Genomic DNA, 144179 nt, shown 5'->3' with positions numbered 1-144179 from the left:
CAGACTTGACTCATTTAATCAACTGATCTTAGTCTTCAGAGAGTTGATTGGTCAAACTGTGTGCTCTTGGTTGGTTGGAACTAAAACCTGCAGCCCCTTGGTGGACCAGTTTGACACCCCTGTCTTAGACTACTTCACAGGTTCTCTTTGCATAGATAGCTATCTGAGTTGGGATAGCATGCCATTAAAAGTCAACCTGAGGGAAAACCACACTGAGCAATGTGCCTGTATTTACTGCTCTGAATGTAATGTGTTTAGCGGATGCACCTCCTCTCATTTTGCGAGCATATACTTTTATTCCGGAAAGGTGTACCAGCAAGCAGGTCCATATTTTCCCTTCTTTGCCTCTAGCCGGCACCCAGTCGTGCTCACAGACACATCATAATGTCAGTGAGTGGGCATGTTTTGACCCGATGCGGGTCAATCAATCCGACTCATAAAAGGTGTGCCAGCTAACATGGTGGGAGAGAAACTACATCCCCTTCCTCTTTCCAGCAAACACACCCACATCTCCACACATACATAGATTTATCTTAGTGCTTGGAACTTGTGTGCCTGAGGCAGCTGTGCTCTTGAGTTTGTCCTTTAAGAGAGCATTGAGATTTACAGGAGGAGTGAATCGTCCCGTTCAAATTGCAAATCAGTACATCATTTGTGTCTATTTAGAAAGCTCCTGCTTCTTTTATTCGCCACTAAAGCTGGTGGAGAGAACAAAACTGCCAGTCCTCCCACACAAACATCGTCCCAAAAAAAAAAAAAAGAGCACAGAATTATTTGAGATTTTATTTGAGCAATCTAACTTAATCAGTCTGTTGCAGGCAAAGATGCAACATGAAGGAAATTATGTTGAAATATTTCCTTTAAACCAGCAGTAACCGGCCTGAGTGGAGCAGGAATCAGGTGGAGGGATGGAGGGTATTGGATGGAGCATATCTCTTGATCATTTTACTGTGGTGACTCAGCTGTCCATGTATTAGTCACGGCTCTCAAAGCAGTAACCTCCAAACCCTCTTTGGTCAAGGCTTAGTAAACAACATCATAGAGAAACAAATCACACGTGAAGAGGCTGGTGCTTCTTGTCTTTTGTTGGTTTCTGAAGTGAACTATTTTGTTAGGAATTTTTGGCCTCTTGGAAAGAGTTTTTAAATCATTACTGCTGCACTTGTTTTGAAAAGCAAAAAGGTTAGACACGGTGTGTACCCGCTCCCAAGTGCAGTGTTCATTTAGCAAAGGAGTGCTAAAATCTGTCGAGCATTATTTGTGCATCCAAAGGAGAAAACAAAGGGAACAAACATCTCATATTTCAGAATTCTACTTTCTCCTTGAATGTCATTATATATTACACCACAAATAACTGTGTTATCATAAAGGACTGCCAGTGCCATCATAGTTAATGAGCTCTTTGGGGAAAAGCAAGCCTTAGAAATGAATAAATAATCAATAATTCATAAATAGAAAAGACAATACAGCAAGTGCACCTAATTAATTTATTTTATATGAATTAATGAAGTCGGAATGTTGCTTTTATTTGCTACTGTTTAATCCAACATGTGCCATGTTAAAGTGTTTTAACAGACTACCAGCTTCAGCTATCCTAGCCCTAGCCCCAACTGTAGGCATCCTAAAACTGGTAAAAACAAAATATCAATAACAAATATTTTATAACTGGATAAGTAGCAAAAAAAAAAACAACTCAAGAGCCAGTGGCTGAGGTTCACTGCTCTAGTTCAGCTTCAACCTTTTATCCAGGGGCAAAGTATTACATAATTCTTTCTCTATCCTCTTCCTCACGTTGGACAGGCCAGGGTCGCCCAGCTGTCTGTGCTGTCTGCATTTTGTGTTACGCTCATCTGCGTGCTGGCGTTCTTGTTGAGTGTGTGTGTGTGTGTGTGTGTGTGTGTGTGCATGTGCATGCTTGTGTGTCTACTGAGGCTGCATAAGGTTCTCTAAGATGGTGCCAGGAACACACAGCGAGAGAGGCGATGTCAGGGATTTCACAACATAATCCCTACAACCTCATCATAACAGCAGGAGAGATGTCTTTGGAGTCTAATTTAAAAACAACATAAAAACAAAGCCAAGCTAATTTTTTTTTTCTCTCCTCCCCCCACACACACTTTCTTCTATTAATTAATTTAGCCCTGCCGTTGTCGTGCCTTCATTTGTATGGAGTTGCCATCCCTGCCTGGAAGAAATATTTACAATGCAAAGAAATAATGGCTCTTACTTTGCTTTGTCTGGTTTGTTTGTAAGCACTTTTGCTCCAATCTATAAAAACATGACTTCGCACACAAGGCTTACAAAGAGTCCTGGCATTGATTGGAGATGCAATTTGCCAACCTCTGAAATCCTTCAGGCCAATTTCCATATACTTCTTGCTCGAATAACAAACAACGCAAACAGGAATGGAATATATTTTAACAATGCCGTGCAGGAAACAACAAGTTTTAGACAGAAATAGTCAACTGCATTAACATTCTCTTAAATTAAGGACCATAACAAAGCTGTTGTAGTATCTCTTACTCTTTAGTTTTACGGCTGCACAGCTGCGTTGACACAAATCACTTGTCTGCAATGACTTTTCAATCAAATAATCCAGAGCTACTCGTTGGGGTTTTAAAATTGGAATGCTGCGATTAAAACTGAAACTAAACCATATTAAATGTTGTTGAGCTCGGGGTGAATTATGCACACAAACACAGCCTTATCGCTGAAGTCATTATACAGCCTGAATGCCTGCAACCTTTTGATGGCAAGTGTTTGTGTTATGTAGAATCACAAAGCGGGCTTGCAACAGAGTGGCATTTTCCTTCCAAGAGCTATTCATTTTACACAGAACAATGACACTGTCACGAATTTTATTCTATTCACATGTCTGGGCCTCACTCGCATGCCAGGCGAAATGAACGCAAAGAACGTTCTTAGCCAACAGCTGTTGACCCTCCATCTGACCTGGGAGACTTGTGGGAACCTCTGGCACTTGGCCGAGTCAGCACACACACCAACACACATCCCTTGCTCCTTTTTTTTTTTCTATGTGGGGAGAGATATCAGCCTGACTGAACGTTATTGAGACCCAGAGGACTACATGCACACACATACACACACACGGAGGTAGCTAGCGGAGTAGGACGCAACCTTGAAAAAGCTCTGTTCCCCCGGGGAATTTCCCTGAATGGCCTGTTTGCAAGAGCAGAACAATTGCTCGTTCACTCCATCTTTTCATCCCTCCCTCCATCTTTCCATCTATCCAGGGAAAAGAAAGAGTGAAACCTTGATTCATGAGCCATGAGTTCAGTTGGACAGATGTTTTCCTGGGACACTTCACTGGAACACACTGAGATTAATATTCTATTAAAATGAATATTAACTATTTCATAACGCAATGCGGTTTTTCAACGTAAACTTGACGCACACACGGACATTCATGCACATTTTTCAGATTCCAGATCCTCAATATACAGATGTCCAGACCAACTACTACTGCAGTCATAAGGGTATGATCCCTCACCGGCTTCCCATTCATGAATACTGCCAATTGAAAGTTTGCTTAACCCCAGCCCTGAACAGTGATTGTCCAATTGTAACTTAGAGTAACTTAGCTTAACATAACTAGGCATAGCTGGCCTGTTAAATCTAATCTCTACATGCTGAGGTAGTGTGCTTGGAGCTCTAATTTCAGTTGTCTAAAGAGTTTGGATGATTGCATGCAGCTAATCAAGCATTCTACAGGACCAAACAGCCTAACATTTTTTTGTGCATATTTATGACTGTATGTCAAGGACCTCTTGTGATTGCAGCGATTCACTGAAAAACCTTGAAAAGCCTTTTTTTTATTGACTGCTTTGTTTTATACAGACTTCTGACTCCTCACTGCTCCCAATCAGCCACAAGTAATCAACAACTAGCCAGGCCTTTGTTGTAGCTCATGAAGACATCCAGACAAATGTTTGGTCCCATCTTGAACCAGAACATCTGTAGATTAATTATATGTTATGATCCACTAAAGTTAGACACGATAAGACATAAATAAATGCCTGTTTGTTATCTTAGCTGCCATCTTTACTGGGAGGAAGCCAGAGCAAAAGATCCCTCATTGGCCATTCATATGTTGCCGCTATGCGGTCAATGCAATAGTCAGGTGATGTGCAGAAATCTTTCCAGAAAGAAAGTCAGGTGACCCATGTTTGGGAATGAAGTTGAAGTTGATGATTGGGTTAAACAGGATTTTCACCAAGAATGCTTGGACTTGACTCCTCTGTGAGACAATTTTCAGACTTAGCTCACTTATTATTTTTCAGTTTTCAGTCGCAGACCACCAGTCTTCTTTGGTAAGATCACAGTCCGGGTTAAAATAGACCTTTTTTTTTTTTACAATGTTCACCACATGTTCAAAAGCCTTACAGGAAGAAAGACCCAGAGACTAACTTCTTCTTCTTCTTCTAACTTCTCACTCTACATCATCATATATGTCTTTCCCATGGAAGCAATGGGGTTCATAGTAATGCATCTTCATGGTTAGCTGATGTTACACACTGCTCACACTGTATGCAGGAGCATGCATAACCATTTTACATAGAAACCAGTCCACGGGCTGCTACCGGCACTCGAATGTAGAAAATGAATACTTAAAATGCTTCAGGATCTTACATTACATACTAATCAGAATTATTTCAGTGCACCAACTCATACTCAAGCACCTAAGCTTTCAGAATTATAAGATATGATGAAGGAGAAAAACCGATAGGAGGATTTATGACACCTCCAGTTGAGATGATGCTGACACCCACCGGCATCAATATCTTCACTCCATTCCAATTCCTCAGCTCCTTTTGTAAAAGGTTCATCTTAAAAAGTCACATAAGGTTATCTTCGCCAAGGTACAATCCCAGCCATAATGAGGCTCAAGAACTGAGCAGAATAATAAGGGGTGGAATGGTAAGCTGTGCCCTCAGTTGACAGCAAATCAGCTCTAACGCCTACATTTTTCTGTGTTAAGTGATGTCTTACTTAAAAAGCCCATTTGACAATCCTCACATCACACGGTAAAGACATGGGAGGGGAGATGATATAGCGGTTAAATCTTGGCCAGTCAAATGTTACTTTGATTCCATATCGCAGCATAATATCATATTTACTGTAAGCCTTTAAAAGCAATGAAGGGTTATTCTGGGTTTGCCTCTGCTTGGTTTTGTATTACCTGCATGACTTTTTTTTTGTTTTCTCCACTGTCATGTTGATTTAGAGCACATTCATGCTTCAGCTGTATTGCACCACAGCAGAAAGAATAGGCGCAAACATCCACTGTGATATTTTCTTCTCTCTCTCTCTTTCTGTTGCTGGCTAGGTTCTGTCCTTGGCTCAACCTGCCCCCAAAACGAGTATACATTTGCATGCATTAGGGCTCTCCCGTGGCTTGCCTTCTACCCGCTGTGCCGTCGAGTCTGATTAATGATCCGAGTGTGCCACTTCTCACAGCAGCAGAGCAGACCGCCTGCCTGCTTTCACATCAAACATCCAAATGCAGGCAAAAAAAAAATTTTTTTTTTAGAATTTCATTTGCAACAATGAAAACAAAAACATATGCTTGCCCACTTACATGCAAACAACAATACAATATCTCAAGGTATGCATGTACATTGTACACAAACAGTCCTCTGTGTCATGCAGACTCATGCTGTACATCTCACAGCATGCATATTTCATCCCTGTGCTTCCTCCAGTTGTAGAGACATTAATAACAATAGTAACACTTTCTGTATGAATGAACACACACTCAAGGTTAAAAGATCAGCTTTATTGTCATTACACACAACAGGATTGCATAATAAAAAAATAAATAAAATGCAGCAATGGGGACGCAGAAAACTTTACCTGTAAAACCTGGCATGGCAGAGGATGGAAAGTTTTCTGAATCAGGAGCAGAGACAGACGATTATACTGACTTTGCAAGGCAGCTGGGCTCCGATCACAAGTCCATCTGAGATTACAAAATCACGCAAAAATGCATCTTGTCAGGGCATCAAGCTATGTGTTTGTATTGTGGATAAAAGCATCCTATGGGGAATCACTGGAAGCTATGGCATGAGCTACAGGCGTGGTTTAATTCTAGGTTAATTCTAACAACATGACTGAGGCATGAGTGTTTGCTGCTAAACTGTTTAGCTGGCAGCTTCAGTTATATGAGAACTGGAGAGTGTCTTTCTTGAAAGAAGAGCAAAGAATGACACCGAAGGCTCTTCTGGTTCTTCGACTGGCTTCAATAAGAGTTTAACTCCATATGGTATGGTATAATTTGAAAGTATTTGCCCTTTTCCAAACAGTTCCCAATGAATAACTCCCAGATTCTGTGTAATAAACCATCATGTTAACTTCAGTTAAGTTAGTAGTATCATATGTTTATTATGTGGGGCAGGACAACTTCGAATGTGCTGCAGGAGAACAATACTGGACGTCTTGTACATTGGACTAAAGCCTTCAGCCTACGTGTCATTTTATATAAAGACATTGAGCATTAAATCTCTTTGATTCTGGATGTTTGGCTTAGAGAGCGGATGCAGCTGGAGAGTGTAGAGGTGGTGATTGTCCAACAGTGGATTGGACCAGTGTGCCATAATGCAGCGTAACCTTTAAACAACCTTTTTAGCCATATTTACTCAACTATGTACACTGACAGCCTACTGTAATAAATAATACACACTGCAGATCATTTTTTGAATGAATATTAATAATTCATAATTAATCTTTATAACAATATATAGAGTCTATTCTGTAATACATTCATTTGAACACCATGTTACGCAATATTACAAAACCAGTTTATGCAATCTTACATGTATATATGGTATATATAATATGGCTGTAGGATGTTGAGGGCACTATACTCCATTGTGAACAAAACAAATACAACAAAATGACACAGACACGACATCAATCATAAGTGTGTAATCCACTTGGCTGAGCATGTCCGTGTGTATTTGTGCATGCGTGTTTGCCTTACATCTGCAGCCGCGTGGGTGAATCCTGACAAATTGGCCCGACTACGGCGGTCATCTGGAACAGCCGTATGCGCTGCTGTGTTTATTAGCCATTTGACATTTATTCCAAAGCAGAGGAGAGGAGGATAGAAGACAAGAGAGAAAGAGAGAGAAAGAGAGAGAGAGAGAGAGAGAGGGAGGGAGGGGGGATAGGATGGACTGATGGTAGGGAAGGTTGGGGGTAGCCGTGGAAACCCTCCATGCGTCGACCCAGGCGTGAGATGCAATTGGCGCGAACGCTCGCCGCGATCCTGCTGAGGATTGCATCGTCTGGTGCTCGGAAGACACCTCTCACGTTCTCTCCCTTCCTTCTTTCTCTCTCTCTCTCTTTTTTTTTTTCTCTCTGAGTCAAGCTGTCTCCCACAAGCGATTGCAGAGGCTTGCTTGTTCAAATGGAATCCCCTCCCCCCCCTTCCTCCTCCTCCACCACCACCACCACCACCACCACCAAAATGAGGGCAGAGAGAACAAGAGAGGGCGGGAGGAAGACAGATCTGAGAACCGAAGTCATGTCGATACTTTTCTTTTTGACTCACAGTCTGCAGCTGTGTTTGTGGGCTTAGTCGTGGAGGTAAATGAGTGTTCTCTAAGTGTCACTACAACCACTGAGGTCACGTCATATTTCCCCCTGTGTTTACATACAGTACACTCAGCCTGCCAGGCTTGTGATCACTCTCACCCGTCTCTCTAGTGTCACAGATGGTGCCTGGTAAGCATGGACTGAATTGAACCCTTTTGTAATGGCGGTAAAATTGTTATGTACGTGCGTGACTGCGCATTGGGCTAGATATTTAGGTCAACAAATATGACAGTTCCTTCTGTGTGTGTGTGTGTAGAATAGAATAGAATAGATCTTTATTGTCATTGTCACAGGTACAACGAGACTGAAAGTGCTTCTAGTCAGTGCAATAAAATCCTAGCATTAAAGTGACTAGTGAGTGTTAAAATAACTAGAATAAATAAGAATAAAAATACCTGAGACATTAAAATGTACTAAAATAAATAAAATTAAACATATGCTAAAATCAAAATAAATACTAAATATGCTAAAGGGAGCATACACCCATAACGTAAAACATTAAAACATTGTGCACATCATGTGTGTAAATGTTAATGGGAATAAATGAGTTCATGTCATTTTTAACTGTTTCATTCTCACCTCCTTCATTTGCAGTGATGGAGAAAAAATGCTCCACTAGACTCAGAGTTCAGAAAAACTGATTTCAGTCGGCTAAAAAGGTCACTTAGCTGGCGCTCTTAAGGTGGCAACTGTAGAATGTTACACAACGTTGTCATGGAAATAGGCATAGGTACAGTGCATGAGACTCTGAAACTGATCTGTTACCATGGCGAAGGCTTCATTTAGCCGAACATTTCAGTCGTCGTCGTCGTCGTGTTAATCATGAAGTGTATGCCTCATAGCGCCGTTCGCACATAAAACACACTCATTCCCAGTGATCAAGCATCTGCTACAGAATAGTCATTATGATCCAGCGCCCGGGCTCCTTTCTGGCCATTCTAATTCTATGATACCAACCTGCTAATCTCTCACTGTCCGTCTTATTTTTGCATCAAAGACTTGTTTGATCAAAGGATAATTGGATTGACACATCATACAAGACCTTACACTTTTATCATTATCTACTCATCAGGAAAAGAACGTTTGTAGTGCGGCGAATGAAAGGGAACCTGGGGTCTTTTGTTGATTCTGATGCAAAGCTTTGAGACTCAACCTGCCAATCCTCAAAGGAGGCCTGATGAGAAGTCAAAAGTCATTGTCACCTTCACATTCCTTCATCACCCTGCTAGTTATGTTTGACATTTTAAGGGACGTGAAGCTGATTTATTTCTATTTATCTTTCCTTCCGTCTTACAGATGGAAAACCGGATGGTGACAGGGAAGTGAAAAGGACAAGACCCCTGTTAATTGCTCCCAAAATGTGTTCGTACACATGTGTCTGAGCTTGTGGGGTGTGCTGTTAAATATGCGTATTGTTCTGTGTGTGTGTGTGTGTGTGTGTGTGTGTGTGTGTGTGTGTGTGTGTGTGTGTGTGTTTGCACATCACAGACACCGAGACCGAAAGCGACAAAGCAGGAAGAAAGAGAAGCATGGGGGGGGTTGAGTGTGTTGAAATCCAAGCATCTTTTTTTCTATCGATTCAATGCAAAGACAGTCGCCATAGCAACACAGCAATCCCGCTGTAACCGGCTTTCACTCTCCGCCCCCCTCTCGCACTGCTCACCGGCAAGGTATACAGGCACCCGACACCGAGCGATTATGATATGTTTTTCTCAGATGGTGCGTCGACAGGGCGGTCTCTCATTCATTTCCCTCCAAGTTCGTCTGCATCCTCACGCAGGTTTTTAATAAACTGCTGCTCCGCTTCCAACTCAGAGAGGAGGGTGTCTGCCTTCTCCTTAAAGAGTCCTTTAACCCTAACCCCATGCCTGATGAGACGGGAGGAAGAGTTCACAAGAGGTTATGAGGAGCTAAAGTGTGTTTGGGGCTCAGTTGTGTGTTTGGATTATTTGTGTGCCGGTGAGGAAGATGGAGTGTGTGTGTGTGTTTGTGTGTATGGGCAGGAAAATAAAGGAAGGAATGTCAGAAAGAGAGAGAGAGAGAGAGCGGAGAGGCAGTTATTCACATAAGCTGACAGCAGCAGGCTGAGGTGCTGTTTCCTCTCGCCTGCCACTCAAACTAAAATCAATTGGTGTAAAAAGCAATGAGGGAAACTGGACTTAGGCAGCCTTTCTTACAAACACACACTCCGACACACACACACACACACACCATATTCATTCCAACTCTTCTTTCTCGTTTTCCTTTTTAACTGTACAGTCACCCACAAACCCCTGCTTACAGTACACCACACACACACACACACACACACACACACCCATCCGCTCACACTTCACGGGGCTTGTAGCTAGTGAACCATCGCAGGCCTGTCACCCCTTACTCTCTCCTTGTTCCTTGTTAGCAGAGAGAGAAGGAGGGAAGAAAAAAAAGAGAAAGAGAAAGAGAACTACTGTACATTTTTTGATAACAGAAGACACAAAAAGAGACGCTTGTGTGTGTGCGAATGAGTTCATGCACCTCAAGGAGAGGGATAATAACTGCTCCCATGAGATAGAATTTCAGCTCAGTGAAGAAAGTCTTTTAGGTGATATTCATGATAAGAAAAAAATGTTTTAAAAACTGTTAAAGAAATCAAAATGATCTCCTTTTTTAAGTGATGCATTCTAATCACCGTGCATTCTTCTCTTTCTATGTATTTCTGGATGACCCTGCTCACAACAAGGTTTGCACACAGATCAGACACTGCTCTTGGAACATGTGTTACTATGGTAACTATAGGGTTACTAGAGTAAAACTACTGTCAGCCTCCTCTAAACAGATAGCGCTGGAAACATTTCTGTTGCCCACCACAGTTGCCGGAAATGCCAGATCACGATTGTGAACTTGAATGTTTCATGAGTGACAACACAGATGAAGGAAATGTTATCAGGGTCAACCACACCGTGTAAAATCTCCAGTATTAATACAACAAGCAGTGAATGGCAACAGAGTGGTATTTACTCAATCATAACATGTGTCTGATGAATTGTGTGTATAGTTTGAGCAATTTCTCTATGATATTTCTCCTCATCTCATCTCAGTGGTGGCTAAAGAGGATGAAGTTAAGTCAGTTCCACCCAAGACTTTGGTCCAGATCAAGATATTGCAACACTGACAGGCCTTTAATTTGGGCTTAAATATTTGTATCCAGATAATAATTCCTGGTGAATTTGTATCTGAATGAGAGCCATGTTAGCAGCTTTCTAAGGCATGATAAAATACTCAGACAATGTTAACATGCTGATGTTTTGTTGAGGACCACCAACGTCAGTACAATGTATCCTCTGGGGACCATAAATGCATTTCATGGCAATCCATCCAATAGTTGTTGAGATATTTCAGTCTGGACTGAAGTGGCAGACCAACCAGCATTGCCACCCCTATAGAGTCCAGCTGTTGGCTAAAAAACTAAGAGATATCATGGTCCTCAGAGGATTGTTTTTTGGTTGATCCCTGACAAGGAAATTCGATCTACTTTAGTATTTATGTCTATTAATGTTAATTCTTAGTACAGGGAAATCATTAGTATGTGGCTTATTGTGTCCAATACTTCCATAGAGGGTGTAGTAAATATTTTGCCTTCCTGTCCCTACAATCTGCCCTAAAGCTGATATCATGATGATTTGACACATTTTAAAATGCCAGAGGAGTAAACAGTTGCTTTTGAGGAAATGGGTATGAAAACTTATTCCAAACATTCAACCAAACCAAAGTAAAAACTAGTGTTGGACGCCTTTCATTACCCAGACAAAAAGAGAATTTCATTTTTGACTGGTACTGTTCCTAGGTGAGATAATTATACATCGCTTTTGTGATTCTATTCTTAGATGAGTTTAAAAAATGAACACGATGATGAGGTTCCAAGAGTTAGGCTTCTTGTGGTGCATTGGAGCGTTTAAAAAAGAAAAGCATGGCTTGTGTCTCGAGTGCCTGTATGCAGTAGTACAAAAAATCATTTCCCCAAAACCGAGACACAGACTTCCACAACACTCAATGAACTGTGATGAACTCCAGTGAAAGTAACAGCAGAGAAATTGCTTTTCGAAGAATATAATTTAGGGAAACTTACCTATTGGTCTTTTATAGGACACCACATTATTTTTTATGTGTTTGAAAGTATGGTGCAATCTCTCTCACATACATACACACACTCACCGGTGAGGTAACATATTACGATATAGAAAATGCCCTTTCCTATTGCCTTGTTAGTTCCGGAGGCAAATACATTTTTAGCAGCTCTCATGCTGTACCCTCAGTATGTGGCAGCGTGTGTGTGTGCATAAACCAAAGCAGTGCAGAGCATGCATGAGTGTGTACTGTGTGAGTGATCTCCCACTGGGATACCTGTAGAGAGAGCATTAATCAGACCCAAGGGACCTGGGGCTCAGACAGGGCCTTCTACAAGGCGTGTGTGTGTGCCTGGGTGTGAGATTGTGTATTTGTGTGTGTGTGTGTGTGTGTGTGTCATGCAGGGTAGGGGTCAGTGTTAAATTGACTGCTTTTGACAGACATCCGATAAGAAAGTGAAAACACAGCAAGAAAAACTAGATCCGGATAGAAACGTGTCAAAGAAAAATGTTTGTGAAATAATGACTATAGGTGAAAAGTTCATTTAAAGGGCCAGTGTGTCGGATTTATAACTTGCACATGTAGTTTTCATTAGAGTATAATCAGTCAATCTGAAAATAAATCTACAGATGCTGCTGGTCATCTTCCATGGTGTCTGCCATCTTGCCATCATTATGTTTCCACAGTAGGCCAGAACAAACACTGGCTCTAGATCAGGTGTTTTCACCTTTTTATGAAAGTTTTGTAGCCACCGTAGTTTCTACAGAGAGTGTACAGCCACACTCAATGCAAAGATGCTCATATTGTTGAATGTTGAACATGTTCTAGAGCCAATTTAACGTCACTGTGGGGCTAGATGTAAAGTCAGAGGATCGCCAAAGTCGATATATGAGGACCATAAATGTACAAAATTTCTAAAATAAAAAATAAAAAGTTGAGGTATTTCCCTTTAAACACACGCTGAACAGTTCAGGGATAACACAAAGTTATTTGGATACATTGTCTGGGAACCGTAAGTGCCAGTTTCACAGGGATTCATCCAGAAATTTCAGTCTTCACCAACAACCATTGCTATCCATAGAGCCACACTACTAGCGGGTCTAAAAAGTGCCCATGGTCATTGAGGTCTGTGTATAAGAAGGGTTTCTTTCTGTGTTGTTAGCAGTACTTTTAAGCGATGTACACTATTTGTGTGTGGGTTGATAAAGAACATACAGGTAACATGGCAGGTCATTAGGTCATGAGAGAGCAACTTGACTTTAACATTGGTTAACATTGATCAGGTGATTTAAGTCGCCCACACACTCACATGCACCAAACATATTGCTGCAAAACACACACCCAGAGACACATAGTTGCGCTGATGATTTACGGTACCAGAGCTGTAAAAATCAATAGGTTTCAGGGTCACCTTATACAGTGTCAATGTACACATCTCATCCCTCTATCCATCTTATCCTCCTTTCTCCTTCCTTTAGAATCCCTCTTTCCTGCCATCCATCTGTTCAACACTCGACATCTCCCATATTTTTTTCACTTTCAATTTTGTCTTCCAGTCAGCTTTTTCATTCTTCTTTCTTCCCCTATTTCTCTCAATGCGCTGCCCATTCTTCAACACATGCTTTGCGGCTTCTCATAAATTGTGTCTTTCTTTGCATCCTTCTGTCAGAGCCCTCTATCTCCTGGCCCTCCTAATCCTTCTACTCAAACCTCTGGTAGTCCGCTCCATCTTAGTCTTATCAATTGTGTGTTGTTAACCTCACGTAGCGAGGTGCGTATATGTGTGTGTGTGTGTGTGTGTGCGGAGGGTGTTTACAGTATGGATAGTAGCCTTGTGTGACAAGTCGAGAGGATTACTGCTGGGCATATCAGTGGGAGAATAGGAAAGTTGGAGGGAGAAAAAGCTGAGGAGAGAGGGAGGCAAGGGGAGGTGAAATACCAACACAGACTGGAAAAAAAAATGAGAGGAAGCGACTAGAAGCAAGAGCATCAAAGACACGATTGGTGTTAAATGTAAGGAAATTGAATAGTTTTGGTAGTATTAATTGCACGCTAAGATTTAGGATTCTCCCTGAAACAGCTAAAAAGTCACTTGTTTATAAAATTAATAGCTAAATTCACAGTTTACGTAGAAATGCAAGGGTGAAATTGGGTAAAAGGAAAGGAGCACTTGCAACAGAAGAGGAAAAAAAAACACAAGTTGAAAGGAGGAAAAAAGACTGAAGCCGAATCAAAAGAGAGACAGATTTCGCTCAATGTATGACCTTTTCCTCAAAAAGAGAGACAGATAGAGCGAGAAAGAGGGAAAAGGCTCCGTGATGAAACCCATTCGTGAGTGCCTGGCTGCCAACAATATGTTAGTTCTCAATATGGTGCTCTCTTTGTGTAATCCTAACTACCCACACACACGGCCATACAATACAAAACACAAGCACAAACACACATACTCTACACATTCCGCAGCATTTCACACACCCGTACCTCCGACATACCCACACACGTGCAAAGGCATCGTTATGGGCACAGATGCACATGTGAAGCTGGGCTTCACACACGTACGTGCACGCACAGGGATGCACAGGGAACAAACATGCATACGGCACGCGGGCACTAAGCATGACACAGTTTACCTTGGCTCCAGACTCGCTGAATGAATCATCCAGAAATCTGTCCCTTCTGTCCAAAACTCTTAGCCTCAAAATCCTATTCTGCTGTAAAGAGCAGGCAACAAAATCACCGGATAATGTTGTTCCATGTGTGTGTGATGTGAAAAAAACATCAACAAATCTGTTGTGCCATTTCACTATCAGATTGTTGTTGTTTTTTACAATAAAATATGAATCAAACTGAAAGTTGTTAGTGGTGTTTTGATAGGCTCCACAACAAGAATGTGTATCTTTAGGCTTTTAAAATGTTAAGAGGTTCAGCAACATGCAAGAGAATGTCAATAGCTCTGCGGACCCTTCCCCGTTCAATTCCCATTTTACTAGACTTATCGGAGCCTGAGGGCCTTCGAAATGAACAGACACCGTGAGCTGTATCTGAGTGATTTAACCCTTTCTGTAAGACAGAGGGATTGAGAAAGGGAGAGAGAGAGGGAGAGTAAAACAGAGTTACGCAGTTCTGTCAAATGTTGCTCTGACATTTAGGTCAGGCCAACGCTCTAAATGGCATGCAGACAGATTTACTGAGGGCTTTCAGAGAGGCCGACTGCTTGTCTTCTGACTGTCGCACACTGGTCATTGTTAAAGCTTTTCTTAACCCTTTGCTACATTTGCCTACATGTCAATGTAATCCATAAACATGTCTTTTTGCCTTTGGTTTATATGCACAATTTCCCTGAATTCATATTTGTTTAAAGCTATACATTTTACAGCTTTTAACAAAGTGGTTTGTTGCTCAGATAATACAAGGTCACTTACATTGCTCCATTGTTTGGTCACAACAGCAAGAGCCTCTCTTGGGATGTGCTGGTTTTGCATTCAAGCTGCAGGCTTCTGGTAAGTTTCAGATTGTTCACTTACCAATTTGCAAAGTTGCTTTTAAAATTTCCTTTTGTATAAAGATCATGTCCTTAAATTTAGGTGCTGGCAAACGTGGCAAAAGTAAGGATGCCCCAGTAGCCCCATGTACTAAGGTTGAATCCCGACTGCATCGACCTAGGTTTGATTCCAACCCACAGTTCTTTGCTGCATGTGATTCCCTTTCTGTCTATCTTTGGCCATCACTCTCCAAATAAAGGTATCAAAGTCCAAAAGAAAAAAAAGCAATACGCCGTAGCCAAGCCAAATAGGCTAAGATAAAATAACTCTTATTATCTATGTAGCTGTTGCGACTTTATCTTAGAGGTTATTTTTCTAGTTCAGGGTCAGTTAAAAAGGGACATATGGACTTTAATGATTAATATTCTATAGAGTTATAACTGAGTGCAGTGAGAAATTTCAAAGTGAGATATGTGTCCTCGAGTTTTTGTTGTTTATTGGAGCAAGCTTCCACCCAAGTTGATCAGACGCTACATTAGCATTAAGTCATCAGTCAAGATGCTGGTGACAAAAGGCCTTTTTTATTGGAGATTCATCACTATGGAAACAAGCTTTGGTATCATTTACTTGCTGCCAGCTGAGAAACACTACAACTAGGAAACAAAGTTAATTTACAATATTTCAGTAAGAAACTGATCTGTGGACGTTGTGACTGGACTAACCAAGGAGCCTAAAGTAGATTAGAGAGTGCACAAGTTATTTGAACAATGTTGACATACAAATAATGATGTCCTCTACATAATAAGGTAATATATGTCTTGGGTAGATGTATTAAAAGATGGTTGAGGGATAGGTACAGACTGCCATTATAAAACAGTTGTCTGTATGACTGACAGGACACCTCAAACTGTGAACAAGTGCAATGGACATTTTGACATGTCATAGCAGGAAACTCACAGGTGTATTAATGATTGCTGCATACCACTTAGGGGAGATCCTGCTATTGTGCCTGGCCTGTCCATTGTCACTGCATTCAGACAGGAACAGGGAAACCATTAACCGGTGGTGGTGGAGTGCAGTGGTGGGGGGTGAGGGGAGCTGAGGTGGGTTGGCGTGGGCGTGTCTGTACCTGAAACAATCGGGAAATAACTTTTTATTTCTCCGATTAACAGCTTTATCGAGGCTGGTGCTTGCTCTCTGTTATTGTTACTCTATGTCTCTCTACCAAAGCCCTCTTTCTCTCCCTCTCCATCTCCCTCTCTCTCTAATCATCGGGCACAAATCAAATGAAACTTCTTCATGTTTCTGTTTCTATATTCAGATTTAGAAGCTGGTACATGAAATAAACAAAGTTAGAACACACACACAGGTAGATTAGTCCATGAATCCACCTGGATAGTCTCTGCTTTCAGGCTGTCTGTGGAGATTTGACCGATTTTAGTGTCTGATTGGCTTGTGGAGCGTGACATGGGGCTCCGGTTTCCCAAAAATTGAATCTGGCTCAACTTCTCTCCCGGACGCCGGCCATGTTTTTTGCAGCAACCCCTGCGTTGCAGGCTGCCGGTGTGGAAACATACGCCACCCACTGAAATGAACTGAAAAAACGTTGCTGGCGTCCGGTTTTCCTGTTCCTGTCTGAACGCGCGCTTACTGGGACAGTTAATGGAACTGAGCCATCATTACTGTTATTAAGTCCACCTGTGTTTTTCCTGCTGTGACAAGTTAAAATGTCTGCTGTGCAACCAGTCCAGGAAGTAAACCTTGAAGCAGGCATATGTGTCAAGTGAGAATTTCTTATATATCTTAACAAACATAGCTGTTTACAACATTTTACTGGTTCTTCTTTGCCAATTGCAACCAAGTGGTGCAGTATCATAACGTATGTACAACTTACATTTATATGTTAGGCATTGACAGCAACCACTTCAGCTCTAGCAGTTTCCTCAGTTGTCTTTTCACAATGCCAGTGTTCCCTCCCCTTCCACTACATAGTGAAAATGGCGACCATTGTGGGCAAAAAGAAGTTTTCCGAAGTTGATAAGTGCACCATCGAGGTACTCACAGTACACTGCATTTGTCATCACATTTGTCATCTGCTGTCTCAATCCTGCTCCACCAACAGTCTCAATAACTCTTTCGTCAGTGTGAAAACACTCAAAATAGCAAATGGAAGTATGGAAGTACGCAAATTGAGACACAGCATAAATGATTGGATCCAGTCAGAGCTAAACTAATAATGAGCTTCTAACACCTGAATCCATATATTGGTGTTTCACTGCTTACTGAAATATTCTTTTCTTTATTGACAAAACTAAAACTAGAGTTTTATGTCAAGAAAGATCTTCCTTTTGACCTCTGTGTCACCTCCAAAAACTCAAAAATATAAAATATCAGAAATATAAGAGTTAAATAAAGCAGGCAGCACTGTCTCTTCAGTAGTTTGTCTGAGGTAAATAGGCTTTTTTTTCCACAGAAGGCATTTTAACAGTGTTAACATTTTCACAGTGTGAAAAACACAGGTGTAAATAATGTGTAAAGAAATCATGAAATTGACTAATGAATCCATTTAGCTGCTTTGGTGTCATGGCCTGGTATTGTGCGTACAGACTCAATGTCACACTGTGGTGGTTTACTGGAATAGTAGGAAGCCATTGTTCATATTATGAGACACCTGTGCTTTTTTCTTGCAATAACAAGTCAAAATGTCTGCTGTGAGGCTTGGGATTGGTCAAATTAAAGGTATTCATCTATATTTTTATTATATTTTTCCATTAATTTCATATTTAGCCAAAATGGCAACATTAATACTTACACAAATGTTCTCTATTTGCCAGGCATTAATGCATTTCGGTGTTTAGAAACTGAAATTAAAAACTGTCAGTAGAGCTAAATAGAGCGAATCATGGTTTAAAACAAGGGTAGAACCATTAACTATAGTAAAATATCAGTAATACATTGATTCAGGGAAGATTAAAGAGGGAATCTAGAAGCTATGAGGGATCTATACCTGAATAAAAAGTGTAGGTTGCTGGCATAAAAAAAAAAATATCACCAAAACAATGGCTAGTGCATGGAATGCTTGCTTGCAGGGAAAAAAAGAATTGCCTGACCCTGTTGTTTTTTTTTCTAGGTTCAGAAAGGGCCGCCGAAGGGACATTTTCTCAAGAATGGCATGTCTACTTGTATTAGTTGGCCAAATTGCAGAACAGCACAGAAAAAAAAAACACAGCTCATCATGTTTGCTGCAATATATATATATATATATATACATACTTCACCTCAGACTTGTGCTATTTTTCAAGGAATTTTAGGTGAGATTATTAAAAACAACAAAAAAACAAAAAACGGTTTGTGCCATCCAAAAGCAGCCATCCAGAACTATGTGGAGGACATACAGAGCACTCACTCAACCCTTCATCACCCTTTTTCTCCTTTGTGTAATGCACTTTGTAACTTTTGTTACATAAATAGGATTGAACATTATATTATTCCCTTACTTCTTGTTTCATCTGGGGCTGGCTACCAAAAGGTTCTCACCTATGCCCTCTTCCCTTGTCACTCCCTATTTTGTGCAAAGCCGTGACTGTGTCTGACTAAAGCTCATGTTACAGTTACAGTTATTCAGAATTCCTTTTACGAGTGAAACATCGACCCCTCCTCCTCCTCCTCCTCCTGTGCTGCTCATCTTCCTCCTCTTTCTTTTCTCACACCTCCTCGTAGTGATGAAACAAACCCGGCCGACAGCACTAAAGATGACAAACAGCTCTGTCATCTCATGGTAATGCTGGAAATGAAAGTAAAGTAAATAGCAGCACTGTAATGAGGCCTATAAAAGCATAAGATATATTGTGGAAGTGTATGTGTTTAAAATTCAAAAAATTGCAGACTCAAAGCTATTTTGATAAAAGGGACAAATTGCTTTCATTTAAAGAGGTAACTTTCACAAATAAATACATGTATTATATTTTAAAATAAATAGTTAAGAAAACGAACTGAAACATGGATATATTCTTAGTCTGCTCATATTTTATGGAGAAAATGTTTTCTAGTTTTCTCTCCGATGTCATCCAGCTGATGGACAGATAACTGGTTTGTAGTCTCTAACCACCGCTAACTGTAGCTGCTGTTAGCTGGATAGTTCAGTTTGCCATATCCAGACTGGGAACTTGGAGAACTGGGAGAGTGTTGGTTGGTAGTGGTGCTGGAATGGGCACCAGAACTGGGGCTGGGCAAGTAGACAGAGGAAGTAGCCTTTACAGACAACATGGCAGAGGCGAAGAGGCGAAGAGGCGAAGAGGCTAAGGGCGTTGATGGAGGCAGCTGAGAAAAGAAACCAAGAGAGTGACCAGGCAGGAGGCTGGACAAGACTAAATCTGGAACTGGCTTTTGGTTGTTGGCAAGAGGTTTTGTTAAATAAAAGGCAGAGCTGAGCTTATATCTTGCGATATCTTGTTGCCACAAGTAATGTAATCATAACAAATGCACATGTACATAGTAAAAAACAAACTGGAACTGTACTGGTTTGCAAAGGATACCAATTCTTGCTCAATGTTGCTTTACACTAAAAACATAAAAATGTTATAAAAACAACCTTTAGCCGTATGATACAACTCCACTGCTTTACTCTCAGATGAATCCTCCAGCAGTCAGTATACTGCAATTAGTGTTGAATGGGAGGTGACGGTGTCCCACGCACGCACAGCTTTCAAATGCCAAGTGACAAGAGCAGAAAAGCCTGGCTGTCTCAGTGATGCAAGAGCCAGCAGACATTTGGGAATGTCGAGTTGCTAAGGGTAGTCAGAAGAGAAGGAGGAAAGAGAGAAGCCGAGATGGCAAAAAGGTCTTGGGGGCAGGGGTTTAGGGGAGATAAGGCTGGCAAGGCTGAAGGTTGAATGAGTGGAGCACAAGGCGTCGACAGGGAGGCTGCGAAGGCGGAATGGTGAGATGGGTGAATAAGAAGCGGTTCCCTAGATGGAAAGAGTGTGGACGATGCAGTATGTCAGGTCTGCAATCTGTCAGCAGAGTGCCTCTGTCCCCCTCAGGCCGCATAACGCGCCCCTGCCTCATTTTGCGTTCTCATCCACTCGCATACCATGTCCTCATGCACCCTCATGTCCCCGCCGGTATACACTTCACTGCACAGTGATTCTGCCACAGGGATAAAAAAAAAAAAAAAAAAATAGATTGTTACGTGTTTGTCGCTTTCATGCAAAATTGCATCTTAAGTTTAGGATTATGCAGATGGTGCCAAACGTTTGCCCGAGGTGATCGCACGATTTCTCAATTATTTTGGTATCAACCAAAAAAAATGTGGTTTTAGTTTGAGATTGACTGAACATGTGGTTGGTAGTGGCTTCTTTGAAAAGTGGAGCTGCATTGTCATCTGCTGGAAGAAATATAGAAGTGCAAGTGGAATTTTAGAAAAATCTGTATTTTTCTTTTTATGAACTGTTGGTGTAAACTTATATCTAGAGAGTGTAACATTACCATGAAGATGCTTAAAAAATTTTTTTCATCATAGGTAGCCTTAGTACTAGTGCTATTCTCTACATATGCAGCATTAACAAAAAGAGATATTAAGCTACCTTAAAGCCATTATGAACTGCTGCCTGATTTTCTTATCATTAAATTCCACAACAGTAGGAAGAAACGGTTAATGTTTTAATCTTTAAGCTCCGGTTACTTATAAACCATTGGAACTAATACAGGAATGCACCCCTGAGAATATCCTCACATGATGCTATCCTTATTATAGTTTGCCTCGCTGTCGCCACATACTCACGTACACAGAAACACATATCAACACACACTCCCGTATATACAGTGTAATGTGAGCGGGCGAATGAGGGGTGTACCAACGTACATTAGTTACGACTCGTATCACAAGGTTCTGGGTGTCACTTAACTTGTCTTCCTCTGCCATCCCAGTGACCCTCAGCAACCAAATATTTACCAGTGTGCACACAGGGTTATTTCTGCTAAAGGAATATTAATCTTTTTCAAATTTTGACTCAAACTTTCACTCATGCGCAGAGACATGCATATAATGAAGTAATTGTGACCCTTTTTTAAGACACTTTCAACACTGTTTCACATCATCTGTGAGGTAATTTTCTAGTTTCTAAATTCTAGTATGCCACATTTGGACTTTACACAGGTTCAAGCGTATGTCTTGAGGTTACTGTAGGGACAGTGTTAAATCTTAGATTGTTATGGGGACACTGACGTCTTTTCCATGAAATACAGAGCAGCTGTATGTTTGTGTTGAAAAACGCAGGCGCCATTCTGATCATTTATATGGTAACCAAGGTCAGAGGATAGGGCTCACTCCCTAGACACAACAACAATTACCGTATAAGCCTCTACAGGGTCAGATAACATTGTCGGACCACTGAGGGTAAATATATGTCTGTGTTTGTAGACTAATGGCCATTTAGGGAGACAATTCTGAGAGCAAATAGACAAGCCAGAGAGTACAGCTTCTTCAGAATTCATCATGTCATGACGAGTGTATTCATAAATCCTCCATTCTCCTTGATCAAGCTTCAATAAACCTTTCAGCATGAGGCATCTTGGATTCCTGTGCACTTTCTCTCCACTGACCATCGATGAAAAGAATCCTCCAGAACATAATATGTAGTTTTAGATTTTCTCATGTTAACGTTTATCATTGCCTAACAGCTAAAAAGACACACGATTAAATAGCTACTTATTGTGGTTACATGATACGTGGATAATAAAGTCACCGCCACTGTACCTCTCACCACCATCTGGATTTGTAATCGTGCAACCCTATGCCTCTACCTAGCACTGATTTATTATCCTTACATGTTGGCATGTGAGTTTCTCAATAATATAACAAGTAGCCTTGCACCTCAGGGTAACCACAGCTCATCAAGATTCTGTTCTTGTTTCTCACTTTCTTCCCGTCATTGCTACTTTTTGTCTGCACACACACACTACAGTAGCCGTGCCAGGTTTGCTACTGTGCCTCCTCAGAGCGGTGCCCTGTGAAGAGTAGCCTTCCGCTGTGCCAACACTGGCTTTTGGCCAGTTTGTTAAAGGTGCCAGCATGGGATTGTAGCCAGTTTACAAAAGGTCAACATACCCCAGACGGGATCAAGTGACTTCTATCTGGACTGCAGTGTCACTCAAACCGTCACTTTATTGCACACACTGTCACACAGTGAGACTACTCCGCTTGTGGTAGACTAGGAGATAATAGAGTGACCCAACAAATACAAAATAAATATAGTACCACAATGAATGTTTGTTGTCATTATTGGTTGTTAAGTGCATTAGCCTAAATTTCTCCAAACATATCTGAGTACATTTTTAATACAATATAATCATGCTTGCTGTGTTTTTATGCTTCTTTAGGGCTTTGTCAGGCTCGGATTGCCATCCGACTAATGCTTGGTGGACTGTTTTTCTCATCAGTAAATGGAGATGAGAAGCACAGGTACACACAACTGACAGACACATTATAAAAAACATCCAATGGACACTTAAGGATACATAGAGGACCATATCCACCCACTCTATGTTCTTGCAGCTGTATTAAAGCTTCTATTAAAAGATTTGTTTTGTTACTTATGAAACATTACCTGAAATAAATGATGTAATTCTTTTTTTTTCCCCATTACTCCTACTCAACAGTGAAATATAATTAACTTCAATTACCAGCACAACGAACAAGCATTATATATTACCACAGTGTGGGTGTATAGAATTAACAACAAATATGAATTATCATCACAGTTAACAAGCATTATTATAATATTATGAGAGTGTCACGATGGCAGTCGTGACTGTTGATTCCCTGTGCTCCCCCTTGTGTTTCTTGTGTTTACTTGTTAGTCTCTGTGTTTGTGTGTTGTGGGCGTGGCACATTTCCCTGGTCCCTCCTGGATAATCACGGATGAAGCACACCTGCCATTCTTTAGCTCACCTGTCTTCTATCAATTCATCACCTCAACTGCATATAAACCCTGGCCATCCTCCCACGCCTTGTCAGATTGTTTGTTTAGCCACTGTGGTCCACCGCCACCACCATCACCTCCTGCCATATACCTGCTTGTCTGCTCTCTGCCAACCATCTCCGGACAGCCCACATTCTGTTCCTCCACTGTCTATTCCACCCACTGCTTCACCTCAACCATTCCCTCCACTTCATCATCGGACCCACAAATAAATCCCCTTCTCTTGTCAACCTTTGTCTCAGCGTGCATTTTGGGTCAGTTCATGTGTTATCATGACACAGAGGCTTTGTATCACTTAAAATGTATTTTGAACATTCAAATAAATGCTAGGTTTCAATCAATGACTGTACAAGCATTTACCATTAAATCACATGTGTATCATGTGTGTGTATATAATGCACTTCTTGTGCACACTTGTTATCATCTGGTCAATTGTGTGTTACTGGGTACTTGTATATACTCAACACACTTACAGTAAATATAAAATGTTTCATCAATAGAGTGCATCTATTTAAGATTTTATTCTACTGTATTATTAACCTTGTAATATAGTAACTTTAGTAAGTCACATGAGCAACAAGGATGAAAAAGACTTTTGACTTAATTCCAGCTCCTGTCATCAGGCACTAAAATTGAAACGACAAACGACTCCTTAGAGAGAGAGAGAGAGAGAGAGAGGCAAAGATGGGAGTGTGGTTTTCACTTTAAAGACCCACTGCTAAGGCTCAAAGATTTGATTTATCTGACAATCAACATGTAATTCTGCTGAAACTTTCTGAGATTATATCCTTCAAACACCGTCATAAGTCTGACCTTTTTCTTAATGCTACAAGTTCCTCAAAATTACCTATGTAGCAATCTCCAAATCCAAGAACAAAGAACTGCTGACTGTTCCTCCAGTCTGTGAAGTGAGCATCAGTGAGTTATCTTATGACTAAAACTGAAAGAGTATGTGGCCGTTAATACACTGTCTGTGAACGATTGCTAACAAGGGTTATGACCTTTGCCTGATGAATACTGACCAGACCATTCATTTGAGGTATGAAGTCTTAAAACACCATTATATACATGTCTCCACTCCACCTTGTTGTGAAGCAATGAAGGATGAAACTTCACATTGTTATAAGTGACACTTTTATCTAGTACAATTCACAATGCCTAAACAGATAGTTCAGCGCATATTTTGCAGACAATGAGCATTATTGTAGTTAATGCAAAAGGTTAAATACAGGACAAGTTGTTTATAAAAAAGGTTAGTTATATACGGATAATCATTTTTGGTGTTTGTCAAAGGAACTACTGTACTTAGTGCTTTAAATTTTTAAATAAGCTATCAAACGCACAAACTAAGGAAGAAAATGTACTGTGATCTAGTATACTGTGTAAACACATGTCAAATACAAGTAACCATTAAAACAAATGGGATCGGATAATATCTAAAGTTAGACCATAAACAAACAGCAGAATCTTACAACTAAATACATATATGTGAATATAAAGTTGAATATAATGCTTAAACTGAAAAAATATTGTGTACAAGTAGGTCAAGAATACTTTTAAGCCTCTATCAATGATCATTTTGAAGTGATGTTGGTTATTTCCTTATATAAAGTATTTTTTTGTATGTAAGTGAGAAAGTGCCTGTGGTCATAATATGCAAATATTTTCCTGCTGCTGTCATTTCTTGTGAGTGGCAAGAAATGGCGAAATATTAAATGTTTTTAAAAAAAAAACACGTACAAAAAAGTTTAAAGTACTTTCTTTGGTTGTGAATATTTTTATTGAAGAAAAACAAGGAAAATGAGAAGTGTTTTAAATCTACAATGCCCAACTATTCACCCTTGAATACATTAATCAAACACATACTCACTTTGTTCCATTGGTGGAAAGTGATATTGGGCCCATAAAACACAGCAAATATTTGCACATCATACAATTGTTTACACTAAATCAGTGTTAACTTAGAAATTCAACAACAGGTGAACATTCGTTTAAATTTGAAAATAAAAAATTGAGTACTTTTATTTGATGATAATTTAGTGGTTCCCAATCTTGTGTTTGGGATCACAACAAGTTCACAATGATTTGTTCACATTGAAGGTTGACAAGCCAAAAAAGGTTGGGAATTACTGCAATAACTTTACTTAGAGTCAGAAAAGAAACCAAATATAAAAACACACACACACACACTCACTCACTCACACACACACACACACACACACACACACACACACGCGCGCGCACACACACACACACACACACACCACAAGTGCTGTGTGTAGCATTTTATTTTATTGCACCCGGTTTTGTAGCTGCCAATTATCTCCACAGTGGCCTCACCAGTCTGAATACACACTATGAAGATTTTGAAGACACTACGCTTAATCTGACTGTGATGTACTGAAGTTTTTAAAATGCTACACTCAGCAGTTCGTCACACTCGGGCTATCCCACCATCCCCTTGTTTGTCGTCACTCGATGCGTCTTCCACTTATAAAACCACCAGCATGATGAAGATATGTAGAGCGCAAAGAATGCTGGGAAATCACACAGGTAAACGATGACGAAGAATCCGGCAACTAAGAGCGCGCAGATTAGTAGTCTGGTGATGTGACTGAGGACGTATAACACACTCCACCATACGACACGATCTGACTCTTTTAATTTCTCAGAGGAGGGACTCGGATGTTTGTCAGATGGGTGATCTGATCGATTAAAACTCTCTTTGTGGACGACTACACAGTCTTCTATTTGTCTACCTGTCTGCTGATGGGTGACTGATCTTTCTTTTATTTGAGCGTAGTTGTCCTGATACTTTGCAGAGCTTTGGGCTGATTCAGTCAAGGACAAACTACTCTGAGGAGCTAAAATTGCTGTGAGATCTTGACTGAGATGAGCACTCGAATTCGAATCAGTCTGTGATTCCGACAGAAAGTGAGTTTGTTCTGCTGTGCTTAGTGGCTGATTTCTTTCTTTTGGGGAGTATTCATTGCTCGTAGTCGTTAAGCTTTGCTCTAGGCCTTGACAGAGACTTGAATTTGGATCTGATGGTAATTCTGTCAAGGAAAATACGCCTGAATCAAAAGCATCATCAAAGTCTTTCTCAAAAAGAAGATGGCAATCTTGTGTAATAACGGGTATATCTGCCAGCTCGTGCCCCATTCGATCAACAATATTTGTATCTGTATTAGGCGCCTGTTCTTTTAGATCGAACACCTCTTCCCAAATCCTCCTGACCAAATCTTCTCCAAATCTTTCTATGAACATCTCCTCCAATCCCGACTCTATCATTTCAAGTGCTACAGTATTTTCTGCCGTAACAGGGTCTTTTGTTCCCTCTGACAATTTTTTATATTCAACACGTGGAGAGCTCTCAACTACTGCTGACAACTCTTGTTCTTTCAATTGAGCCGGCGCATTCTTCCTCTCTCCCCGAGGGATCTCCACATTACCCATCAACTCCCCCAGTGCTTCTATTTTCAGCTTTCCAATACTCACCCTCTCATCTTTGTCTCTCTGACTCATATCCTCTTCTGTTCTCTCTAATGTCTCAGGTTGGTGTTGAAGTTCTATTAGAGTGTCTTTCTTTACAACGTTCTCCTTCGCCAAAACTTCCTCTGGGCTTATTTCATGGCTTACGTCCTCTTTCTGACCCTTCATATCGTCCCGTGAAAAAGTCCATCTCAGTTCCATTGAGTTGCTTGTATCCGTTGGAAGAGATCTGAAAGCATCACGGTCACTTTGGAAGACCTTTTTCAATGATTGCGCTGTGTGTCTCGTCTGTGCGGATTGGTTTAATTCCTGTTGTTCCTCAATTATTCCATCACAACTCAAGCTTTTTCTGTCGTCTGTCTGATTCGAGACTAATACATGTTCACTTCTTTCGGATTTCAGTGGAACATTTTCCTGTATTTCTGTTGGTTTTGCGTCTTTGACCTCTCTCTGAATACGCAGCTCTTCCCCTTGGATCAGCCATGACTGTTTATTATATGCTTCTGACATTACTGATGTGTTTCCCTTCTGCAGTGATGAATTTAGTTGCGAGGCATTGTCATTGTGTTTCCATGCTTCCTCATTTAACACCTGGATAGTTTCCGCTTCTGCACCTATTAGTTTCTTTGTTTCTTGGCTTGTTGCACAGTACGAAGGTTCCTCAACTGTCTCTTTGAATCCTTCCAAGTCTTCCTTTTTTGATGTAGCATTCTCTGATTCCTCCAATTTAAATTCTCTCGTTATTTGGCTTTGCTTGAAATTGTCCTCACACGTTTGGTTTGGATTGAATTCATCTGCATGTGAGCGTGCGGGTCTTATTTCATTTTCATCACTCTCATTCTCCTGTAATGGATTTTCACTGTCTCTGTTCAGCCTGAATTCCTCACAGTGCTTTTCATCTGCGTACCTCTGGGAGATTTCACACTCTTCTGTTTTCTGTGGCCTAAATATCTTCTCTTCTGTAGATACTTTATTTTCCGTACAGTTATTCATGGTCCCTTCCTCCACTTCTTGTCTGGATGTGGAAAAGACAAACCTCTCCCCATCCTTTGTCCCCTGTCTGATTGTCCCCCTAAATGCCAGCGTGTCATCTGTCGTATTGTGTGCGGTACGTGTAACCTGCCCTTCCCTGCTGGAAGAAAGACCCTCATCCAGCCTTGCTCCCTGTGAGATCCTATCAACAGCGCTGGCATTCTGAGACTCTGGCGTTGCTGTCATGTCTGTTGTCTCCGACTCCCCCGAGCTTGTTACCAAGTCAGCTGTGTGTGCTGTGAAGGGCTCATCTTCTCCTATTCCTTCTGCTCCTGCTATTATTCCTTCTTTTTCTCGCTCCCACATTGCACGCTTGTGACACTCAGTTGAACTGTCAACAGAGCCTCCGGACACAGGCGTTGCCCCCTCGAGGCTAAATTCCTGTAGAGTGTCTGTTACGGAGTTTGTCTGTGACCTTTGGGAGGCATCTTGTGTTGCTGCGTTGTCATCTCCTGGACGGCTGACACATGCCTCTGCTGGCTGGTGGTCTTCAGTGTTCAAGGCGACATTAGCCAACGATGTTTCACGAGTGTCTGACAGCAGCTGACATGCAGCTGAGGTGTACGTGTGTAAGGTGGTGGGTGTATCTGTGCCTACCTGAAATCCCTGCTCCTGACTGCTTGCTGCATATTGGGTTTTGGGCTCTTTATCATTTGAGGGAGACACCGATGCTGCTGTCTGCAGCCACTCTGACTCTGGAACGCCAGAATGGTCCGTACAGCTCGGCCCATTAAGAAATGCCTGCCATACATCGCACACCGAGGTTTCTTTATCGGTGGTATCACCTGGACCGTTCAGAAAGGTCTCCCACATATCATTAACAGAAAGTGTATCTTCTATATTTTCCACTGACGGTTTTGACAAGGTCATTTTAGTTCTCCCGGCCCAGATGTCATCCATGTGAGCAGCCCCCCACTGATGGGCTTTGTCATTGTTCCAGTCCAGTGTAAGCAGAGGAATCTGGTGATAGGTGAGCACCTGTGGACCTTCCTTGGATTGTTTCTTTTGACGTTTATGGAGGAAGCTGGTGGAGACGCTCCACGGCAAAGGCTGAGAAGCTTTCTGGCCATTGGTTAAGTCACATGAATAAGCCTTTGGCACTTGCTCCTTCCTCTGGGAGAGGCAGCCCTGCGTACGTGCCAAACGCGTTGCGCTGTCTCTGCTTTTTATGCTATCCACCTGTCAAAGAGGCCAAAGGTCAAAGGTCAAGAAAGTGTTAATGTTTGAACTATTTAAACTATCAGCACGTGCCACCAGCACATTGTTTAGTTAGTCTTTAAGGTCATAAGCTACTTTAAACCCTAATACTGGCTTCATGACAAAAAGAAATGAATGCAATGGCCCATTCATTCAATGTTCTTTGATATGTAACATTGCTGTTATGTTGCAATCTATTGCAACACTGCTGCAACTTCAGCACACGAGCTTATTTTTGTTCACGTCATCAACTTTACTGCATGTTTACAGGCAGGTTGCATTTATTATTAATAGTTATAGTACGTGAGTGATTTCTGGCATGCTCTCAGGTGTCATGTTAGCTGACTTTTCATATCCTCCTGGGACACACTGGGCACTGTGCAGTATGACACACATCTCTCTGGAAGAAAGAACACCTGTGCTTTTTTAATTTAATGTCTACACGTTCTATCTCGACACAGATGGAGACAAATAAACGCGCTTGTTTTGTCGCACGTGGCGTTTACTTGTTTATCGCCAGACTTTGAGAAGACAAAGAAATGAGCCTCACCAAAGGTTTGAGTTCTTTGTGGTGTAGTAATGATTGTATCTCTGTCTTTCTATCTGTGCCCTCTGCTTCTGCAACAAAAAAACAAACAAAAAGAACATGGTGGTCAAAGTTTGCTCGCGTGCATTTGAACAAACACGCATTCAAGTACATGCACGCACATATGAACATTGAGTATACACACCTACAACAGCTGCCGACGTGTTAATGGTCTCTCTGGTCTTTTCCTCTGCACTTCCCCTCCTGTGGTTCAAAAGAAACTAGGAATAACATTACATAAGCTCACAGATGTGTTTTTACAGCAGTTAAAACAGATTTAATCGAAAGACGCTGAATTTGTTTCGACAACTTTCTAATCTCTCATCTCATTTTATAGTGTTTCGTTGTTAGGTGGATATCAAGTAGAGTGGTGACGTGTGGGGTGATCAGACCTGTTCCGTCACATCCACCCTCAATGTGGTTCCTAAAGATTTTTTTACTTATAGATCTCCAATTTCTATGACAACAAAATGGTACCCTTGACACTTTTTATGCTGTTGTTTTTCTTCATCACAACTGCACCAGTACTGTCAAGTTCAAGTCAATTGTACAATCATAGTGAAACATAAGATCCTACAACTCGTTCAATAAAAAGTCCAAAATAGGAAACATCATGCAGATCATGCACAAATACACAATGAGGACGTATTGTTCCAAAAGCAGAAAAAAAAGGCAACTTAATTGTCAAAGAGGATAAATTAAAGATATCTGGCTTCCCTTGCCATGATGAGACGCCAATGGAAACCTGGACAGACAGCTGACCTTAAATGGGCAATATGTGCTCTACAGTCCAAATATCCAAGAGTTACATAACAGCTTACTGTAAACACACAAAGTGCCCAGACCAGCAGGCAATGTTAACTTGTCTTTCCACCTAATGAGAAGAGCAGAACAATTTAAATAGACACTAAAATTGTGTCAAATTAAAATTTCTTGTTTCTGCCAGGCCCAAAACTTAAAATTCTGTGAAACATCTGCACTCAGAGCTCCACATAACCTTTATTTTATTTAAATATCAATGTATTGACATCTATTGTTGACATACAAGGGTGACGTAACTTCCTTTAGCTGAGGTATGTGTTAAAAAAAGATTTAGCATCAGGTTCTCTAACCTGTTTTGAGCTTTGAGACAGCTCCTCTTACTCTTGTAGCTGGCACTCTCCTCTTGCACTTGAAGCCCATGCTCATTTAGATGTCCTTTTTGATGGCAGAACAGCACATAGTTCATTCCTTTGTTATTGGACCAAAAAGTGCCCACTGAAGAGTCATAACGCAGACAGATCTCCACTCTGGTTCCCTCTCTCTCAAAAGGAGGAACCATGGTATACTTAAAGGTAAACCTGTCTGTTTTCCGATCACTGGATCCGGGCACGTAGTCTGCCTGCAGGTCAAAGTAGCTTGTCCAACGGTCAAGGCTTATCCGGGCATAAACAGACTTACTGTAGCTGAGGTTGACCACCCTGATGATGCCACGGAGTGTGGTGGTTCCCGGGAGGAGCTCGATGCTTTCCAGCTCAACCATCTGTGCCTCTAGCCTCTGGTCCAACTCCTCTGGGGACGAGGGGACTGTAAACAGAGAGGACATGTAGAACTCTTCTGAGGGACGTGTTGCCTCCCTCTCAGGGGCCTGGCTAACTTCTGGTTCTGTCAATTCAGCATTGTCAAACTCCTTTACTGACACCAGATTGAGTCCAAAAGCATCCGCAAATGACACCTTCCTCCGAATGACCGACGGGGGCTCTGGTTCAGAGTCCTCATCTGTTTCCTCGTCTGTGGTGGAACCCACGGGAGTCGAGGCCTCCATTCTTCCCTCTTCATGCTCTTCACTTTTTTCCCATTCCTCCTCCATCATCATCACCCCGTCCTCTTCTAAAGGTTGGATGTACAGAGCCTCCATAATGTGCGGTGGTCTGAAAGGCAGCTGCCTTCCCGTCCTGCCGTCTGTCTGGTTTGGAGGGTGGCACAGACCAGAGTGCCCCTAGCCTGGTTACAGTGATACTGTAGAAGGGAGAGCAGGGAGAGGACGTGACTTGACAGATGGAGTTCGGTTACAGTTCACTGAGAGTCTGAGCTAGGCCTATTAATAGGACATATATAACTAGACCAGGGCAGGCCAATTCTCCTCTCAGTTATCCTTGCACAATATGTTTGGAAGTTACAAATGAAATTAATGAAATTATAGCTTTTATAAAGCATGTGAAGGTAAAACTAGCATGAAAACAAGTCTATATTTGAAATCTATTGATTGGGTATCTATATTTTTCTCCATCAAATGTGAAAATATTCCCAAATCCAAGTTAACAATCTGCATTTTAACTTTACTATGAGATGACGTGATGTAATGTAAATTTAGATTCGAGGATAATGGTGTGATACAGCGTCTTCTGGTCTGCATGGCGACCAGGAATAACAGAGACTGTCATGTAACCAGAAAGTTGCATGTTCTAAAGCAGAAACTTTACCAAATATTTGATAATTTCTCTTTTACAATGTAAATGTGTTTTCTTTGCTGATTGCATCTAACATACACATATAAATATACAGCTTTAAGCTAGGTTAGGATTCGCATGAATGGAAACTGAATACCGCTTGCTTGCAATACTCATTATTAGCTTGGACAATATTTGATTTGCTTTGATTTGCTTGAACTGGATATTAAATAAAAAAGGCAAAAGTCAATATTACCTGATATATGCATGCAGGCTATGTCTGTGCATTGCATGTCTACGTTTCACAGAGACTATTACTTGTTTCAAATCAAACTGCCCATTTTAAGAGTTTGGAAAAGGTGGATGAAAAATATTTCAGAAATATAAAGTACATAAAGATGTGTTCTGCCAACTCATCTTGGTGTACACATAGCAATGTCAATCTATTGAACGGTCGGTCAGCGGATCCTCCATTGTCGTCCAGACTGAAATATAGTTTTCTACAGACCTTGATGTCCACATCTGAATTACTTGTAAGAACTTTGGTAATCCCCTGACTTTTCATCTAGCGCCTCTATCAGGAAAAAAAGTTTAAATTGTTAAATATATTATACAGTGAAGAATGGTAGAATTTGTTACAGTGGAGGATCAGTTACACACATGAGAATAGGATATGTTTTCAAAGGAACTCTTCAATCATTGATTTTACAATGTTAACTATTAGTAACACTGTCTGTTTTGGAGAAGTTACGTAATGTTGTAGGATACTGCAGATGACCTGAAGTACTGAAGTGTCTCCAAAGACAATGCTACTCTACCTGCAGCAGGTGAATTCTGACCTCTGACCTCCATGTGCAGACTGTCAAAAAAAAGCGATAATTAGATCATTTCCAAATGATTATTAGTTCTATTACTGTGCCTCCGTGTTAAGCGAATACTGGCATCTGGATTGAGTACCTACAGTTCCTCTCTCGTATCACTGCCATTGGAGGCCGTCTTCATTTTTTAGGTTCACTGCATCTCGGAACAGAAGATTGAAGATTATTCTGTTCTTTGTAGCAGATTGAGTTTGTGTGAGTGTATGTGTGTGTGTGCCCCCGTCTCGGATAGGAAGCTCAACTAATTCTTGATATGCAGTGTAACTATACCCCAAAATCCAGTATATCTTGTAAATAGACTTTAGTGCCGGTTATACAATCCTTCACAGGTAGGTGAGTGGGTTTTTTTTGTCCTGAAAGGACCCTTTGTTCTACGTTCTGAAGCCAAAGAGGTTCTCTTTTTACTTTTAATTGCAGTTTTGGTCTTTAAATAGTATCAGAGATTCTCTTTTGTGGCTTTTATAAGGGCAGATATATTTGAACAAGTGTTAAAATGCTGTATATTAACAGTTAAATACAAGATAGCGGCAACCATTCGTGCAAAACCTGTTTTAGTTATTCTCTTTTTGATACGCACATTCAAAAAAGAAGTGGACAAAGTATCAGACACAGCAAACTGATGCGGATGGAAATCATCAAAGAGCTGAATCGGCGGGTCTTCTGCCGTGTGTTTGCTCCTGGAATTTGTCGACCCTTTGAATTCATCTACGGAGAACTTGTACGTCTAATGTATATCAGTAGATGGCACTATGAGATCAGGGTAAAACACAAGACACATTAGGCTCAGCCAACTGAATTTGTATTTTGCACTTCTTTTGTGATAATGAGCTCCACGTGCATAGATAGTGTTAAAGGGAAACCATTTAATATAGAGGGAAATGGGACATAAGAAGAGTTTCCAAATGATCTTTTGAACCTATTGTCTTGTGTTCCCTTGGACAGACTGTTACTACAGTTGACCAGTAGGTGGCAGCACACCACCACAATTCCCTGCTACTTGTTTTCCCTTCCCATCCTCATCACCTCTCAGATCCTGCTTCTCTTTGCATATTTGTTGGATATTTTAATAGCAAGCAAAATCTCAAGCACAAACACAAAAAACACAGGAATCTAATAGACTAATATCTCTGCATACATAGCATCTAATAGAATATACCTGTGTCATATTTTCAGCTGGAACAACACTTTGTGTTTCATCACATCAAATAAAAATTTGACTAACATTTTTTTTTTATTATTCCCCCTTCCAGAGCTAGGCCAATTTCAGGACATTTTGGTTACCGGTGCAAGATATTTCATGCTACCAATTGTGGGGAAACAAGCACTGAGTAAATTTTACTCTATAATATTATTATGAATAATAATAATAATAATTTAAAGAGGGTAAATAGGAGATGTCGATTGTTTTTGTGTTTCGCCAGTAAAAAAATATGAAGGCAATTTAAATTCACAGGCACATACGCAGTAATGACACACCGACTGCAAGCTGAGTTTCTGTCATTTCAAACAAAAACAAACATAACCTCTTACCCACGTACTAATCACATTTCTCACAACGATATAAATAACATTTTAAAATGTTGACAGCAGAGGGGGGGAAAAAAGGCGACAAGAGACACTTCTCGCTTTCCTTACATGTTTAAAAACTTGCCCCCCCTCACCACCATCTCCAACCTTTTTCTCTTTCTTCAGTTGATACTAATCTGGTCATTCATTTTCTTGACCGTGAACGTCTCAGCGGTTTGGAAGAAGAAGAAAAAGGAAAAAAAAGAAGAAAAGAAAGACTGAACAAATCAAAGCATTTTAATGGTTTACTGCTCATTGCACGGCTGGCTGCGGATCTGCTATTAAATGAACACATAGGCTAAATTACCTTGTGAAGGTATGGCAGAATGGGTAAGAAAAATTCCTCCAGTCAAACATCTTCTTATATCTTTTTTTTTCTTTGCAATAAAGTCTTTATTCAGCAGCGATTTTATTTGATGGAATTTAGAGCGTGTTGTATCAAAATTAAATACTTAATTGCGCATTTCTATATTTATGATAGAAAAATAAGAAGAATGTTAGATATTTACAGTTAGGTTCCCCCATCAGCACACACTTCCAGTCGACCATTATTAATAGGTGTATTTTTCCTTCTGCACGCCGATTCTTTAAAAAATAGAAGGAAAAAAAAAGTAAAATGTGTCAGAACAGATGCTGAACGCACAGTGCCGATGCTGTTTGTAATATTAACACAACCCCAATGAATGTTAACTTTCAATTTGCACCGATCGCAACAATAATTAGATATTTCCTACACGCGACGTACTTTAAATACACAAATATGACACATAACTTCTCATAAGAATATCTTTCTATGTCGGTCATCATGTGTGCTCGCAATGGAGTGGAGATACCACGAGGGGGGAAAAGTATCAGGAATATTACAGGAATATTACTTTGTGTTCTTATAGTACGGATGTGTTTGCATTAAAGCGACTTCTTGCTGAGCTTTTTTTCCAGAAAGAGAGCAACTTGCGCACTTATCTTTTTTTTTTTAGGGGGGTCGGAGGGACCAAGACCAAGACCAAGACCCGTTACTACTGGAAGTTTACCGGTTCAACCGCAACCTAACAACAGTGAGTGACTACCGTGAGGAGACAAGAACACGATACATGCCGCTGTTGTAGAAATTTGAAAAACTTTTTTTTTTTTAATACTTTTTTTTTGTTTAGAAAGCAGGTGGACCCTGACGTCACACGGGGTCGCAGTACGCCCAAAAATAACAACCTCCGCGCACAAGCAAGTGCCTCCCCCGGGGGTGTGTGTGTGTGTGTGTGTGTGAGAGGGGGGGGGGTTCTAGTCCCAAATATACTTGCTTGCTGGGATACAGCTTGATGTGTGTTTGAATCGTAACGAGGAAAGAAAAAAAAAAAAAAAAAAAAAAAACAAGCCGCGTCTTCCTCGCATTGCGCGTCATTCAAACAGGACTCAGTGTACTGCTTTTCCCTCTGTTGCATTAGTAATAACAGCGGCGTTGACGGGAGACAGCAGGAGAGAGAGAGAGGGAGAGAGAGAGAGAGAGAGAGAGAGTGTGTGTGTGTCTCCGACAGCGGTGCCCAGCGGAGGAATATTTTGAGCTTTTTATTTACTCTGCAGCTTGTTGTTCATTTTTCTCTGCGTTATGGTGAACTTGGACAGTCACGTGTGAACAATCCTGTGTGCAAGTACAGAGAGGACGACGACGACTTCTCACCTGGTGTGTTCCCTTTTTTTTTTGACTTTACCGTGAGGGGGGAAATATACCTGCGTTTTTTTTTTTACTCTCGGTAAGTTTTTCCTGCCCATGAGCTTATTTCTTCTGACTTTTTTTTTTTTTACTACTACACACTGCTCTGTCCACTGCTCTTGAATTAGGAAGTGGTGGTCCGGCCCGGCCACAAGTTAGTTACTCCTGTTTTATGTAGCGCCTCGTAACTTCACTTGTAACTGTGTTATTTCCACGTTTTATTTATTATTATTATTATTTATTAATTAGCGAGCAGCTGTGTACATATTTCACCTAACAGTAGTGTTCGGCTTTTTTTTTTCTTTCCACCCGAGGTCCTTCAGACAGCACTGCCCAGGTTTCGCCTGGTCTGAACGGTGACTGTTTGTTTTTTTTGTTTGTTTGTTTGTTTGTTTATTTTGAAAAAGCCGACTTATTGTTTCCTAACTGCACATTTAGATAATTAAAAAAAAAAAATCAGCTTGCAAATTGCTCATAAACAATGTTTTAATTTAGCGCCGAGTGATAAATCTAAAAAACTCACATTAAAGCAAATCCTGTTATAAATGTGCTTAATTGGGTAACGTTATTGATTTGTATGCTTTGTGTTTGGCGCCTTTAACAACACATTATATCCGCATATATGTGACTGAAAAGCTGTTTTACTATCTTTTTTATGTTTGCTGTAATTTGCTTTAATGCAAGAATTAAGAAAAACTAAAGTTAAAAAGTGAATTAATTGTTTGCAATATTGCATATGTAATCTATATGGCATCTCATTTGTCAAATAGGATTACTGCACTTCCACTTTTTGAAATTCCTTTAGTGTTGCAGGCATAGTGTAGTCACCTGTGACACGCAGAGGTTGTATATTTAAAAGCATTTTTTTCCATTAATGCCCATGTTTTTTAAAAAATACCATTGTCACAGTTGAGCTCATACACTGAAACAATAAAAGTAATTAGATTTAAAGCACAGGCTGTTGGTATGAATATCAATCTGCATGATCAATACCTGCATGATCAATATCGATTATCAGCAGTCAACACCTTACCGTGCTTGCTTGCTCCCATTTTTATATTCCATCTTTTTTTTTTTTTCCTTGTCCGGAAACAAACAGAGAAGCTGGTAGCATAATGATTAACCTCGAATTCTAACTACCAAACACTAAAAGCTCATAAAAGCTTCTGCTCAGTTCCTCTATTTCACTCTCTGTGTCTTGCCACCGTTCTCATGCAGTCACTGTAGCCCCCAAAATCAATAGATGTAACTTTTTTTTTTTTTTTTTGGTAAAGAGAAGGCTAACAAGGTAGTGGGGGAGCTTGCTGAACTCTTCGGGCCTGTCCTCTGATCAGCTTTCACCCCTGGATTAGCTGGATCGACCCTCCTTGTTCAAGCCGCAGGGTGCACAGGTGTTCCCTCCTCAGTTATGCAGGTGTGGGCCAGTTCCCCCCTCACTCAGCAGCTCTCACTCTTCAAAGGCCAGGCGGCAATAAATGCCCCTTGTGAAATATGTCAGCGACAGTGCACAATCAGCCTCTTTGTTGGAGTGCCCCTGTAATCATTTCTTAAAGCATGTTTAAAACAGTCCATGCTCTCTTGTTTACTTGTTGCCGGGGTGGTGTGTGTGTGTGTGCTTATAAGGTCACTTGATTTTGTTAAACAGGATGCTTTTTTTTTTTTTTTTTTCCCTTCAAGGCAAAGGGAGAGATGGAGAGAGATTTGCCATTAGTCTCCCTCCAACACTGACCGTTGTTGGGAGCAGTGCACTTATTACCCCGACTCTCCCCACTCTGCGTCCATTTTTTGATTGCTGCATTTATCATCGGGCGGTCCTGCTCTACATTATGGTAATAGGAAAATGAATGTCCTCCGCAGGATTAATGTGTATACCCTGTCATACGTTTCAATCATTTATCAAAATTAAGATTCAGCTTTCAGCTCAATGAACACCGGTTGATGCATGATTTTATCTTCAGATGTGGAAATTGTTGCTTCCAGCGGAGCTGAAGTAGAAAATGCTTTGCGATTTCTTTGTATTTCCGAGAGTCCTGTGCAAACTTTGTGTGCGTTTTACTGTGAACACAGAAGCTATTAAATTCAGAGTATGTCCAGAAAGTGGATTTTTTATGCACAGATCATGTCAATTCTGTTTTTAGGTCAGACTATTTCTTAAGCAATCAAACACTTTTGCACACTTTTGGACTAGCTTTTGAATTGCACCATCACCCATCCCCCAACACCTCTGTAATGAAACAGACTTGCTCGCTCAACCCTTGAGGTGTTGCTGCGTTTGGGGGAGAAATGGGTAAGAAAAAAAATCACGGGAGTGGTGCACCAGCTTCACTTTTCCAAACATTTTTGCACCGTGTAGGTTACGTGGATAAGCTCATTGTTTTCACATATAGCTAACTTGGCCCTGTTACTGAGCTTAGAGGCAATTAAATGGCAAATGTTCAGGTTTTATCCCGTTAAGTTCACAGAAATGTTTCCATGACAACCTCCATGCAAGTTAAAGCAACCAGAAGTGATCAAGTCCCTTTTTTTTTTCCCCCCCCCCCCCCCTGTAAGAGTGGAATTTGTGTTGACAGTTTTGGCCTTTAATGGCACTTTTGTGCCGCTCAAAAGTATTTGTTTACCAGGATCATATGCTGCAAGCTGTCAGACTCGGAGAGATTGACTTCTTAAGATAAAAGAGTGTATTACACGCTTAAGAGGCCACCTTTTTGGACCGTAATTATCCACATCGCAGTAATGATGTTTTATGTGCCACAGTTACTGAGAGTCTTGAGACAGCTCAGACTTTTTTAGTTACGCTCTGGGTCACTTCTTAAGCCCGACTCGACACTGTTGTGAGCAAGGAACGTTGTGACTCCTTGGCCAGAGAAAGCTGCACAGGGGTGGGGTCAGGGGGATAAGGATTAGAAAGGAGATTGCAGGCTGCCCAAAACAGCGGCGAGTAAAGAGCTATCTGAAGAAAGAGTCAGTCAGCCAGCGGCTTACTTTTTGTTTCACCTCAGTTCATAGCCCCACATAGAATTTGTTTATTTTTTATGGGTTTCATGTTTGCTTGGCCAAGTTTTAAAAAGACGACGTGGATATATATTTACTTACCAAAACAATCAAGTGTCAAATATATCTCGCAAAGACTGTTTTGCAAATATCACGTCTTACGTCATCATACCTCCCTCCAAGGATTGTAAAGCCGCAAACAAATGACCCAACTCTCACAAGCCAAGTAGCTTTTGGCCGATGCGTGTAACCTCACAGTGTGTCAGATTGTGAAATGGAAAGGGACGCGCATGCTAAGTTATAAAACAAACACCCGGTTTGTGTACACAGTGTTTCTTTAAAGCTGTGTAAAATAATTTATGCTTTTTCATAAGGTTTGGAGTTCACCTCCTGGCACCGTAGTCTTGACCTTGTAGTTAATAGTCTCCCGTCGAGCTGACACTCCAAGCTGCCGCAAGCTTGGCCCGTAACATTAGCTGACCTGTCAGTCTGTTTATCCAATAAACTATGCACTCATTTGAATCACAGTACACCGACAGCAACCACAGACCTTGCTCGTGTTTTTTTTTTTCCTCTCCCTGCCCTCCGTGTTTTTTTTCTCCCCTTCCTTGTTGAGTTAACAATTGCATGTTTACTTGCTGGTCAGTGTGGTGTGAAGGCACGACGGCTTTTATTCAAGTCACGGTCAGATGGACAGTGGTCCTGGTGTGAAAAAATGTGTTGGGTTTGGGGGGTCTTGCCCTGAATTAAAGATCGAGGGTCACTCATGGTAAAAGGCAAGGTCATCGTTGCTCAGACCCGCATTCAGCCATCAGCCTGTCACTCGGAGACAGTCAAACCTCATGTGAGACAGCACTGAGGCTAGTAGTGGTGGCTAAGCCACCCATTGTTTTTAAGGTCCACTTATGAAGAAATGTTTGGCATCTTTCAGTAAAGACCGCATCATTTGATTATTAGAGCTGTGATAGACATGCTGATAGTAAAGAAAAGGGAAAAAAAGTTGCACTTCCTTTTGTCATTTCCAACCCGATGACCTAATGATGTGGAAAAAAATGATTAGTTTTTAATTCAGCCATATGTATCCTGCTCAGAAACACAAACCAAACAGTCCCTGCGTCCACTCTGAATCACATCTCTAAGGACCTTTACCCAGAGAAGCACATAGAGAAAGATGGGGGACAAATGTTTATTTCAAACATGTTGTGAGAGGGGAAAAAAACATGGAGAGGAGGGGCAGTGACAGTAACAGTTTTTGACAGGCACATTAGGCTGCAGAAAGAGCATCCAGCTCGGGGCTGAGGGCATATGGTGCTGCCTTCTGCCGGTGTAGCTCTAGACCAAGTTACAACACTGGCGCAGGGTCACGACTGTCTCAGGTTTGTTCCTTCTGTCTCACTCGTCTAAATAAAAACAGGAGGAAAAAAATGAATGTGGGGGGTTGGGTGGTGGTGGTGGTGGTGGTGTTGAGTGGGTTTGGCGGGGGTGGCAGGGGTGTCGTACATTAGCTGTGTCTCTCAGTAAAGGACAAAAGGAATGTTTCCCGTCAAGCCCTTTGGGTCAGGACATAATTTGGTCAAAGTATGGAGGGGAGACGTCTGACATTTACAGAAACGCATCACTTTTTTGGGTTTGTTTCAAAGCAACACACACTCCAGTGCCACAATTTCTGGCACAGCGAATGCTCATTTGCACAAAGCATAATAGCAGTTATCTAGTTACAAGCAAGTATAGTGTAGTGATTTTTATCTCCTTTCACCATCTGAACACCCAGCTAGTGCTCTTGGATGGTAACCCATAATCCTACTCTAAACAATGGCCATGTTTTCACCACACTGGCTCTGTTAGGTTTTCTCCTCTGTAATGTGGAGAGGATGAACTTGGATAATGTGTAGGATGACGCAGGGCTCTGGTCTGAAGACAGCGGATCGGTGGGAGGGTAATTACAGGCTACCGTGCGGCTCTCTGGATTTTCCCTGGATCACAGCTCAGAGGCCTTTAAAGCTCAGCCTCCAATGCTGCTCTCTGAGAACGACATGAAATGGCCACGACATATGGAGGCAGCAAAACAATGGTTTATTTTTATGATATTTGATGAGTGGTTTTTAATTTAGATTGTCACTTCTGGCAAGCAGTGGGGCAGATGGTGCAAACTTGAGTGCCCATTAGAGCCTAAATACCTCCAGGCAGCTGTTGGTCATAAACTTTTCCTTTTTTTTTTTTTTTTCCTCCTGCATGTTTTTTCTCTCTCTGCGTTTTCTCTCTTTAACACGGCTTGGGTCAAGAGGAGTCAAACCTGTTACAACACCTGTTTCTGCATATGCAAATCTGTTGTTTTGTCATTTCATTAGGCAAGGCAAAAAGACGACGGTCCCTCGTGGTTGCAAATGCGACTGGCACCGGGCCCAGTTGGCATGCTGCACAGCAGAGAGAGAGCGACGCTTGAGGCGGGGTGAGGGGAGGGACGAGAAGTTGGGTTTCCGTAGCGAAGCGACTCATCCATCGGATGCCTTCACATTACAGCTCAATCAGGACGGGGCTCCTAAAATCTTGGAATGGAGGAGCGGGGTTAACCTCCCCCCCCTCCAATTATCTGTCTTTATCTTCTCTGTGAAGAGTAGCTGTAAGTGAATGAGGAAAGGACTTGCCCAGTAGCCAGAAACTGGCACACGCGTGTCTGGCACACGCAACACACCTCCTCCCCCCAAGCCTCAGCGTCCTCTTCTCTCCCTCCTCCCATCCTCGTCCCTTCATCATCTGGCGCTCTCCCGCAGCGCACGCCTCTTAACCACATGTGCCAGTGCCGGGCCTGGCTCTTGCTCCGGGGCTAATTGTTCACTGGTAAACTGCATGCTCGTTGGTGGGGGTCTTCCACCCCCCCCCCCCCTTCATCCAGACACACAGCTACAAAAGCAGGATGGTGGCGGCGATGATGGCAGTGGGTGGGGTGTGGTGGGGTGGGTAACAGATCATGATCTCTCCATGCAGTTTATTTTCCCCGTATAAGTCTGAAGATTGTCGGTTGTAATCCGGCCCGTGCGCTGAATGCAACAAATACACCATGAAATTAAAGGTTCTCGCAGGAGCGTAATGCAAAAGCTCTGTTCGAGATTACCAAAGCTGTTTGCAGACCTGGGGAGAATGAGAAGGAGGGAGGGCAGCAGTGGATTTTTTTTTTTTTCTCCTGTTTTTGACAGTCCAAGAATCTCCCTCTGAGAACTGGATTGGTTTGTCATTTTGTTTGACAGATGTATTAATACTCAGTTGTACTCAGCCTTAAGGATACTGCATTCAGAGTAACTTTAAAGGTGGTTGCTTAAATTGATTTTTTTTTCTAATTGTCCAGTTTGACTAACTTGTTCTAATCTAGTGCTATTGTCGTCTTTTCTTCCTCAGCCTAGACCTAAGAGTCAGATGGATGGAAAGACCTAGGACTAGTCCCTGTGCTGTGTTAATCTCATCTGATAACTGAGGCCTTCCTCCTCCTCCCTCTCCTCCCTCTCCTTTCTTTTCTCCCCCTCTCTGTCTTCCTCCTCCTCCTTTCTCTGCCATGGCTTGGTGGGTCTGATTTGTAGTTCTGCTCCTCTCTCTCTCTCTCCACACACAGACGGCATTAAAGCCAGGCCCCACAAGCCCCCTCTGATATGGGAGAGTTCATTAGAGATGTGCCTTTGATGGGCAGCCTTTTCATGTGACTACCGGTTTTTCAAATACCTTGATGTAGAAGCTTAAGAAGGCATTGTGCAGTAAGCCCTCCTTTTGATGCGACTTATTTAGATCTGCATAGTAAATCAGGGGGGAGTAAATAACCAGCCAACAGATGGAAGCAAGGAGATAAGGGCCCGGCGAACAATCGCATTTGTATTTTGTTATGATGTTGACAGCAGCTAAAATTCACTAATCTAGAGCCACTGATCTGCATTTCAAAGAAATCTCATTTAGCAGCGGGGAGGATAAAGTTCCCCTCATTGTGTCTATTTTATTGCATTCTTCGCTAATTTATCTGCCCACAGATTTAACGTGCAGGGCTTGGTAGTAGGAGCTGGCGTCCGTGCGTTGCATAGGGGGTCTTAAATACTGTGAAAGCGGTTACGTCTAGACTGTGAGCTGAGGGTAATTACACGTCTGACCATGAATAGAATGAGTTTGAAGACTCATCTTTCTTCGGGCGGGCCTGAATTGCTCGACTAACACTGATAAGGGGAGCATTTGGTCCCTACAGAAATATTGCCAGTGACTTTCCATACTGCCCCCCCCTCCCTCCCCCTTTGCTAACACCAAGGATGGTATTTACTTTTAAGATAAAGTTATTGTGTACAGTAATCTGACTTGTTAGCATAATGTCCTCTTTCATCGCAGGACCCTCCTTTTTCTGCAGTGTGGAGGTATTTGTGGTCCGGGTCTTAAATAGTTTATCTTGACTTAGTGCACGGGTGCTTTATGTAAATATCAGCCTATAGCATTATTAGGCCTTCATGAATACTTGAATGCATTTGCCATATTTATAAGTTGATAGAATTTACCAGTGGTTTTATATTTGGCATAAAGATATGTGTGGTATTTGTAAATCCCCACGAATTGGAGGTCATGCAGACTAATAGCATTCTTAATGCTTTTCCAGTGAATAAAATATGACATCTGCACAGCCCAGATGTGTACTCAGCAGCAAATCATTTGAGGTAAAGGGGTATTTACTTGAAATAATGTTTAATATCTGAATAATGTTTAAAACTGTCTTCTTTTTACTTTAAAGTTGAGCTGTTTCCAGCTGTGGTCACCTTTTTTACTTTATATACATAGAACAATGTTTTTCACATGTACGTACACAATTCGGTTTAATCGTATGATTTCACCGTCTGTTTTCCCAGCATTCTTTGGTGCCCACCCACCCCCACACCCCCCCCCTCAAACCCTCACAGCCCACTCCGAGCAAATGTTGCACTGCAATCTGTGCAAGATTTTCCACAAACTCAAAACAGTGAAAAATTATAGCAGTTGGCATGTTTTGTTTTCAGCTGTGCTCTTTGAGCTGAGGGCTTTTTGTACAGTTCAGAGAGCACATTCCTCAGGATTCAGCAGTCGTCGGTTGCCTGTAGGGGTCATTGGAATTCTGGGAGAATGAAAGGGAACGAGGAGAGGAGAAAAAAAAAAAAAAATCTCAGAGAGGAACATCCAGGCCATTTTGTGCCCCCCGTGCCCCTCACCAAAAAATTTGCCTCCACAATGCTCGTCAATGAGTCAGTTACATTTTTTTCCCCTTTTTTTTTGAATGCTCTGAATGTGATGTATGCGCAGTAAAAATGTCCAGAGCAATCTGTAGCTACAGTCGTTGTATTGTGCACCCTTGCTGCGTGTGATTAACACAAAAAATCATCAATACTAATGGTCTCTAAATTATAGAGTTGCCATAACATGTGTACTTAGATGCAGACAGCTGAATGGACCTGCATGAGAAATCAATCGTGTCAGGTTAACAGTGTGATTTACTTGGGCGTTGAGAGCTTGAGCCTTCCAGGCACTGCACCTTTTAACTTGAGAGAGAGAGAGTGAAGAGTGTGTGTGGTTGATGGGATGCAGGAGGGGAGGGTGTAGTGTACTGTACAGTACATTGCCTGTTTGTGCATGTACTCACACACACACATGTTCTCATGCTTCTAAGCAAAATCCAGGTGCACTTTGTTGTTCCAGAGTTTATTGCTTTCGCCTACAAGCCATAGAGACAATTGTTATGCAAGGTACAATCTAGTCCACACATGTCCACAGCAGCACTAAATGTGCCGGGGAAACATGGAAAAAAACAACAAAAAAAAAAACAAGATTTGCACTAATGGTATACTTTCTGTTTTGTCTCGCCTCAGATAGCTGACGCTGCTGGATTCCTCCCACTCCTGTGACGGACAACAGCAGCAAGTTTTCTCCCAAAGGGTGAGTATTTGAACATGGTCCCTTCATGTCCATCTGTCAAAGAATCCTTAACCTTGGGAAAGATTAGAGTCGCATTAAGGGTGTCTTTTCAAGGATCAGTGTTCAAATGAACAGTCACCTACGGTGTATTCTGAAAGTGAAAGCGAAGTGAAACTCTTTTTAAGGACTGTCTTCTTTTGTTTGAATAAAATATCAAATTTTTATATATTTTTTTTTGTCTTTCATTGCAGTGTTCACCCCACTGTGTTTGTGTGATTGTAGTGGCTAGTTGAGGTCAACGGGGCCCCCATTCCCTCGCTCAAATGTAACAAATCTTCATCTTGTCCACCTTGATAGAATTCCCCCTCCACTGGGCAACCTTTCAGTTGTGCCTGTTTGGTTTTCACACCCCAAGGATTTTCAATCTACTCTAACTTAGAAGTTATGATATGCATTATGGCGGACAAATGTGGGCAAGCTTGGATATCAGTTTTTTTTATTTTTTATTATTTTTTTATTTTTTGATGTCTTGATTGAGATTTGCAGCCGAACATAATGTAATAACATGAACAGGGTTATTTTAGCTGTAACCTGATGTTAGTGTACCTGGTATGTATTATTCTGTGCTTGCTACACAGACGCTAGAGAAGGTTGAAATGCAGCTTTATTCAATGTACTCATATTTTCAGTCCAAACATCTATATTCCCATTTTTTTCATTTTAGGATGAAATATGCGCACTCTGCGCCCGTAGAAAAAAGCAGACGACGCACACTGTAAAGTCCAAAGTGGTAAGTGAAAGCTGTTTTCATTGTCCTTGCATGCCTGGTGTTGTTGTATTTTTTATTTTTTTTCTAAGATTAATGTGTCCACTGTAATGAGCCACATCAGTCATAACTGCTGGTGGGGTTTGGTTTTAAAGTAACACAATCCTGGGTGCTGACATGACAAAACACCCATGTAGGGCTTTTTTTTTTTCTTTTTTTTTTTAAACACAGTTCCATATTTAAAGTGTTAAAACCTGTATTAAGGACACAACTTCAATAATTTAGAGCCATTAATGTTAAAATGCCATAATTTTAAAAGCTGTGGGATGTGGGAGATTCATGCATTTGTGCAGTACAAGAGTAACTGTCATCTGTTAATCAGTTCATATCCGATAAATTCAACTTTGAGTTTATTTGATTGAACCTTCATCTTTGCAAAACTTTGACATGTTCAAAGATAGCTCCTTTTTCCAAGCTAATGACACAGGATGGTGTTTGTCACCAGGTGAGTCCACAAATGAGTGTGAGGAATCTCAGGTCACATAATAGGAATCACCAATTATATCTCCAATGTGGCAACTCTATTGATTAGATCTCTTGCAAACACTTTTCAGGTAGTGATGGTGAGAAAAAAACACATTACAACTTTTAATGTTGTTGGCTTGAAAGTATATATTAAATATATAAAAGTAAACTTGGCAGTAAAGAATCAGGTTTTAATTCAATAGTGTGGTGTCTGTGTGTGTGTCAATGTTGAGATGGGATGATTTGCAGGTATGTTTAATGTGCTATGACTCAATCAATCATTACAATATGACTCATTCAAATAGTCAAAAGAGCAGCGTGATTTTTTTTTATGGGTATGGATTTTTGCTTTGGCCTGTTCATAAAGAGCAATATTCAACTTCATACAGTAGATTTATTTAGATATTTTGCCCCCACCTAAGTGACAAAATCTTTTTATCTTAGTATATGATTGTGAAGTAGCACCTTTTGAAGTGTAGATATGATTAAAGCATATGGGCAGGAGCAAAGATGCTAAGTGGGTTGGCTGCAGAACCAGGTCTACCTCCCCAAGAGTCCCATCTTTCTAGAGTGAAGGAGAGTCCAGATTTCCTTTCCCCCTAAAAGAGATTTAAATATTAGTTCTTAATTTGTCTAGTATTCAGTTAAATCTTCAAAGATTGAACTCTTACTGCATATCTGCTGGCCTAAAAAAAGTCCTTCTAATCATTGCAAAAAAAGTGTAATTACCCCCAACACTTCAAGCCGTACATCCGATGTGGACGTATATAAAAATCTACAGCAATTAAAGTATATCTTTGGCTGCTTTAAAGAAGCTGCAGTTCGGACTGAACAGCCCTCTGCTCCCATTTCCAGTTTGAAATTGATTTCTTGTCATAGATCAGAGACCTCTTGTCATTCCATTTCCAATCCTCAAATGGTTTCTCTGAGCCTGCTAACTGTCGCTCCTGTGAGTGGGCAAACAGGGGGAACCTCCACGGGTCTTTACCCTGGGCACTCAGAGCAGTCGAGGGGGTAGAAGCAGAAATCAAAGGGACTTGGATCATTCCCCATTGGCAGCTCCCATTGTCTAGCTGATTTGGGATTGGTGGAGAAGGTGAAAACTGCAGGGTGGAGTGTGGGGGTGGATGGAGATCAGGCAAAGCAACCCCCTTTTTTTCTAATCTTTATCCACCATTAACCCCAGTGGCCCAGTGTGTGGCTGAGATCAGGGCCATTGGTCAATCCCCCATTCACTGCCACCCAGAATATTTTAAAGTTAAGCCCCTTCGCTTAACAAAAAAAGTCTTACTCATCAAAGGTTTACTTTCCCTCTCTTCCTTCCCTTTTGCTCTCAGTCCCAAGGATCTGCTGCTGTTCTTCATGCACCCTTCTCTCTATGGTCCACTGTTTTGTCTTCACACTTAGGCACGGGGGAGGGAGAAAAGTTTGGAAGTTTTGGAAGTTCCCCAAGTTTCCATATTTTGATTTAATGAGGTTTGGTTTAGGGTCTGATAGCGTCATACTGGGAGCAAATTGGAGCAAAAGTGGATGGACCAATGACGTCCTGCCCTTTGCTGATCCCTCGGATTAGGAGCCACTCTGTTTTTTATATAGACTCCGGAATCGTACTTAGATTATATCCGCAGAGGAAATCTTTTTCACACCTGATATGTATATCCACAGCTTTATTCCTTTGGTCCTTTGCCCCATATGAAACCCATCACACATTGAAAAACATAACAGGGCTGAATTGAGTCCAGATCTCTCGGACTCCATCTGAACATTTCAGATGTCTTTCTTTAGCAAGTGTCATGTATTTATCTTTGCACAGGCCTTATGTGAAAGAGAAACGACTGAGGGACAGAATAGAAAAAACAAGAGAGATGTTGAGATGAAGCAGTGAGGAGGAGTGGAGAAAAGAGATTGCATGGAGAGTGTTTGTCCAGAGTGCACAGTTGCCATGAGAATGGAGTAAAAAGCAGGGAGGTGAGGAGGCTCAGAATGAGTATTGCCATCATTCCTTAAGGAGAAGATAAAGAGGCTCAATGAGGCTATTGATCCTCGTGGCTGCCTATGCTACCCCTCTCTTTTTCTCTCTCTTTTATCCAGCTGTTGTTTTAAAATGCCACGTCTTCATGCTATTTTGCAGAATAATATGTGATTTTTGGAAATTATTAGAGAGAAAGATTGAATTTCTCAGCAAAGGTGGCCTCCGCATATTGTGGGGCCCCTCCAATAGGTTTGTATATGTACACCTCATAGTAGAGGTGACTGATACTTTAGAAATGACTGATTGCAAATACTGCGTGCACCATCTTAATTTCTATAAACGAGCAGGGATCTAGTGTTTCACGTGTTATTTTTTCCCTGCAATTTAATTGGAGAAACCTTGGGTGCGGAAGCTGGACTCGATGGCATCCCTCCAAGAGCCTGAGATTATTGTGAAACTCAACCCGAGGCAGGCATGACATCAGAGCAGCCTGACACGAGTTTGAACTCCTTATTTCAGGTGGGAAGAATTATGAGTGGCTTCACTCGCAGGTGATCGTGTCCAATGAATCGGTTGCACACAGTCGCGCATTCTTCTCCCAAGGTCTAAATGCTGATTGTCTTGACAGATTGAACTCGTGTGTTATCACCAAACTGTCACGCGTGCTCATTTTTCAGCCTGCACACATAGCCCTCAGTTTATGTTAGCCCCCCTCACAGTCCAGTGTTTTATAGGGATATTGTCATTCTGACGTAAACCGAATCTGCACTATTTGAACCCACTGATGATCTCTATTTATATCCCTGTTACAGTATATAGAGCTGCAGGCAAATCACTGCTGCATTCGTACTATTTGAGCCGTTTCCAAAATTAAAAACATTAAACATTTAAAAAATTATGTTAATATTATCACACACTGTTTGTTTTTGGTTTTTAGGAAACACGTGTCTGCTTTTTGTACCTATATCAACCTCTTAAGAAATTGTGACAGAGCAGGGGTTTGGCTTCCTGTAGTGAAATGAGACTTACGTTGTTTGACTAAATCAGACACATATGTATAAATGTAATGAGATTGTTTGTTCTAAACTTTTTCATTAAATATTTTTATTGTGATATTGACACAAGTTTATTGTCTTTGGCGTAACATTCTTAAGATACCTACATGAGATGAGTGCGTTCCCCCCGCCGTAGCTTTTGTTCTTTCCTTCTCTCTCTCTCTCTCTTTTTTTTTTTTTCGTAAAAGTTTCAAATCAAACCACACGGTCACAGCCACTGAAAAAGCTTTTACTCCAGAGGCAACAAGCCAAGTCCTTTGTTCATAATGATCACTTGATCGCGGGTTGAAAAGGGATACAGACGGCAGTGAAATCCTACAAGAGCTTGGAATCTTGACTTCCCCACCACAAACCACAAGCCCAGACAGTGCAACCGTTACTACCTGGTTGGAGGCGAAATGGGCAGAAAGTATCTGTGTGTGTGTGTGTGTGTGTCTGTGTGTGTGTGTGTGGAAAAAACACACACACACTCGCTCACACACAGCATGCTCGATTTGGGTCATAGAGCTGACAGACAGTGGAATGTGAATGTGTGTATGTTGACAAACTCCACTGCACTCTGAATGGGGTTTGTGATTACACCTCATCATGCGTGCTGCATCGGTCTTGTCCCCGGCCCCCCAATCCTTCTCCCACTCCCTCTCTCTCTCTCTTGCCTTTCACTCCCTCCCTCTCTCTCTCTCCCCATTTCTCCCTCTCCCACCACAGTGCCTCTTGGGCAATCATGTGGTCACACTACCTGACTCCTTGCTGCTCAAGAGTGCAGTTGACAAAAACAGCCCGAGGCCCGTCATGTGGAAAAGATTCAGTCGGCACACAGCATACATTCTACCCCTCTACTGCCACCCCCAATCACCCACCCACCCACCTACCCTACAACTCCTCACTTTTCTCCCACTAAGTAACCGAAGCACCAGGGTGTTTCCTTCTTCTGCTCACCTGTGAAGGGAAATGGCATGGCTTTTCTCCTGTGTGCGCGCATGCAAGAGAGAGTGGATGTTTTTTTGCAACTTTGTGGCCACGGTGCACGGACGCCGCTTTAAACAGCCGCGTGTGCACGAGTGCGTAAGAGGTGTATGTGTGCGCCTATTGCCAAACTCCCCCATACTCCCCCTCTCCCTCCCGCGCTGATAGATGCAGGCAGTTTCTCATTGTCAGTTGAGTTGCACTCCTCATGTCATGTAACATAAAGCTGGTGGTCAGTGAGAGCTCTCAGCTGTCAGTCAGGTTGGTGGTCCTGGCCTGTCGAGCCGCTCACCTGTGTTTATTGGACAAGACCTGCTCCACACTACCCAGGGAAAACACCTCGTCTTCCTCCCTTTTTTCTTTTTCTCTCATTCTTTCTCTTTCACTTTGTTTTTGTCTTTCTGCCATTCCTTTTGTCCGTCTTTCTCGCACTTCCCTCGCACAATATCACTTTTTATTTGCTTCTGTCTTTTATTTTTGAAACCCACCGCTGCCTCTCCTCCCTGTTCTTCTCCCCGCTGTCCCGCACAGTTTATTTTCTCTGGCTTTTTTACCCTGCTCCTCTTTTTCTGCTATCCTTTTGTTTCCCCTCTCCCTCTTCTCCCGCTGTCCGTTTTTATTTTGTATTATTTTGGGACCTCTTTGTCAGTCCTTTCGGGTTTTAAAGCCGCGCCGTCTCTCTTTGGTGGCGGTGTTCATCTCTTCTCTGCACCTGGCTGAGCACACACGCGGGCATGCACGCACAGCCACCAGACGACTGATTGAAACTTGTGTCTCCAAGTTGCTAATGTTCACTGAAGCATTATATTGTAGATAAAGTAAATAAACTAGGTTACCATGGGAGAAATCTTTGGAATAGACTGCAGTGATCGGGCAGATGACACACACACACATGCTCAGGCTTTCTCTCTTTCACATAGACACATAAACAGACACACATACATCAAGTGAAGGGCTGCAAAGGTGTCAGCGATGTTGAGGTGTGAGCGGAGTGGGGAGATATTTTCTATGGCTCAGGAATTTCACAGGTTTAATGTTTTTTGAGGAGCTCTTCTGAAAGGACAGTTGGATTCAAGGGTCTGCAGTCAAGTGGCAGCTTATATTGTCGGTCCATAGTATACAGTCAGTATATTGTATAGTATAACTTTATAATGTGAAGGACACTTATTTTTTTTTTGCACTGGATGAATTCCCCCCGGAAGCCATACTTAACCAGATAGCTTTCACAGATGTTCAAAAAGTCTTTTAAGAAAAGTTATTAACTCACCCACGGCCAAAGGTAGTCTTGATCATTTCGACTTCTTCTATTCACGCTCTCTTTACTCTGAACTCTGTAATTCTACTTTTTCTTTTCAGAAGTTCTTTCAAGCCGTTGTCAGTCAGGCCAATTCAAATGATTTCTGTTGGAAAGACTTATTAGCCAGGCTACTTAGCATATTGGTTAAATGCAAGGGCTGACTCTTTGTGGCTACAGGTTTTTCAAACGGGCGTCCACTGAATGATCCCTCAGTTTAGAGGGCTAGCGAGGCAGTAAAGCCACATTCATATTTCCACCTGGCATTATATAAAAACTCTCTTGTATTCGCCCGTGGTTCCATTCTGTGCTGTAAAGTGGTATAGGTGACATGGTAATACATTTGCATTGTGCCCGGTGATAAATACCCTACCAGGTCTCACTCACTCTGCTGCTCCCGAATGTGTCCGGACAGCGCCCGTATTGTCAAAGGCACGGGGGTCATTCAAAAACGCAGTCACCCTCCCTTTCTGCCTTTTGTCGAATATTTCTGCGCGGGTGATAGTTTTCTCATTTATTTAGTGAATAGTCGGCAGGCGAAGAAGAAAGAGAGTTTTACATTATGGAAATGATGGAATGGGTTATAATCTCCCACATATTCATCACGCCAGACATTGGACCCTTGCGATACCGTCCTCCATTTGGCTATTGTTCTGGTTCGCTTTCCGCGCACTGTTCCTCTCAATGGGCGACGCAGGCTTTAATCCTGTCTCTCTTTGGAATGACAATGTTTACTAGCTATCATTCAATAAGGAGCCAGGAGCATGACACACATCCCTCTGACAGTAAATGCTGTATGAATGTGCCAGGAGCAGATACAGAAGAAAGGCATTGTTAGCCGATAGTCCGACAGAGCGATTGGACGTTTGTGTGTGTGTGTGTCTGTTTCATTACCCCCCGAAAACGTCTCGAAACTTTTTTCACCTGCCTTCCCCGTCTCGCCCTTACTCACTGTATACAGTACGTTACAGTTGAATAATAAGCCCTGAGCAGGCCTTTGGAGTTTGCCTGTCCGTACAGCAACACACTGACATGGCAATGTTGGGTAATTATTGCCTGTAAGTAGGGATTAGGGTTGTGGATGTTGACAGTAAATTGGCTCTCAGAGCGTGTGTTTAACACACCTTTGTGTGGATCAGACACATTCTTGCAAAGAGTGAAGGCGTCTGTACATAACCCCCCTTCTTCTCTCACATGTATTTACAGTTCACCAATAAATATGGGCTTATTTTTCTCACTCACTTATCTCTTATTGTGAAAGGACGCACAAGCGAGCTAATGAGATTTCTAAATATATATATATTTTTTAAAAACGCAAATCCCGTCAGGCTAAGATGTTTGTCTGGCTTTTTCCCGCTTTCCCTTCGCCTCTTCTAAATTGTTTTCCCCTTCAAAGTCTTGACAGCATTAGGGATTAGTGCCATAGCTGCTAACAATCATTAGTGTGTTTTCACCATTGTGTCTTGCACTGTTTTCCACCATCACCCCCACCCACCCCCAGTCTTACCTCCTGCGTGTGTCTCCCGCTTGCGTGCTGAGCGAAGAAATGAAAAACAATCGTTACGACCTCCAGCGACCCCTCCTGACGCACAGTCAGTTAAATGGTTTGTAAGACGTTTAATTACCAAATAGTATAATCGTTATTCATCTCATCATTAGATGTCTGATATTAAGTGAATTGCCTCCCCTGGGTCCCCGTGTTTCACAGATCAATAGATTTAGATGGAGCTTGAAAGGGGGGTTGGGGAAGGCTCGTGGGCAGTTAAAAACACTTCTGAGGACCTTGATGTGAACACATGCATTGTTTGTGTGATGCACAGTGGTGACATTCACTCATTTATTTATGCAATTAGCTTTTATATAGGTTTAATTATGCTAATTTCCATGTCTGAGCCCAGAAATGGCAGTATGTCACCTCTTTTAATGGATTTCCAGCTCCTGGGTTTATTTTGATGGTGAGAGGACGTGAAACAATGGACAAGGTTATGGCACCACAGACTTCCCATCGGCAGAGTGCTTGCGTTTGCACTTTGGGACACTTTGTTGGTATCTAGCATTGTTTGAAGGCATTGTGGAGATTGCTAATGCAGCGTGTACACCTCTGAGGCCCAGTAGCCTGCAGCTTGATATCGCCTGTATTCCCAATGTGAATATGGCTGAGTGGTGATCGGGGACTTGCTGCACCACAAGCTGCTATTCACTGCAGCCCGCACTACCAGCCCGAGTTAATTGTCCATTATCTACTATTATCTAAGCTCTACCCGTCCCTCTCTCTCTTTTATTCTCTCTCACTCGTGATTCTAGCCGTCACCACCAGTTTGACTCACTCAATATGCTGCACCCACTGCTTTTTTTTTTTTTTTCCTCCCTACCTACTCTAGCAACCTCATAGCGGTGTTGTAGCCAAGTCCTGGCAACTGAGTTCAAATAGTAATAATGATTCCCTTTGTTCCTGAGGTGCCTCAAACAGGATTCTGAACATGAAGTCAGCAAAGCATCATGTTCATTTCTTGTCTCATCATCTCACTACTTGAGTGGGAGGTGCTCTTGTGTCTAATATTCCCATCCAGATTGGAAGACTACTGAAAAAGATGCAGATGTACAGAATAATTTTAATTACACCTTCTTTTTTTTTCTTTAAAAAGAGGTTTTTATGAGGTATTTCTTTGACAAGAAAAAAAAACCCTCTTATTTTGTATCAATAAATACTGTTAATTTAAGTTTACCAAACCGGACTCTCTCCTTCTACTGCCTTTAGTTTGATAAGATGATAGATCTATCTGCTGAGGTGTTTGAGGAATCCTCAGAAATTTCACTTGATGGCACTGTTTTCCTTTTTGCTCCAGCTGAAGCAACAGGGCATGTTTTATGTATGCTGGGCACAATGTGAAAAGCCTCGCTGTGCCACAGATATGTGTGTGTCTTCCCTTCTCTTCCTGTCCCTGGGCACCGAGAAACACTGGCAGGAACACCGACAAACAATAAAATCATGCACTATATACCGTTTTTTAAAAAAATCATTACGCTTCAGATAAAACGGTTGAAAAGCAAGTACACACTGGCACAGTTACTGTTCTGTAGTTCATTAATTTTTTGTGTGTTTTTTGGAATATTTTTCAGTCTTTTGCTTCATGTTTCTTTTCCTTAAACAAAAAGTTGGCTGGGTTTCATTCTGTATCTTAAATCTTGCCTGCTTGAAAAATGTATGTTTTGAATGTAAATTTTAACAAAAAAAAAAAGAAAAAAAAGGTGTAATCCTGTTACTATTCAGCCGTTTAAATGAATTAAATTGCATTCCTCCTGTGCTGCCAGGCGTTACTTTAATAATTGCATCAACAAGATGATACATACTATAAGGCCTGGAGTGTTTCTGCAGTTCATTTCACTCCACACCTTCCTCTCATCCACCACTTGATGTAGTTGGAATATTCACCTGCAATTAGTCTCCAGATAATCAACTCCATGCACACACAAGACACACACACACATACAAAGTCATCCATGGTTTTTTTTTGTAGTGTTTATAGTTTTGAGTTTGGAAATCAATAAAATGTTAAAGCATATAATTCAGTTGAAAAGGACAAATGGTTGCCCTTTGTCCATTACTTTCCCTGCTGTCTAACGGGGTTGGGGGGGGGATTAAACTGAGTTTAAATAGGGGTAGGATGGATGGATTGGGTGTGTAGGGTGGTGGGGATCAAGATCATATTAAGTGCTCACAAAGCAAATGGTTCAGCATTAGGAAGCGTTGGTCTGGTGGCCCTGGCTCATGAGCACCCTGTAAAGACGCAATATATCACAGTGAAAAATAACCGCAGCTTGTATTTCAGCGTGGTGCGCATCATAAATAAAGGTGTGCCACGTATAATTGAGGCTCGTGCGCGGGGAACTCGGCTGGAGATGAGAAATGGAAATCTGTGTACTGGTAAATAGATAATCACACAAAAGTAATTGAGGTTTTCAAACCCCAATCTAGTCTGCCAGCGTGAGCTCGTTTGCATGTTAATCACGTCAGTGATTTCCCTTCATCACAGGGAAGTCCGTGCACACTTCCATAACCAGCTTTTAATTGCATTTAAAATGTCACAGAGGTGGAACACATGTAATTTAGCCAGAACTGTGTCCAAATTAATGGGTACTACTGAGACGCTCCATTGGACAGGGTTGGAAATGAGAGAGGCTGTCCATTGTTTGGGTCTTTATTAGAGATGCCTCAGTCTTCCAGTCTCTCCACGATAACATCTCTACAGCACCCTTTTTGAAGTGTATATCAAGACTTCAAGATGAAATCTGACAATCATTTTGTGAACGACTTAACACTGCAATAGATGCCAACTTCTTGCAAAATAAGCCAAATGGATGGACATTAAAAAAGGTGGGGATAAAAAAGAAACATCAAAGGGAGAGACCACAAAGCCAAAGTGTTGGGTTTTTTAAAATGGAGAAAGAATGGGAGGAATAGTTTATTTTCTTTCATCACCAGGTGTTCTTTGGCGTATAAATTACCAAGATGATGTTTCCATAACACAGTTTAGGGCACTCTAGAGAGGGGAAACCTGCAAAACAGACCTATTTAATTTTTCATAGAGGTGGACCATCAGGAGCAATAAGCCAATATTCCTCTTCCCCCTTTTCCAGATGCCTTCTACACCACTGTATCTTACCAAAACCGAAGCCCCTCTCTCTTTTTTTTTTTTTTTTTTTTTTCCAAAAAAGAAAAAGTTCTGCCGAGACCTACATGAAAGGAAGGAACTGTTGAAATGTTAATTTTACCATCTGCTGTCGAGGCCTGCTACTTTTTTTTTTTTTTTCTTGTGTGTTTGTGCGCGCACTTTCTTTTTTCCCTGCCTTCTTTAATTCCCAGTAGTTCTGTTCTGTTTCATGAATGTGCTGCTATTTTGGCTGTTTGAAGTCATGGGGTCTCTGTGAGCATGGCTTTGACTGGCTGGAAAATACAATGCCACATGGTGGATGGTGGAGACTGTCCATTAGTTTCCTGTTTTAAAGCCCGGTCCCTCCTGGTAACCCTGTTCTTATACCAGTCCCAAGGCTCCAGTTACGCTCTCATGCCCACCTCCAGTACACAGTCTGTCAGTCTCTCTTGCTGACTTGGGCTTGCCCTTGCTCGCTCTCCTTCCTGAGTGTGCACGTCTTTGGGGACCTATTTAGTCTGTTTATCTTAATGCTGAGGATTTTAATCACTCGTTTACAAGACCCCCAGCACCTTTATCTAATCAAAGTTTTTTTTTTTTCCTCCTCCTCCTCTCGGCACACATTATTGCTAGTTTTCCTGTAAGCTCAGTAAACCCCCAGCAAATCCAGAAGACAGAAATGAAATTCTTGACAACTATGTTTCTCCATCTTTCTTCTCTCTCTCATCCTGTCTTCTCATCACAAAAGTTGACGCTTTTAAAAAAGCAAAAGTATATTGCCAAGTTTGCTGTGAAGATTTTGCCAAATGGATAGATTCCATTGTGAGATTTGATAGTTGGCAATTAGGGTGAGACATCCTGTGTGCAGAGTTGCTTAGCATTTTCCTTGGCCGGGACCAGATTGTTTAGTCTGCTCTCATTGTGAGCTGTTTCTGAGCTGCAGTTGACGGTTGTTTGCAGAGCGCTGGGGGAAAATGTGAGAGGGGCCAGTGCCTTTCTCTATTTATTTATTTTCCCCGTCCTTGGAGCTGGAATCTGATTTGTGTTCATGTTTCTCTATTCTCTCTGAGCGGTTTTTAAGTGTGGCTGCTGAAATCTAGACTCTGTATGACCTCACTGCGCAGCCTGTGTTTCATTAATGACCAGCCCTGTGGTTTGGGAAGAGGAATATTTTTCATATGACACCGCCTTGCATTAGCGCGAAGCGGCAGCTGCACAACCACAAAACCATCCAATTTTGTGGCTTTGAAAGGTGTGAAAAGTTCAGCTCCCTATAGCAAGCATTGCATTTATAATTACAGTCGGTGTATGCAAGAGTGCGCGTATATGTGTCGAGGAGTGGAACTACTGAAGACTTGTAAAAGAAACAACAACAATAAAAAAAAAAAAGTCACCTGCTAATGAAACATTTGTCTTTCATTCTCCTTGGCAACTTGTTAAGTAAACAGTGGAGATATATTTCAGAGTGAGACGTTTACACACTTTAAGATTTGACATGCTTTGCTTTGGAGAAGCCACCTAAAATAACAAGCAGAAATTCAAAAGTGGAGTAGGTAGCATTTTGACAGCTTGATTCATTTGTAATAAATATTTCATTTCAACATGGTTTTATACTATTTGGACCCTCAGAGTCCCTAATACAAGAGGTCTTTTTAAGTCCTTTTTTTTTTTTTTTTTTTTTTTTTTTTTTTTTTTTTTTTTTTTTTTTTTTTTTTTTTTTTTTTTTGCCACATCTGGCATAAGAGGTATTTCTCCTCAGATTGATTGATTTCCCAGGCTTTGTTGGAAGCGACTCACGCAAAGCCGCACAGCAATTGACTAAGAAGCATGCAACAGTTCACAGACACACGTAGCAAGCCTATGAACCCCCCCCCCCAAAAAAAAAAAAAAAACCCAGACACTAGACTACTGTAACTCTGTTTTGTACCTTGCAGGATATTGAATATCCAAAAGGAAACTTCAGATTTGTCCCGTCCCAAAAACAAAGAGCCCTTGTGCTGTCGCCCTCCACTCCTCGCTCCCTCTCACTTTAAATCCATACTGGCACTGTCATCATAACACAACAAATACGACTTCTTTTGAATACACAAGATAGCATGTGTTTATTTCCAGATAGCCATTCATCACGGTGCACTCTTCTAGCCCGGCTGTATTAAGTGCCGTGTTGTCAGCTTTGAAGGCAGAAGGTGGAACAGGGAGAGATTGAGGTTAGTCACCAAGGCTCAGGGAGAGTGAACAAAGGAGAAGATTACCTAATAGTCCTGCTATGTATTTGAAGTGGAGCCTGCTGTTTGTTTGGGGAGGTTCGGGTCTGGATGTGCAGGGAGATGTCTCACAGGCAGTTGATGGGTACTTTTAAGCTGTCAGAAACATCCCCTTTGCCATTCATCTTCGTGAATAGACAGCAACAGGCTTCGACAGGGGCAAAAGGCAATACAGAGAGAAAGTTAATGATGTTTCCCAAGTTCGCAGTGTTGAAAACGTTGCCGCTAAGTATAATTGGGTGCCTTTTGCGTAAATTAAAAGTCACCAATGATGATGGCTTGACAAGCATTTTAAGCCACTGATGCACGCTCCACGCACTATTTTTGGGACCTAGCGTTATGAGATCTCTAATGAGTCTGCTCTCCACTTGTATGTGTTTGTAAACAGCAGGGCAGGTTGTCACTGAGAATACAAGTTCAGCATTACGCTCATGCCAGAAAATTAATTCATAGTCACAGCACAAACATCATCAACCTGTTGTTGTAAACCACTTAATTACATTCCAAGACTGTATCAAACAAACTAAAACGGTGATACTTGTAAGCATCCACAAGCCACTTATTTCATTTTTGTGTCATTTGATCAGATTAACCTCAATTAAAGCACAGTGACGGAAAAGTACACAGATTTCTGGATAAAATGTTGTGATCCGTGCAGCACGCTGTGAATATCTCGCAAAACGATTCCATTTTAGTGAACAATACACTTTTTTTCTTATTTAAATTTCCTCAAGTCGTTTTCGGTCAGTATAATCTGAAACCACTCTATTGGTAACTTTTAAAAAATTATGTGGTTGAATATCTTTTTTTTTTTTTTTTTCCTATAAATTGCAGTCTCCCTCTCCTGTGATTTCGAACAAACAGTTACAACTCATGATTCTCTGAAATCCCCGCCAGCCGTTTCTGTTTTGATAAATTGTACATCTAGTCCTATTTTCAAAGTCATCAGCGATTGCTTTTTTGCCACTCAGAGTACTGAACATGGACAGCTTTTAAAGGTAGTGAGTAGGTCTGATAAGTGGCTCAATCCTTGTACTAAAGCATTTTTACTGAAGGTTTAATAGCTACTGTATAATGAATTATAATGTATTCTCTCCAATTGCAAATGTCCTCTAATATAACCCTTCTGCCGTAGCAAAAAAGTCCCTCTGAATATTATTGTGACCAGCTTTTTAAGAATACAAATCAATTGCATGATTTTAAGTAGTTAGAGTCATACTTTTGTTGCAAATTTCCCCCCAATGCCAAATGGAACGGCGCTTGTATAACTGGAATAGCTAACCAATTTCAAGTAGTGACATCATGGTCAGTTCCAAGTCAACTGTATGTTTTTATTATAAAATACAACTGTTCATCCGAACATTTCAGCCTAGTATGAACTCAGTGAAAAGCAATAGGCTTATGAGTCATCTTGCTGTTCCAATTTAATGGAACATACCTTTCAATGACAGCGTCTACCAGCACATCATCAAAGTGAAACTTCCAAAGTTCCGCTTAACTTGTTGCTGAAATAGTTTCTCGTTTTCAAGAAAATTGCAGTGCGCCAAGTCTCAAGAAGTGTATCAGGGAATCTTCCCTGAAGGAAAAATTGCCACTTGCATACTTGTCTTTGACCAAAGTGAAGCCCTCACCCACTCCAGGGGAACATGTGCTGTTTAGGAAGATATAAAGGAGTAATTTTATTACTCGGTACATCTCCCCTCAGAAGCCATTTCATTTCTCCTTTCAGCCTCCACAGAAGCCTTTATTTGATCTCATATTCCAGAGTATGACTGCCTCAAACCGGTCGGACTCCGTTTATTTTCATTTGGAAAACACATTTAGTGTTGGAGGGGTGGCAGAGGATGGATGTGGAGAGCAAGGGGGTTCTGATGTAGAAAGGACTGAGGCGAGTTTCTCTATCACATGTTAATGTCCTCCTGCAGGGATTCTTCACTGTGCATGATTGTCGGGAGCCAAACTTTATATTTCATTCGCTCGGCTTGATCTTTCAGTGTAATCAAGAAAAATCTGTCCAATTTTTTAAAAAATATTTTTTTTTTTAGTCCTCTCCTCGTCACAAATACTTCCTTGCAAAATAAGTGTTAAGTTTGCATCCATACAGTGAAATCGATACAGCTGGATACCCTTTACTCAGTGCTTTGAAACTGCAGATCATTGAAAAAGTGTGCCATTTATTAGGCAGCCCACTTAGGCAGCCCAGATGTAGCTGGTCACTTGAGAGGGAGACGTCCTCATAAACTCCTTTTTAGAGCAGGCACAACACCCAACTGTAGAGTCAGAATTAACTCCCCCCCCCTCCATACACACACACACCCGTCCTTAAACTCCACATCTTTGGCTATTTACTAAATCCTGAACCTATGCAGCTGTCTGGGAGAGCCCGATCCACATAAGAAGTCCCACATTTCCTGAAAACCTTTTTCTCCCTCTCGCTCTTATTTATCAGCGTGTCTGTCTGTCTCTCTGTCTGTGCCTGCAGCACCAATATCCTCTCCAGCCCGTGTCTGGTGACAGCACAATGAAAACATTTTTGTGAAAAGTGTCGTTTCAGTGCTCCGGAAGTCCCACTCACCTAAATAGTTCCTTCTCTATGTCTTGCCTGTCTCTGTGTTTTCTTTTTTTTTTTTTTTTTTTTTTTTTTTTTTTCGGGTGGGGGTTGAGGAGGGGTGGTGGTGGTGGTGTGGGGGGGGTATCGTAGTCTCCACTGGGCTCAGTTCCACGCGATGAATTACCTCCAGATGTAATTCCTATCCCCCGCCCTTCGCCCTCAAATTAGTGGCTAGTAAAAATTAGGTTTGAATTAGCCGCGGTGTGGAGAATAGGAGAGTTTTGAATTTTCCATATAATGAGTTTATTATTCTTTGCCGGAATGCCGTTTTCCTGAATTAATTTGATCGGGGGGGTGTTTTAGGTGTTATTGGTGTCTAGTTGAATGGTGTTTTAGTCATGAATGGATAGCCACTGTGTCAGCAGTAAGTCAGAAGGCCGAAGGTAATGAGAGGACTCGGCACAAGAACAGAACGTCTCCGTGTCTCAATAGCTTCAGGAAACGATTCCCAAACTTTGCCCATTGTCGAATTCATGGTCACTTCCATGCGGGATGACGGACCGCATGGAAGTGATTTCCCTTGCTACTTGCAAACGCATCAACAGGATTCATTGGATGTGAGATAGCGGTTTGTTGCATAGCATATACAGGTGTTGTGCTCTTTTGACTGCCAGTGGAGCTTGTCTCGCTGCCATTCAACTGTGCAGCCATGGTTCTGGGAATGACAATCTCTTTGGCAGAGCTTGAGCTGTGGGATCTTTAGACACTGCAGATCACTGTCATAAATGGGTTTCAGATTCATCCCTAACAGGAAATCTGAATGCGTGAAACGACTGTTGTATCTCAATCCCCCTCCATCATCTTGATGATATGGTCGGGAACATTAAAAAAAAAAGACAACAACTCTGTAGCATGTACTTTTCACTGAGGAGGAATGTAATTTAAACTGCAACCTCCTTTACTGTATGATAATATCTACTGCTGTGAAAAAAGGGAAGTTGTCTGCCATGCTCTACCCTTTCATCTAATTCCAATCTACTGTATAACAGGTAAACTGCTGTGAGCCACACTTGCTTGTTTAAATTTACCCAGCTCAGCTGAGCCTTTGATTTCAGCATCTCGTTTAATTCAAATACGCTTTTGAAGAAAGGATTTTTTTTTTTTTTTTTAAGGAAGGGGTGGGGGTAGACCATCGGAGGCAGCTGTGGTGGTGGGAAAATAAGAGGAGGCGCAGGAGGGCCAATTTAACCTGGAGTGTCTGTCTCTAGTCTACCAGCTCCTTCGTTTCAAGAGGCCCGGTCAGCTTGAACTGTCTGACTTCTGTCATTTCGTTCTCTTTTTATTTTTCTGCTGTAATGTATACTTTAATTCCCGCCCGCCCGCTGTCTGTGTGTAGCAGCGGCGTCGGCAGAAGCAGCTGGAGGGGAGGTGCAGGTATCATTAAGCCTTGGAGAGGCACCAGCGGAACGCTGCTGAGTGCTATACGTGGCTCCTCACAGCGCATGTTGATATTTCTGCGCCCAGTGAATGTACAGCCTGGTTTATTTTCAATAGGAACCCGAGGCCCGGGCTTGGCCTGAGAGTCCCCCCCCCACACCACACGCCACCCCACCCTCCTCCGGGCTGCTTACTCGGGCTGTTGATATTGAGTCAAGCAAACACTCTCTCAGGGATGTCCTGTTGGGCACTCAGCCAAAGTCGCAAATGGAAGTCACATGTGGAGACTCCCAAAGGAAGGCAATGAGGCCTCAATTCACACCCACTGCCACTACTACTTTTTTTCCTTTCCCTTATATAAATTTGATCAAAAGCAACCCTTACAAACATCAGAGTTAGTTTGCAGCTCAAATGACCAAGCATTACATTTGTCGTATCCGCCGATTTTAGAAATTGTGTATTTCCAAAAATAACTACAATTTTTCAAACAACAAACAAATCAAAATCACCACATTTATTATTGTGATTGCAGTAATCAAGCCCCTCTCTACTTTCATTCACTGCTCTCATTTTTTTTTTTGCACTGAAATACATATGCAAATATATTTGGACACTGTCATTATCAGCCACTTAATAGGCGTTTCATTAGGGATTTTCTGAATGCACGGTGCAAGGCAAGTTGCCATGGATACCCCTGGTGCTTAAGTACAGTATATTAAAATGGTGCTGCCTTCCAACCACTTATATAATCACTGGTCCGTAATGGTCTCTGCTCTCTGGCCATAAGCAACGTATCGTGTGTTCAACATTGTCCAGGACAAAAAAAGAAAAAGAAAAAAAAAAGCCCTTTCCCCTCATTATGTCTTATTTGGCTTTTTTTTTTTTTTCCAAAATTATTATTATTTATTTGTAGGCAGGACTAAATGGCTCATTAATTGTGCTTGTGGAACATTTTGTGTGACAAATGAATGGTGCTGATGTGCGTAGGCTCTATTTCACATGTGTGGTGCTTTTCTTTGCTTTGAAACATCAGTTATCACTGTGTGGGAGTCGTTAGGGGCAGTTGAACATATTTCAGCAGATGGTAAAATCACTTCATTTTCTCTGACTGGCTCTTAAATGGTGAGAACGGACGGGGGGAGGAGGAGGAGGGACGTGAACATCACTGGCACTCTTGGCACACGGGCTTCAATAAACGCAACACTCGCAGTCTCCCCTGCACCGTCCTCTTTTGTCTTTTGTGCCCGCTTCACTTGTGTATATTCAAAAGGTCATGCATGCATTTAATAAAACATATACTGTCGTTTCCGTGATTAGTGTGCAAGTTTTGGGCAAATGGTTGTTGAAGGGTTAATAGAGTGATTCACATGACTGAGGGCTGGGCTGCTGCTGAATGACTGACGAGCCTTTATAGCAGTGCATGTACTTTAGGGTGGCTTGGTACTGAGGTGATGGTGGCACAAAGGACGAGGAAAAACGCTGTGATGAGCACTTGACTTTGTCTTATTTGGCTTTAATTGAAAATGAGTCATTAGTAGTGTGTGTGTGTGTGTCTGTGCGTGTGTGTAAACTGTGAAAACGATAGTGACGGGACGCACCATCCGTCGTCACAACGTTTCCCCGCACCCACAGCTTCCCCCCATCGCTGCCAGGGTTGGTAACCAGCTGCTGCCACCATCACCCCCTCCCCATCGTACCCACGACACATGTCTCTCCCCCCCACCTCCTCCTACTCCTTTTTCTCTCTCTCTTTCTCCTTTCACTGTTCTGCTGCCACCACCACATCAAGACGCTGGTGGGCCTGTTCGTCTCCGTTGACCTTGGCAGCAGGAAAGCACAGGAAGAAGAAACGCGGGGAATAAATACCTGAAGGGAGGGAGGCGCACGATTGTCACAGATGTGTAGAAATAGGCATAGCGTTCCCCCTAGTGAAGCAAATGTTTCTAAGGCCAGGGGCCTCTTGTTTGTCTTTTCCAGTGAGGCGCTCTGAGTAGTTTATTAAAGGGGCTGAAGGAGCTTTCTAGCCTGAAGCCCTCAGCGCTGAAAGAGAAATGGGAGAAATTACTGGCATAATGTGGATGCTTAGAGCAATTAACGGCAGTTGTTTAATGTTAGCCCCCTTTGCCTCTCTCTGTCGCTGTCTTTTTTCCTCTCTCTCGCTTGCTTTTGCACTCTTGTCATCCCCCCTTTCTCTCTCTCTCTGTCTGTCTTTCTCTCACCTGCTTCAGTTCCCACCGCCTCTCTCACTCTGCCACGATTGTTTAGTGTTTACCCTCCCTGCCTCAGAGCTCCGACAGTTGACACTAATGAAAATGCCGCATCTTTTGGTGCGTGTTGGTCTCTAAATAATGATATCATACAGCCTGAAATATGCTCCAGCGGAGCCTGGGAGATAATATTGCTATTCAGAGCCTGTTAAATCACGCCAGTTGCACCGCTCTGAGCTCGCAAGTTCAAGTGGTCTTTACCCCGCGTTAGGGGCTACGTCTTTTTCCTAAATAAATCTGTCATAGTTGCCCTGGGTGCCTCTCTTTAAAACATGAAAGTTCTTGCACTCTCTATAACCTCATGCTGTGGCTGCCTGTATGCCCACACGTTTGTGTGTGTGTGTGTGTGTGTTTGTAAGTGTATAACTACGAATTAAATTTTGGAGTTGCATCTGGCAGATTTAGATGTGTGTTTGTATTTGATTCTGTGTATATGGCACAAACTTAGGCAGATGTAAAAGAGGGGGGGGGAAAAGTCCCCTCTTGTATTAAATCTCTCAGGCCCATGTGGCAGAGCGAGCTGGTGGCAGATGGACTGGCTTTCTGCATCTGCTGCATGCAGACTGGGGGCTTTGTACTCCTCTCTCCTGGGGAAGACCGAGCCTTTCTTCTTGCCAGTAGATTCCTGTCTGTTGGAGCGACTAAGAAAAACATCTGTGGCATGCGAGGGAGAGAGACAGAGGAAAGGAGAGAGGGAGAGAGAGGAGGGAATGAAGGGGGGGAAAAAAATGACAAAAGGATTGGCAAACACCATTAGCCCTAAATGTTCCAGCTCATTGCCTGTTGTGCATTGTTTACAGTAGAAGGAAACATGTTGATACATCACATTCAGCACATCTGAGCCCCGGCTCGGCTTCTATCAGCTCACTTCGGCTTTCGCCCCGGCTTCTTGAGCAGGCATTTGGGGAGCGGGAGGGGGGTGGTTGGGGGACTGGCGGTTTTTGCGGTCCCAGTGTAGAGATACTGAACTAATTCATTAGGAGGGACTTGTTCAAATATCTGGAGCCTTGTGTAAGACATCTGTACAGACATGTTTCCCTTTTATCAAGTGGTAAACTGAGTTTTTTTTTTTTTTTTTTTTTTTGTGAAGAGAGAGTGAAATGTTTGTCAGCCTGTGTGTTTGACTTCTGTTCAAACCCTCACCATAGACTGCTCTGATTAGTTTTTTTAGTTTGGCCGTGTGTATTGTTTAGTGCTTTAAAAAAAAAAGATTATTTAGAGTATGGACAGAGGCGATAGCAAATTGGTGAAAGAGTCCTGAAAAGCATCATCTTTGTATTTTCTCTCTAAGAAAAAAGTGAGGGAGCATTCGGCATGTGGAGGTCTCCCCACTTCTGAACCTTTGTGGTGTCTCCCTCCCCTTTCAGATTCCTCTACAAAACGCCTCTTCTGAACCCCCCCCCCACCCCCTTATACACACACACACACACACACACACACACACACTCACTCACACATAGTTACACGCCCCCCCCCCCACCACCACCACCACCTCACTCCAACTATTCCTTTGCCAATTCTCGCCACCCTCCGCCCCCTCCTCTTCTCTCCTCTCCTCTCCTCTCCTCTCCTCTCCTCTCCCCACGACCAGCCCCCCTACCCCACCGATCAAGCCACTGGTTTTTGTGTACTATTGGTCCTCAGGCGTCAAAACAATCCAGCGGGGCTGCCTGACTTGTTTTAATTAGGCAGCACTGAAACGGCAACTGTCTCTCAGACGTGACCAGGCAGAGGTGCTCTTCCCTCGCACTACTGTAAATACCGCTGTAAATACTTCTCTGGTGATATCTTTCACAGTGAGCGTCAGCTAGTTTCTCTTTACTTTTTTTTTTGTCTTTCTTTCCCCTCTCTCTCTTTTTTTATTTTATTTTTTTTTTTTACTACTTTTGATGCTCTGTGGCGTTTTCCCCCCATCTCTTCATTTTTGATACACACTAATGCTTCCAGGCTTCTGAGAATACTTCTTCAAATGCTTCTTACCGAGGAGAGTGGATTTCTCACTCATTGTTTAAAAGGTAGGTCATTTTCTCTGTCGCTCTCTCCCTCTCTCTTTTGCAGTTATGGACTATTTATGACTTTGTTTTGGATGTGTACTTGTGGTATCGTAGTGTTTTGTGATAGCGTGTTACTGGGGGTAATGCATGGATGTGATACGGCTAATTGTTTTTAAGAGCCCTATACACTCTCTGCCAGAGCACGGTGTGGAGGCTACCGACTGCCGCTCAGCCCTTCACTAATCCCATTCAGACTCTTTACATCCACACATGCACACACACACACACACTTTGACATGCACACAATCAGAGCTGAAAAGAAAAGCAGTGAACTGCGCGAGAATAAAGCCCGGCACACATACCTCTGCGGAGAATGCACCTCTCGCAGCGGCGTCCTCCAAGCCCCGCTCCTGTCTCCGTTTCCCTCTCGTCTCAGCGATGCCGGGTACATAGAGCAAACTAGAGAGCCAGTCCAGCAGGTTGTGTGTAAGTGCGTGTGTGTGTGTGTGTGTGTGTGTGTGTGTATCTGTCTGTGTGCACTTGTACGAGAGAGAGAGAGAGAGAGAGTGAGAGAGGGGGAGAGAGAGAAACAGAGAGCGTTCAGAGAAGCAGATGTGCGATCAGAGCGAGAGCAGCGCGAGCTGCCTGGTATGCATGCAGCCGAGATGCGAGGGGAGAGCCGGCGAAGCATCCTGCGAGGAGTCACAGCACTCGCCGTGTGAAGATCCCTTCACACACACACACGCGCACACACTCTCTCATTCACACACAGGACCCACCCACACACCCACAGGCTACCTACACACACAGTCGCTCTCACACATTTCTACCAAATTGCACAAAAAAACAACTAATTTTTGCTTTTACTCACTTGCAAAAAGTAACTGATATAATAAATGTAATCAGATTTGAAGCCATTTTCTCGATTAAAGACAGCAAAATTGAGTTCCAACTAATAATTGCTGCGTCTCTCATTTCCAATAAAATAGGCAATGAAACGATAAGTAGTGTTTTCCAGTAATAGTGATATATTTCATCAGCGGCAGGCATAAGAAATGATGGTCTAATTATTTCCAGTGTGGAGAGAGAAAGAAGAAGCCACCGTGTCTCTGTCATAAATTTCCATTTTGTACACTACCCCCCCCCCCTTCCATTCACACACACATGCACTCACACACACACTCACACACACACACACACACTCCCTCCGCTGTCCCCTCTCCTACTCTTTTCCTTCTCTTCCCCCAACTCAAGCCTTTCCTATCGGGCCCGCATGTCCGACCCGCACAGGGGGCCCCGGCCGGTAATTGCCCCGGTGACAACTGGAAATGATAGAATAATTGTCAGGAGAGGCGTCTGGGCTTTCTTTTTTTTTAATGGGGCGAGGGTGATTTAAGTATGCATGAATGGCACAGCAGTGGTGGTGAGGTGGCGAGAGAGGAGAGGAGAGGAGAGGAGAGGGAGCTGGTGGGGGGGGGGGGGACCGGGGCGGGGGCGGGGTAGCGGCTGGCGGGGGGGGGGGGGGGCTGGCTTGTTTATGATGCCATCCCCCATAAACACGGCTGAAGTGATGACACAGATAGTGTTGCCTCTCCACGGGGTGACACCAGTCGACTTGCGGCCGTCGCTGCTAGACACCCTCGGCGGTGGTAGAGGCAAGCACTCTGTTCTCTGGTCAAGCTCTCTGGCACTCCTCACCTTCAGGTAAAAAAAAAGAAAAAAGTGTCAGGCAGACTCTCCATCCATCCATCCATCCATCCATCCATCTATCCATCCATCATCCAACCATCCACCCATCAATCCTGTGTCATCCGTAGTCGACTCCAGGCTCTTGGCTGTGTTTAATGGTTGTGTTTTATTGCCGGGCTGTGTCTCCTCGCCTTCCCCCGCTGGTTCGTCCCACTGTGTAACCATGCAGCCTTGGTCTGCGGGCTCTCTCTGTTAATCTGCTGCTTAATTAGTGCTGATGAATGGCTCAGTGTGTGTGCACGTATGCGTGTGTGCATGCGTACAAGTGAGCGGGAGCGCGCGCCCATATGCGTGTGTGTGTGTGTGTGTGCGTGTGTGTGTGCACCGATGTGGCTTTGTGTTAGTGTGCGCGCGTGAACTCACTGTGGTATTTTCTGCTCTTGCATTAGTTGGTCGGTGTGTTGTGGTGTTTTTCAGATGTTGCTGCTCGTTTGCTGAAGCTCATCATTGATCATTAAAATCAAGAGGACAGGGATTGTGCACTATGGTTAAACAGAATAAAAGGGCACAGCCACTGTATAACCTTTCATAGGCTAATAACAATCAAATATTAATCAGCTGCAGATGTGTGTTTTGAGAGGGCAAAGCTTTTAGTTGAAGTTTTGAATTATTAGTTTTTCTTCCATCTCTTGGTGTGTGTGAGGGGAAATAATCCCAAACTCTTTGGAGCAGATGTTCAGTTTGAAGTGGAGACAGGTCACGAGACTGATAATCGGTGAAGCACTAATTATCTTTATCAAAGGCGACTGGGATAATTTGTTTACTTAAATATTGATGAGGGCGAGCAAGGTGTGGTATTGGGCTATTGTGGGCATATTATTAACATTTCATAGGGCTTTGTGCAGGAATGCGAAAGGGACTCCTCTTCATAATTTAATACCCTAATGCATAATGAGCTATGTGATTAGTTCACATGGAGAATTGGCCAAACTCCATTTTGAAGGCAGATAATTTACATTGTTCTCCAGAGTCTGGCATATAATAGGTTCTTTAGCGCAATAAAATTAAATGCTACACATTTTATATTTCAGCTTACAAATCCCCCTGGCAATATCCAGTTTTGATTCTTCTTTTTCTGTTTTTTTTTCCTTCTTCTTTTTCCCCTTTTCACGTCTGTCTGATTTTTGTTCTAGAAAAAAAAGAGAGAGAGCGAGGGAGGGGAATGAATTTTAAAATAGTTAGGCTAAAACACATGTTTACCTACATGTTTTATTTAGAATGCACACTGGCCAATTAACACTGTTCATTAGCAGAGCCGCGTTATTTGTTTTGAAAGTTTAACCAATCACTTTGTTATGCTAATTGTGATGTAATTTAATTTGAGTTCCCGTAATGATGATGCCGCTATTATCCACATAAATGATGCAGTTAAGCAGCACGGCCTCATTTGCATGTGCTTGAAGGGGAGAGAGGCTGAAAGGAGCCGGCTCCCGTATCACTCTGCTTTAATTTTCCACCTCTGTTCACTCCCGCCCTATGGGTCTTCCTGGCCTGTCGCTGGCTATTGATGATCAGCACTTTTATCTGATTTTTTTCTTTCTTTTTTTTTTTTAATGACAAAGAGGCCTTTATTTGTCTGCTAACAGATTCCTAGAACCACAGAGTAGAGAAATTAAATCATGTAAATATGAGACTATTAAAAAATGCAAATGATTATTTCTTGGTTGATGTTTCAAACATTAAGTGAACAATTGATCTTTGTGTCCTCACACACACACATACACACACCTACACACAGATGCCCCTTACTTCTCATTTTAGGATGTGTGTGTGTGTGTGTGTGTATGTGTGTGTTGGGGGTGTGCTTCTTGAATTTAATATTTCCATATCAAAGTGGTGCTTTGTTTGCAAGGGCTTCATTTTTAATCTGTTGATTCCATCATCATCTTTTAGTTTGGACATAATTCAGATGTGGATTGAATAGTCAGACGTGTTTTTTTTTCAAAATGGAGAGGAGCAGTCAGCCAGTCACTGTATATTTTTGTAAAATCAATTTCTTAATCCTAAGAGGAGCAGGAGTGATCCTTTCTTCTGTGCAGTTTTAAAGTCCCCAACCGGGCATGAAGAAAGTGTGACTAAGCTGGTGTTAAAGACTGCCCATTATCTATTTTGTCGTGGGTTAGACTTTGGTCATTTTCCTGTGGAAAGATTATTTTTTTCCTCCTGACCAGCCCCCCCCCCCTCCTGTTATGCTCCTAATTGGTTACATAAATCTTGTCTGGTATGAATGAGAAATGTTGCGGTGTTGTCAACTGCAATCTTCACCCTTATTTACCAATTCATTAAGATCTATCGATGCAGGACTGCTGAGGGGGAATGACAACATAAATCAGAGCTGGAGACATAATGGCCCTAATCAACCAGAAATAACTGGAAACGTCACAATGAGCTATGTCTCTGTAGCTGTGTCGGCCGCGGCTGGCTCCCCCGCGCCTGTCCGCTGGATGTGCTGCGCTTAGGAGAGGACTGGAGAGTCAGGTCATCCAACTGTCGTTAGTTCCTCTGATATTTCTCCTCTCTTCTCAACAAGGCGACAGACCGGCGTAAAAGAACTTGTCCATTTTCTCCCTTTTTTTTTTGTTTTTTTTGTTTTTCCCAGCTTCGTGTCAAAGCAGCTCAGTCCTGACCGCTTTAGCTCAAGCAGAGAACAAAACATCTTTTCTGAGTGGAACACCTCCACGCATAAGGTCTTTAAATACAGTTAGGATCGGAAGTACCCTGCATTCACCAGCATGCACCTCCTCTACTCTTGGTAAAGATGATTGGACGAGACATTGCGGCCTCCCCTCTTTTATAGGTCAATTAGCCCTGATTAGGTGGGCCGAGTTAATTAATGCAATTGGCAAATATGCAAATGAGAGCCGACTGATCAGCTTTCGTCACTGTCTCGCTCGCCCACAGCGGCGAGGCTGTCTCCTGCTTCAGCAGAATGAGGCGCCTGATGGGTAACGTGTAAATGATATGGGACGAGCCTAAATGTAGGAGAAAACTAGTTTCTCTCCTCCTCTTTTTCGCTTTCTGTGAGGGGCGTGCTGCGCGACAGTAAGATATTTAACAAGTGTGCATTTATTGCTGTAGTGGAGGGTTTTTTTGTGGAGAAGAGGAAATTGGACAAACTGTAAATTAAATGTTATCTTTTTTAAATATTTTTTTTTGTTGATTTTAATTTAACATTGTGACGTTGGCCTACTATACCCTTTTTTTTTATTAGTAATTGGATAGTCCATGTACAATAACTGTTTTGCCATTGTCATATTTCAGAGCTGGTTGTATTCATATAAAATGAATTTGTATTAACATAGTATCATGCACACTATTCATGAGTGCTTCTTGCATTTGATTCTAAGGAGACATTGTGCAGACCGTACAATTGAACATGCACTTTACACTCTTTCCTCTGGCTTTCTTTGTCATTTTTTCCCCCCTTTCTATACTCCACAAACACTGACTCTGACACACACTCACACTCCATTTAGGGACACTTACACACTGTGGCAAATGTGTCTGTCTTTTATCTTATTCTGTCTCATCTCCTTATTGTAAATAGAAGAGAATTAAGTTCTGAACATTCTTGACTGAATGTCTCCTATCACAGAACTACGATTTATTGTCAGCTCAAATGAAGAATTGAAATATGACTGAGGTTTTCTCAATGTAGGGCTCATTGGACAGGAGATAACCACATTTGATTCTGTTGCTTTGAATAATGTTAATCCCAGGGGAAAAAAAAGCAAAGTCCATTATTCATATTCATCTCTTTTCATTTGGCCCCACTCCTGATTTTGTAAATATGATTTCTTCAGCCCCCTTCTTTTTTTTTCCAAAGCAATCTTTATTCACTGGTGAAACACTTTTGAAATTCCTCTATCTGAGAGCAGAAACCATTACCATACACAGGTTTATAAGAAGTAGTCATTAATGCTCTTTTATGGCGGCCCTTTAGTGCCAAAAAGGAAGCTTTTAATTCTAAGGCACGGCAGCCTGGCTTGCCTTCCTTAATCCGGGGGACTGGGTTTTGTCGAATGTAGCTTTCCAAGTGGTCGTTTTTCCATCTCCGACTCTAAACTCACTCGCTTGAAGCTGAAGGCTGTAATAAAGTGCCTGTGGTGTCCCTGCGCTGTGACAACTCTCAACCAGAAAAAAAATTACAGTACACACCCAAGTACAAACAAACATATGATCATAATCAAAGATTCTTTAAAGGCATACATTTATGGTATGACTTGAATAAACGTATGCAAGACATCAGATGAAGTCATTTTAAACTTTTTTTTTGCTCGCCTTTATTAGATTAAATTCATCATTTGGTTTTAAGCACTTTTTTTTTTTTTTTTAGTCAGCACATATGTGGCATTTTGATTTATTAAGCAATCTGAAGTATTGAATATGTGCGCCTTTGCTCACTTACTTCTTTATTTTGTATGCATAGTAACTTATGGCAATGATGAATTAATTTCACTCAAGCACAGAATCTGTGATTATTTTAAATGGTAACCATATCTCCACTTGATCACAGAGCTGTGAGGAGTCAGCAGACTGTGAAATGTAATTTCTATTATTTCTTTATATATATTTTGATCTCACAAACCAAAAGAATTCCAAGCAGCCACCTCAAATGTGAACTGATAATGAACGGACGTCTGGGATCACAGATTTACCGGTCACTTTTTTTTTTTTTTCTTCCATTCTTTCCTTTTCTATTTTGTCATCCTAATGAAAACATTTTTTTTGCAACTCATGCATATAGAATGAGGGAATGGATCAGTGTTCTAGATAGAGACACAGTGGAGAACATCCTCACACTGAAAATGGATAGCCCAGAGACGCTGAACGAAAACCAGTGTCAAGCCCGTTGTGTGTTAACAACGTAACATGTGTGTGTGAGTGTGTGTGTATGTGTGTTAAATTCCCCAGTGTTCCCCAGACAGTGTTGGAGCACAGCAGACAGCTGTGTATTCCCACTAGATGGATGGCCAGTGTCATAGTGTGTGTTTACTGCACATGATAGAGCGGGAGACAGGCCAGGTAATGAGGCTACATTAAGGGCTTTTAGAGCTCGCAAACAAAGATGGAGGGCTGCTTCTTTCCCCTTTAATGATAGGTGTGTGTGTGTGTGTGTTTGGTGTGTATGTGCTAGAGAGAGAGAGAGAGAGAGAGAGAGAGGGAGTGAGAGTGCATGTGTGTGTGTGCGAGGCAATGAAAGGCTCAATTCTCCTTACACCTTTGTTGTGTCACTTCTCGGAAGAAAGAGGAGAAATTCTCCCAATCTCTGGGCCAAATGCGTCGCCAGGACCCTTTCTCAGATTCCGCACCTGATGGAAGAGACAGATTTGCGTAGCGCAGGATTCGAGGGTAAATATTTGCACATGCTGAAGAGGAATAGCAAGCAAGGGTATGGTTGCACAAGGAATGAGACAAAAGCCGGAGTTGGTCTGCAGCTTTGCAAATAAAGTGTCTGTCTGTGTCTATCTTTGCTTAATCAGGAAATGCCTTTCCCTCCATCGAGCCTCCACCTTAATAGAAATGTTGGAGCCATCAGCGATCGTTGGCGACAGTAAATTTGGAGAGCGCAGAGTTATCTTCGCCTCCCACTATCTTTCCACAACCCCACAACCTAAACACTTAGTATCACTATCATCTTCCTTCCCAAAGCTATACATCTACAGAATTACCAGCATATTACCAGAGCAATAACAGCCTTCCTCTCCATTTCCGATCACGATAATAAGTGGTCTTGGTTCTCCCTCATTGGAAGATTATGGCTTGAGGAAATGGCATCAAATAGCGGGTGTGTTGAAAACGCAGGACACCGGCAATTTATGGGATGTCAAACACACGTGCGGGCCAGCCGGCAGCCCTCACTGACGCAGATCAGAGTGAGGGCTCCAGTCGATACTGTCGCTTGGGGTGGCGTGACTCCTTCCGACCCAGTTGGTTTAGGACAGGCTGAGCTAGGGTCAGGGCTGGTACCCCTCAGGGAGAGGGGTACAGGGCACAGTGGTCGACACACATACATTTATATATACACACACACACACACATACAAATGCAGATGCACACATGCATATTGTCACACCCTCAGGTGCCGAGTATTGTCACTATCTGTCTCTCTTGAGTATTGTGTGTGTGTGTGTGTGTGTGTGTGTGTGTGTGTCTCTATATGTGACAGTTCCATCACCCCCACAGTCAGATCCACAGCTCAGTAGCCCGCTCATCATCGCAGCCTGGCTGTTTCTAATTGACATTCTAATTGGCAGATTTGAATGCCGCCTTTAGATGGCTAATTAATTTATCTCACCGCTGTCATTAAGGTTAAAGCACCATCTGATCTCTGCGAATATACTTTGCATATATCTGCATTATCATTATGTTGCAGTTAGACATATTGCACGGATTTTATTTTGGAGGAGGGAGGTAACATTATGGCACTGAGATTAAGCTGGCTTTTATTGTTTGTGTATTAAATTCAAATTATGCTTCCTGATTACTTTTTTTTTTCTCAAGCTTTTTTTTTTTTGCCCTTTTTTATAATATTAATATTTTATACATTAGTAATCATATGTAAGCACATTAAAAGCAAATTTCATTGGTTTGTTAATATCAAAGTAGCAATTTTCCCTGGACTTCTGTAGCAGTTTGCATCGCATTCAGACGTTATTAAAAATCCTTATTTCCTTGTCTCATATATCTTCCAAGTTTTCTGAACATCCATCGCTGGCCCAAGAAAGAAAGAGAAAAAAAAGAAAGAGAGAGAGAGAGAGAGAGATCCAGGCTCCATTAGAATGTTCATAAAATTGTAGTAAGGCAATCAGACAGTCTTTCTCTGAATATTTTAAACATCGGGCATGTAAAATTTATGCCTAATTTGAATACTTATTAGCCGGCTGATCTCGGCTGCAGCCTTGAGTTTCTTATGCTGAGATTCATCACCGGATTGGATGTCACATTGTGCCAGTCTTCCCCCTCCACCGCCACCTCCACCACCTTCTTCCCTCCCACTCACTCACTCTCCTTTTCTCTCTCTTTCACTCTCATTCTTTTCATCTGTCTCTCTCCAACCCCCCCCCCTCTCAGCTTCTCTCTCTCTCTCTCCCTCTTTCTCTCTCCCTCTGTCTGTTTCCTGTGTGTGTCTCTCTCCATCAGTAGTGAGCGGTGCAGTGTTAAACAGGGGCCTGTTTGTTCACAAGCACGCCTTGTCCTGGCCTCTTCCCTATTTACTTGTGTCCCGGGCAGCTGTCGCCCTGCTCTGTGTAACAGCTCAGCCCTGTTTGTTCTCCCTGCCTGGATCCTGTTTATCCTGGCTGTGGACATCCTTTAAGGCCTGTCCTGTATCTGCCCCTCGTCAAACACACACACACACAAGCACGCACACACACACACAAACACATTGAAGGACGTGTACACACTTCTATTAAAACTGTATTTACTGGCCAAAGAATACACATGATACCCATGTGAGCTGTGCACAAATGCTTGCACACACACAATCCTAATCATATGTCCCTCTTTTGTTGCATGCATCTGGCATTAGGTTGATCTTGCCCTTTAAAAAAAAAAAAAGCTGTAAAAATGTGTGTTTTTTTAAATGTGCAAACTGTATAAACAGGAATTGAAATAATGGCGTGCCACCCAGCTTTTGAAAGCAAACTTCCTTCACAAGGCAGTGATAGTTTTTTATCCTTTTGAAATATTAATTGTCTCAAATGTTCTTCAAATTTCAATTTTAAATATTAAATCTGGAAAAATTATTCCCTTCCAAGCAGAGAGCACAATATCTATAAAAAATATTCTGGAGTGCATTTCGAGTCGCCTGTTTGTGTCTGTCTGAGTGTCTCTTTATTTATTGTGAGCATGTCGACTGATGTTGGCGGGGCTCCTCTCTGCCCCAGTGAAGGTACAGAGCATTAAACGCGGGGTGGAAATGATAAAACATTTATTACTGGAGAGAGAAGAGGTAATATGCATAATTTATGCTGTTTTTAGCACAATCATTAGTGATATTCGTGATAGATTTTTTTTTGCCTTCCTTTTCTTCCCTTCTCTTTTCTCTCTTTCACCAGTTTTCCATATCTGATAGATGCCAAGGAAATTAATTGAAAATCCTATATTTATTTACTCTTGTTACATTTTTTTTTTTGTTTTGCATAGTGGATCTCCCACCACAAAGTTTGATTGCAGCTTAACGTCGGTTTAATTGTGTCCCACTGAGAGAATCGATGATGTATCTTTTTTTTTTTTTTTTTAAATGTCACAAAATAAATTAGTATATAAGCTTTGATTAAAGAAGAGGGGGGGAGAAAGCCAGTGAATGACATATGAGCATCCTGCCACTATGGAAGCCTGTGAGGCAGATTTTATTTAGGCACAGCAAAGATGACAAACCCATTATAGTGTTCATCACCAGCTCTGCAACCATGTGATTTGGTGCCTCCTCCTCCTCCTCCTCCTCCTCCTCCTTCTCCTTCTTCTCCCCTCAACCAAATTTTAATTTTGCATGATTAGCTTTGCGTCATTAGGCAACTTCATTCAGATGCGACACACACTTAAAAAAAAAAAAAAATCTGACAGCTTCAAGACGGCAAATATTTTAGGAGTGTTTGCCTGTGCTTGTGTTTTTCTGTCTATGCAACCTGGCTGTCCTAAAGTGCGAGGGAGATAGTAAGAATTAGGAATATTCCTATTTGTGAATCATACATTTGTTCGAGCTTATTTTTGTCTTAATATACCACAAATGTATTTTGATTTTAAAAAATAGCATACATGTAATATGCAACTTTTTTTTCTTAAAGCCATATGCTTCGATTTATGCTCAAATTTGAGTGGATACAAAACATTTGCCACATTTAGGAACCCCTCCCATTTTAAATAGCACCAGGACGTGCATCTCTTTGTATTGCTTCATTTACACAATGAATGCATAATTGCTCCTCCTGCATCCCCCCCCCCTCCTTTCTCCTTTCACCCCCTCCCTCTTCTTTAAATGCTTTAATTTGCAGAGGGAGACTGAGGGCTTGATAATGGAAGCATAAAAAAAAAAAAAAAAAAAAAAAAAATAGGAGGGAAAAAGGGGGGAATTGTAACAAGAAGAGCCCTAACCGGTGCCTCTTAATCACTTCTAGGTTTTAAATCATGATGATGCAGGAGTCGGCCACAGAGACAATAAGCAACAGTTCAATGAGTCAAAATGGAATGAGCACCCTAAGCAGCAGCCAATTAGAGGCTGGCAGTAGAGATGGGAGATCAAGCGCTGGTGACACGAGCAGCGAAGTAAGCACAGTCGAGCTGCTGCATCTGCAACAACAGCAGGTAAGTTGTGTTTCTCCCCCGTCTCGTCTCTCTGCCGCTCTCACTCTCTCTCTCACTCTGTTTTCCCCTCGCTCTCCCACTCCGCTCTGCTCTCTTCTCAGGCAGCGCTGAGGTTTTCTACATAGGCAGTAGTGCTCAATGAAATATTATGGTTTTTTTTTTGTGTGTGTGTGTGTGCTTTTTAGCACATGGAAAGAAAACATTGTTTATATAATCGGCTGTTTGTGTTGTTGGTAAATTTTCCCGGTAGTTTGTTGTGCTGTCAGCGTGTTTCGCCTGAAGCTTTTTTGCCTGCAGAGTGATGCAAATGTTTTTGCACTAACTGTTATACTTTTATAGCTTTTGTTGTGTTTTTTTTTGCATTTGCATATCATTTTGTATTTATATAGAGCTCGTAGCAGCCATGTGAGGCCATGTGACAGATAGTGTGCAAGTGTGTGTGTGTGCTGGCAAGAGCGTGCGTGAGTGTGTGCAAGAGAGACAGACGGAGAAAGGGAAAGAATGTGTGTGTTGGAGCGTCGTACGGACCGGTTTGGGTAGTGTGTGCGTATGTCATGGCAGTGCTGTATCCACCAGAGGGCCTCCTAACTCGGCACTAGTTGGAGGCTCGCACACATGCAGACGCTCTAACCACAGACCCACCAGCGGCACAAAAACCTTTGACCAGCACTCATTTGCATGCATTTTCTCAGTCTCACTGTCCCTTAACTACAAAGTTATTTAGATCTTTTAAAACACACTTTGAGATTATTTTCTGACTCGACTAAATGATATAGATCCCTTCTGTTTTGTTATTTATTGTCTTGATTTTACTGAATCTTTCAGTTGGGAGGCAACAATAACTAATCCCAAACATCTTTTTTAAATTTTCATTCTTCATACCTGTGTTTTATCACACTGCTTCTATTCTTCTCAGTCAGAACAAGTCGTGGGGGTGAATTAACTGCTGTTGGGGTGGGGTGGGGGGGGTGCAGGAGTTGTGAAAGTCAGTTGCCAGCAGAGTGAAGGAGTCAAGTGTCTCTCGTGTCTTTTCACGGTGCATGATGGCTTTGACAATTCGCCAAAAGAGCAGTGGGAGACGAGGTCAGAGGGCCGTGCTTTGGGGTGGATGGGGGACGACGCCGCGGGTTTCGTAGCGATGCGCGCTGTCCTTTTTCGTTTGATGGGAGTTTTTTCATGCAAGTGTGTGTGTGTGTGTGTGTGTGTGTGTGTGTGTGTGTGTGTGCACTTTTTGGAAGCAGCTGAAAGCCTGTGGTCAGTTCGGTCGGGGCAGTACAATAGATGATGATGTGCTTCTGCGCGTCCGCAGAGGAGATGGAGGAGCGTTTGGTGTAGCAAAACGAAGCATGCCCCGCAGACCCACCCTACCCCCGACCCACCACCCACCACCTCTTCCATCCCCCCATCCCCTCATCCCATCTCAACACCCATCCTCCATCCATAGCACAACCCCAGTGGTCCTGCTGGTGGCTACAACGGCATCATAGCATTGTGTGGCCTTACCCTCCATCCATCACCACTCTGCCACTCTTCCTATACACACTCACACTCTCACACCTGATTGGGGTCAATTCACTCCCTCTCTTCGTCTCCCCGTCATCACTCTTTTACATTTGAAGGTATTGGGTAGAGGACTGTGTTGATACTCTCTGCAGATAGAGGGTAAAATAGAAAGAGATAGAGAGCAGGATAAGAAGACACTGTTTAGCTGTTGTAGCAGAAGGAATTTGTTCTGTAAAAAAAATCTTTTTCATTTTACTATACTCTTTATTGAAATTTATTTTAAATCATGTACAATCCACAAGTGTAAATTAGGAGTGTTTGTAACTAATGTTTTATGACTTTAATTTTATTGAAAATTGCCTACATTGAAAAAATTTAGAGATCAAATATCAGACATTACCAGGTGTGTGAATGTGTGCATGTAAATTGAATGTGTGCATGTAAATGTAATCTCATAAAATCATCTAAAAACAAAGAGGCGTTTTTAAAAAAAAAAATAGAAAGAAAGAAAGAAAAGAAAAAAAAGGCCACAGCACGAAGAGAGAGAGAAAAGCGACGTAAGCATAAAGTGTCTAGTTAAGTGTCTGAGATAGACGTACGGCTAAGAGCTCCATGGTGGTGGGTGGTGGGTGGGGTTGTGGGGGTGTTGTGGGGATTGGTGGGTGTATGACAGTATGTGCCTTGTAAAGAGGCCAGCCCAGGCCTTCTCCCAACCCAGAGACAGACACATTGAAATGAGCAGTCCAGCTAACAGGTCTCTGGAGGCTTTTTAAAAACTGGGGCCTTGTGCTGTTAACTTCACACACACTTCCTGTGGCACGCTCACACCGCATCTCTTTGGAGAGAGAGAAGACGATAAATGTAGAGTTTCTTTTATTATTATTATTTCTAAATGCTTTAGTAGCACAGAGCTGTGCTGCTAAAGGTGATGTTTGCAAATGACGAGTGTGCACGTGTGTGTGTGTGTGAAGCATGCATTCGTATAATCATATATTCATACGTCCATCCATGCTTGCACCTTTTTTTTTATTATCCTTTTTTATCTTTTTTGCACCTGCATGCAGCTGAAAAAAATTCCAATCCACGTCTGCTCTGAGTCCATTTTGAAGGAAGGCTGTTGGGTGTAATTTTCCACCCATATTTGGAATGACATTGAGTGGTCCGGTGGGTATAGAAGCTCCAGTCTCTCATCATGCTGCTGGGGGGATGATTAATAATAAGCACTGATGAATTCTCCACTGTCCCTGTGGGTTCTGCCATTACCTTACCAGCTCCAAAATACCACCTGCAGCTATAATTAGAAAAGCAGCATCTTAAGGTCTTGTCGCCTTAGTTTCGGCCAAAGGCTTATAGGACACAGATCAAGACCAAGTTCCACAGGAGCAATTTTTCCATATTCAAATATTGATAGTTTTTCCTTTTCCTCCCACAAATGTCCTTTTTTAATTTTATTTGATTGAATCCTGTATATAATCTATAATGTTGCTCATACAGGTCATTGTGTTCAACGTGAAAGCCACACACTCCGTTATCCGTGCATCTGAATAATAACTACTGCGTCACAATTGAATTTTCAACCCCTAATTTCTGTCAGGGTTTCATCACCCTCGTTCCCAAGGTTGTCTAAATAGACCTAATTTGATTTGAGATCACAGATTAGATACCCACTGTATCTGATTGCAATTTGCCAGCTGCAGATATGTATCAGAGCAAATGATGAATGTTGCACAGCCCTAATTACTATGCTAAAATGATCAGTATAAAAGCTCCCATGTTCAAAAAAAAAAAAAAAAAAAAGAATAGTGCTGAGCTCATATTACCAATCAATTTATCACTGGCTGTAGTCAGCCTTATGTTTTAATATTAGTTGCTTCTATGTATGTACATGGGAGCTATGCATTGATCTTTGGATCTATACCATAATGTCCCATAATGAGGCTGTTAGTTGATTACAGTGGTCTGTAGACTTATCAGTAGGATTGATGAGCCAATACTCAGGACCGGTGCCCCCTCTAAATGGACTCACTACTGTACTAGAGCGTATTGATATTCAGAGCAAGATGGAGGCTTATCTATAGTGGCCAGGTCAGCTGGTTTAACCAAAGACCCCCCGGGTAGATGTGGGGGACAACCTTCTGTCACTACAGCCCACTCCTCATCAGACTCATTTAACTCAAATATAATGGGGAAATATTTGCCCCTAAATCATACGTTTTATTCCATGAAAGGGAAATAAGAGAAGAAGGTGTTTACTACTTGTTTGTGAGGACAATAATTTATTTACTTTTGCACAAAATTGCAGTTTACAAGCGAGTGTTCCAGAGCTCTACATGTTGGTAAACTGGTTAGATATGCGTTTTGCAGTGTTTTCCTAAGGCACATGATGCAGCAAAAATGCAAACTATCCAACCCCATTTAAATGACTGCAGCATTTTGACATAAATTACAATAAGTGCGCCAAGGTGCCATCTTACTTCCAGGCTACCCCTGTCGCTACACGAGAGTTAGGCAGTGGTCCAACTTGAGAGTGACAGCAATTAACCTGCCTTCCTAGCTGTTTAGCTGGAGGAAATAGAAGGGATGAGAAGTCTGACAGCAAGTGATGGGTAATATTTAGGGTTTAGGGGCAAATGAAATTCTCCCCAAAATGAAAGTCATTAGGGAGAAAGTTACCCCACAGACAAAGGACAAAATGACAGTGTGTGTGTGTGTGTGTGTGTGTGTGTGTGTGTGTGCGCGCGCTTATTTGACAGACACATGAGTTCCCCTCCCTCTTATAACAAGTGAGGTTGTTGTTTAGTGCAGGTAAATACTTAAAAATACTGACACACAGTGTTCACCTACCATCACCTCTCACAAACAAGCCTCAAGCATCTTTCTCTCCCTGCCCTTCACCTGCCTCTCCGTTACCGCATTTGAGAAGAGAGACACGCACACACACACACACACACACACACACCTAAGATGCAAATCTGGGCTTTGCCCTTGAGCATAATTTAAAGGCCTAATCACCCAGACTGTCCCTTTGGATGGAAAAGGGAAAGGAGGGGAGGGAGGATGGTGTCTCTCATTTGCACCCTTACACAAAGAAGCTCATTAGGTTTATCTTTCAGGCCTGAGATTGCCCCACTCAACTGTGTAAATAAGACACTGGCCCTGGCCTGACGCATCAATCACCTCTCAGGACAGGAGACAGACCTCGGCTGAAATATGAACGATTTCATAAAGGAGCCTTTTGTTAACCATCGTCATCTGTGTGAAGATAAGGTCCTTCTGTAAAGGCTAGAGGAGCATTAGGGAAGCAGCGTGTACTGTATGTCTTTGTAAAATTATTTCCCCCCTTTCAGTGAAAAGACAGCTCTTCTCTGGCAATCCTTGTGTCTGACTTATTTACAATGAAAGCCATCCTTCTTTTTATTTCAAGCCTGGCTATCGGCAGATAGTCCCCACAGAATAGTACATACAGGCCTGTGACATATAGGCCTGTAGTTTCCCCCCTTTGCGATGACACAAAGATATAGGGTGTGAATGACAGCATAGCTACTGTTTGCTCACCCATCCCCAGACAAAACACAGTATTATTCTATTATCTACCTAGACACCACCTCTTCTCCCATTCTCTCCCGTTTCCCCCCCTCATTCTTCAGGTCCTTGAAACCTGGGCTGTCCATCTATGTTTAAGACACATTACATGTGGCCTCCTGGAATTTACAGTGGCGCTCTCCCAGTAACTCCATTTCGCACAGGAGTCCCCCGAGAGCGGCGGCGAAATGTCAAGCTACAAGGCTTGAAAGAGAGACGAGGAGAAAGGCACAGGGAAGAGCGAGCGATGCAGAGGACGAGGGAGATAGGCAGAGTGAAATCTGCTGGAAATAAACACTTACGGGGTATTTTATGCTCAAGCAACTGGGAGCCGTGGAGGAGGCGGCGTGATGTACAGGTCGAAGGGAAAAAGCACAGGTGGAAAATGAAGCGATCGAGCTACGTGTGTGTGCATGCCTTTGTGTGCAGACAGGACGTGAGATCAATGCCACAGAGGTCACTTGGTGTGAAAAGGTTTTTTTTTTTTCAAGAAATGAAATATAAAATAAAACACATGTACATGAACATTTCTATATATTTTAATGGTGAATGCATTGTTCTTTCTAGATAAGGCCTTTTGTATGACCTGACACATTTTTTTTCTCCTTTCCTTTTTTTCCTCGTGTAGCGCATTAGCTCAGTGATAAATGAACTGGGCCGGGGTTAACCACCTCAGTGTAAATAAGAGGCAGCCATTCAGTCGCACACACACACACACACACTGTGGCCAGTAGTCCTGCAGTCTCGAGCCAGCCTAGCACGGGCCAGGATCAATGGCCACTTCACAACTCATTTCCTTTTACGCCTCCCTAACTGCCCCACTCCAGCTCTGGGAAATAAATGGCACTGGATCTATAAGTCTACTCACACGGGTCCACAAACACATATACACAGGCATGCGTACACACAAACACACACACACACACACACACACTCGCCCATTCTCCGAGCAGAGTGACTGAGCAATTGCTTCAGCTCAATACCCAGCACAATAATTTATTTGCAAACCGCCTTGGTGCTCAATGGTGTATCATCTTTCGTGGCCTCACAATCGAAAACAGGCATTCTGTCATTGTTTGTTGCCACTCCCCTGTTGTCGGCTTAAACAGAGTACCAGTCGTTAATATGGCAGGGTGGAGTGCTCCTGTCACCCACAGCCTGGAAACATACATGTAAATGGCTCCGTTTGCCTCTAATGTAGAGTTAGCAGGAGGATGGAGAAAACTTAGGTGGGGGGGGGGGGGGGTTGCTTTCCAATGCATACAAGGTAATGCATTGCTGTCTGCTTTTCCTGTAAATGCTTCCCTACCACCCACCCCCCAAATAGGCAAGTGGCTTACAGTCATTTGATAGGCCATGACACCGCTATCCATTTAACAGAGCTTAAAAATCCTACATATGCATATGCCGGGGTGTCTTAAGCTGACAACCAAAAGACAGGATTTGCTAGAAGTCAGCTTTGGAGTGTTGTGAATTTAACAAGCATGTCTAGTATTACAGTTCCTCTCCGCTTTAGCCATGAATAGTAACAAATCAGACTCTGAAACGCATGCCTGATGGTTTGTTGTGTGTACACCCCCTCCCCCCCTCCCCTTCTGTAACTAATATTAAAATGACTTCCAATCTGGTTAAGAAGATGGCTGGTAAAACGTAGTAGCATCTTTGAGTGTCACCGGTGCTCTCTTTCTTTTAATGCACGCAGAATGTCGACTAACAGATTCCAGGTATCATCACGGTTCTTCTTCTTCTTCTTCTTCTTTTTGTGTTGCACTTGTTAACACTCCCCGCTGCTCCGATTACCTTCATCCCTGACCCATTTTTTGAACGTATAAATGGCTCTACCCTTCTCCCAAGTTGTTTGTAGTTGTAACGCTACCAGGCTGCAAGGGAAGGAGGAGGGAGGGAGGGAGGGGATGCTCTTTACGCATTGCCTCCAAACACTGTATACATATGTAAGAGAGCCAGCCAGGCTCTCCTCTTTCGCGGCTTTTCATACAAATGCAGTAAATAAGCTCAGGCCGTGGGGAATTGAGGGCTCCAAACAGACACACTGACTGACGTGTCACTTAGCGCTGGCTTTGGCTCTCTTCACTGCTGGCTTTAGAGCTGAAGCTGCTGGGTTTTAGAGTGTATCAGGCAAGGCCGGGTCCTCACTTTGGCTGTCAAGGTGGACTGACATCTGTATCATCTCCCAACTTTATAATACTGTCAGCGGCAAACAGTTTGGAAGACAAAAAAATCACGTCCTTCGGGAGGGTAAACTGAACATTTGTTTTGGGCAGATACAGAGAATAAGATGTACTCTCGCCTGAGGTTAATGATGGAAGTCACACCAGGAAGCCATCGCAGCCGAGATAGACAGGCCCGCCTCTCTCCAGCCTATGTTGCCACTCACACAGCCTGCCATTCCTCATCAAGACCTAACCGCTGCTTATTTACCCACACTGGGGGGACTTAACTCGCTCGAATTGATCAGTGATAGCACTGGAAAGCTGCTTGTTCCACCCTGATAAAAGCGACGCCCAATGAGCATATGCAGGACATGCTTTGTGGGCCGGGCGCAGCACTTCAAGCTCGACTAGACACTAAGCTGATATTGGTTTCACGCTTGAATCTGTGCCGCAAAAATCTTCCAATTGAAACCCGGCGATTTGATTGTTTCTGCATATGCATTTATCAGAAGTTTACATGATAAATATACATTAGCCCGGGCGGCTTGGCCATGCGTGGTATTGTTTGAGCGATACTATTCTTCATGCATTCCTTTTCACCTGTTTGGACTTCATCATCCAATTCAGTGTGAACCCCCGATAATCGTAATTTGCACAAAAACTTCAAATGGATTTGCAGGAGTTTTGTGCATGGTTGGTCTTTCTCCCAGAAATTTTTTGTCACAGGGAGGAAATACTTCTTTGTTGGCACAAGTTTCAAATGTGTGAGGAGAGAATCCCTCTCGTAATCACTCAAAGCTGTTTTTTTTTTTTTCATTCTTTCCATATTAGCGGTGTGCCAACCAGCGTGTGTGCACCATGACATAATTCTCAGACTCAGAAGTTGAGGTCCCTACAATATGTATCAAAACGACCCCCCCATCCCCCTCCTCTTGGCTTAGTCCTGACTTAATTTCGTAATGCGTTCACAGACCTAAATGATATGTCATTTATCTTTCATACAAATTTCAAGCCAGAGGTTTTATTTTTTTCGTAATAACTACTGTAATTGTTCTGTCCTTATACTGAGTGCTACGAAGGGAGTGATCATGCTTTTGGCACATTTATCAAAGCTCAAGAAAGAAAGGAAAAAAAAACACAGCAGAGAGGAGGCCCCTTTCTCACATAGCTGGACTAAGTGTGCGACAGAGTGATAAATTTTCTTGTTAGGAGAAATTACATCCACTAACTTGAGCTACTTCAGCATGAAATTGAAAAAGAAGCATTTCTTGTGAATTTCCATTCTTGATTCAATGGAAGATGTAGATTAGCCCTTTGGAAAAGGGCGGGGAGCAAGAATGAAACTAAAGAAGTATGACTCTGCTCACGCTTGCTTGTTCTCAGAAGCGTGATATAGGATGCTGTTGGGAGAAAAAAGGCTTTGTTTATGGAAGGAAGGCTCAGTCAGGCTGGTGGCAGATAAAAGAAAAAAAATGTTTAACATCTCTCTTTGTGTGTGTGTGTGTGTGTGTGTGTGTGTGTATTTGTGTGTATATACATTTATGTATTCACACGCAAACCTTATGCATTTTTACATTTTTATCACTGGGACTCTCCAAGCGTCTTTGCTTACCTTACCCTAGTCACAGTCTGTGCTCATGATAACTCCCCTCTCTCACATCTCTTTCTCACTTTTCACACGCACACACACGTGCACACACAACGCAACACACAAACACGTCCTACCAGCCCCAGCTCGGTCTTGCAGCCCGTTCCGGCGAGGGGTGGCGGAGGGTGTGCAACACTGATTGATAGACGCTGGGTGTCAGAGTGGAAGGCAGATAACTATATCTTCTACAGGACATTTAAAGGTCAAACACACATCGCTGTAATTGGAATATTCACAAGACAACTACCGAGGTACAATGCAAGGGTGGAGGGAAGAAAGAGTGGAGGAGGAGGAGCACGTAAAAGATAGATGTTACATAAGCGCAGAGATTGAGAGAGGAGAGGGGGTGTGGATGTGATCCATTGCCCTTCCACAGGCAGATGTAGTGGCTATTTATTGAGTTGATCTTTGGGGGGGGGACTGTGGCATTCATTGAAGGATACATCACCCTCAATGGAGAGCAATCCTGACCGAGGTGACTGGTGGGGTTAACAGTAAGACACACACATCTTAATTCATCAACAGTTGTGTCACAACGTGATAATCAGTATTTATAAGCTCCAAATAGTTTTGGAACACTGGAAAAAATTAGCTGCTTACAGCGTGTATTGATAAGTGTGTGTCACTACAGCCGCAGGACAGATTCAGGATCAGCCACACGGCGGGTAAGGTGAGGTCATTCCCAGCTAAGGTCACGATGCTCTCTCATCGACCCCAGAACAGGATAACACTTAGACTCAGCACTTAACCTGAGCTCTACAGGACGAGACAGACAGACACTCATACTATTGACTCGCCACAGCAGAGCCCCCAAGACGGGATCTGATTCACACATACACACACACGTGAACTCACATGGAGATACACATGCACTAAGCAGACGTACAGGCTGGATTTGGCTCGTGTCAGTGCACACGCACACACAAACAGTGTGGATTTGAAGCCCCTTTTAGACAGTTTTGGTTGGTGTAAAGATGGATGGGGGTTTCCTGTTTTCCCTAATCATTGTTTTGTGTTCCTGTGTAGGCTTTGAGTGTATATGCATTGTGTACACACTGTGTGCATATTCATCAGCAGTTTTAATGGAGGGTAAATGCACTTAAATGCAGTTTACCTCCCCAGAACGCGGCAGCCTTTTATTTACCACTATAGCCCCCGCTCTTTATGTTTGAGCGCACGTCCACACACATCCGCCTCAACACGTTCTCAGCAGCATCCATCGGTATTGGCATCGCGCACAAAACGAGCTCTCCCGCAGCCGCTTGCTTGTTCTCTGGTGCCACAGTCAGATCGCTAGTCGCCTCTGGCCATGTTTTCTGGAGTGGAAGCCTCTTAATAAGGGCTTGTCAACAAAGACAGACAGAAGCTCCTTGAAAAACAACTTCATCCTGCGTCTGAGCCTCTGACAAGAATGATGAGAAAAGCCCAGTTTGTGTTGAAATACAGCTGTGTTGCTCAGTGGAGAGCTGCAGTGGGCATATAGTCAGTCTGTGTTTTTTTTTTAATATGGTGTTATATAGACAGTGTGCCGCAATATGTTACTTTGTAGTACTCAATTTGCACATGTTCTGATAATCTACGTACTATTGAGCTCTTCTTCCCAGCGTTCCCGCTGGGCTCAGCCCCTTTTTCCAAATGAACTATGGCTGGCCTGAAAGCAACATTTCATATCAGGTATTCATCCAGCTGTGTGACCTCCACTCGCCTGGAACTGCGAAAAGGAAAGGGATCATAATCACCTGAAGAGGAAATCGAGCGCTTCAGGACAGAGAAAGAGTCTGTAATAGAGAGAGAATGTGTGCATTTGTGGGCTTTTTTTTGTGAGGCTGCCGGGTTTGGGCTGCACAGTCGAACACTCATACTTCGTGCCAGCTTTGCTTTTGCAAAGAGAACACTTGACCTCACACACACACACACACACACTGTCCACCTCAAACAAACACACGCTCCTCTCCCCTTTTTTCCACCCACACAAATACCTCTCCTCCCTGTCTCTCTGTTTTTCCTCCTCGCTATCCTCTTTGTGATAGTATATTGTGGTAGCTCTCAGTTGTCGGGACTCTAAAGGACTTCCCTAAGAGCAGCAATAGATAAAGAGCGCTGCTGAATGGGTCTGCTGTCACCTTATCTTAACGTGGCGGGTACAGCACAGGTCAAAGTGAAGGCTTTGCTCGAGCTCCAGCAGAGAGAGAGGGAGAAAAATAGGAGCGTTGTGAGCCAGGCAAATTGAATTTCATAAGAGATGGAGACAGAAGAACGGCTGACTAAGAGCTAATGAGTAAGTATTTAGCATTTACAGTGATGGCACATCTAAGATTAACTTTCAAGTTTCACCATGACAAAGCAATCCTTGTTTCAAATTTTTACCTCGGAGGGTTCATGACAAAGCAATCCTTGTTTCAAATTTTTACCTCGGAGGGTTCAGCTTGAAGTAAGCTGAAAACAATTATTCCCCCTTCGCTATAACAGATATATCATTATATTTGCACAGGACATTCATGGTGATAACAGCAGGAGATGGGATGTTAGTGAATGTTAGCAGCTGCGGTGAACAACGGCAGACCGCACTCTCTCTTTTTTTTTTTTTGTTATTGCTGGCGCAGGGCCTCCCAACACCTCAGCAGACACGTACTGTACATATCGGCACATATGCTCACAGATATAAACACACACACTTTATCTATGATAAAAACAGGCCCATGTTTTGTCTTCGTTAGTGGAAAAATAACTGCGAGGTTACACAATGGAGCCAGACTAACCCACACCCCCCGAGCCCCTCCACCGCCACCGCTGCCACCACTCCTCTCTCCTATACGAGCTTTCTTCCTGGGGAAGGAGCGAGCAAATTCATCTCGTCAATCCTCCCGGGAGGGTGTAGCTATGCAGCTCTGTTTACTGTGGCAGAAAGTTAATATAAATTTTCATCAGTGGGGGAAGTTTACACATATGATTCTATTTGTCCTTCATTATTAGCACCTGAGTCTGCGGCTGGGTAGGCATAATTGTCTACAGACACAGGCCAAATAGATGCAAGGGAAAGGCAAATAAGCACACCCCAAAATAATTTGATGCTTGTGTGTTACAATCCTCCGCCCTAGGAATTCTTAATCTAGAGAATCAATAAACAAGGGGTGAGAGACGTGGGAGAGAGAGAGGTAAAGAAAGACAGAAAGATTAGGGGAAGAAATGAATAATGTGATATGAGCAACAAGGAGGTGAGAGGGGGAGGGAGGGGAGAGAGACAGAGAGTGAGAGATGGAGAGAGAGAGAGAGGAAGAAGTGGAGTTGAATTCAAAGTGCGGTGAAGAGGTGGAGAGCGAGTGATCGATGTGGGTTTATTATCCACTTTAGGAAAAAAGAGACAACAAATAAGCACATGGCTTTTTTTGGATGGAGTCCTTTATGTGTACGGGCAGAGGAAGCTGAAGTAGCTGAAAATACTGAGCTAGAGATAGCAGAGTAGGACACAGAAGCCCATTGTTCTGCTGGATTGCTTTACCTCCGTCCTGAGGCCCGGGCAGATTCTCCATGGACCTCTCCCTCCTTCTCTCTCTCTCTCTCTCCCTTGTTCACTGCACACTGTTGATTTATTGAGTCATACATTAAAATACTCATTACTCCTACATACTTTCCAAATTCTCCTTTTTCTTTCCTCTCTTGTTTCTCAAGAAAGTCGCCATTTGAGAAATCACCTCGTAGGTTTCTGTTGGGAATTTCGGGGGCGACTGCATATTGGTAGCCCGCTTGCCACCGTCCCAGCAGTTATTGGAGCCAGATGATCCACATTTGAGCAACAGAGACGGAGGCTGGAGTTGGGTCGGAGAGTAATTTTGTTTGCACACTTGTCAGTCAAGTAAATATGCTCCATAATGTGTTTTTTCTTAAAAAGCCTAAATATGTAAGCAAAAGTTGCAAAAGCCTTTTTGACAAACGTTGCCTGTTTATTCGCATTCCCGCAACTCCTCCCGCTGCTACATGCGTTTGCAGCTGCACTCGAAAGAAGTCATTATTTCGTATTTCCTTTCCAAGTACTCAACCAAGCAGACGTGACTGAATCCAGGTGTGCATTGTGCTCGCTGTGGGCTTTGTGGAGGTGATAAGGGAACTGAATCTGGAGCCATTGTCGAGGCACCGGCACGTCATCACCAGTTCTGACCTTTTAGAAAAGGATAGGAGCCTTTTTACTCTCTACTGGCTGAGTTACTTAAGGTGAATGAGATCAATAGCAACCGCAGAAGCCCGCACACATCAAGCATTGACCCGGTTCTAAAAAAGAAAAAAACTGCAGCACCTGCATTCATTTACAAGTGAGCATCATCACAAAACGTTCTCATCCATGCTTAAATAATCAACCTTGGCCCTTGCTCCACCAGCTTCTCTGATGCAAAGATGTGGAGCAACACCAACCTCAGGTTTTAGCTCTGTTTCACCACCCAGCTGCATCCACTTTCCGATTCTCAACTGTTGCCGACAACACTCCCTGGTCACACTTTGCTTGTTTTCACAAACTCAGGCCCCACTTTTGTATTCAGACATTGTGTGGGACATCTTATCCTTCCACCCCCCCCCCCCCCCTCCCCTTCTCTTCTCATTTGTCTATCCTCTCCAGCCAGCCCCCTGCAAATTCGTATCCATTCATCCATCTGCCCTGAATCCACTTATATAAGAAGATAGGGTGTAAATATTTTGGTGTGGAGTGTCAGCGCGTATCTCCCACCGCCAGCGGGCCCGGCAGCCTCAGTCCAATCAGCCATGTTTGTTTGTTCAGCTTAAACTGTTTGTGCCTTGTTTATCGTGGCATGCGACTCTCTCCAGCTTGATAAAGTGTCACACTTTTTCTTTTTTGCCCCTTACCCACCCCCCACCCACCTCCTCCTTCTGTGTCTGTGTTTTGTGGAAGCGGAGATAGATAAGCCTGGTGGTGCAGTGCTTGTGTGTGTGTGTGTGTGTGTGTGTGTGTATGTGTGGGAGTTGTCAAAGCTGTCAGCATGACTGGAGTTGTTCTGGCCGACAGCCTAGTGTTGAACAGCAGCCCTTTACTCCCTACAACAAACACACACACATGCATACGCACAAAACATCTGCTGTGCACACCACCACAGCAAGACCGCGTTGTTCCTGACGCAAGAGCCATTTCTTATTGATCAACAATTGATACGCCATGTTTTCTGCTACCTTCCGGAACATCCTGTAGAGGCCACAGCGCGGCGAAGACGTACCTGTTGAGGGCAGCTTATTTCATACCCGTGTCATCATTCCAATATCTGTCATATCCCCTAATAACAACAACCCCCCAACGTGACCCAAGCCAGGAAGTGATCTGCACTGTCCAAACACAATGTCACAGCCCCTCAGATATATCCAATTCCAATGTCACGGCTGCATATTGTGCAGTCTCCAGGTGGATTTGAAAGAGTGACATTCTTGGCGGACGGCTTATTTCTTTCACGCAACTCACCTCACCCCCTCCCGCCAACCCTCTTCTTCCACCACACACAATAAGCAATCTGAAGATTTGCAATGGTTTGGGCCAGTATCGCAGGGCCTGCTAATGTATTTCATGCTTGTTTAAGATCTTTGCATGCTTCTTACAAAGGTGCATTGTGATAGGTGTTCCTTATTACCCTGTTCTGTATGGAGTCTAAACACTGGGGTTTTGGAGAGTGGTGGATGGTGGGAGGGGAGGGATGAATGGGTGGCTGATATGTTGTTGTTTTTTTTTTCATTTCCCCTCTCTCGTCCCCTCTCTGCTGTCAGTCTCTTCTCACTCTCCCCTTTTTTCTCCGTCTCCAGCGATCTCTGCATGCCTATTAATGTAGCAGAGGAATGCCTGTGTAAACATTCTTGTTTCTCAGTCCGTTTCGCATAATAGTTGCCTGTATCGCCTTTCTCCTGACCTCACTATCTGAAACCAATTACACCAGATCCATTTGGGCTGAATCTTATTTTCATAAGGATCCCCATGTCGCGGTCTTGGTCGCTCTGTGTGTTATTTTCCCTCCTCTTGTTTTTTTCCTCTTTTCCAGCCTCGGTGATGGATATCAACATCAAATATGCCTCTGAGTGCCTTGTTATTTATATAGCACGGTCTGGCTTTTTCTCTCTCTCTCTCCCCCTGTATGTGTCTGGCTCCCTCTCTCATTCTGAAGAATGTGTCACATTGTGCTGTTTATACAATGTGCGCATTAATAGACCGGGGGGGGATGTCATTTTTTCTTGCATAGCAACCCAGGTTAAATAGACGGAGTGCTTGCCACTCGTCTGTGTTTTTGTCCGCTCCGGCAGCTCTTCAGCAAACTTTTGATGACTTTCCTTGGCATTTTGTGCTTTTTTGTGCTTTGAGATGGGCTTCAGCTTGCCATCTCTGTGGAGTGGGAAGTGGGTGGCACAAATTGGTGCTTTTTACTGTAATGGCTATATACTCAGAGTCAGTGAAAAGCGAGGGGGACAGGACGTTTTTTTTTTTTATACCTTCCAAACACGCCGCCGTCACAGACTCTCAGAAAAATGGCTAACCCCACTTCCACGAGAGAGGTGACAGACAGTTTGAGGCACGACAAACCACTCTGGAAAAGTTTGGCCGGTGTTGATGGGGGTCTGTGTTATGTTTGGAGGAGCGCTCTTTATGCAGTCTGAGCAGACTTCTCTTCTAATAAGCCGGGTGTAGTTGATCCCTCTGCTTCACCCCTGCGTGTCACCTCTCATACCTGTACCTCCCTTCATATTTACCTGGCATGGATATTGGAAGTGCCATTAAAAACATCTCTTTCTTTGTACTCTTGACCGTGTGTAATATATCGAGTGGCTCTCTTGACTTTGGATATAACACAGCGAGTCATTATTGATTCACACATGGATAAACATTTCCTCCTGGCAGCTACGCTGGGTCGCACTCATCAAGCAGCCTTCCCTCTAACTACTGTGTGCAGGACTCAATAAACCTTATAATTACTTTGATTCACCAATCATGGCGAGATTAATTGGGCTCCGTGTTTTAATTAGCACAGTGATTGGCTGCATTCAAGGAATTTGTTTTGTCTTTTTTGCCTTCAGTAAAAGGAAGCCACGAGTCGTGCGGTGTTTGATTTTCCATCCATTTTTGAATGTCTGCGAGTCGCAGAGCTGCATGTGCAGGTGTTGATGTGTTCTTAAGTGTGTGCTACAGGCAACTTTTTTGTGTGTGTGTGTGTGTGTGTGCCCTGGAGAAAGGCTCAGCTTACAGATGTCACATTACACACACACACACACTCTCGCACACACATAAACCGGTGGCGACTAGGCTCCTCTTACCAAGGAGACGGATCAATGCAGTTAGGACTCAGTGCCAGTGTAATGTGTTTGTTTACTTTAGTTCAGAAAGCCTGGCTCCTCCTGAGCACCCAGACAGACAGACCCCCACCACCACCTCCACCCTTCACTCCCTCCCAACACCACCTCTTCAAGTACCCCCCTCAGCTCTGTCTTTTCATAATTGATCAGGGGGTGGCTGCGTTCCCTGAGGGGTTAAGACATGGCAACTTTTTTTTTTTTCTTTCCTCCTCCCTCTCTTTTATTTTACTGCCTCTCTCTCTCTCTCTCTCCCGTCTTCTCCTCTTGTTTGCTCAGGATCTCAATGTACTAGTTCAAACATTGTTCCCACCAGCTGGCAGAGCTGCGCCATATGCACGCCCTGTCAAGGCAGCTGTTGTCATGGATACTGGCAAGCACCAGAAAATAAAATGAGCACCCCTGATTCCTGAGGAAGTGTCACTCTCCATCTTTTTTATTTATTTATTTTTTTATTTTGGTATCATTTCTTGCTTCTCCTCCTACTCGTCCTCCTCTTTTTTCATCAAAAAAGAAACACCTGTGAAGTTGTTGTGTTGTGTTTGTGTGTGTGTGTCTGTGTGTGTGCACGCATAAATGTGTTTTTTTTTTCCCCCCTCCCTTCTCCCACTTGATGCTCATGGGCCTGAAGAATACAAGGCATACATGGCTGTGTGGAGCAGTAGCAGCAGTAGTAGCAGCTGTGCACAATGTTCTTTTCTGCCAGACTCTTTCATCCATCTGCTCTTGAAGAATTGGAGTGAAGCTGCTAGCCCAGCTGCCACCGTACCTGTGAAGCTGGAGCTCGCTCGTCACACACATTCGGCAACACACAGCAGCCAGGCAGGAGGGGGGGGGGGGATCTGTAATCCCATCAAACCCTAGAGAAATAAATTACGCCACATCCAAGCCTCTCTGATTCTTATCGTCTCCGTCTCCGGCATCATGTTTGATGACAAATTTTTTCACAACCTACAAACATTCAACATTTCCACGCGACGTGTAAACAGCTGTGAGCTAATTTCACCAGGCAGCCAAAGGGCTCTCTTTCTCTGTCTGTCCGCCTTTCCGTCTGTCTATCCATCACTCTTCCTAAACTCATAAGCAACCCATAATGCACAGTGGTAAAACCTGTGCTGCTAGTTAATTCACTATAAATGTAATCTGATGTTGATTTTGTCAACTTTAATTACAGCTCCCAGGGACACTTCACATGGTGCTGCCTCTACTTCAAATTGATATTATGAATATGCAAATGCGGCAGTAATTTGCTGAGAGAAGTGGGTATTTCAGTTGAGCACACACTAGACAGGTCAATTCTACTGACGCTCTGCCTTTTTCTTTTTTTCCAGCCACACCACCCCCTCCATCCTCTTCTTCAGGGGTGCTCTAGACAAACTGTATTTATCCTTGATCACAACTCTGTGAATTGTTACTAAAACATATTTCTAACGTAGTGTTAACCACGCCAGAATGTGTTGCGGGGAGAAGAAAAAAAACAGCTGATATTCGACCGGAGATGGCGATTTTGTCCCTGAAAATCTGAATTATATCCGCTATCAGCTGCAGGAAATCTAATAGTTTATTTTCACTGTCTCTTTTCCTCCCTCACCTCTTTCGTCCTCTCTTTCTTTTCTTTTTTTTTCTCACACCGCCTTTTGTCTTGTGCTTCTTTTCTTCACAGGCCCTACAAGCAGCGAGGCAATTACTCTTGCAGCAGCCAGGCAGTGGCCTGAAATCTCCAAAGAGCCAGGACAAGCAGCGTCCACTGCAGGTAAAGCAGCTCCCCGTCTAATCTCTTAAGTCCATCCATAATACATGCTCCTCCGAAAAGAAGATTTCCTCTGTTCCACAAGTGTGTTTGATTTGCCAACGCAATCCTCGGACCTGCCATTGGAATCCTAAAGCTGGACGAGCCGGTCCCCAGAAGGCTAAGTGTCACATGGACACAAGAAAAACACAACAGAGACAGATCTCAGAGAGCAGAGTTTCATCTGTAGGCCTTTCAAGTAGACATTTTATTCATCAGCAAGGCTTTTAAAACCATTTAATGCATCTTAATCATCAAACTCGACAAAAATGAAGTCTTATGGTAGGATTCTTTTGACCTGTACGCCTTGCTACACTACATCCATAGTGTTGTTGACACAGGAAGATCCAGAGGTTAGTTATTATTTGAAAGGCACGCCTGACTAGTGGGCTACGCAGACAGCTAATTTTAACTGCCTGTCATTTCCGCTCTTCAACGCTAATTTGCCTTATTGATTTGTGGAGCTGTCTATTTCTGTTGTCAGTGATTTGAAAAAGGTCACACACACACACGCACACACACGCAGGAACAGTTGCACAGCAACACCAAACTCGCACACACACGTTAACACATTGCCTGCAATCCTCTGTCTTCCCGGTGTTAAGATTTTTCTCACACTTTTTTTTTTTTCATTCTGCTCGTTTAAGTCAACAAGATGGTTAGTTAGTTTTTTTTTCCTGCGTCAAATTATGTAAGGCCCCTTGACATCTGCTCTATGTTTTTATTAGTTTTTTTTTTTTTATTGAATTTATTTTTAGCTGTTTTGAAAATGAAGTGTGGGAGTTTGTGCCCTCCACTTGGCTAATAAGTACTATCAAGGAGCAATGGTTTACCTCATTAGGGACTCTGTGCATTTCATTAATGTCAGGGAAATTGGCGTTAACCTCAACCGTTGATATTTTCACAGAGTCTAACAATGGCAACACCTTCAATTGGAGGCGCACCCCTGTGTACCTAATTACGTACTGGCGAAGAGATAAGGTTGGCAAAGACTCAGTCATGCCTTTGCATTTAAATAATTCAACTCGACCTCATCAAGAGTGGTAATATCAGTATATTCACACACAATGGCGTGAGAGTTATAAACATATTTTAAAGGGTGTTTTTATTTATTTAGCTGTGGGGGGGGGAAGAAAAACCAAAGCTGTCTGGAGCTTCTTGTTGGGGTCCATTGCACCTCTTCTATTTGGGGTTCTGTATGCCGAAGCGAATGGATTCAAACAAATGGGATCCTGATCTACAAATGCCTGCATAGTCACCAAGTACAATACATACACGGCAAGGAAGAACAATATTGAACGAGAGCAGTGTGGGTACATGATAACCGTCAGCACATGTCCAAGCCCCTGCCTCTAATAACACCAGCAGATGGTAAATATTGAATATTTACATTTGCTTACTCCATCCTTGCCTCGTGCTGGCGATATGAATCAATGTGAATCGGATGGCCCCCGCCAATCGGGCCTGTCCTCAGCTCCATACTAATCCATCTGTTGATCCAGCTTTTATTAACAGCCTCACCTCTCTGTTCCAAAAAAAAAGTCTCAACGCAGAGAGTCATGGCAGAGGCACCAACGACTTTCCAAGTGATACACACCAGCACAAACAGGGCCTCAAGTGCATTGAGGTTCAAGATCATTTCTTACAGCTTGGGAGATTGCTGCTGTGCGAATCCGCTTCATTTCAAATGACATTTTAGCTGTACTCCATTGTGCAAATATCAGTGAGAAGTCGAAACTCTTACTTGATTAAAAAACCTTGTTTTCCTATTCTCATTGTTCTATTTATTCCCTCTTATCAGCAGCAGATTTGTTTTATTTTTGTCTTGAGGGAGGGCATTATTTACTTGCATTATGAGGCCACAATGAGTGCCACAGTGCAGTATTTTGTTAGCTTCACAGCCTGATAAGAGTCAATGGCAATCAAGCAGCATATTTTCCACCGGAGGAATCATGCGGATTGATCCCCTTGTATGATTAGCGCAGTTGAAAGTGGGGAAAAGGATTAATATTACCATGACATCCTGCTTATAGTAGAGATACTGATAAATCCTCTGCCAGTCTTTTTTTTTTTTCCCCCTCTTGTTCTCCCATCTTTGGTATTTAAGAGCGGGAAATGATCCATAGATCATGGCATGTAAATTATTTAGTACACAAGCATCTAAGTGCCTCAGCTTGCAGTTTTAATTATACGTATTAGCAGCTAAAGGCTCTCGCCTGACTAATTCTATCCGCTCGCTCATCGCCGCTTCTCAGTAGTTGATGATGAGGAGGCAGGCAGCTCTGGCATTCGCATGCACACACACACACATATAGAAAAGAAAAGAAAAAAAAAACAGTCCCACAAACACACATACAAACACACACGCAAGCTGCTTCTCCACATTTGCGTAATGTGACAGGTCTATTATTACACAGTAAGCCCACGGGAGCACTCAATAAACACCTATTTCTCCCTGTAAATCCCCCCCCCTGCCTCCGCCATGCTGCTTACACGGCTCTCCCAAGGCACACAAACACCCTCTCTCGTCTCTTCTCCTCTTTCCCCACGCTCTCCTCTTCTCTGTGGCAATATCTCCCCCTCTGAAAGGCATTTATACACTGACATTTGGAATACAAATAAAGAAACGCGGACAAGGAGAGGCGGAGAGGATTACAGTGGCCTACGAATCTGACAGTTGTTTCGCTTCGCGCACGCACGTACATAATGCATCTTGTGTGCCCTCATACACAAACACCAGCGACAATGACAGTCGCTTAAAGTTGCTTTCGCATTGCCAGAAGTGACTTTGTGCTAGTTTGTTGGTGGCTATATTGATCATTATTGATTAAAAAAAACAAGGCACAGATGGGCTTAAAGCAGCTTAACGCATGGTTAGTGGGCAGGTTTTGTGCTTCCTGTTTCGAGAAGTGGCTCAAGATTCAACTGGCTCTGCTGAGGCATCTCCACATCAAGGAGGCACATATAAAACCTCCTAACTCTTACCCATGGCATGTGTTGCGACTGCCACTCTGCCCCTTTCACACTATCAAGCTGTGAATACCTTTTTTTTTTTTTTACAAGACTAATAACCTTAGTCCCATCTGTGCAATGCTCCGCTCCAAGTATGAATGAAAATATTTAAGGTTTTTACGGTTGGTTTATGGATCGGGCGAGATGTTGGTTTAGCTCCGTTTTCTGTAAACTCCACAGCTTCCTTCCCAGCCCAGTCAGATTGGTTTCGGGCACTGGGCCATCCTCGGAAGTGTCACACTTTTAAAGGTCAGGTCCACACTTTCACCACTGAGCCAATATCACCTCGATAGCAGCACTCATCTGCTTATTGGCTTTCATCCGGAACACACACACACACACAGGGATGCAGGGAAAAGGGCTGCAACGCTAGGCTTGAGTATAGGTTAGCTGACTCCAACGTGCGTGGCTAAAGGATGGTAGTTCACATTTACATTTATGAATATATCTTTCCACTGCATCCCCTCTGGTTGGATCTGAAAATAGAGAAAAATTATCACTACGAAGGGGAGAAAGAGAGGGGGGGGAGATATTATGTTATTCATGAGGAAAACTTCTGTTGACTCTGAGAGAAAGAAAGAGGAAGGCAAAAAAAACGTCAGCACATTTTAAGTCAAACACCCTTGGTTGCTGCTTTTGTAACCAGAAAACAAGATTTTTTTTTTTTTCCACTCCCCATCTCCCACCTCTCTCTTTTTTTTTTTTTCACCCCCTGCATTTACAACACCTACAGGACAAGATTGCTAAATTGCGAGGACAGAGCAGGTTCGTCATTGTGATGCAAAAGAAGTTGAAATGCAACCCCAAGGCGAGGTAGCTGAGTTTGGAGGGGCGGGGGTTGCGGTGGGGGGGGATCAAGAGAAAGTGAGAGGGAGGGAAGGAAAAAAAAAAAAAAAAAAAAAAAAAAGTAGCTCAGACCTTTGATGTAGCAGCAACAAATTTACCTTGTGACAGAAGATACATGGGTGCAATAAACGAGTTATACCAGCCCTTACACATGCAATCAGATGATTCTGGCCAGGGTGTTAATTGGATCCTAACCGGCAGATCTGATACGCCTGGGCCCCGGTGGTGAGGGGGAAAGCCTTTCCAAGTGATGAACTATAATTCACTGAGCTGCTTGAAGCACTTGTAATTTACTGTGTGTCACTGATGAAGAGGCTGATCCAGTGGAGGCCATATTACCTGCAACATCAGAGGGAAGTGTCTACACCCCCCCCCCTCATCTCGCTCTCACTTGTGCTCTCTCACTCACTTTCTTTCTATTTCAGCACTCTCCTCTCTCTCTCTGCACTTTCTTTTTTAATCCTCTCCCCCCTCTATCTGTCACTCCCATTTACTCTTGAAATCTGTGCGCACCTGCAGGGGAAGCATCAGTCGGGAGAGCGAATTGTGCCAGTTTAATGATAAAGGTGTGACAATTTGTGCTGATAATGACACAAACAATGTGCGCGAGCGACGTGACGCGGCTGCAGTGTGTGTGTACACTGCATCGGGGAGGCTTAATCAATGACTATCTGCATGTAGAGATAAATCAATATGGAAATTGCGCTAAGCCCATCTCAATCTCCTCAGGCTTTTTATTAGAGGCTTTTACATGATAGGTCTTTATGTTATGATAAATTGCACTTCCCATGCACTGCTGCCAAACTGCTATGGAAATTGATTTAGGAAAACATTCAGTAATCCACTTAGCTTCAGTCCTGACAATCTGGAGTATTGATCTCCCTAAGCTGAAAACACGACATGCATTTGACTGAGCGCGGGTCACGCGCGCAGGCGCGTGCGCCGACGTGATTTCACCTAGTAAACATACACATGTACTTCTCGCGGACCACACACTTCGAGGCACTCACTCAGGCCGCCCGCCCTGTGGCCTTCAGGAGGAGATTCCCAGCTATCGATAACTGCGTGGCTATATTTGGCAGTAATTGGCTAGTAAATGAGCAGTGTCAGCTGGAAGGGAGTTGAGAGGTCAGAAGTCCACAAGCTTTGAAGGGGTGGCGGGGGGTTTGAGTTTGGGCCCTGTACCCCCTGGGATGCTCAGGAGATTGAGATGAAATAGGCGACGGAGGTTTGCGGTGGAATTTCTTCCCTTCTTTTTTTTTTTTTCTCAATTTCTCTCTCTCTCTTTCTGTGTGTAAAATGAAGCTAGTGGCTTAATTAGTAGTGACTCTCCCTGCCAAGGATCCACAGTAATTACCGACTAGGACCCTTCCATTTATCTTAGCGGCGTCTGTTGCGCAGCCCAGTTCCCTGCCCAGTGCTACAGAAACAAACTCTGTCATTGATAATCAGCCTGTGTTCGTTGGCCCTGCAATGTTTATGGCCGTCATCTAATCACAGCCCCCCCCCCTCCTCCCACCCCGCTTATTACTGCTAAGTGAATTGTATGGAAGGAAATCGAATAAAAGGAATTCCTCTCTGCCCAACTTTAATTGTTTAAGTTAGATACAGCACTTATCTCCCGCTTTAGGTAATTTAAGTTCACTCATAAAAAAAAACAAAAAAAACTCTGTAAAGATAAAGCGCCACACACAGTGGAGTGGACGTAATTGTTGGAAGTGCATTTGTCCATCGCTCCAGATAGTTAGAGGCAGACAGCTGCGTTATCCAGCCAGTGGGCAGCACGCAGCAGAGATGCGAGCGTTCTGCATTTAATGCCAGAATGCCCAGTTAAATCAAACCTAACGAGAGACCCGGGTGCCAGCTTTGCCTGGAAGAGATACCTGAGCTCTCCATGGAAGAGCTTGACCTTTTGCAAGGCATTGGAGAGGCTGCTTACAGACTGCGGGTGTGACAAGTGTGGTGTAATGATCTGCTTGTTCTGGTGAGGGGGGCCCCACCAGTGTTTTCACATCAGGAGCCAATTTAAAGGTCCTTTGTTTTGCTCTCCAACTTTGAGGGCAAACCACATGGCTTCAAAGTTCATGTCAATGTAGCTCATCGTTCTCTTTTAGACAAGGGACATAAACAAATAGGGGTTCAAATGGTGAAGACCATTAAAAACAAGCATGTTTCTTACAAATGTCTGCAAAGCAGGGGCTACATTCAAATGACTTGTTCAAAAGTCATTTGTAAACTACTCTTTCCCATCTAAATTTACACTATTAAAAACAAGTGAGGAACCTTTTTTTGTTAGGGTCCCCAGTGGCCACATCAGCTGCAGCTAATTTCAAACGATTTATTAAATCCCATTAATATTTTTTTTTTATGCATGAGTGTTGGAAATATGTCCTTTTTGGATTACAGAGAAACAGAGGCACAGCCCAATTGTATATCATGGCTCCTCTCCTATGAAAGAGTGTCTATCCACGGTGTGTGTGGATGTTTACGCCACTGCCATCGTCGAGTAAATGCTCATTAATTTTATCCCTTCGTGGCAAAATCATTTCTAGGAGAGGCAATTCAGCCTCCTGTTCCTTTCAATTCACCACTCCCGTCAATCAAGCCCTCGTGCAGTATCCCGCAAAATGGAGGTGTTATATTCCTGCAATTATCATGTCATATACTCGAAAATGTAAATGAACGTGTGTGTAAAATTAAATTTATGGGTTGTCAGTGAAGAATAAGAACCAGGAGAGCAATTACTTATCTGCTTTCATCTTGGAGCCTCTGATACGTCAAGCAGAAAAGCATGCAGTTAAATGCTGGAATTAGCATTGTGCTGCACTTCACAATGGACGTGGGCCAGTGCCTTTTCTCCCCTTTCTTTCTTCCTCCTGCCTTTTCTCCCTTCTTCTTCCCCTCTTTTTGTTTGCAGCAGTGGTGAAATGAAGATGATTATCGCCCATTACGCCTCTATAAAAAAAAAAAAGCTAATGAAAGTGTAAAAGGAACTTCCCAATTTCATAACCTGGTTCCTCTGAAACCCTGTGTTATTCATTTACAGGTGTCTGACTATGAATGCTTATATTTCTCCACATACACAAGCATTCAAGGTGCAATGTGGCATTGCTGTTTAATTCCACGTTATATATGCATGCACATGCATTTATGTTAAAGCCCTACAAGCCTGCATCCCTTTTGTGAAACAAAACATCTTTTGAGCCGGCATCCAATTAATAGTCTTAATGAGTGCATCACTCATGTTGTTTCTCAGCTGCACTCGTCCCATTGTCATGGCATCCAACACAAAACCAGGAGTGACTGCGGGGGTAATTACTTACCTAGCAAATGTACCTTTAAGGGTTAATAACATTGAAGGTGTAAGCAGAGCATTTGCATAATTACACACGGACTGTTTAATTTGCAACTTTTGACGGCTTTTGTTCGGCACCTCGCTTTGTTGTGAACGCGTTTTCTTTTTGCACCCCCTTGCATCGAGGAGTCCAGAGAAGAAAAGAGATGTACCACAACATCCTCCTCCTCCTCCTCCACCTCTTCCACCTTAGATGGAGTCCCTTCTCTCTAAGACCCCTAATGAACAATGGAGGCAGGATTTGTTTGAATATGAATATGAATGTGCAGCGGGGCCGGCTGGAAGTTGACCTTCAGCTGTGATTTTCAGTTCATCAGGATTAGTCAAGGCGGGCGATCAGGAGCCACTAATGCATAATGACTTCTAAAATGAAAAATGTGTAGTGACCATGCAAATGTCTCGGCTAATCAAAGAGGGGGGAAAACCTGGGGTGGGGGGGTGGGCGTCGAGGAGAGGAGAGCTAAACAAGGACGTGTCAAGGCCTGACAGAGAGAGAGAGAAGGAGCGGAGGAGGAGAGACATGCATGGAAAGTAATCAAGGCGGCTTGATTAGCTGGCGATGAGGACAGGGATGTCTTATTGGCCCCTTGACACACCATATAGGCTAGCTACTGTCATGGCAGCTCCATGCCAGACACTGTCGCAATTAGCTTCCACGAAGGTGTTACTACATGTTGATATTTTAATTGTGTTACAGTAGCATAAAGCTTGTCTGTCAAGAATCTCTGTTGACAAGATGCAACATTTAAGCCTTAAAATATGTTCCATCAGTGTATCGTCATGCGAGAAACATCAAACTATTTTGTGTCCCAAGTTGATTACATTTTTAGAGGTCGTATAGTGAAGGAGGAGTCATTTTAATCAGTCTTTGTCAGTCCAAGTAAATCAACTGGTGATCCACGGTGTTTTCACAGTGTGTTTGATACAAAATAATTCACTTCATTTCCAGTAGAATCCTGAAAAGTAAACACATTTTTGCCTTTTAATTATCTTCTTGCTCCAAAAGTTGTTCCAATTTTTTAGCTGAAATTGCATAATGTGACTCTTAGCCCACTCTCCCCAGTTATAATGTGCACATGCAATCAAAGCGCAGAGAGAGGAACAGATCCTTTTCTCCACTGATCTGCTGCCGTCTTAGAAGAATTTGGCGGAAATGCAGGATGTGTGTCTTTGTTTTGTTTTGGCGAAGTTCTCCGCCTTCAGTTTGACAGCTCGTATTTTTAATAAGTATCACCTAACAATGACATACATTTTTCCAAATGGCACGACGGCGAGGAGCGGTTGTGCTTTTGGGAGAATGTAAAAATTGTTCTCTGCGGAAGGCGCCTCGTAAAAACGTGCCCTACTACATAAACAGAAATGTCTTTTGCTGCTATATTAACCTCCTTTTCAAGACAAAACTGAGTGAACCCCAACCATGACCTCCCATATCCTGCCGATGTGTCCACTTCATCCGTGTAGTTTTAATCAACTTTATAGAGTTGTGCATTTTCAGTGTTTTACAATAGCACCACTGATAGGCACACTGAAGTGGGGGAGTTCAAGGGTCCTGCTAATTAAGGTCTCCGTCTATTTAAATCTCTTACTTTTCCCAGCGGGGTGGAGGCAGAGCAAAATAAGATGAGCAACACAAAGGCACAGCACCCATCTGTCCTTCAGCATCTCCTCTAGGCTGCCAAGCATCGCGGCCATGGGAGGCCTGCTCTCCCTACCTCTCAGTCACCAATTACCACACTCCCAGTAGATCCATGCCAGCAGGCCTGACAAACGTCTCTAATGATCTATTTTTCCAACTTTCTCCTTTTTCACTCATCCCTCAATCCATTTCACTCCTATTCTTTTCAATTGTTTACCCTCCTCTCCTTCCCAAACGTCCCACCTCTTTCCGCCTCTCTCTTCTTTCCTTTCTTTCCTCCTTGTCCAGGTTCCAGTGTCAGTGGCCATGATGAGTCCCCAGGTGATCACGCCGCAACAGATGCAGCAGATCCTCCAGCAGCAGGTTCTCTCCCCCCAGCAGCTCCAGGCCCTGCTCCAGCAGCAGCAGGCTGTAATGCTGCAGCAGGTACAGACACATTGACACTTCAATGCGTACACCCTTAGACAAACATTTACATGTAGACACACGTACACATAACAGTGATCATCTGTTGCAGATGATCTGGACACATTTACCCTTATTTAGGATGACTTTTCTTGTTTGTGCTACACAAAAGCCTCAACACAACCCTGAGTCACTCCTGTGCACCGGTGTATCACAGCCACCAGCCACTCCATGCCAACTCACCGCGGCCCTGTGTCCTTGACACGCTTACCAAGAGGAATCTGAAATTGACGCACTTGTTCATGTCACCTCTAATTAACTGTCTCCGGTGTGTCGCTGGTTCAATTCCCTGACAAGCATCCATCAGGGACTGAGAGAGTAGGGCACAGTTTGGTTTGAGCGCCAGCAGCTGAATGATAGGTGATGGATGATGTAATGTTTGGCATCAGCTCGAGAAAAGCACACACGCTCAGCACAATGGCGTGTCAGAGTTGAGATGCATTCCTCAGTCATGGATTTGATTAAGGGAAAGAGAATTGTTTAATTAAGAACGTCAGTCATTCTGATTATTCTTCTTCATTAAGAGCGATCAGAGTCGAGGTTTGGTTTCAGCGCAGTGCCTTTTGGACTTCTTTTTTTTTTCACAGCAACTAAATGCATTTCTTAGTTTACAGCACTAAAAGGATTACATGGTCAGTCTTAACACAGTAAAGTTAATCATCTTGAATGGAATCTGTCACACGGAACATTAAGCATTCATAATCCTAAATCAACAGGAATCACAGGGTCAAAACCTGTCCTCAGTGAGCACAGAGTGAAGTTAGGGTGATTGATGTTGATGAAGTGACTACAGAAAGACTTCCAAAAGATTTTGCAATCGCTCCAAGAGCTCCCATTCATTTTTAATATTGGCGTCTGTGGATTTTTCTACGGCAGTTAGCAGAGAACTGGACCATGCATTCCACTGGCCTGCATCGTGCAGCCCTCTTCCAGACCAGGAAGCCGTCTTAAGATCTTATGAAATTAAAACGAAATTATCGTCTAAATAGCTGTCACAGTATGTGTGTTAAAGGAATCAGTTCAGTGTAGCGGACCTGTTCCTGAGAGGGTTGATTCTGTTTATTTCAACCACTCCAAAGGAAGCCAGTGCACTCTGGATGCCAAATGCGTAGTTAATATGATAAATTGTTGCCCCCTACAGAACTGTGGGACTATTAAAAGTCCATATGGAGAGGACTGTTAAAGACAGCTAGGATACAAATGCCAAAAGCAGTAGAGAATTTGATTTATAATGTGCAACAGTTGCTGCACAACCAACATGTGAAGTACAGCTGGAGCATGCAGGCAAGATTAAGAGGAAAAAGTGGAGTTAATTGTAAGGAATCTTCTTTTGTGGGTTTTTGCGAGTAAATGTATTAGAATGAGTTATTAATCCTCCAAATTACATAAAGTCAGGGTTGTATCATTTAGAACACTACAAATAAATCAAATAAATGACCCCTGCTTCATAGTCTATGCATACTACAACATTACATATGGTTATATATGAGGCTATGTCGAGATGTGTACTACTCAAACATGTATTAACTTATTTTTATACTCTTCCCGTGTGTGTGTGTGTGTGTGTGTGTGTGTGTGTGTGCAGCAACACCTGCAGGAGTTTTATAAGAAACAACAGGAACAGCTTCATCTGCAGCTTCTCCAGCAGCAACACCCCGGCAAGCAGGTTAAAGAGGTAAGAGCACCGAGTAGTAGAAACAAGACTTAGATTTGATAGTTAATACACGTGTCGAGTGAAGTATTGTAAATCCATTCTCTTCACTTAAGATCATACATTTCACTTCAGATTCAGATTAGACAAACTCCCAAACACACACACACACACATCTTCCTGCTAACTTCACGCAGCATGGAGGCCCAGGCAATTCTTCCAAGTGACGTTCATACACACTTCGCAACGCGCGACAACAACACTCGCTGATTTATTGAAAGGATGCCAGAGACAAAGGGTCCCGGGTCCAACTCATTAATGAACTGTTTCTGTGGGCGTACAAACACAGACAAACACACGCACGACGCCTAAAGTTACGGCACGCAGCGCTCATAAATCACGGTGACAGGGCAGCCGGTCGACAGACACGGCTCTGTCTCGTTCTGTCTCTCGCTATCGGAGAGGAGGAGGAGGAGGAGGAGACGAGCGCGACAGCCTCAGCCACATTCGCCGTAGCCCGCGTTTGAGTGTCGTGCGGCGCTGAACCCTGAGAGGCGGACCAGGGCCACATCCAGGCAGCGCCGTACGTGTGGAAGCAGTTAAATTGATCAGAAAAAAAATAAAATAGGTATCACATAAACACACACGCACTCGTCTTTCTTTTCTCTCTCTCTATCTGTGTTGCACCTCTCAGTGTCTCCTCAAGCAGCCCATTATGCTGCCCCTACAGGAAGCCGCCACTGACCTCCCGGCGGCTTTGTTTCTGTTTGGATTTGGAATAGAGTTTTTCAGGGGCCCCTGCCATCAAATATGGAATAGAAATTGCTCCCTTATTTCTCTTGAGGCAGGGTGGGAGGGAGGGTGGAGGGTGGAGGGTGGGGGGACAAACTACCTCCCTCCATCACTCCATTATGCAGCCTGTTTTCCAGTGAGCGCATCACAAGTTTTACCCCCCCCCCACCTCTCTCTCTCTTTCCTTGTCCCTCCATCTCCATGCTTCTCCAGGTCCACCATGACACAAACATACAGAAACACAATGAGCATGACATGCTGTATGCACATACACGTGTATATGGAGAGTAGAGAGGAGGGCAACAACTGGGACAAGTCGACATTACAGATGAGAATGGATTGAATTTATTCCAAATCTAAACACTTGGGAGTCGATTATTACCTGCGTTTTCTAGCGTTTCATAACGTAATATCGCCGTGTATGGCATTCCAGCGTTTTGCAGTTCAGATTCAAAGCTTTTCTCCCTAAAATCCAGTCCCCCTCTCCACTGACGGCGACCGAGTTTGATGTTTTTTTCATTTTGTTTGTTGTTGTTTTTGTTGTTGTTTTGCACAGAGCTTATGCAATCGCCCGTCTGGCCCAGCGATAAACAACTCAGCGAGGCAGCGAGCGGAGATGAGAGTTGGGTGGAAGCGAGGGGGGGGGGAAATGAAGCATTGTGCATGTGTGTGCATACATGTGTGTGTTTGCACTTGGTGTCTGTGCATTCACACGCACGTGGCGCTGTAAATCTCTCATTCTGCCAGCTCCCTCTGGCCACATAAGCTGTAACAGACCATCAGTGAAGGCGAGACAATTAACTATCACGGGCGGTGGAGGGGTTTGTGGGATAGGGGATTATACCAGCGGCTTAGTATCATACACAATCACAAGCCACATAACACTGACGGGGCTTGAGAGGCTGGTGTATCAGCGCAGCTTTTCGTGTCTTGTTTGTGTGCGCTCACGGACGTGAATGCACACAAAGAGAGGGGAAAGGCAACGGCACTGTGGTACAGCCCAAAAAAAAAAAAAAAAAAACAGGAGGGAAGACTAAGTGAGCACAGACAGAGAGGGAGAGCATGCAGAGAGACAGAAGAAGAGGCAGAGAGGTATAGCTAAGGTCACGGCAGAGGCGAGTGAGTGCAGACTCTCCACACACAGCACAAACAGCGCTTCTCTCTGCTCTCTCTCTCTCTCTCTCTCTCAGTTGTTAATTCGTCTGTAATTTTCCCTTCCCCTCCTCTCCTTCTCTCTCCGCTCCTCTCTTGCTCCTCTCTTCCTCCTCCTCCTCCTCCTCCTCGTCCTCGTCCTCCTCTCTCTATAGCAACAGCAACAGCAGCAGCAGCAGCAGCAGCTGGCCGCCCAGCAGCTCGTCTTCCAGCAGCAGCTCCTGCAGATGCAGCAGCTCCAGCAGCAGCAGCACCTGCTCAACATGCAGCGGCAGGGCCTTCTCACGCTGCCCGGGCCCGCACCCGGCCAAGCCGCCCTGCCCGGACAGACCCTGCCCCCACAAGGTAAGAGGAGGGAGGAGACGAAGAGTGGGAGGAAGCAGCAGAAGTGGGATGTTAATGTAGAGCATGTGACTCGCAACAGCGGTGGTCACGTGCTTCCTGTGTTTAGTCTGCAGGTGCGAGCGCTGCTGCTTTTGTCACTGTCATTGTCCCATCCTGCTGTCAGATCTCCAAGCCTGTCTGTCCTACTCCTCTTCTGTCTTTCTGTCCCGCCTGTATTTGTTTTTCTCATTGGTATGCACCTGTGTCCCCCCCTGCGTTATCTCTAAGTATGTCTGTCTGTTTGCCTGCCTCATTGGTATGCTCTTCTGCCATCCACTTTGTCCCTAACTCTCCACATGATCGTTTTGTTTAGTCTTCCATTCTTCCCTTTCTCTCTCTCTTCTTGTCTGATTGTGGCTTTCTTTTGTCTGCCTCTGTTCCTCTCCCAGCTCTCAGCTCTGCCTCTGTTTGTGTTTGTTGTTTTTCCATCTCTGTTTCTATTCCCCCCGCTCCCCAGCCTCCCCTCCTTGTTGTTGTTTTTGTTGTTGTTGTTTACCGGCTTCAGCGGGAGCCAGGGAGAGGAGGAAGAGAAGAGAAATAAAAGGACAGAAAGAAAGAAAGAGATAGCTCCATTTTCTTCTCCCGAGCCAAGTAAACACCTATGTTTGTTGTTTACCACCAAAATGGCGGAGACCGAAAACAACAGGCAGGGAGAAGTTAGAAGGAAATCAAACGAGTGAAGATATCGCCTAATTAGTTGCCGAGCTGAAAAACAAGCAGTGGACAAAGCTTGTTTATCTCCGATGGAACACGCACACATTGACTGCAATCAGTGTTTTATAGTTGGTCTTCATTGAACACACAAGTCTTTAAGACTCTGCGATCTGTTAACGGGTTAAAATCAGTATCTAACTGGGCAGAGAAGAAGAACAACACTTGTTTTTATTGATCAGTACAAGTTCAAACTCAGGTCTGCAGTGAAGCAGCACAGGCACTGAGGGGAAGGCCTTGAGTCATGCAGCTTTATACAACTTTTCTGACTGCTGAGTAAAGTTTGCAGAGTCGAAGCTTTTGTCGCACAACGGATAACAGTGTTTGCATTCAGTTGAGCAGGCGCATTGATACAATAGACTGTAGTTTAAGTGTTCCTTCTCTTTCTTTCTCTTCATCTTCTCCCTCCTCAATCTGCTCGTCCCCTCCTCTCTCCCTAAGCTGGCCTGAGCCCCGCAGAGCTCCAGCAGTTGTGGAAGGACGTGACCGGAGGTGGCGGTCACAGCATGGAAGACAACGGCATCAAACACAGCAGCAGCGGCACTGGCACCGGCGGAGGTGGTGGTGGTGGCGGCGGCGGCTTAGACCTCTCCACCAATAACTCTTCTTCAACTACCTCCTCCTCCAATCCCGCCAAAGCATCGCCGCCCATCTCTCACCATTCCATCGCCAACGGACAGTCCCCCGTCCTGAACCACAGAAGAGAGAGGGAAAGGGAACGGGAAAGGGAGCGAGAGAGGTAAAAAATAACACATGAGACATCATCCACATATGTTTTTTGAAAGAGAAGATGAAAAGTTTACAGCTGCGTGTTTGCTATCCCTCACGCGAGCTTGTTTTCTTTGTGCCATGATTCAGTGCAGGAGCACATCAGAACTCCCATCTGTTTGTCCCTGTTTAAAATAACAGCATTGTTACAACAGGGGAAACATGATGTTTTGTTTATTTGTTCAATAGTTTATTAGCGTCTTGGTAATATTCAAGAAAAAAAAATAAGAGCCTTGTTCTCCCGGGGGACCACATGTGCCATTGAACGCACTTAGCTTGCACACAGATATCAAAAGCAGGGAGAGGAAGCCATGCAGGCAGGCGCATTTACAACAAGCCTCTCTGGCAGACAAGACAAGGTAACCTCCTTGTACATTAAGTATTTAGTGCTTTCTCTCTCTCTCTCTTTTTTTTTCTCTCTTTTGAAAATTACTTTGGTTGCTTGCTTGTCATGTAAACAGAATACGTGATGCCTTGAGTGGCGTTTCCAGGATGTTTATCCTTGTGATGGCGTCTTTTTATAAATGCACCCAGCACCAAAACACTGACTGTTCACATATCTGCCTATCTGGCCTATGCATTATTCAAAGGCTTTTCTTGGGCGATATTATAATAAGGACTTAGGGTAGCTGTGTGTGTGTGTGTGTGTGTGTGTGTGTGTGTGTGTGTCTGTGTGGATGCTCGGTAGAGACTCACACTGGAGGTGGAAGTGCTGTGTAATTGGCTTAAAGTAGATGCTATCTCTCCAGTACCACTAAAAGGAGGCTTGAAAAAGATACCTTTAGAAGGGAAGACAGAGAGAAAGAGAGAGGTAGGGAGGGAATGAGAAGAGAAGGAAGAAAAGGGGGGGGGTGGGAAAGACTTTTTTTTTTTTTATCTGCCTGTGTCCCGAGGGGTGTGTGGTGTCTCATAATGATCGAACAAGGAGTATTGTCAGGAGCACTGCTTACTAACATGCCACGGATCGATGTGGGGAAAGCCCCCTCTGTAAAACACAGTGTGAGCTCCTCCAGCACACACACACACATATTCATGGGCCACACACACACACACAGGCACGCATGCACATCGCCGTCCGACCACACACGTACATGCACAGACATACTATAGGCAGACAAACACACACACACACACATACGAGTGCCAAGCCTAAAAGGTTAAACTGTCATCTTTAATAGGATGTGCTGTCTAGGCAGGGTCATAACTTATTTGGGTGCCATTTGAAAAACGCCAGAGCACCCCTGCTCCCCTTGTCCTCAAAGAACATAAGTTACACAGAGTATTAATCTCCTGATGAAAATTATATGGCTGTCTGGATTTTTAATGTTTACTTGAAAGCATCCACCACCGCCCCCCTCCCCCTGTAATAGCTTTACAAGATGTGGCGGTGGTTGTGGTGGAGACAAAGCTACAGCTCACTCTGGATTATTATAGGGGGATGTTAGGGATGCTGGAGTCGCGCATTAGTCCCTAAGTTTGGTATTGTGATTGATTGGAGATGAATAGTTGTATTTGGTCGCACACTGAATCGGTCTCTGCTGGTATGTTTGTGTTTTTCCCCTCTCTCCTCTCACTCCTCCTCCGGTTCAACTGAACTGACCTCTTTTGAACCCCTTTTCTTGCTAACCTGAAACCTCCTCGCCCTCTCCTCCTCCTCTTATCTCTTTCAGTTCACTACATGAAGAAAGTGGAGGGACTCACCCCCTGTACGGTCACGGAGTGTGCAAGTGGCCCGGCTGCGAGAACATCTGCGAGGACTTCGGACAGTTTTTGAAGTAAGAGCACGCCCCGCGACATAGACGTTACACCGGAGACGATGCCTCCTCTCACCTCTTCCTGTTAACACCATGTGGGATTTTGCATGTCTGTACAAGAAGCAAGTATCTATTTTATTGTGAAACAGACAAAAGTTACCCCTCTTACACTGCACCTCCTCCTCCTCCTTGCTGCGAGCACACAGGGGCCTAACAAAGAAAACATCACTGCCTTTCAAAGAGCACATTTTGACCCTCCAGACAGCCAGTTGACAGGGTTCAGCTCGAGCGGTGCAGGATTCAAACCAAAGTCTGATCCATAACAAATCTCCTTCCTGGCGTGGAAGGGCCTGATAGGTTTGTGAAAAAAGCGTCAAAAGCTAATGGCAACTCGCACGGCCGCACACTTACCTCCACAACAAAAGCCCCCATTCACTGTTGTCATGGTGCAGGCGCCAGAGCGAATGAACTCTTCATGCTCCATCAACAATTTAGTTAATTAGCTCATTTGTAATTGGCCGGCTTTGTTGCCAGGATGTTAGTGGGGGGACATCAAAGGAAGAAGGTGTTTGCAGCACTGCCGATTACAGGTTATCACATTGCCACTCACTGAGTCTCTCTCCCTCTCTCCCTCACTATCACTCTTTCCCTGGCTCCCTGCTCTCACACAGAGAAGAAAAGAAAGGGGGAAAGCTTTAATTTGAATATTCTAATTAGATTTGTAATTAACTGTGAAATAACGATCTGGCGAGTGTTTTTCACGGGCTGTAAAATGTCCATGTGAATTCGCATAAACTCTTGAAATCAGGACATTGTTTCGGCGTATTTTCCCAAATTATGCATTTCTCTACAGTAGTGACTATAATAAGTTGCAGAAAGCAAAAAAAAAAAAGAACTGATACAAGAAAGTAGTCCACCCATGGGGAGTTGCTGTAGGATTTAGGTCAGGCTTTTACTAATTCTACAGCAGCTTGTGCATTGTGAAAGCTAAAAGGTGTGTCCGTAGAATGAAATGACTCTAATGAACACAGAGTTTACCCGTCTTTGAAGGACACCACTAGATGTGACATTAAACCAGATTTTACACTCTATCAACACGCACAATACACTCAAAGAAAACCCTAATTGACAGCGATGGATTTAAATGAATCAGAGGTGAATATATGTGACAACCATAGCCTGACAAGTGTGTTTGCTTATCCCCTGCGGGAAATGGCGCCACATACGCGTCAATGTCAATATGTGTTATTCTGCAGAGGACATCCATAGGCATCACGTAGCATAATTTCCGAAGCCGCGCTTATGAAAAGCAAGTTTGCTGCGTGCGATGCAATGTCCAACTCGGACTACGCGTGCACTAGTCCAGGTAGAAGAGTTTGCCTTGCAGCTTGGGAAAACAAATGTGTGTGTGAGAAGGCAAGCCTGAATGGGATTAGCAGGTTTTCTGATATCTTGTCCTATCACCTCAGTACACTTACTTAAAGAAGACATCAGCCTTTCCTTCGGCACTGTACACTCCGCTCACGCGCAAACAAAACCCGAGTCTGTGTGCTCTAAGGATACTGTGTCTAGGTAGCTTAGCTGGTTATTTGGGTGAGGGGCAGAGATGCTCCGTATAAAGCGATGCGCCTGCGAATCCGGTAAGCTGGCAAGCCAATGCGAAAGGATGCGTTGCTGTAAAGACAAACTAAGAGAGGGAGGGCGACAGACAGAGAGAAAACAGGGTAGATTTCAAACTTGAAAGCGAGAACACAGGTTGGCAGATGGTTTTGTAAGAACACTTGCCAGAACATTGGCTGCTACAAAACAGAACAGTGTCTTGGTTCAGCTCCCTACACACACACACACACACACACACACACCCCTGCAAGTCAGAGGCTGGCTCTATACTGTAACCCAGCCAGCACATGAAAACAGGCACCAACAAAGAAGGCAGACTCGTCATCAGAACAAAGATGGCTGCTCGGTGGCGCGCCTTGGAGCAGTGATTGTCGGTGTCAGAGGGAGTCCTTTTATGTTTCTGGAGATGCCAGCCGGCTACACACACACACACACGGCGCTCGCATGCACACACACACAGGCACAGTTTAAACGGGGTTACATAAAGCGGGTGTCAGATTTAGATGACAGTTTGGATGTTAGGTAGTTGGGGGTGTGGGTTACGTGTGCGGGGAGGGGAGATGAGGGAGGGAGGGGAGGCAGGGGAGGGGAGGGGAGGGGGGGGGCCAAGTCAAGCTGGCGTCTCTCCGCTCACTGTAGGAGCTCAGCTCAGCGGCGGTGACACGTTTAGTCATCTATTGTTTTGTTGCATGAAGAAACTTGTCAAGATCAGCATTTAATAGCTCTTCAGCGTGCTTTTAAGTGTTCTCACCTGGAAAAGGTAGCCGCGAGGTGGCTGGCACCCTGAATTAGCTCTCTGAAGTTCAAAATGAAATAATATTGCTGGGAATGTTTCTTGAGTGGTGGGTGTTGGGGTTTGTGTGTGTGTGTGTGTGTGTGTGTGTGTGTGTGTGTGTGTGTGTGTGTGTGTGTGTGTGTATTTGTGTCAGTTGCATGAGAAACAGAGAGAGGGAAAGGAACATTAACGCTATTAGTGCATGTGCTGGAGCTATTTTTGTGTTATGCCTTTATGATAAACACAAAGGGTAGGAAATGCAATTAAATCTTGAACATTTAGCCACTTTATATGCATCATTTGCATATGCATATAGCTGCATAAAGCTACATTTGTCAGCACAAATAGTTTTTGCATAGACCACTACACTTTATTGATTTAAAATCACTCCTGATCTCACGTCTTAGCTTTTATCCCCCCCCCTATTTTGGCCTTTCACCTCGTATATCAACATCCTCCCACCCCAATAACACACAGTCTATCTACACAGAAACGCATACTTGCTCCCGCACACACACGCACACTTAACTCCTTCCACACTCTGTCACCACTCTGCTCTCCTTATTACTGGCAGGAAGGCAGGCTCCATGTTAAAATGGCAAGCGCAGCCGCTAACCTGAACGTTGGTGTCTGTAACCCGCTGCTAATTAAACCCACAAGACAGCAGCCAAGTGTCTTCGTCTCTATATAATGTGCGCACACACACACACACACACACACACACACAGAGCGGAGGCAGGCAGGCAGGCCCCTGGCCCCTGGATAGCTGAGCTCCCCACTACCCCTCCACATATCTGCTGCACTGTGACAAGACCTTTTAAAACGGAGGGCATTACTTATGCACCACCATGGGGAGTGTGTGTGTGTGTGTGTGTGTGTGTGTGTATATGTACAATTATATATGCATTCTTGTGTATATGTGCTTGTTTGTGCATGCTAGTAGGTGTACAGCACGTGTACACGGCTGTGTGTGTGTGTGTGTGTGCGCTTCGTCTTCTGTTTGTGTGTGTGCGCGCTTTAGTTTGACTGAACTCTGTGTTTGTGTGTCACGCGTAGACAGTTAGGGGGCCTAACTTGCTGTTCTCTGCTGGGCCTCTCTAGCCCCTGATAATACACACAGACAATTAACACAAGTGTATCATCCATATATGCTGGCTTGAGTAGATTTATTATTGGGCCCTTAGTGGACGTTGATGGCCTATACATATTCATATACACAGCTGTGGGGGAAAACCTTTGAGATGTTGTGTTCCCTTCTCTTTAAGAGAAACTGCAGCATCCAACAAAAAAAAAAAAAGTCTTTATCCGGGGGCTGAAAAACATCCGCTATGTCTCAGTTCTCCCTCCCCCTCCCTCTCTATTTATCAGTCTCTTTAGTTGCTGTTATTTGCTCTGATTTTCTCTCTTCCTTCGCTGCGTCTCTCAATCTCCATCTTTTCTTCTCGCGTTCTGACAAGGCCTTCATCACATGAGCAATTCCCTCTTCAAGGCAGAAATCAATGTTCTTCTTCTTCTAAAAAAAAAAAAAAGAGTCATAAAGAGTGAACATAAACAGTAGCCAGCCAGGCCCGACAGGAAGACACACATCCTCCACCTCAAGGTTTAAAGGATTACACCCAGAAGCTACATTTGTTTTTTCTGTTTATGTTTTCACCTATCAATTATTAGGATTTGTTTATGATTAGAAGCGACTAAAAGATCAAAGCTACAGTGTAATAAAAAAATTCTTCTGGGCATATGGGCTTGGAGGGGGATACAATAAGAAAGAGCAATGGTATTTTTATGTAATTAGAGAAGACAGTTTATAGCTCAGACAGGAGAGAAATACAAAGTTTTTTTTTTACCCACATCTCACTAAATAAGGTGTCCTTTCATTATTGTTTTCTGTCTGCTCGTCTCCTTTTTTTTTTGTCTTTGTGTGGCATTATTAATGCACAGTGGGACATGCTGCCATTTGAATATTTCATAAATGCATGTAGTAATCTGCCTGTAATCACCTTGCTAACTGGCCAGCGGTGGATGGTGTGTGTGTGTGTGTGTGTGTGTAGGGGGGGGTAACTGGCTGGAGGGCTGTCGAGAGGCCTTCACACAGTCACACAGAAAAACAAGACAAAATAAAAGAAAGACAAGCTGCTTGTCGATGAGAGGCAAACTTAATAAAGATCCCCCCTCTCCTCTTCTTCTTCTTCTTCTTCTTCTTCTTTTTTTTTTTGTAATGAGGTATCTTCAGGGACAGCGAGCAGGCCGCTCTGTGCTTTTGAAGCAGCTGTAATTCATGACACACGCCATACATCAAGTGCATAAGATAGCATTATGGGCAGTGAAATGAAAAGGGTATTTGCAACATTAGTTCTCTCATCCTGCGAGGGACGTGATTAAATGATTAATGTAATGCCCCCTTTTTGCATGCGCATTCTGAAACAGCAATTAGGCACAGGGCTGGAGGAACCCGCCAGTTTCGTCCCTCCCCTTGCCGCCGCTATCCCTCATCCAGCCCCCGCCCCACTCCGACCCCCCCCTTTTCTTAATGTTACCTCATTCTTGATTTATAATGAAAAATTTCTGAGCATTAGACCTGAAATGGTTACAAAAGTATAAGCAGGGATGAGATGGAACGGGGTTTTTTTTTTAAATGTGTGCAGTGTAATTGAAAGGTACAGAGCTATTGTGATTACAAATGTTCTATTCAGCCTTTGATTGGCAGGCCAAGAGACGGCGGCTCAATGAGTTCTTGTTTTGCACATTGCAGATAAACAAGAAATGAGGGGTATTTGGGAGAGAATAGAGGAATCTGTGTGTGTTTGTGTATCTGTGTGGAGCTTCTTGTGCGCCAATCAGTGTTTGTGCAAGTTCATGATAATGTAAGCGAGTGTGTGTGTGTGTGCGTTATTAGATAAAGTGAAAGCCAGCAAGAGAGAGAGAGAGAGATTTTGTACTCCCTCTAATGCACTGGAGGCAGTGCTGTAAATGATCATTGAAGGGTCTGCAAGCTAACCTATAATTACTGGAGATAAAGTGGCAGCTCTGGCATTTCATAAGCATGCCTCCTCAAAGCTTGCTTTGTGAGTTTGTCACCAATGATCATTTAGATAGAGGCTCATTACCCAGCATCACAACACTTTAGAAACCCCTCTTTCGCCCCATATTTGTGTGTGTGTGTGTGTGTGTGCGCGCGCCTCTGCATATGTGTGCTTTACCAGGAATAAAGGTCTATCTTAATGGTGAGGCTCTTTTGTGTCCTACAGACGAAATCCAATCAAGACAAAAACCCTCATTGACTGTTATGGCTGTCTGGCTGCCTTTTTCTTCTAATGAGGCGAACACACCAGATACATTTAATATGTCTGCCGCCGGATAATGCACCTTCAGTCGAAGAGCCGCTTTTGTGTGTCAAATGTTGCCGGTGTTAAATTGTGTGTATTGTTTTCGGTAAACGAAGGAGACAAAGCCGTTCTGCTGGGCTAGCATCTTTTATTCTCTATAGAAAGCAGCGGCAGCGCTCAGGGTGGCACTGAAGTTCGCCATCTAAACTGACGCGGGCCCATTGTCATGTTAAACATGGCACCACACACCGTCATGTTACTTCTAATTACCTCATTTCAGAGTGGAACAATGGTTCCTAACAGGATCCTATAGATAATTGTCCCAGTATAGAAATATTATCATTAAAACAAACAGTGGTGAAGTTGATACTGTAATTATCATCCTCCATAATTTTGATCATGGCGAAAATGAATGTAATTTGCCATTCTCCTGCCAGCTTTGACATGCGTGATAGATTTTAAAGTTGGCATGTAACATCTCTCTCTGTCTCTCTGTCTGTCTGCGTGTCCGTCCCTCCACCTCCAGGCACCTAAACAGTGAACATGCCCTCGACGACCGGAGCACAGCCCAGTGTAGAGTCCAAATGCAAGTCGTACAGCAGCTGGAAATCCAAGTAAGTTTTTCCTTTTCAGGTAATAAAGAGCAAAAAAAACACACCTCAGTGCAGAGTTGGAACAAAAGCTATATGTGCTGTTCCCTTTTTGCCATTGTCAGGTTTTACTATAGTGAAAGTCATTTTCTCATTTAAGCTTCTCATCATGCAGTCAAAACTTTATTTTTTAAAAGTTTTGTGAGCGAGAGAAAGGCCATACTGTGGTCTGCTTAATACTTCTAGACAAGCAGGTCCTGCTGAATTCAACAAAGCCACTAAACAAAGGAATCCTCAGGCCTTACAACGAAAGCCATTATGGCTGTTTTAATTGAATTAAGCGTGTGCTTTATTTTCTCTGCTTTCTTTTTTTTTCCTCTCTCTCTCTCTCTCTCTCTCTCTCTCTCTCTCTCTTTTTCTTTCCAATTAATAGCGAGCGCATCTCTCCCGGTCTGCTGTGTTAATTAACTGCACTTTGCACCTGAAGAAAGCTCAAAAGGAGGGAACTATTTTCAGTAGGTGGAGCGTGACCTTATTAAGAAGTCACGCTGGCTAGATAATGAGAGCGCTGATTGAGCGACATTATTACTCAGCACTGCCGACAACCTCTCCTCTTCCTTTAGAAACAAATAGATATGTATGTTTAAACAAGGTGCCAGCTGGAAATATTCAGTCTGCCAGTCAAAACCAGGCCTCCAGGATCTGAGTATTTGGGTCAGAGCTAACCAGTTTTCCTCAATATATGAAGTCATAATTATTTAAATGTCTCAATACTAATATATTAGGAGTATGATAAGTGTTAGGCGAGAGTCCTAAGGCCTGCTTGAAGCCAAGCATTTCCACATATTTATTTTCTGCTCTGATAAACAGTTTGTATTTAATTGTGAGGCATCTGGTGGGGTTTTAAAACCAGATAAAGTCTGTAGGCGTGAACGAAAAAAAAAAAAAAACAGAATAGAAAAAAGGATTTATATTATTTATTTCATTTTATTTCATTTCCTGTGTTTTGTTTTTCATTGAAACTCAAAGCTACTGAAGCCTGCGCTTTACAGTGTGACCAATTACAGTGGTGCACTTGTGTTGTCTGTCCTGTCTCTTCTCTTTCCTCCCTCTTTTCATTCCTTACTCCCACCATCCCTCTCTTCCTCTCTCTCTCTCTCTTTTTTTTTTTTTCCACGAGAGCCATCACTAGTAATGAGGCCCAGTTCTGTGTATGTGTGCACCTCTGTGTGTGTGTGTGTGTGTGTACGCCTACTTTCTTGTCTGTTTCTCTGTGTGTTTGGTCCTTGTGTGTGTATATTAAGGGTGTGGAATTGAGGGGGCGGAGGGGGGGTCGAGCTTTTCACATGGTCTAGTCCCTGTCACTCCCTGTGAATTAGATTGATGATAGGCGATGGCTGGGGCCACTAACTGGACCGGGGAGGCGGGGCCACCTGGCACCCTGTTTGGAAGACCCCTTCACCTCTCAGCAGCTGCTGGCTGCGCTCCATCCCCCTAACAGTGTCCACAGGACTTTGAGCAGACACTCAGGACCACCTAATTTATGGCCCAACTAGCTTGTTACTGTCAGAGCCTCGCTGACCTAAATTTTGCTATTGACAAAAAGATGAAATGCTATTTGTTTTGCCTGACCTGTCTGCACTCCTCCACCCACCCCTCTCTCATATTCTCCTCACATCTCCAGCAGAACTGTTTGGTTTATATCCAACCTTTTTCTTTCTTTCTCCCTCTCCCACCCCAGTCTCATATTCTTTATTCTCATCCTTTCTCTATTCCTCTCCTCTCCACTCTGCTCCTCCACTCTAATGTACTCTCTTCTTCTTCTTCTTCTCTCTTAACAGCTTTCTAAAGAACGTGAGCGTCTTCAGGCGATGATGGCCCACTTGCACATGCGGCCCTCGGAACCCAAGTCATCTCCCAAACCAGTGAGTGCATATTACTCCGGCTACCGTAAACAAGCTTGGCTATGAATGAGGCTCCCGTACAGAAAATGAACAGTTTAACCCACCCTGCAGTTGTGCGAGTGAGTGACCGAAGATGAAAAGGGAGAATGGGATTTGTAATACAGAGTTACATCTGCTTCTTATCGGGTATTTTGCGCCACGAGAGGACAATAGAGTTTGGAAAGTGTATTAGATGGCAGAGCGGCGGAGTCCTTGGCTAAAACGCAGGGTCATTTCTTTGTGATAGATATAATAGCCAAAACAACCTGTTGGCAGCTGATGACTGTTTGGCTCGGTGGCCGCAGTAGCACGCAGAAGTGGAATGAGAGAGGAGAAGATGTGTCATTTTAACAACAAACACCTGAAAATTACAGCTGAGTGGTGAAGATGGTGTGATGTTGACATAAATACCCACAGTGCTGCTGAAATTGGTTACAGAAGAGGGGAGGGAAAAAAATCCCAAATTGTGAAAGGGGTCATTGAAGAAGGAAAATGATGTCATTCCACATTTTTCTTTCTCTTGCCTTTTTCTTTTCGATTGAATGATTACGAACACGTTCCTCCCGAACCGGTATTTGAATTTAACGTTAAGATGATACATTTTTGCAAACATTATTTCCTCACAGTTTTAGACGTTTTGAAATATTTGAGAGCAAAACATTGTTAGCGTGTTTCCGCTGCTTAGTAAGTGCCTACTTTCAATAGAATAATTTCCCTCATCACCTCTCATCATAGAATGTAGATAATCACAAGATAGCATAATTATCCCATAATTCCATCAGGAATCAAACTCCCTTTTTATTATTCAATCTTTGTCTCTCTCTGTCTCTCTCACTCTCTCTTCGTAGCTTTTTTTTTTTTTTAATCTTCAAAACTCCAGCAGCTTGGTTCCATCTCATCCAATAAAGAATTTGCAGCCTATAATCCATGCCTGAATATGAATGAATGATGCTAATGAAGTATTGCATTACATAAAGCACACATGAAAGAGCAGCTAATTGCATTTGATGGTGGGGGAAATTCAGACAGAATTCTTAAACGAACAGTTAAGTCCTCAGTTGTAAGGCCCGTTTTTTTTTAATATTTGTTTTTTTTAGGGGGAGGTAAGCTGAAGATTCAGCATGTCGAATGACGTGTGTGTGTGAGTCTTCTGTGCGTAAGTGAACAGATGTAACAAAAGAGAGACGGTTGGTGGATTTCAAATGGCAGCATGGATTTGCACCCAGTGGACTCACACAGAGAGATTTGATAAATATGAAGAAGTCTGGAAATAAGTCCTATTTTTTCATTAGCGAAGTCCACAAAGAAACCAAAGCCAGACGAATACAAGACACCCAGTGCACTGTCTCCAATATGACCCCATTTATTCCCTGAATCACACTTCATTAAATGCTACCTTTTGGCCATGCCATGGATGGGTGAGAATCAAAGTTAGCAAGGCTGCAAGTTCTGAATAATAAGATCTCTCTCTCTCTCTTTCTCTCAACCTTGAGTGTGTATTCAGATGAGCGGGAGGTGACGGAGTGCTCCCTCCTCCATCCGTTTGACTGTAATCAATTCTATTTCGCCCCCCCAAAAAAAAAAAACTCGCCCGCAAACATGTCACGCTTGTCGCTGTGTCTCGTAGGTGAAGAGGCGGCTAAAAAAGGACGGGAAATTATGTTTTAACATTATAAATATACATGCCCATACACACACACACACACACACGAAGGCATTTACTTTGAATTTGGTTTGCATATTTTGAGGTGTTTTCCGCCACGCAGAGTGCGAGTGTTTATCAAATTGCCTTTTGAGGAAATGCAGTCGGTATTTTCGCAGCTCAGTGTTTGGTTTGGGCGCCTGTAGCAGGATGCAGACACGCCGTCATGACCTCATCCAGTGCGAATTAAATGAAAGAAATAAAGATTTGCACAAGACGTACTTCCATGATTCCGCTACTGCATCAAGTCAGCGAATGTGCGTTTGTTAAATAGAACATTAAAACAGTAAGAGAGAAAGACATCGCAAAAGATTAGGTTTTAGGTCGATGAATCAATCAGACCTCTTGATGCAGATGTATAAACTTTCTATAACCCCTCAACTCTCATCCTCATTCTCTGTACTCAGCAGAGTTCTGTATATGCACCCAGCTCTTGTCCCAGCCCATCACTGTAGCAGCTCATTACAGCTAAGTGGGCATATAATTATCAGCCCGAAAACCCCTCCATCCACCGCAGTCTCTCAAACTTGACATTTTATCGTATTTATCAACACATGCCACAAATGACCGCCGATACCTTTTCTCCTCCGCCTCGCTCCTCCGTCTCTCAGCGCCTCCCCCCCCCCCCCCCCATCTCCCTTCCATCTTTCAAGTCGGTTTTAATTCAAACTCTCGCAAACGGATGCCTTCCACTTGTAGACTCACAATTAAGGCAATTTGGTTTGAATATGTAACGATGTCATTACCATTCCAACCAAATTAGCGCAGAGACTAAAAGGTCAGTTAGGAATTTTCCAGTCGGTTAGAGCCTCTCACATGAGATTTGGGAAGCAAACGCGAAAAAAGTGGTGGAAAAGCCGGACGATTAGCGAGACACAGTTGGCATTCCTGCCAGAGGTGACTTACAGCGCTCTCTGGTCCCTAATGTTGAAGGAGTGGAGGAAGAGACAAAGATAGAATGAGTGAGTGAGAATGTGAGTGTCTGGAGTCACCATGACTGTCCATGCAGGGTGTGTGTTTTTTTTTTTCTTCCAATCTTACTCTGAGAAAGAACACAGAATTCCTTGTCCACTGGATTAGGAGTGACAAATCAACTAGAACTGTAATCTCTAATGGAGAGACTTCTTGTATTGTTGATGATGTTTGAAGTTCTGTCATCAAAAGTGTCCATCCACTAGACTACAGTCATAAATTCTGCCTATAAAGTGAGACAAAATATAATATTTGCTTCACGTGCCTCAATTTAGTTTGCATTGATTGCTTACTTACAGTGACCTTGCTGGCTGTTCTAACCAGGAGTTTAGCTGTTGGTGTTAGTCCACAAAACCTGGTCAAGATTAAGGCTTTATATGGGTCGAAAAACATGAAGTTTCTATAGTAACTATAGGGTTATTTAGCGTCATAAAAACCCTTAAAATACGTATTTGTCTGGACCTTTAGTCCTATAAGCCATAAGCTGTTCTTCTGTTGAACTACATTACATCATCCAACATAATGGTGCAAGAGAAGTCATAGATGAAGACCCAAGTGTTTTTTTTTTCTTTTTTGGATAGCAACCTTAGTATTTACCCATGATGCAGCATTAGTCTTGTATAAATAGCCAATCAACTGCAGCCAATTACACTCTCTAACTGGAATCCACTCGCTGGTTCCACTTGTAATAGCAGGATTTTTGGCTGAGGTGTCTCTGAGTTGCTGCCGGTATCTTTTTAAAATAGTAACACTACAGTCACTAGTTAACCCTTTCAGACCAAAGGGGATCATGACATGAGTAGGATTGTGGTTGTGGACCAGGGTCGATCAATTGACACCCACAGCAGACAAGGTTTTACCAGCTCATTGCCTCGGCGTGAACAGCTTATGGGTGGTTGCAGTGGGGGAGCTAGGGGGGGGAGGGAGGGAGGGTGGGAGAGATAAATAGAGAGATAAAGAGAGATGGGGCCGGGATAACACGGAGGCTGATCGTTGGATAATCTTGAACAGCGTGCTCTAATTAGAATTCTTATGATACAATTTGGTGGTTGTAATTAGTGGAGATGGGCTGGCTCCTCTCCACGAGCCTTGTTAGTGGAAACACAGCTGTGTTAGAGAGAGGGAGAGCAGACACTCGGCTCTGTCGGAGAAACCACAAAATAATGCCTTCCTCTCTCTCTCTCTGTCTCTCTCGCTTTCTCTCCCTCCCTCTCCCTGCTACTTCTATTTGTATCTGTCATCTTTCCTCCGCTACAGCTCAACTTGGTGTCCAGCGTCACCATGTCCAAGAACTTGCCCTCAGCATCGCCCCCCAACTTACCTCAGACACCCACCACGCCCACGGCGCCGATCACGCCCATGGCCGCCATGCCCCAGGTGCCGTCGGTACTGGGAGGAGCCAACGTCCCCAGTATGGGAGCCATGCGCCGACGCCACTCGGACAAATACTCCATGCCCCTGTCGTCAGGTAGGACCAACTACTCAGCGCTGCACTGCACGTCACACACATACACACACACACAAGCACACAGATATATGCTCTGTCAGTGCAAACAATTCACTTTCAAGCAAATGCGTTCACAATGTTACATGTAAATACCTCGAAAAATTTCAGTTTTATTAAATTGCCTGAATAAAATGTGAATTGAGCCTGACACACACACACACACACACACACTGATCCATTGAGGTATTAAATCATGTCACTGATTTGACTTGGATTAAAATTCAATTCAGAATTTGTTGACTTGATTGTTTTCCTTTTTTAATCTGAATTTCCATTCGAAGTTAATGACATCACGACGTTGAAATAGCAAATGACGTGTGATACCTCACCCCTGAGCACTGCACTATTAATAGCACTCACCCATAATCGTATTCTAGTACTTTTTTAACACACACACACACACTGTGCATACATACAGACTGACATAAACACACATGACCACAGATGCTTGTTGGTCTTGCCAATGTGTGATGTCTGGGTTGGTTTATAAAAGCAAGCCAGTGTTTAATCACTCTATATGTAAATAGACAAGAACTTCCTCTGTGCATAAATATTACATGAATGTTAATTAAGTTCAAATAATGGTGGAAAAATACAATATTTATTGCATTAAGACATTCCATGTATTTAAGCTTTGCATTTTAAACGGTCCGTCTTTGATGTTTATATTTACTCTGTCTGTGTTTAGTGTGAAGACACATAAATTATTCAACTTCACCATAACTAACTACACGGATCTCATTTTATGGATGTATTAGTGTTTAAGATCTCTCGCGAGAGAGATTAATTAAAAATGCATTTTGTTAGACATGGAAAATGCTGATTTGATGTGCCCCCTCTAACCTACCCCACTGCACCCTCTTTTTCTCCCCCGCCCCCCTTGTCTCCCCTCTCTGTCCCCCCTCCCCTCCTGTGATTTGATGAAACCTTGAGTATTTTCAATACCTAAAGGAATAAAATTTACCAATTATTTCAGGTGGTGACACAGTATTTATTTTTCCAGAGATCGCCCCAAACTACGAGTTTTATAAGAACGCAGATGTCAGACCGCCATTTACTTATGCAACCCTCATAAGACAGGTGAGTGGGAAATAAATTAACTTTGCCTGATTAGATTAAAATTAATTGCTGCATGAATCATGGCAGCGCGCTCAATCCGCTGGTGTGCGTGCGTGCGTGTGTGTCTGTCAGTTACGTGGTCTCGTTAGTAAACCATTATTTGATGTCATCTCATTTCAGGCTATCATGGACTCTGCCGACATGCAGTTAACGCTTAATGAAATCTACAGCTGGTTCACACGCACATTCGCCTACTTCAGACGCAATGCTGCAACTTGGAAGGTAACCTTGATGAACCCTCACCCCCCACCCCTTCAACCCACACACACAACCCTCCACCTGCACCCCGCGGTGCCCTTTCACTCCTCTTACAGTAAAGACTACTCCTTCCTCTCGCTGAAGTCAAAAACAAAACCTCAATAAAGCATATATTTACTCAGTGCTCCTCTCCCCTTCCCCTCGAACAGAGCCCATTCTCTCTCTTATTTATTTTTTCCGCCATTCTGCCTTCTCTGTTTGGAAATGACAGCTGAAAGAATTATTCTGCCTCAGATATCGTTTTCTAATTTGGTGCAATTAATAGCAGAGGCTTGGCGTGGAGAGGAGAGGTGCTCTGACGCACTAATTATACAGCAGCCACTCCATCATCAGCACCTTTTGTTAAGAGAGACACCCCACCTCCTACTCCTGAAACCACCTTCTCTCGCATATCATTGGTTAATTAGGAAGAAAGATGGCTGTTTGCCTGTTAACCAGCTCTCAACCGCGTTTGAAGGGGCTAGGCCGAAGACACGCGCACGCAGGAGCCTCACATGTACACACACACACCAAACACATGAACTGCGTCTAAGAGAGGGGTTAAGGGTGTGTTCATGTGGAACTAAAGCTGGGAGTAAAGTGAGAATTGGCCTGTCATGGAGGGAGCACTCTTTATTTACCCACACAAAAGGGCCCATTTGTATATCTGTCCCGACAACTTTATTGTCCTGTCTGCCTCCACAAAGATGGTAAAAAATGTCTTTTCCCGCAGCACATGTTTTAACCAGAAGTGTGTCTGCCTGCTGATAAAGAAAGCCTCGACTCGAGCGTCGGTGTCTTCAGCGTTTTTTTTTTTTTTTTTTATCCCGTGGCCCCCGCACGCCATTCGTTAGCCGCCTTTAGCCTTTGTGGCTGCACAGAGGACTGGAGGGGAAAAACTCAAACCAGCCGCTCATCAGTATGCAAGACATGGCGCAGCACTAGATTTAGCAAAGTGAATTAATTTGGATTTGGGATGCAAATGAAGCACATGGGCGTGTGATCACCAATTCAGGAGGGCATGCGAAACGATCGGTGCCCTTTTCTAGTTTGTTAGGTACAGTACGGGCAATGTTTTGCTGCGTAATAATGTTATGACAAGATATGTTCTCCGAGGTTTTGTGGCTTTTGTTATATATTTTCAGCACAAGACAAGACGAGCACATGCATATGTGTCTTTTTTAAATGTTCTTTTTTTCCAGTCTTGGTTCCCCCCCCCCAAAAAAAAAAAGAAGAAAAAAAAAAAGTTCCTTTGTTCCTGTGATACAATAGCAATGATATCACAATGACATTAGAAATATCTCGTCTCCGTGTCTCCCACCCTGCACACAATAACCAAGGTGATCTATTTACATCTACAGCTCCACAATTCCCTTTGTAAGTATTAGTGGGATGATCAGCGATGGGTTTGTCATTTGATTAACAGAGAGAATTTGTTTTAAAAAAAAAGGAGGAGAGGGGGGGTGAAGAAAGAAATGAAAGGTAGTTTAATATCTCAGCTTGGTCTCATCAGCTCAAAAGAGGGATCTAGCCCCCCACCACCACCCCACTTTCTCTCTTTCTCTCTCTCTTTTTCTCTCACCCCAGAAGCTTATTAGTTCTAACTATATAGCATGCATAATAAAACTGCTCATTTGCTCATTAATATTAAAATTATCATATTCAGAGCCATGGGCATTAAGATCAATCAAATCCTGGGATTTTCAGGTCAGATGCGAGATCTGCTTATGAGTTTTTTTTTTTTTTTTTTTTTCTGAATCCCTTTTTCTTGGTGAAAGAGCAGTACACACCAAGCTAAGGGAGATGATAAATACGAGAGGCAGGAATATTAAAGCCAAGGTTATTATTTGTAGAGTCTGATGCATGTTTTAATTATGGTCATATGGTCATATTAATACGAGGGCTTTTTTTTTTTCCTCCTCCTGTTGGTTTTCTTATTTTGTAATTAATGAAAACACCTCACCAGTTTGCTGCACGACTGATATATTGTGTTTTAATTTAAATCCGGCTTTGATAATAAATTTGAGAGATAACTGTGTCATGTAAGCGTGTATTCAACCACCAGATTGACACCACATTGAGGTTATTTGGACATATAGATGTCAGATACAGTTCACCTTAATCCTCCTTATTCATGCACTCACACACACACACACACAGATACAAGGGCCTCCTGATGACTGTCTTTCTTCTTGCAATACTGTCATCTTTAAAGCGATGTGTCCATTAAGAGAAATGCTTTTCCAGAGCAGAAAGGGTTACTGACATCACCATTATCAAGGCCGGCATTACCACTTCTGTCACCACCATAAGCCATTCGCTATGCTGATTACCTCCTTTTAGCCTACTTACTCTGATTGATATGTACTGTGTGCAGGACTTGTAAGAGCATTCGCTCTCACTCAATTTTTACTAATTAAATCAATGGTGCGTGAATGTTGAGAATTTCTTTCAAAATGCAAGAAAAAAAATCTATTTTACAAGCGTCTTTTTTTTTTTCTTGATGGTTAATGAATGAATGATTCGTTTTTTTTTTTTTTTTACCTCATCCCTCTGACCCGTGTGTGTTGTTCTGTCTCCGCAGAACGCCGTTCGCCACAACCTCAGTCTGCACAAGTGCTTTGTGCGCGTGGAGAACGTGAAGGGGGCGGTGTGGACAGTAGACGAGGTGGAGTACCAGAAACGCAGGTCGCAGAAGATCACAGGGTACGAATTCTGTCACCTCTCCCTTAGATCTCGATCTGAAGGTCAATGACATGTAGAGGGATCATAAAGAATCAGAGGCCCGAAATTCTGCACACTCCTTAGTGACACACCTTCCTGTCTCTCTTTTTCTGTCTCTTTGTTCATATATTCTGTGCAGTCTCCTCGCTGTGCCATTTGTTCTTTAGTCACTAATAACTTTTTGTTTCTTTTTCTTTCTTTTTTTTACCTTTTCCAGAAGCCCATCACTTGTCAAGAACCTGCCCTCCAGTCTCGGCTATGGAACTGCACTAAACGCCAGCTTACAGGTATGAACCGAAAGCGCCAGAGAACCTCTGACTCACCGGCTGCCTGCGTGTATGACTGACAGGCAGGACTGCTGCCTGACTGATTGACCAATTGAGTTCCTGAATGACTGTGAACAATAGGGCTCCACATTAGTACTCACACTCATCAGAGGAAGTTTCTTTTTTTTCCGGTTTCTCTCCTTTGGTGTTTCTATATCTCTTCCCTCACCCTTTCCTCCTCCTTTCTTTCTCTCTGTCTCTTTCTTTCTCCTTCCCCCTCTCTTTCCTGTACAGTCAGACTCAGAAGGCCACCCTGTGGTCGGACCAGGAAGCAACTCTCCCTCCTTCTCTTCCACTCTTTCTTCCTCCTTTCAGCTGCGGCAAGCCACCCTAGATTGATAGCGGCGTGTGCAAATGCAAGGGCATGTGCATTAATATTTATCTAAGCTGTCATAAATGATTTGGCTTCATAGTGTACGCTGGCGAGGTGCTCATGGCAAAAACTTTAAAAATTTAATCACTGTATATAACTTTAATGCGCAGCAGGCGAAAGTGTCAGGAGTTTTTTATTATTTTCAGGTAAAGTTTTGGGGGGACTTTTTTTTTTTAATAGCCACACCACACAAGGGCATATGAATGGCAGCTGGGGGGAGGTAGTTGTCAGCAAGGTGTCACAGGGGGAAAAATAGCTTGCAAAAGAATAAAAAACTTAAGCATGAGACAACTGTTTTAATAATTACTACGTTAAATCTTACCATTCTCACAGCTGGCACTTTTTCCTCTTGTATCACTCTTCATGCCTCCACCTCTCTCTGCCTCCTGTCTTTTACACTCTTGAGCCTATTTTTACCAACAACCTCCCTTCAAACTGTATTCCTCAACCATCTCTCCTCCTTGTCCACCTCTCCTGCAGGCTGCCCTTGCAGAGACCTCCCTGCCTTTGCTGGGGACCCCCGGCCTCATGAACAGCGGCTCGATGGGAGGCAGCTGCCACGGCCTCCTCGGCGGAGACCCGTCCGGCCTGATGGGCGGGAGTCCACCCGGACTTTTGGGCGGCAGTCCGCCTGGACTGATGGGTGGCAGCCCCCCAGGTACGCTGAGCGGCAGCCCACCGAGCCTGATGCAGTCCGCCCACGATGAGCTCAACGGCTCGCTCGACCACCTGGACACCAACGGACACAGCAGCCCCGGATACTCCCCACCAGTACACATGTGAGTTCTGCAGCTTATTGTATTGTATGCACACACAGGCATGAATATATGAGAATTACATTATAATTCAGGCTTATTGTTTTATGTAAAAATGTAAATTCTTCAGTGTTGAAAACATTTGCACATTTTTAATGATTTATTATTATTCTATTACTGTGAGGGACTCATTATTTTTTTCTCTTTACATTTTATTTACTCTGTCTTCTGAAAGAAATACATTTTTAAGAGTTGGCACATGAACTCTGATTGAAATTGATCTGCATCTTTGAAAAAAAAACTATTTAATTATTGATGAACACTCATAAAAACAAAAAATCTGCCTCTGTAATGCACCTACACGGTATTAAAAGCAAACCCAGATGTCACAGACTCTAAACTCACTACAGCCACGTAAGTCCACAGACACCCAACGATGTGAACTCATTATCCTTTAACCCACAATCCCTCCCTGCTCACTCACTACCGTATCTGAGAGATAATTGTGTCCTACACAGACTCACACATCTCCCATTTTTTATGAGGAGCTATCTGAGATACCTACAGTGAATTCACTCACTGCCCTTATGCCCCTTTGTTAGTTTAATTGCCTGATATTTAACCCACAGTACCAGTATGTTCTTGAGTTTGCCATGACCTGAGGGCAAGGTTCAGTCTCTAGTATGTATTGTATCATAAGCACACTTCTCTTTGTAAATTTCAATGGCATGACGCCTCATACCTGAGGTGAGACTGACGTTTTGTGTAACAGTTTTAATTCTATAAATAATCTCTATTACACATTTGTCTTTAATTACACTACTGTCTACATTATAGGGATTTAGCTGCTATATTTTATGCAAGACTGTTCCTATTAATATTGAGCAAGTGTGGCATTAATTACGTCAAAAATCCCCCCCCCCCCCCCCCCCCCCCCCCCCCCCCCCCCCCCCCCCCCCCCCCCCCCCCCCCCCCCCCCCCCCCCCCCCCCCCCCCCCCCCCCCCCCCCCTCCCCCCCCCCCCCACCCCCCCCCACCCCCCCCCCCCCCCCCCCCCCCCCCCCCCCCTCCCCCCCCCCCCCCCCCCCCCACCCCCCCCCCCCCCCCCCCCCCCCTCCCCCCCCCCCCCCCCCCCCCCCCCCCCCCCCCCCCCCCCCCCCCCCCCCCCCCCCCCCCCCCCCCCCCCCCCCCCCCCCCCCCCCCCCCCCCCCCCCCCCCCCCCCCCCCCCGCCCCCCCCCACCCCCCCCCCCCCCCCCCCCCCCCCCCCCCCCCCCCCCCCCCCCCCCCCCCCCCCCCCCCCCCCCCCCCCCCCCCCCCCCCCCCCCCCCTCCCCCCCCCCCCCCCCCCCCCCCCCCCCCCCCCCCCCCCCCCCCCCCCCCCCCCCCCCCCCCCCCCCCCCCCCCCCCCCCCCCCCCCCCCCCCCCCCCCCCCCCCCCCCCCCCCCCCCACCCCCCCCCCCCCTCCCCCCCCCCCCCCCCCCCCCCCCCCCCCCCCCCCCCCCCCCCCCCCCCCCCCCCCCCCCCCCCCCCCCCCCCCCCCCCCCCCCCCCCCCCCCCCCCCCCCCCCCCCCCCCCCCCCCCCCCCCCCCCCCCCCCCCCCCCCCCCCCCCCCCCCCCCCCCCCCCCCCCCCCCCCCCCCCCCCCCCCCCCCCCCCCCCCCCCTCCCCCCCCCCCCCCCCCCCCCCCCCCCCCCCCCCCCCCCCCCCCCCCCCCCCCCCCCCCCCCCCCCCCCCCCCCCCCCCCCCCCCCCCCCCCCCCCCCCCCCCCCCCCCCCCCCCCCCCCCCCCCCCCCCCCCCCCACCCCCCCCCCCCCCCCCCCCCCCCCCCCCCCCCCCCCCCCCCCCCCCCCCCCCCCCCCCCCCCCCCCCCTCCCCCCCCCCCCCCCCCCCCCCCCCCCCCCCCCCCCCCCCCCCCCCCCCCCCCCCCCCCCCCCCCCCCCCCCCCCCCCCCCCCCCCCCCCCCCCCCCCCCCCCCCCCCCCCCCCCCCCCCCCCCCCCCCCCCCCCCCCCCCCCCCCCCCCCCCCCCCCCCCCCACACTTTCCCATCTTTTTTTTTTAATGGAGCTGAGAGAGAAAGTAGAGCGTTTTTAAAAAATTGATGTGCGAGTTTCAGGAATGTCTGAAACAACCTGAGCCCAGCAGTGGCCCACAGGTCTGCGTGAGCACACAGTGTGGTAAAGGTAGCATGTGGGGGAAACACGCGCGCACACACACACACACACACACACACACACACACACGGAAAGAAGAACTCCATTCTGAGACAAACAGAAATTACACATCAGTGATTCTCATCCGCTGTCCATCAAAGCTCGTGTTGCGAAGTCAGCCGACATCAGCGAACTACTTCTGTAATGGATAAAGGGTGCACTCACTCTCTGAGTGAGAACAGAACAGTGTTTAGTTTGCCCCGCCACACGTCTATACATTAATCTGTTTAGACGTGTTTACCCCTCTCTGAAATGGGGTGTTAAGTGGAGCAGATCTACCGGGCTCTAGACTCGAGAATCCCAGTGTTCCCACTCCCCCAGGTCATTCAACTTTTAGTAACTGGACAGTGCTGACTTTCTCGTCCTCTCTGGCCACGCCACCTTGACACCGACATGAGTGGCTGTGGAGGATGAGATGCGTTCATCCCTCCCTCCCTTCCATCCCCGCCTGCTGCTTTTACACTTGGCACGACAACCGCCAAAATGGAAGAAATGTGTTTTTCACGACCGGCTTTCCCAGCGTGTTGTTTTAAATAATGGAGTGGCTCGTAGCACTAAACTAAATAGTACATCACCTTGAAGGGCCTTTCTCAGGAGAGGACATCCTCAGGACAACCGAGGCAATCCAACAATTAGACAAACCTCCTCTTCCCCTCAGCGTCTAAAGGTTAATGCTATCTGCTTAACCGCAAACCAGATCGCCCCAGGCCAGGCCGCGTGTGTGTGTGTGTGTGTGTGTGCATGCATGTGTGTATGCATGTGCAATACACTCATGTACACCCTAAGGGGCAAAAAGAAGTAGCACTGTAAACCGGGAAAGACTCTTTAAAAACTCCAATGTGAGCAAATTAGTAACTTCACACAAAATTAAAATGAAGCAAAATAATTCTTGTAGTAAGCAGCTCCATCATGTCCTCCTGATAAAAAGCAAATAAAATCATTATTTTTATCTTCTGCTGTCACGTCTAATCGTTTGGTGACCACCCCTCTTTGGCGTTAGTTAATGAATTATAGTGAGATGTTATGAATGTCTTTGATTGCCCCCTCACCCTTGCTTTCGCCTCCCTTTCCTGCCCCCCACACCCCCCTCCTCAGCACACCCCAACTCCTGTCCCCCCCAACCTACCATTAGGCCCGTGGACTAATGACCTTATTTGCATCCCTGACATACCTCTGCATGATTGCTGGTGCTAATCTCCAATTGATGTGAGAGCAGGCATCTCGAGAGCACACACACACGCAGAACGTGGCAGAGCACCGCGTATTTATTACGCCGCCAAAGTCCAGCGTTTTGCTCCTGAGCGACTCAATAATGGCAGCTAGCCATTAAGTACTAAATGGCTCATCCACATATTTTAATAAAGTGTCAGAAAGCTCAGGCCCGCGAATACGATCCTGCATATTTTTTCCTCAAAGCCACACAAACACCTAATGAGCCGCATATTAAACTGGACGGATCTCACTTTGAGCCGTGTCAATTGATCGATGTGATGCATTCAAGTGCACGCTGATTGTGATTTTAATAAGTAATGGTGACAAAAAGATAATCAGGATATTTTTTTTTAGAAAACTAAGCTTGTCAACAACTGCTCATGTGGGCTCCCAAAGATGATGGCTGACGATAGTAAAATATATAAATATAAAATATGTCTTCATATGAGAAGGTATAATTGTTAATGCTGTTCATTACTAATCAAAAATGTCATTTTAGTTGGCACAGCTACATTATGGTGTGTTAAAAACCATATGTTGCTTATGGATGGATGGATTCATTTGTCCATTTTTTCAATCGATTATTTTGATCTTTTTCTCTCTAATATGCTCAAATTAAGTTTCTTTTGTCTGTTTTGATATTTAAGCACAAATATCTTTAATTTATAGTGATAAAGTATTACATTTGCTAAAGGAGTCGTAAGTGATACACTACCAAAGCTGCTGCTGTGCACATTTTCCTTCAGCTAATTTATCACCCAGTTGTTTCAGCATTAGTTGGATCCTCTAAAAGTTTACTTCTTCACAGAGATGAGTCTTTGCTTTCAGCAGGCTGTCGGGTCAGAGGGAGTGGAGTTAGTGTTTTTCTGTTTCTGTAACCTCTGGCCGAAGTGTTTCTCTTCTGCTTCTCGCTGCCTCCATGAATCTTGAGGGGCAAAAAAAAACAGAAATATTCATCGCTCCGCTCGCATCCTGCTAAGATCAGCCTCCTCTCTTCATCCCACCACATCAGAATATTAATTTACAGTATTTGGCTCTGAATATTAAAGTCATCTGTACCTTTTAAAATTCTTTTCAAATTCCTCCTCCTCCCTCCCCCCCTCCTCCCCCCTCCCTCCCTCCTTTCCACTGATGAAGGCAGCCCAGGAGAGAGGCTATGAGACGAGTCCTAACGTACTACCACTTGATAAGTCTCCCTCTCTCTCCCCACTCTCCTCTTTCAAAGTCTAGGGGGATTTTCTGATGCATCCGATGTGTCAGAAATAATTAGGTTTTGTCAGATTTATCATCGTGGCACAAACCCCTCTCCCCGACTAGGGCCCCAGATCATGTTATGCCTTGTTTGTGTGTGACAGCATTATTATTCTTGTTAGTCGCCCAACACTTTTTTTTTTTTTTTTTTTCATCCGCCCACTCCTCTGTTGTTCTGAAGGGAAAGGCGTCCTGTTCACAAGCGCTGCTTCTGCTTCCTGCCCAGCGCTTATTGACAGTGGCTAAAGATATTCATCCATTTAGAGTTAAAAACATGTATCATGGTGTCCGAGCGAACTGCCGGGGCTGAAGTTGATTAATGGCAGAACCTAGCTGCCGGTTTTTCCTCTTGAGGAGCGACATGCACAGCCCCTGCATATTAACGAGTGGCTGCGCTTTCTATTAACTAGATAAAAAAGCCTCTCCTCTGCCTTTGCTCCAGGGGGCTCAGGGATGAGAAATTCTCCATTATTTATCATGTGGCCTGTTTTTTTTTTTGTTTTTTTTCCTTCCCCTTTTTTCCTTTTTCATGTATTTCAACCTGGTGTCATCAGTAAACTTTTAAATGCCAAACATGTCTGGAACATCACAGCTTATCGGCCTTACAGGGGCCGTGTTTTTCATGCAATTTTCATGCGCTTACTTACAGTAGACGTGAGGCATCATGTCGAATTAGTGTCTGACAAACAACACGGTTGTTACTTTCACCAGATAATGCATGTAAACGGCTGTTGTATGCCTGTTGTTTTTTTTTGATGCGACAAAATATTTATCTGGTAGCTGATTATTCCAAGAGCAGTAAATTAAATTACAATCTATTTTTACCGTCTTTCTACTACTTTGTGTAGAAAAATGTATATTTGCACAGATTTAAAAAGAAAAAAACAGAGCAGTGCTATTGGCTGCAGGAATTTGTGATAAAACACATAAAAAATCTAATTTATCGCCAATGTGATTGTGCCATAGGCCACCCATTCACGTGAAGGAGGAGCCACTCAACATGGATGACGACGACTGTCCGATGTCACTGGTGACGACAGCCAATCACAGTCCAGAGCTGGACGATGACCGGGAGCTGGAGGAAGGGAACTTATCAGAAGACCTGGAGTGACTAGGATACAGCTTTTGGTCAACGTATCCCTTCACCCAGCCGCACTGTTTCTCTCACACAGACCTCCTGCAAGACTAGAAACCACTCCACAGTCCAAGCAAAACCACAGCTGACTCTCTCTTTGTCTCTCTCACCACTGGGACTATTTATTGAGCATGCATCCGGATGGACAGCGATCCGAAGGAACTCTTTGTTGCAGCCCTTTGGGATCCCCAAACATGACAGGCATGAGATGTCTGATTAAAAAAATAAAAATAAATTAAACTCTTTGAGACCTATTTCATTAGAGATGGCGTGGCCACATTACAGTACAAGGATGATGGACTCATGGATGGAGGAAAAAAACCATGAAACAAATGAGCAAATCATGTTCCGTTGAAAAGCTAGCGGCCTCATATACTGCCAAAAAGGAAGACGTTTTATGTTTGTGAATAATCCAACCCCCAGTAGTTGTTAATGTCTAGAGACAATTGCTGGTTCAATTCAAGTTGTTGCTCTGTTTATCATTTGCACAGGAGTAGTCTCAGAAATTTGTGTCACTGCCTGTATGTTGCTACTATTATGAAAACCAGTATATTATTTTTAGCTTTTTTTTCTTCTTCCTTCCTTTTTTTTCTTTTTTTTTTTTCTTAACCATCGTTAATTTCTAAAAATATATAATTTCAGACACCACCAACTGTAAATGCCATTCCCTGAATCACACCAGTAAACGGAACTGCGGTACCAAAACTGTTGTTGCAGCTGTCCAGAAAAAAAAAAAGAAAAAGAAAAAAAAGTTGGCTTCCAGTCTATTATCTGTTTGTGATATAAAGTTAAAAAACTGGAAATTCAGTTGGGGGAAAAAAAAATAGTTTGTGTAAAGCACCATTTACAAAACAAATGCATTTCTGCATAATTTTCTTCTTGCTGTTCTCCTTACCTCCTCGTTCTAAAGCTTTGTCTACCTGCAAACAGTCACAGGCAACAGCTAGAAACCAAAGCCAACACTAGCAATGGCCAATAGCTTATAGACAGAAGCCACCAAACTCCTCTTGGTCCGTCTTCTGTGACTTTAAACTAGTACAAAGAGAAGCTTTTGTTCCGCAAACTACCTTCGAATAACCTCTGGGATTGTTTTCATTTTAGCCCTATACAAAGATGATCACCAAGTAAGAAAGAGAGGGGGAAATAAATGCTGATTTTGATTTGTGTAATTTGATAACTCATAGAACGTCCACTTTGGAGATTTCCTGCCAGACGTACTGTAGGTCAAAAGTGATGTGATATATGAACTGCAGGCATTTTGTGCTGGTGATTTGACTGGTAGAGAGCAGCTAACTGTAAAAGTGGATTATGACCAAAACAAAAACATTTGTGTATTCAATGGAAGTGCAGAAACATTGTGTTGTTGTGAAGTTTATTTTCCTTTTTTTTATTTTTACTTTTTATTTGTTATGCATTGAACACATCAGATGTCATTATTTTACTTTTACGATTTGTTTTTCTAACCTGGTGAATATGTAATGTTCTAAGTGGGACTGTCAAAATAATGTCACGTCTTATTTCCGTGGCGGTTTTGTTTCCCGAGCCGCGTCGAAACCGAAACTGAAAACATCGCTAACCAAACATGAAAAATATCTAGTGAAGCCAAATAAGTCATAATTTCAAGTTGATATGAAATGATGTGGCTTGGTTACCATGTAAAAGCAAATAATAATAGCCATTGCAGAAGAGGATATCTAAGGTGAAAGTTAACCTTTTCTAGGTGATATTTGCTTTAACTTGTCATCAAATACTCATTGTGTGGTTCATAGCTTCTAAACTATATGGATACAACTGGTGTCAGCACTGATGTACTCTGTATAGGTAGCCAGCTTTTTATAACACACTTGGTATTTCTAGATACTAAAGAAGAAGTAGTTATCGTGGAGACTACGTCCCATCATTTCCCTCACAGCTAATGTCATCTAGAAAAGTGTTGTTGCTTTAACGGTCATTTCTGTTTTCAGTAAACCAAAGTTACACAAAATTCTGCCTCCTCTTGTATGGGATAAAAAAAAAAAAACCCGACCACACACACACACACCCTGTTGGAGACAAGCATACATGCGCACACATACATACACACACACACAGATCCCAACTTTTGCCAACCTTCTTGTTCCGGTTTACTCTTCTACTCAGCTGCAGAAAATGCATGCTGTCAAAGAGCCGACGAGTGGCTTTGTATCGTGCTGGAACGAGCGACGCGTCTGCCCGCTTTGACCAAAGTGGAAACACTGTGCTTATGTTGTTTTCAAGTGTTGTGCCAAGTCGAGGAATTGGCTGTAAGAGCTTAACACGCAGACACGTGCAGTACTTTACAAACACACAGCATGTAAAGTACACACACACACCTACACACACACACACTCACATGCCAGTTCCACGTCAAGAGGGTACTGGGCCCAGGAACAAAGCTTATCCCTTCAATACTTAGCTGGAGTCAGCAAAACGACTTGAAGACGACGTTCTTAATAATCTTATCACACCAAATAAAAAGGACGCTGCGTCTTTCAAAAGAAAAAAAAAAGAAAAAAAAAAGGGTTCTCCCACTTACCCAAAAAGGCTTTCTAAAAGCTTCTACCTCTGCACAACAAATTCAGAACAATTATGACAGATTGCACGAGTTATTAGAATGCCACAAGAGCTGTTACACTTTACTACGCTTGTCTCATAGGACGTGGCTCCAAACCAACGTTTACATTCCCTGCGTCAAGATATGGAAGATTTGCATTGTAATAGGTTGTCCTCAAACATTTGTAGAATGATAATGTATAGATTACCTGTAAGGGAATATTGTGTTTTAAAAAATGCATGTCTAAAAATCATTTGGTGGACTGGAAACAAGAACCAATAAAAAGAATATAATAAAAATCATCGGGACGATGGCCTCAATGTACGTACAATGCATAGGAGTGCATTACCTCAGATATACTGTTTTGGGAGGGATAAAACCTGTCAGCCACAGAATGCATATTACCTGTAGATTTGCATGGGTTTTGTATAAATTAAGTAAAAAAAAAAATGTCTAAAATAGTTGCTTGCACATAATACCAGAAAGACCTCCAGAACTGCGATCTGCTCCTCCACTAGATTTTAGGATTGTCTGGATTTTCTGGGTTGATTTTGTCTGTATTTTGATAACTGTGCATACTTATGTAAAAAAATGTTGGTGGACCCATAAATTTACCAGACTTTTTTCTAAGAGGAAAAAAAAATCTCAGTGTTTCTTTTCTGACTTACCTGAATTTTTACTGTTTCTCTCTCATTGCTCGCTAAGAATAGCAAACCTGCTTTTTCTGCATCTGCTTTGCGTAGCTGTAAGGCTTAACCTAATGTGTGTATTTATTGCTTGTACCTCTGTGCATACTTTATGAAGCATTATGTCTGGCAGTTGAGTCATGTATCCTTTCTACTGCTATCCTTCTCTAATAATTGGGAATATGATCCCCCTATGTATACAGTAAATTGGGACTGTAGCAAACATATGTTTATGTAATTGGTGAAGACTTTTTTTTTTTTTTTTTGGTTTCATTTCCTTTTGATCAAGATTCAACTACTTTTTTTGATACTTTTCATTACTGTGTACTGTGTCCATACGTTAAAGGTTCTCTGACATTAGAAGGTCATGGTTGAGAATTGTAACAGACGTTATTATTTTCTGTATTCATGGCATTTCACTGCTGAATAAAATAAAGGACCAAAACTTGGAATTTGAAAAGCAACTGTCTACCTCCAGCATCAGAGAGTATTTTTTCCCCCTCCGCTGTTACACATATATCTTTTATTCTACAAAGACACAGCCATGAAGATCTAGCTGGCATTACACTTTTAACGTTTCAGGAGCTGCTACTTCAGAGATGTGAAGGAAGGGGTTGGGAAAAAAAAACAATTAAAGTTTAATGTATATGTTACAAGGCTTTGTTCCAGCTTGCAGCACCTAGAGTCTTGTTTAGAAGAGCGGGACAAGGCACTGTATTGCCCACCCCTCTGGACCTGTAATGGGTTTAGCCTGTGTGTGATTCATGCCCACTGCTTTTATGTATCACAAGCATGTCCCAGTATACACAGAAGTACTGCTGTGTACCATTTTTTTTTTGAAAAGCTTTTGTAAGAAGTGACTTACCCAGCTAGGAATCATTTCTGGGCTACATACTGAAAAAGTGGTTCTGGCACAAGCAGCATTATTAAGTCTGTTGTCATGCTCATGTAAAAAATATCCCTTATTACCATCAAGGTTCTGCACCATGGAGAGAAAACAATGATGTGAAATTTCGTCAGACGTCTTCCATTTTCCATCCGTCTTCAAGACAGCAGTTTTCTCTTGACACTTCAAAAGAAAAAACACATGCCTTTTAGCCTCTTCGATTGATGGATGTTGACTGGTAAAACGCTATGACAGGCCGTGTGGCTAAATCAACTCCAGCAGGCCTACCACACCTTGTCGGTCATGGAGCAGCCACACACTGACACCCTCATTGAGATTCAAACTGAATCTACCATGACCAATAGGTTGCCCATTAGCTCGTCTGTATGCCGAGAGCCTTCTACACGTTCCAAAGGGTGCTCAGGGACATCGTGGGACCCTTTGAATCATGTCCGCTGGTCATTTAGTCGTAACGCTGATGCATGTTCTTTTTCCTTACCATATGATGTCCCATGAGAGGTCAGAAAACAACAGCATTTTTCATGAAGGCGCACAGACACACTTTTCTATCTTTTCCCCCAATGACAGTCCCAGGCAGCAGCCATGGCAGGCTCCTGTTATCTCCTCAGCAATGGCGTTCCAGAGCATTAGCTAGCTCGCGAGGCACTCGTCTTCCGTGCTATTTATGCACTTGGAAGTGTTTGTGAATTCAAGTGAGGGATCGCATACGGGCGTGCAACAAGGGCCGCTGTGTACTACACAACATCAGAGGGAGCTCCGACATTAAAGTGTGAGAGCGCCTGCTATAGACCCTTCTTTCAAAGGCCATGAAATAATAATGGGTTGTGGTTAGAGAGGTATCCGTGAGTCACACTGGCTGCTTTTCATAAAGTGGAGTTATTTACAGTACGATGAATAAAAGAAAGGGTAGCTGGTGGTGCAAACCTTTTCCACATGAATGGTAGGGGGGAAAGAAGTCCCTCTAATATACAGTGGCAGTGCAGTACACTACAAGAGAGGCCAGGAAACAGAATGCACTAAAATTCGAGTTAATTCTTTATTCTTTTTTGTTTGTTGTTGAAAGGTTTAAAGCAGTCGTTCATGTTTGTCCTGTTAAGAGATAGATAAGAAGGGGTGGTCGGTAGTGTAGTCGGTTAAGCGGCCGCCCTGTGTGTGGAGGCTATAGTCCTCACTGCAGCTGGCCCCGGTTCGAATCCCGCATCGGACGGCTAATTTACTGCGTGTCACTCCCCCTCTCTCTGCTTCCTGTCTCTCTTCAGCTGTACTATCAATAAAGGCAAAAAAATAATAATCTTAAAAAAAAAGAGATAGATAAGAAAGCACTCTAATGTTTGTGTGCAAAGCTATAGCCAGGCGACTTACTCTAGTTTTTGCACAAACACTTATTTGCCTCTTGCCGAGAGTTAGACGAGAATATTGACACCACTCGGCTACTGCCAGCAGCCACTTAGCGTAGCTTAGCTTAGGTTAGCACAAACACATGACCTTTAATCACTGGCGTTTGTACCAACAGACACGTAATGCGTTCATTTGTGATGTTTAGATGTGCTTGTAGGTGTATTTTGTTACCTTTGGACAAAGCCCCGTTTCCTATCTTTATGCTAAGCTAAGATAATTTCCTGCTCGGTGTCATTTACTGTACAGAGACAAGAGTGGTCAATCAATCTTCTCGTCTAACTATCCCTTGAAACTCTTTGACATGGAATAGGGCTCAGTACATCTCATACAGGCCAAGTGGCATACATCCTGCCCTTCTAAATTAGACAGTGCATTTCCATCGCTGACCAATTAGGTCAATTTATGAGCCGTCCCCTTGTGGGATTGGGTGGTAAATATCTCACAGTCTTACAGTTTATTGATTAAGAGTGCTAACTCTCTCTCTCTATCTCTTTCTTTCTCTCTCCACCCCTTCTGACCTGACGATGCATGTCGGCTCCCTAGAAGACCCTCGCCCCCAGGCTGCAAAATTGCCTGCTAAATAGTCCGAGGCAATGGCAACGCTAATTGAGATCATCATTATTATAATTGCAAGCCCTGAAAAGCGCGTCTTAAATAATTTGCATTGCTCTCAAGTTGATATTGGACGCAGTGCAAAACTAATTGCATAGCTCGAAGGCATGATGCTCGGTTCGGTGGTGGGCGAGGGGCCTCGTGTACCCACTCCTCGCCCCACCCAGATCCTGTAACCGCCCAACCGGTGCCGAGTTGGGTGCCACAAGGCGTTGTGCTCCATATCAGATGCCATCAGAGGAGTCACATGTTTGTCAGATCAGCAGCATTGGAGTTTTTGGTCCATTTCTTGGTTTAGGTATGTCATGTTTTGGCCTAGTTTTATGTAAAAAAAAAAAACATGCCCAAAGTCAGCAAATTTTCACAAGACAAAGACACTACTTTCAAATAAAAATTCCCACGAGGTCAGACTTCTTTAGTGCTTCTTCCAGTGTTGTCTTTTCCCACTGGTCACTTTGTTTTAAAGTAAACCTGAATCCAAACTCACCTTCCCCATTGCCGCACGTCTGATTTTTCCACTCTGTCGGAGGAGCTGCTGAGATAGACAAAAAAAAGAAAAACCTGTGACCTCGATACATAAAACTTCACTCATCATTACATCAGAGGGACCTGACGTAAAGGTACTTTTCACTTTGTGTAGATATGATGTGCAGGCACCGGTGTAATGTATGCAAGAGAAATGCCTATTTCTCCAACTGAAACAAGGGATTAACCCAACAAAATGGTGAGAAACTGCTGATACTCATGAATTCTTGCCTGTGGCATTATCTACCACATACACACACACATCCTATCAGGCCCCCCACCCCCCCAGTCTCACACACACACACATAAGCACAGAGAGTCCTGACAATAGCCCCTAATGAATATGATATGGTAACATGATATAGCTCGTTATTTGTTTTCTTTATGCTTTGGCAACAACAATAACAACCCTTTGAGGCTGCATTTGCCTGTGAAAATGAGCACGTCATACAAGAAAAGAAGGGGCGCAATCAGATTAACTAAATCCTCTTAGAAACAACATTCCCCTCAAAAGCACTCTTTGCCTTTATCGCCCGTGTTTCCCCCTTCTTCTTCTTCACATGTTATATCTCTCTCGTATTACTTTCTTCTCTGACATGTTAGTTATGATAAATCAAGCTGTTTGAGGTGAATAAGCGTGCAGGTGGCTGGAGAGGTTATGCTGTGAAAAAGAAAAATCCCAACTATCATCTTTAATCCATGGTAATCACCTCTGGCCTTAATCACCAATTCATAATGGAATTTATAATGGAATGATTTCAATTACCCACCACCACCGGCACCACTGAGTTCTGCAATTAAATTAGGACAATGCAATTGTATGTCTTTGTTTCAAATCTTAATATGTTTGTGTTTCAAGAAGTCTGGTGCCCCCTTTTTTTTTGTTGTTGTTGTGTATGGAACTTCTGAAGGAGAAGTTTGGTCTTGTCCTCGTGGAAAAGAAAGGCACACTTGAAAAAGAGAAAAGGAAAACCTCTGGAGTTGATCATGTGGGGGCTGTGGGGGGTGGTAAAGAAAAAGAGAAATATCTAGCATTAGTGAGGAATGGTGGGTTAAATCACTTACTGAAGATTTTTAATGACATTTCAGTGTTCCTCGTATAATTACTCTTCATCCGAGATGGGCCGTAATGCTGTTGGACAGTCGCGGTTCAGGCTCGGTAGCTCGCTTCATTAGCGTGTCATTCCTATTTCACATCAGAGGCTTTAATTGTAATGCTGAATATGCACAGCTCTCCACAGAAGCCTAATCAAAGTGGATCCACTTGTATTATTAATATCAGAAATCAGCCCGCTTGCTATTTTTTTATAAATAAAAGAATACAGACGCATAAATCAGCTGTCATTTATTAGCATGGCCCTGGCATATCCGCCAGACATGCAAGAAGAGCAACCCCACC

General features: G+C 43.3%; 2 protein-coding genes across 11 annotated transcripts; one reads left to right on the top strand and one right to left on the bottom strand.

Moving 5' to 3' along the window:
* Nucleotides 1–25411: 25411 nt before the first annotated feature.
* ppp1r3aa (protein phosphatase 1, regulatory subunit 3Aa) lies at nt 25412–31487 on the bottom strand. Of its 4 annotated transcripts, none has more exons than XM_019271514.2 (4): nt 30608–31487; nt 29641–29699; nt 29460–29527; nt 25412–28891 (listed from the first exon to the last, which is right to left on the bottom strand). In XM_019271514.2, the coding sequence occupies exons 1-4, from the start codon at nt 31390–31392 to the stop codon at nt 25634–25636; spliced, it is 4170 nt and encodes a 1389-aa protein (XP_019127059.2). In that variant the 5' UTR covers nt 31393–31487; the 3' UTR covers nt 25412–25633. The 4 variants fall into 4 exon arrangements, with proteins under 4 accessions (XP_019127059.2, XP_019127060.2, XP_019127061.2 ...); XM_019271515.2 differs by having other exon boundaries at nt 29460–29521; XM_019271516.2 differs by lacking the exon at nt 25412–28891 and having other exon boundaries at nt 29490–29527; nt 29641–29716.
* A 3716-nt stretch (nt 31488–35203) lies between these two features.
* On the top strand, nt 35204–139802 carry foxp2 (forkhead box P2). Of its 7 annotated transcripts, none has more exons than XM_027272089.1 (19): nt 35204–35423; nt 44920–44986; nt 45690–45755; nt 77577–77763; nt 95657–95746; nt 104920–105057; nt 106682–106771; nt 108847–109036; nt 110228–110525; nt 112225–112329; nt 118553–118640; nt 120458–120541; nt 124491–124701; nt 125717–125820; nt 125980–126081; nt 128681–128802; nt 129038–129107; nt 130000–130298; nt 135912–136056. In XM_027272089.1, exons 4-19 carry the CDS (start codon nt 77587–77589, stop codon nt 136054–136056), a joined length of 2313 nt encoding a protein of 770 aa, XP_027127890.1. In that variant the 5' UTR covers nt 35204–35423; nt 44920–44986; nt 45690–45755; nt 77577–77586. The 7 variants fall into 7 exon arrangements, with proteins under 7 accessions (XP_027127890.1, XP_027127893.1, XP_027127889.1 ...); XM_027272092.1 differs by lacking the exon at nt 35204–35423 and adding an exon at nt 35560–36113 and having other exon boundaries at nt 125744–125820; XM_027272088.1 differs by lacking the exon at nt 35204–35423 and adding an exon at nt 35561–36043.
* The last annotated feature ends 4377 nt before the right edge of the window (nt 139803–144179 follow it).

Source organism: Larimichthys crocea, chromosome XX (genome assembly GCF_000972845.2).
Source record: "Larimichthys crocea isolate SSNF chromosome XX, L_crocea_2.0, whole genome shotgun sequence".
In the NCBI taxonomy this organism is placed as follows: domain Eukaryota; kingdom Metazoa; phylum Chordata; class Actinopteri; family Sciaenidae; genus Larimichthys; species Larimichthys crocea.
This window is presented reverse-complemented; position numbering and strand designations above follow the sequence as displayed.

What these genes read in the sequence shown, in the direction of transcription:
- ppp1r3aa (XM_019271514.2), bottom strand. Translation starts at nt 31,392, where the DNA reads ATGGAGGCTCTGTACATCCAACCTTTAGAAGAGGACGGGGTGATGATG. An exon ending in TGTCTCAAAGCTCAAAACAG is followed by an intron (nt 29,700 to 30,607) that starts GTTAGAGAACCT and finishes TTTGAACCACAG; the next exon opens with GAGGGGAAGTGCAGAGGAAA. An exon ending in ACAAAGAACTCAAACCTTTG is followed by an intron (nt 28,892 to 29,459) that starts GTGAGGCTCATT and finishes CCTCTTTGACAG; the next exon opens with GTGGATAGCATAAAAAGCAG.
- foxp2 (XM_027272091.1), top strand. Translation starts at nt 77,587, where the DNA reads ATGATGATGCAGGAGTCGGCCACAGAGACAATAAGCAACAGTTCAATG. An exon ending in CCGGCAAGCAGGTTAAAGAG is followed by an intron (nt 106,772 to 108,846) that starts GTAAGAGCACCG and finishes CTCTCTCTATAG; the next exon opens with CAACAGCAACAGCAGCAGCA. An exon ending in CACTAAACGCCAGCTTACAG is followed by an intron (nt 129,108 to 129,999) that starts GTATGAACCGAA and finishes CCTCTCCTGCAG; the next exon opens with GCTGCCCTTGCAGAGACCTC.